Source organism: Osmerus eperlanus, chromosome 14 (genome assembly GCF_963692335.1).
Source record: "Osmerus eperlanus chromosome 14, fOsmEpe2.1, whole genome shotgun sequence".
Taxonomy (NCBI): Eukaryota; Metazoa; Chordata; class Actinopteri; order Osmeriformes; family Osmeridae; genus Osmerus; species Osmerus eperlanus.
Window position 1 is genome coordinate 10,840,586 of NC_085031.1, and position 116,706 is coordinate 10,957,291.

At 43.6% G+C, this 116,706-nt stretch overlaps 10 protein-coding genes, 1 long non-coding RNA gene and 135 other non-coding genes across 154 annotated transcripts in view; 5 read left to right on the forward strand and 141 right to left on the reverse strand.

Moving 5' to 3' along the window:
* The window catches only part of LOC134033906 (slit homolog 2 protein-like), a 24,904-nt gene extending 22,861 nt beyond the window's left edge, over positions 1–2,043 (reverse strand). Inside the window, 1 exon segment of the mRNA XM_062478190.1 lies at positions 501–2,043. Within this exon segment, the coding sequence (XP_062334174.1) occupies positions 501–703 (203 nt within the window). The 5' untranslated portion in view covers positions 704–2,043.
* Positions 2,044–38,076: 36,033 nt separating this feature from the next.
* On the reverse strand, positions 38,077–38,147 carry trnag-ccc (transfer RNA glycine (anticodon CCC)). Its single transcript has one exon. It is a non-coding gene; the product is annotated as a tRNA-Gly (tRNA).
* A 101-nt stretch (positions 38,148–38,248) lies between these two features.
* Positions 38,249–38,319, reverse strand: trnag-ccc (transfer RNA glycine (anticodon CCC)). Its single transcript has one exon. It is a non-coding gene; the product is annotated as a tRNA-Gly (tRNA).
* A 445-nt stretch (positions 38,320–38,764) lies between these two features.
* On the reverse strand, positions 38,765–38,835 carry trnag-ccc (transfer RNA glycine (anticodon CCC)). Its single transcript has one exon. It is a non-coding gene; the product is annotated as a tRNA-Gly (tRNA).
* A 432-nt stretch (positions 38,836–39,267) lies between these two features.
* trnag-ccc (transfer RNA glycine (anticodon CCC)) lies at positions 39,268–39,338 on the reverse strand. Its single transcript has one exon. It is a non-coding gene; the product is annotated as a tRNA-Gly (tRNA).
* A 101-nt stretch (positions 39,339–39,439) lies between these two features.
* trnag-ccc (transfer RNA glycine (anticodon CCC)) lies at positions 39,440–39,510 on the reverse strand. The gene has a single exon. It is a non-coding gene; the product is annotated as a tRNA-Gly (tRNA).
* Positions 39,511–39,783: 273 nt separating this feature from the next.
* trnag-ccc (transfer RNA glycine (anticodon CCC)) lies at positions 39,784–39,854 on the reverse strand. Its single transcript has one exon. It is a non-coding gene; the product is annotated as a tRNA-Gly (tRNA).
* Positions 39,855–39,955: 101 nt separating this feature from the next.
* trnag-ccc (transfer RNA glycine (anticodon CCC)) lies at positions 39,956–40,026 on the reverse strand. Its single transcript has one exon. It is a non-coding gene; the product is annotated as a tRNA-Gly (tRNA).
* A 101-nt stretch (positions 40,027–40,127) lies between these two features.
* Positions 40,128–40,198, reverse strand: trnag-ccc (transfer RNA glycine (anticodon CCC)). Its single transcript has one exon. It is a non-coding gene; the product is annotated as a tRNA-Gly (tRNA).
* A 604-nt stretch (positions 40,199–40,802) lies between these two features.
* On the reverse strand, positions 40,803–40,873 carry trnag-ccc (transfer RNA glycine (anticodon CCC)). Its single transcript has one exon. It is a non-coding gene; the product is annotated as a tRNA-Gly (tRNA).
* A 101-nt stretch (positions 40,874–40,974) lies between these two features.
* Positions 40,975–41,045, reverse strand: trnag-ccc (transfer RNA glycine (anticodon CCC)). Its single transcript has one exon. It is a non-coding gene; the product is annotated as a tRNA-Gly (tRNA).
* Positions 41,046–41,146: 101 nt separating this feature from the next.
* Positions 41,147–41,217, reverse strand: trnag-ccc (transfer RNA glycine (anticodon CCC)). Its single transcript has one exon. It is a non-coding gene; the product is annotated as a tRNA-Gly (tRNA).
* A 273-nt stretch (positions 41,218–41,490) lies between these two features.
* trnag-ccc (transfer RNA glycine (anticodon CCC)) lies at positions 41,491–41,561 on the reverse strand. The gene has a single exon. It is a non-coding gene; the product is annotated as a tRNA-Gly (tRNA).
* A 101-nt stretch (positions 41,562–41,662) lies between these two features.
* trnag-ccc (transfer RNA glycine (anticodon CCC)) lies at positions 41,663–41,733 on the reverse strand. Its single transcript has one exon. It is a non-coding gene; the product is annotated as a tRNA-Gly (tRNA).
* Positions 41,734–41,834: 101 nt separating this feature from the next.
* Positions 41,835–41,905, reverse strand: trnag-ccc (transfer RNA glycine (anticodon CCC)). Its single transcript has one exon. It is a non-coding gene; the product is annotated as a tRNA-Gly (tRNA).
* Positions 41,906–42,006: 101 nt separating this feature from the next.
* On the reverse strand, positions 42,007–42,077 carry trnag-ccc (transfer RNA glycine (anticodon CCC)). The gene has a single exon. It is a non-coding gene; the product is annotated as a tRNA-Gly (tRNA).
* Positions 42,078–42,178: 101 nt separating this feature from the next.
* Positions 42,179–42,249, reverse strand: trnag-ccc (transfer RNA glycine (anticodon CCC)). The gene has a single exon. It is a non-coding gene; the product is annotated as a tRNA-Gly (tRNA).
* Positions 42,250–42,350: 101 nt separating this feature from the next.
* Positions 42,351–42,421, reverse strand: trnag-ccc (transfer RNA glycine (anticodon CCC)). The gene has a single exon. It is a non-coding gene; the product is annotated as a tRNA-Gly (tRNA).
* Positions 42,422–42,522: 101 nt separating this feature from the next.
* trnag-ccc (transfer RNA glycine (anticodon CCC)) lies at positions 42,523–42,593 on the reverse strand. Its single transcript has one exon. It is a non-coding gene; the product is annotated as a tRNA-Gly (tRNA).
* Positions 42,594–42,694: 101 nt separating this feature from the next.
* trnag-ccc (transfer RNA glycine (anticodon CCC)) lies at positions 42,695–42,765 on the reverse strand. Its single transcript has one exon. It is a non-coding gene; the product is annotated as a tRNA-Gly (tRNA).
* A 101-nt stretch (positions 42,766–42,866) lies between these two features.
* Positions 42,867–42,937, reverse strand: trnag-ccc (transfer RNA glycine (anticodon CCC)). Its single transcript has one exon. It is a non-coding gene; the product is annotated as a tRNA-Gly (tRNA).
* A 101-nt stretch (positions 42,938–43,038) lies between these two features.
* On the reverse strand, positions 43,039–43,109 carry trnag-ccc (transfer RNA glycine (anticodon CCC)). The gene has a single exon. It is a non-coding gene; the product is annotated as a tRNA-Gly (tRNA).
* Positions 43,110–43,210: 101 nt separating this feature from the next.
* On the reverse strand, positions 43,211–43,281 carry trnag-ccc (transfer RNA glycine (anticodon CCC)). The gene has a single exon. It is a non-coding gene; the product is annotated as a tRNA-Gly (tRNA).
* A 101-nt stretch (positions 43,282–43,382) lies between these two features.
* trnag-ccc (transfer RNA glycine (anticodon CCC)) lies at positions 43,383–43,453 on the reverse strand. The gene has a single exon. It is a non-coding gene; the product is annotated as a tRNA-Gly (tRNA).
* Positions 43,454–43,554: 101 nt separating this feature from the next.
* trnag-ccc (transfer RNA glycine (anticodon CCC)) lies at positions 43,555–43,625 on the reverse strand. The gene has a single exon. It is a non-coding gene; the product is annotated as a tRNA-Gly (tRNA).
* A 101-nt stretch (positions 43,626–43,726) lies between these two features.
* Positions 43,727–43,797, reverse strand: trnag-ccc (transfer RNA glycine (anticodon CCC)). Its single transcript has one exon. It is a non-coding gene; the product is annotated as a tRNA-Gly (tRNA).
* Positions 43,798–43,898: 101 nt separating this feature from the next.
* trnag-ccc (transfer RNA glycine (anticodon CCC)) lies at positions 43,899–43,969 on the reverse strand. The gene has a single exon. It is a non-coding gene; the product is annotated as a tRNA-Gly (tRNA).
* A 101-nt stretch (positions 43,970–44,070) lies between these two features.
* trnag-ccc (transfer RNA glycine (anticodon CCC)) lies at positions 44,071–44,141 on the reverse strand. Its single transcript has one exon. It is a non-coding gene; the product is annotated as a tRNA-Gly (tRNA).
* Positions 44,142–44,242: 101 nt separating this feature from the next.
* Positions 44,243–44,313, reverse strand: trnag-ccc (transfer RNA glycine (anticodon CCC)). Its single transcript has one exon. It is a non-coding gene; the product is annotated as a tRNA-Gly (tRNA).
* A 101-nt stretch (positions 44,314–44,414) lies between these two features.
* Positions 44,415–44,485, reverse strand: trnag-ccc (transfer RNA glycine (anticodon CCC)). The gene has a single exon. It is a non-coding gene; the product is annotated as a tRNA-Gly (tRNA).
* Positions 44,486–44,586: 101 nt separating this feature from the next.
* On the reverse strand, positions 44,587–44,657 carry trnag-ccc (transfer RNA glycine (anticodon CCC)). Its single transcript has one exon. It is a non-coding gene; the product is annotated as a tRNA-Gly (tRNA).
* Positions 44,658–44,758: 101 nt separating this feature from the next.
* trnag-ccc (transfer RNA glycine (anticodon CCC)) lies at positions 44,759–44,829 on the reverse strand. Its single transcript has one exon. It is a non-coding gene; the product is annotated as a tRNA-Gly (tRNA).
* Positions 44,830–44,930: 101 nt separating this feature from the next.
* trnag-ccc (transfer RNA glycine (anticodon CCC)) lies at positions 44,931–45,001 on the reverse strand. Its single transcript has one exon. It is a non-coding gene; the product is annotated as a tRNA-Gly (tRNA).
* Positions 45,002–45,102: 101 nt separating this feature from the next.
* On the reverse strand, positions 45,103–45,173 carry trnag-ccc (transfer RNA glycine (anticodon CCC)). The gene has a single exon. It is a non-coding gene; the product is annotated as a tRNA-Gly (tRNA).
* Positions 45,174–45,274: 101 nt separating this feature from the next.
* trnag-ccc (transfer RNA glycine (anticodon CCC)) lies at positions 45,275–45,345 on the reverse strand. Its single transcript has one exon. It is a non-coding gene; the product is annotated as a tRNA-Gly (tRNA).
* Positions 45,346–45,446: 101 nt separating this feature from the next.
* Positions 45,447–45,517, reverse strand: trnag-ccc (transfer RNA glycine (anticodon CCC)). The gene has a single exon. It is a non-coding gene; the product is annotated as a tRNA-Gly (tRNA).
* A 101-nt stretch (positions 45,518–45,618) lies between these two features.
* On the reverse strand, positions 45,619–45,689 carry trnag-ccc (transfer RNA glycine (anticodon CCC)). The gene has a single exon. It is a non-coding gene; the product is annotated as a tRNA-Gly (tRNA).
* A 101-nt stretch (positions 45,690–45,790) lies between these two features.
* trnag-ccc (transfer RNA glycine (anticodon CCC)) lies at positions 45,791–45,861 on the reverse strand. The gene has a single exon. It is a non-coding gene; the product is annotated as a tRNA-Gly (tRNA).
* Positions 45,862–45,962: 101 nt separating this feature from the next.
* trnag-ccc (transfer RNA glycine (anticodon CCC)) lies at positions 45,963–46,033 on the reverse strand. The gene has a single exon. It is a non-coding gene; the product is annotated as a tRNA-Gly (tRNA).
* Positions 46,034–46,134: 101 nt separating this feature from the next.
* On the reverse strand, positions 46,135–46,205 carry trnag-ccc (transfer RNA glycine (anticodon CCC)). Its single transcript has one exon. It is a non-coding gene; the product is annotated as a tRNA-Gly (tRNA).
* Positions 46,206–46,306: 101 nt separating this feature from the next.
* Positions 46,307–46,377, reverse strand: trnag-ccc (transfer RNA glycine (anticodon CCC)). Its single transcript has one exon. It is a non-coding gene; the product is annotated as a tRNA-Gly (tRNA).
* Positions 46,378–46,465: 88 nt separating this feature from the next.
* trnag-ccc (transfer RNA glycine (anticodon CCC)) lies at positions 46,466–46,536 on the reverse strand. The gene has a single exon. It is a non-coding gene; the product is annotated as a tRNA-Gly (tRNA).
* A 101-nt stretch (positions 46,537–46,637) lies between these two features.
* trnag-ccc (transfer RNA glycine (anticodon CCC)) lies at positions 46,638–46,708 on the reverse strand. Its single transcript has one exon. It is a non-coding gene; the product is annotated as a tRNA-Gly (tRNA).
* A 101-nt stretch (positions 46,709–46,809) lies between these two features.
* Positions 46,810–46,880, reverse strand: trnag-ccc (transfer RNA glycine (anticodon CCC)). The gene has a single exon. It is a non-coding gene; the product is annotated as a tRNA-Gly (tRNA).
* A 101-nt stretch (positions 46,881–46,981) lies between these two features.
* trnag-ccc (transfer RNA glycine (anticodon CCC)) lies at positions 46,982–47,052 on the reverse strand. The gene has a single exon. It is a non-coding gene; the product is annotated as a tRNA-Gly (tRNA).
* Positions 47,053–47,153: 101 nt separating this feature from the next.
* On the reverse strand, positions 47,154–47,224 carry trnag-ccc (transfer RNA glycine (anticodon CCC)). The gene has a single exon. It is a non-coding gene; the product is annotated as a tRNA-Gly (tRNA).
* Positions 47,225–47,325: 101 nt separating this feature from the next.
* trnag-ccc (transfer RNA glycine (anticodon CCC)) lies at positions 47,326–47,396 on the reverse strand. The gene has a single exon. It is a non-coding gene; the product is annotated as a tRNA-Gly (tRNA).
* Positions 47,397–47,669: 273 nt separating this feature from the next.
* trnag-ccc (transfer RNA glycine (anticodon CCC)) lies at positions 47,670–47,740 on the reverse strand. Its single transcript has one exon. It is a non-coding gene; the product is annotated as a tRNA-Gly (tRNA).
* Positions 47,741–47,841: 101 nt separating this feature from the next.
* trnag-ccc (transfer RNA glycine (anticodon CCC)) lies at positions 47,842–47,912 on the reverse strand. Its single transcript has one exon. It is a non-coding gene; the product is annotated as a tRNA-Gly (tRNA).
* A 101-nt stretch (positions 47,913–48,013) lies between these two features.
* On the reverse strand, positions 48,014–48,084 carry trnag-ccc (transfer RNA glycine (anticodon CCC)). Its single transcript has one exon. It is a non-coding gene; the product is annotated as a tRNA-Gly (tRNA).
* A 272-nt stretch (positions 48,085–48,356) lies between these two features.
* On the reverse strand, positions 48,357–48,427 carry trnag-ccc (transfer RNA glycine (anticodon CCC)). Its single transcript has one exon. It is a non-coding gene; the product is annotated as a tRNA-Gly (tRNA).
* Positions 48,428–48,859: 432 nt separating this feature from the next.
* Positions 48,860–48,930, reverse strand: trnag-ccc (transfer RNA glycine (anticodon CCC)). Its single transcript has one exon. It is a non-coding gene; the product is annotated as a tRNA-Gly (tRNA).
* A 101-nt stretch (positions 48,931–49,031) lies between these two features.
* Positions 49,032–49,102, reverse strand: trnag-ccc (transfer RNA glycine (anticodon CCC)). The gene has a single exon. It is a non-coding gene; the product is annotated as a tRNA-Gly (tRNA).
* Positions 49,103–49,375: 273 nt separating this feature from the next.
* trnag-ccc (transfer RNA glycine (anticodon CCC)) lies at positions 49,376–49,446 on the reverse strand. Its single transcript has one exon. It is a non-coding gene; the product is annotated as a tRNA-Gly (tRNA).
* Positions 49,447–49,547: 101 nt separating this feature from the next.
* On the reverse strand, positions 49,548–49,618 carry trnag-ccc (transfer RNA glycine (anticodon CCC)). Its single transcript has one exon. It is a non-coding gene; the product is annotated as a tRNA-Gly (tRNA).
* A 101-nt stretch (positions 49,619–49,719) lies between these two features.
* Positions 49,720–49,790, reverse strand: trnag-ccc (transfer RNA glycine (anticodon CCC)). Its single transcript has one exon. It is a non-coding gene; the product is annotated as a tRNA-Gly (tRNA).
* A 101-nt stretch (positions 49,791–49,891) lies between these two features.
* trnag-ccc (transfer RNA glycine (anticodon CCC)) lies at positions 49,892–49,962 on the reverse strand. Its single transcript has one exon. It is a non-coding gene; the product is annotated as a tRNA-Gly (tRNA).
* Positions 49,963–50,738: 776 nt separating this feature from the next.
* trnag-ccc (transfer RNA glycine (anticodon CCC)) lies at positions 50,739–50,809 on the reverse strand. Its single transcript has one exon. It is a non-coding gene; the product is annotated as a tRNA-Gly (tRNA).
* A 101-nt stretch (positions 50,810–50,910) lies between these two features.
* Positions 50,911–50,981, reverse strand: trnag-ccc (transfer RNA glycine (anticodon CCC)). The gene has a single exon. It is a non-coding gene; the product is annotated as a tRNA-Gly (tRNA).
* A 101-nt stretch (positions 50,982–51,082) lies between these two features.
* On the reverse strand, positions 51,083–51,153 carry trnag-ccc (transfer RNA glycine (anticodon CCC)). Its single transcript has one exon. It is a non-coding gene; the product is annotated as a tRNA-Gly (tRNA).
* Positions 51,154–51,744: 591 nt separating this feature from the next.
* trnag-ccc (transfer RNA glycine (anticodon CCC)) lies at positions 51,745–51,815 on the reverse strand. Its single transcript has one exon. It is a non-coding gene; the product is annotated as a tRNA-Gly (tRNA).
* A 101-nt stretch (positions 51,816–51,916) lies between these two features.
* trnag-ccc (transfer RNA glycine (anticodon CCC)) lies at positions 51,917–51,987 on the reverse strand. Its single transcript has one exon. It is a non-coding gene; the product is annotated as a tRNA-Gly (tRNA).
* A 101-nt stretch (positions 51,988–52,088) lies between these two features.
* Positions 52,089–52,159, reverse strand: trnag-ccc (transfer RNA glycine (anticodon CCC)). The gene has a single exon. It is a non-coding gene; the product is annotated as a tRNA-Gly (tRNA).
* A 273-nt stretch (positions 52,160–52,432) lies between these two features.
* Positions 52,433–52,503, reverse strand: trnag-ccc (transfer RNA glycine (anticodon CCC)). Its single transcript has one exon. It is a non-coding gene; the product is annotated as a tRNA-Gly (tRNA).
* A 101-nt stretch (positions 52,504–52,604) lies between these two features.
* Positions 52,605–52,675, reverse strand: trnag-ccc (transfer RNA glycine (anticodon CCC)). The gene has a single exon. It is a non-coding gene; the product is annotated as a tRNA-Gly (tRNA).
* A 101-nt stretch (positions 52,676–52,776) lies between these two features.
* trnag-ccc (transfer RNA glycine (anticodon CCC)) lies at positions 52,777–52,847 on the reverse strand. Its single transcript has one exon. It is a non-coding gene; the product is annotated as a tRNA-Gly (tRNA).
* Positions 52,848–52,948: 101 nt separating this feature from the next.
* On the reverse strand, positions 52,949–53,019 carry trnag-ccc (transfer RNA glycine (anticodon CCC)). Its single transcript has one exon. It is a non-coding gene; the product is annotated as a tRNA-Gly (tRNA).
* Positions 53,020–53,120: 101 nt separating this feature from the next.
* On the reverse strand, positions 53,121–53,191 carry trnag-ccc (transfer RNA glycine (anticodon CCC)). The gene has a single exon. It is a non-coding gene; the product is annotated as a tRNA-Gly (tRNA).
* A 776-nt stretch (positions 53,192–53,967) lies between these two features.
* On the reverse strand, positions 53,968–54,038 carry trnag-ccc (transfer RNA glycine (anticodon CCC)). The gene has a single exon. It is a non-coding gene; the product is annotated as a tRNA-Gly (tRNA).
* Positions 54,039–54,139: 101 nt separating this feature from the next.
* On the reverse strand, positions 54,140–54,210 carry trnag-ccc (transfer RNA glycine (anticodon CCC)). Its single transcript has one exon. It is a non-coding gene; the product is annotated as a tRNA-Gly (tRNA).
* Positions 54,211–54,311: 101 nt separating this feature from the next.
* Positions 54,312–54,382, reverse strand: trnag-ccc (transfer RNA glycine (anticodon CCC)). The gene has a single exon. It is a non-coding gene; the product is annotated as a tRNA-Gly (tRNA).
* A 591-nt stretch (positions 54,383–54,973) lies between these two features.
* On the reverse strand, positions 54,974–55,044 carry trnag-ccc (transfer RNA glycine (anticodon CCC)). Its single transcript has one exon. It is a non-coding gene; the product is annotated as a tRNA-Gly (tRNA).
* A 101-nt stretch (positions 55,045–55,145) lies between these two features.
* trnag-ccc (transfer RNA glycine (anticodon CCC)) lies at positions 55,146–55,216 on the reverse strand. The gene has a single exon. It is a non-coding gene; the product is annotated as a tRNA-Gly (tRNA).
* Positions 55,217–55,317: 101 nt separating this feature from the next.
* On the reverse strand, positions 55,318–55,388 carry trnag-ccc (transfer RNA glycine (anticodon CCC)). The gene has a single exon. It is a non-coding gene; the product is annotated as a tRNA-Gly (tRNA).
* Positions 55,389–55,661: 273 nt separating this feature from the next.
* On the reverse strand, positions 55,662–55,732 carry trnag-ccc (transfer RNA glycine (anticodon CCC)). Its single transcript has one exon. It is a non-coding gene; the product is annotated as a tRNA-Gly (tRNA).
* Positions 55,733–55,833: 101 nt separating this feature from the next.
* On the reverse strand, positions 55,834–55,904 carry trnag-ccc (transfer RNA glycine (anticodon CCC)). Its single transcript has one exon. It is a non-coding gene; the product is annotated as a tRNA-Gly (tRNA).
* Positions 55,905–56,005: 101 nt separating this feature from the next.
* On the reverse strand, positions 56,006–56,076 carry trnag-ccc (transfer RNA glycine (anticodon CCC)). The gene has a single exon. It is a non-coding gene; the product is annotated as a tRNA-Gly (tRNA).
* A 101-nt stretch (positions 56,077–56,177) lies between these two features.
* Positions 56,178–56,248, reverse strand: trnag-ccc (transfer RNA glycine (anticodon CCC)). The gene has a single exon. It is a non-coding gene; the product is annotated as a tRNA-Gly (tRNA).
* Positions 56,249–56,349: 101 nt separating this feature from the next.
* Positions 56,350–56,420, reverse strand: trnag-ccc (transfer RNA glycine (anticodon CCC)). Its single transcript has one exon. It is a non-coding gene; the product is annotated as a tRNA-Gly (tRNA).
* Positions 56,421–56,521: 101 nt separating this feature from the next.
* On the reverse strand, positions 56,522–56,592 carry trnag-ccc (transfer RNA glycine (anticodon CCC)). Its single transcript has one exon. It is a non-coding gene; the product is annotated as a tRNA-Gly (tRNA).
* A 101-nt stretch (positions 56,593–56,693) lies between these two features.
* Positions 56,694–56,764, reverse strand: trnag-ccc (transfer RNA glycine (anticodon CCC)). The gene has a single exon. It is a non-coding gene; the product is annotated as a tRNA-Gly (tRNA).
* Positions 56,765–56,986: 222 nt separating this feature from the next.
* trnag-ccc (transfer RNA glycine (anticodon CCC)) lies at positions 56,987–57,057 on the forward strand. The gene has a single exon. It is a non-coding gene; the product is annotated as a tRNA-Gly (tRNA).
* Positions 57,058–57,282: 225 nt separating this feature from the next.
* Positions 57,283–57,353, reverse strand: trnag-ccc (transfer RNA glycine (anticodon CCC)). Its single transcript has one exon. It is a non-coding gene; the product is annotated as a tRNA-Gly (tRNA).
* Positions 57,354–57,626: 273 nt separating this feature from the next.
* Positions 57,627–57,697, reverse strand: trnag-ccc (transfer RNA glycine (anticodon CCC)). The gene has a single exon. It is a non-coding gene; the product is annotated as a tRNA-Gly (tRNA).
* Positions 57,698–57,798: 101 nt separating this feature from the next.
* Positions 57,799–57,869, reverse strand: trnag-ccc (transfer RNA glycine (anticodon CCC)). Its single transcript has one exon. It is a non-coding gene; the product is annotated as a tRNA-Gly (tRNA).
* Positions 57,870–58,091: 222 nt separating this feature from the next.
* On the forward strand, positions 58,092–58,162 carry trnag-ccc (transfer RNA glycine (anticodon CCC)). The gene has a single exon. It is a non-coding gene; the product is annotated as a tRNA-Gly (tRNA).
* A 225-nt stretch (positions 58,163–58,387) lies between these two features.
* On the reverse strand, positions 58,388–58,458 carry trnag-ccc (transfer RNA glycine (anticodon CCC)). Its single transcript has one exon. It is a non-coding gene; the product is annotated as a tRNA-Gly (tRNA).
* A 273-nt stretch (positions 58,459–58,731) lies between these two features.
* trnag-ccc (transfer RNA glycine (anticodon CCC)) lies at positions 58,732–58,802 on the reverse strand. The gene has a single exon. It is a non-coding gene; the product is annotated as a tRNA-Gly (tRNA).
* A 101-nt stretch (positions 58,803–58,903) lies between these two features.
* Positions 58,904–58,974, reverse strand: trnag-ccc (transfer RNA glycine (anticodon CCC)). The gene has a single exon. It is a non-coding gene; the product is annotated as a tRNA-Gly (tRNA).
* Positions 58,975–59,075: 101 nt separating this feature from the next.
* Positions 59,076–59,146, reverse strand: trnag-ccc (transfer RNA glycine (anticodon CCC)). The gene has a single exon. It is a non-coding gene; the product is annotated as a tRNA-Gly (tRNA).
* Positions 59,147–59,247: 101 nt separating this feature from the next.
* trnag-ccc (transfer RNA glycine (anticodon CCC)) lies at positions 59,248–59,318 on the reverse strand. The gene has a single exon. It is a non-coding gene; the product is annotated as a tRNA-Gly (tRNA).
* A 101-nt stretch (positions 59,319–59,419) lies between these two features.
* trnag-ccc (transfer RNA glycine (anticodon CCC)) lies at positions 59,420–59,490 on the reverse strand. Its single transcript has one exon. It is a non-coding gene; the product is annotated as a tRNA-Gly (tRNA).
* Positions 59,491–59,591: 101 nt separating this feature from the next.
* trnag-ccc (transfer RNA glycine (anticodon CCC)) lies at positions 59,592–59,662 on the reverse strand. Its single transcript has one exon. It is a non-coding gene; the product is annotated as a tRNA-Gly (tRNA).
* Positions 59,663–59,763: 101 nt separating this feature from the next.
* Positions 59,764–59,834, reverse strand: trnag-ccc (transfer RNA glycine (anticodon CCC)). Its single transcript has one exon. It is a non-coding gene; the product is annotated as a tRNA-Gly (tRNA).
* Positions 59,835–59,935: 101 nt separating this feature from the next.
* On the reverse strand, positions 59,936–60,006 carry trnag-ccc (transfer RNA glycine (anticodon CCC)). The gene has a single exon. It is a non-coding gene; the product is annotated as a tRNA-Gly (tRNA).
* A 101-nt stretch (positions 60,007–60,107) lies between these two features.
* On the reverse strand, positions 60,108–60,178 carry trnag-ccc (transfer RNA glycine (anticodon CCC)). The gene has a single exon. It is a non-coding gene; the product is annotated as a tRNA-Gly (tRNA).
* Positions 60,179–60,279: 101 nt separating this feature from the next.
* On the reverse strand, positions 60,280–60,350 carry trnag-ccc (transfer RNA glycine (anticodon CCC)). The gene has a single exon. It is a non-coding gene; the product is annotated as a tRNA-Gly (tRNA).
* A 101-nt stretch (positions 60,351–60,451) lies between these two features.
* On the reverse strand, positions 60,452–60,522 carry trnag-ccc (transfer RNA glycine (anticodon CCC)). Its single transcript has one exon. It is a non-coding gene; the product is annotated as a tRNA-Gly (tRNA).
* Positions 60,523–60,623: 101 nt separating this feature from the next.
* On the reverse strand, positions 60,624–60,694 carry trnag-ccc (transfer RNA glycine (anticodon CCC)). Its single transcript has one exon. It is a non-coding gene; the product is annotated as a tRNA-Gly (tRNA).
* A 101-nt stretch (positions 60,695–60,795) lies between these two features.
* trnag-ccc (transfer RNA glycine (anticodon CCC)) lies at positions 60,796–60,866 on the reverse strand. The gene has a single exon. It is a non-coding gene; the product is annotated as a tRNA-Gly (tRNA).
* A 101-nt stretch (positions 60,867–60,967) lies between these two features.
* Positions 60,968–61,038, reverse strand: trnag-ccc (transfer RNA glycine (anticodon CCC)). The gene has a single exon. It is a non-coding gene; the product is annotated as a tRNA-Gly (tRNA).
* A 101-nt stretch (positions 61,039–61,139) lies between these two features.
* On the reverse strand, positions 61,140–61,210 carry trnag-ccc (transfer RNA glycine (anticodon CCC)). The gene has a single exon. It is a non-coding gene; the product is annotated as a tRNA-Gly (tRNA).
* Positions 61,211–61,311: 101 nt separating this feature from the next.
* On the reverse strand, positions 61,312–61,382 carry trnag-ccc (transfer RNA glycine (anticodon CCC)). Its single transcript has one exon. It is a non-coding gene; the product is annotated as a tRNA-Gly (tRNA).
* A 101-nt stretch (positions 61,383–61,483) lies between these two features.
* Positions 61,484–61,554, reverse strand: trnag-ccc (transfer RNA glycine (anticodon CCC)). The gene has a single exon. It is a non-coding gene; the product is annotated as a tRNA-Gly (tRNA).
* Positions 61,555–61,655: 101 nt separating this feature from the next.
* Positions 61,656–61,726, reverse strand: trnag-ccc (transfer RNA glycine (anticodon CCC)). Its single transcript has one exon. It is a non-coding gene; the product is annotated as a tRNA-Gly (tRNA).
* A 101-nt stretch (positions 61,727–61,827) lies between these two features.
* trnag-ccc (transfer RNA glycine (anticodon CCC)) lies at positions 61,828–61,898 on the reverse strand. The gene has a single exon. It is a non-coding gene; the product is annotated as a tRNA-Gly (tRNA).
* A 101-nt stretch (positions 61,899–61,999) lies between these two features.
* trnag-ccc (transfer RNA glycine (anticodon CCC)) lies at positions 62,000–62,070 on the reverse strand. The gene has a single exon. It is a non-coding gene; the product is annotated as a tRNA-Gly (tRNA).
* A 101-nt stretch (positions 62,071–62,171) lies between these two features.
* trnag-ccc (transfer RNA glycine (anticodon CCC)) lies at positions 62,172–62,242 on the reverse strand. Its single transcript has one exon. It is a non-coding gene; the product is annotated as a tRNA-Gly (tRNA).
* A 101-nt stretch (positions 62,243–62,343) lies between these two features.
* Positions 62,344–62,414, reverse strand: trnag-ccc (transfer RNA glycine (anticodon CCC)). The gene has a single exon. It is a non-coding gene; the product is annotated as a tRNA-Gly (tRNA).
* A 101-nt stretch (positions 62,415–62,515) lies between these two features.
* Positions 62,516–62,586, reverse strand: trnag-ccc (transfer RNA glycine (anticodon CCC)). The gene has a single exon. It is a non-coding gene; the product is annotated as a tRNA-Gly (tRNA).
* Positions 62,587–62,687: 101 nt separating this feature from the next.
* trnag-ccc (transfer RNA glycine (anticodon CCC)) lies at positions 62,688–62,758 on the reverse strand. The gene has a single exon. It is a non-coding gene; the product is annotated as a tRNA-Gly (tRNA).
* A 101-nt stretch (positions 62,759–62,859) lies between these two features.
* Positions 62,860–62,930, reverse strand: trnag-ccc (transfer RNA glycine (anticodon CCC)). The gene has a single exon. It is a non-coding gene; the product is annotated as a tRNA-Gly (tRNA).
* Positions 62,931–63,031: 101 nt separating this feature from the next.
* Positions 63,032–63,102, reverse strand: trnag-ccc (transfer RNA glycine (anticodon CCC)). Its single transcript has one exon. It is a non-coding gene; the product is annotated as a tRNA-Gly (tRNA).
* A 101-nt stretch (positions 63,103–63,203) lies between these two features.
* Positions 63,204–63,274, reverse strand: trnag-ccc (transfer RNA glycine (anticodon CCC)). Its single transcript has one exon. It is a non-coding gene; the product is annotated as a tRNA-Gly (tRNA).
* A 101-nt stretch (positions 63,275–63,375) lies between these two features.
* trnag-ccc (transfer RNA glycine (anticodon CCC)) lies at positions 63,376–63,446 on the reverse strand. The gene has a single exon. It is a non-coding gene; the product is annotated as a tRNA-Gly (tRNA).
* Positions 63,447–63,547: 101 nt separating this feature from the next.
* On the reverse strand, positions 63,548–63,618 carry trnag-ccc (transfer RNA glycine (anticodon CCC)). The gene has a single exon. It is a non-coding gene; the product is annotated as a tRNA-Gly (tRNA).
* Positions 63,619–63,719: 101 nt separating this feature from the next.
* trnag-ccc (transfer RNA glycine (anticodon CCC)) lies at positions 63,720–63,790 on the reverse strand. The gene has a single exon. It is a non-coding gene; the product is annotated as a tRNA-Gly (tRNA).
* Positions 63,791–63,891: 101 nt separating this feature from the next.
* On the reverse strand, positions 63,892–63,962 carry trnag-ccc (transfer RNA glycine (anticodon CCC)). The gene has a single exon. It is a non-coding gene; the product is annotated as a tRNA-Gly (tRNA).
* Positions 63,963–64,063: 101 nt separating this feature from the next.
* Positions 64,064–64,134, reverse strand: trnag-ccc (transfer RNA glycine (anticodon CCC)). The gene has a single exon. It is a non-coding gene; the product is annotated as a tRNA-Gly (tRNA).
* Positions 64,135–64,235: 101 nt separating this feature from the next.
* Positions 64,236–64,306, reverse strand: trnag-ccc (transfer RNA glycine (anticodon CCC)). Its single transcript has one exon. It is a non-coding gene; the product is annotated as a tRNA-Gly (tRNA).
* Positions 64,307–64,407: 101 nt separating this feature from the next.
* trnag-ccc (transfer RNA glycine (anticodon CCC)) lies at positions 64,408–64,478 on the reverse strand. Its single transcript has one exon. It is a non-coding gene; the product is annotated as a tRNA-Gly (tRNA).
* A 101-nt stretch (positions 64,479–64,579) lies between these two features.
* Positions 64,580–64,650, reverse strand: trnag-ccc (transfer RNA glycine (anticodon CCC)). The gene has a single exon. It is a non-coding gene; the product is annotated as a tRNA-Gly (tRNA).
* Positions 64,651–64,751: 101 nt separating this feature from the next.
* Positions 64,752–64,822, reverse strand: trnag-ccc (transfer RNA glycine (anticodon CCC)). Its single transcript has one exon. It is a non-coding gene; the product is annotated as a tRNA-Gly (tRNA).
* An 88-nt stretch (positions 64,823–64,910) lies between these two features.
* Positions 64,911–64,981, reverse strand: trnag-ccc (transfer RNA glycine (anticodon CCC)). The gene has a single exon. It is a non-coding gene; the product is annotated as a tRNA-Gly (tRNA).
* Positions 64,982–65,082: 101 nt separating this feature from the next.
* On the reverse strand, positions 65,083–65,153 carry trnag-ccc (transfer RNA glycine (anticodon CCC)). Its single transcript has one exon. It is a non-coding gene; the product is annotated as a tRNA-Gly (tRNA).
* Positions 65,154–65,254: 101 nt separating this feature from the next.
* trnag-ccc (transfer RNA glycine (anticodon CCC)) lies at positions 65,255–65,325 on the reverse strand. Its single transcript has one exon. It is a non-coding gene; the product is annotated as a tRNA-Gly (tRNA).
* A 101-nt stretch (positions 65,326–65,426) lies between these two features.
* Positions 65,427–65,497, reverse strand: trnag-ccc (transfer RNA glycine (anticodon CCC)). Its single transcript has one exon. It is a non-coding gene; the product is annotated as a tRNA-Gly (tRNA).
* A 101-nt stretch (positions 65,498–65,598) lies between these two features.
* Positions 65,599–65,669, reverse strand: trnag-ccc (transfer RNA glycine (anticodon CCC)). The gene has a single exon. It is a non-coding gene; the product is annotated as a tRNA-Gly (tRNA).
* A 101-nt stretch (positions 65,670–65,770) lies between these two features.
* trnag-ccc (transfer RNA glycine (anticodon CCC)) lies at positions 65,771–65,841 on the reverse strand. Its single transcript has one exon. It is a non-coding gene; the product is annotated as a tRNA-Gly (tRNA).
* Positions 65,842–65,942: 101 nt separating this feature from the next.
* trnag-ccc (transfer RNA glycine (anticodon CCC)) lies at positions 65,943–66,013 on the reverse strand. The gene has a single exon. It is a non-coding gene; the product is annotated as a tRNA-Gly (tRNA).
* Positions 66,014–66,114: 101 nt separating this feature from the next.
* Positions 66,115–66,185, reverse strand: trnag-ccc (transfer RNA glycine (anticodon CCC)). Its single transcript has one exon. It is a non-coding gene; the product is annotated as a tRNA-Gly (tRNA).
* A 273-nt stretch (positions 66,186–66,458) lies between these two features.
* trnag-ccc (transfer RNA glycine (anticodon CCC)) lies at positions 66,459–66,529 on the reverse strand. Its single transcript has one exon. It is a non-coding gene; the product is annotated as a tRNA-Gly (tRNA).
* A 101-nt stretch (positions 66,530–66,630) lies between these two features.
* Positions 66,631–66,701, reverse strand: trnag-ccc (transfer RNA glycine (anticodon CCC)). The gene has a single exon. It is a non-coding gene; the product is annotated as a tRNA-Gly (tRNA).
* A 101-nt stretch (positions 66,702–66,802) lies between these two features.
* On the reverse strand, positions 66,803–66,873 carry trnag-ccc (transfer RNA glycine (anticodon CCC)). Its single transcript has one exon. It is a non-coding gene; the product is annotated as a tRNA-Gly (tRNA).
* A 101-nt stretch (positions 66,874–66,974) lies between these two features.
* Positions 66,975–67,045, reverse strand: trnag-ccc (transfer RNA glycine (anticodon CCC)). Its single transcript has one exon. It is a non-coding gene; the product is annotated as a tRNA-Gly (tRNA).
* Positions 67,046–67,404: 359 nt separating this feature from the next.
* On the reverse strand, positions 67,405–67,475 carry trnag-ccc (transfer RNA glycine (anticodon CCC)). Its single transcript has one exon. It is a non-coding gene; the product is annotated as a tRNA-Gly (tRNA).
* Positions 67,476–67,877: 402 nt separating this feature from the next.
* LOC134034272 (TBC1 domain family member 2A-like) lies at positions 67,878–73,740 on the reverse strand. 5 transcript variants are annotated; one of them, XM_062478690.1, is made up of 13 exons: positions 73,667–73,740; positions 73,040–73,411; positions 72,228–72,403; positions 71,864–71,985; positions 71,431–71,654; positions 70,972–71,301; positions 70,573–70,683; positions 70,237–70,406; positions 69,634–70,131; positions 69,245–69,365; positions 68,851–69,036; positions 68,521–68,642; positions 67,878–68,215 (listed from the first exon to the last, which is right to left on the reverse strand). In XM_062478690.1, the coding sequence occupies exons 2-13, from the start codon at positions 73,337–73,339 to the stop codon at positions 68,014–68,016; spliced, it is 2,562 nt and encodes an 853-aa protein (XP_062334674.1). In that variant the 5' UTR covers positions 73,340–73,411; positions 73,667–73,740; the 3' UTR covers positions 67,878–68,013. The 5 variants fall into 5 exon arrangements, with proteins under 5 accessions (XP_062334674.1, XP_062334671.1, XP_062334672.1 ...); XM_062478687.1 differs by having other exon boundaries at positions 70,972–71,322; XM_062478688.1 differs by having other exon boundaries at positions 70,972–71,322; positions 73,040–73,340; positions 73,667–73,725.
* A 269-nt stretch (positions 73,741–74,009) lies between these two features.
* LOC134033738 (uncharacterized) lies at positions 74,010–75,945 on the reverse strand. Its single transcript, XR_009932156.1, has 6 exons — positions 75,722–75,945; positions 75,294–75,517; positions 75,028–75,108; positions 74,857–74,907; positions 74,580–74,648; positions 74,010–74,457 (listed from the first exon to the last, which is right to left on the reverse strand). It is a non-coding gene; the product is annotated as an uncharacterized LOC134033738 (long non-coding RNA).
* Positions 75,946–76,845: 900 nt separating this feature from the next.
* Positions 76,846–78,581, reverse strand: LOC134033415 (actin-3-like). Its single transcript, XM_062477555.1, has one exon. The coding sequence runs from the start codon at positions 78,579–78,581 to the stop codon at positions 77,310–77,312; it is 1,272 nt and encodes a 423-aa protein (XP_062333539.1). The 3' UTR covers positions 76,846–77,309.
* Positions 78,572–81,336, reverse strand: aptx (aprataxin). 3 transcript variants are annotated; one of them, XM_062477560.1, is made up of 9 exons: positions 81,218–81,336; positions 80,832–80,968; positions 80,700–80,746; positions 80,539–80,592; positions 80,269–80,439; positions 80,001–80,060; positions 79,653–79,879; positions 79,300–79,403; positions 78,572–79,214 (listed from the first exon to the last, which is right to left on the reverse strand). In XM_062477560.1, the coding sequence occupies exons 1-9, from the start codon at positions 81,280–81,282 to the stop codon at positions 79,060–79,062; spliced, it is 1,020 nt and encodes a 339-aa protein (XP_062333544.1). In that variant the 5' UTR covers positions 81,283–81,336; the 3' UTR covers positions 78,572–79,059. The 3 variants fall into 3 exon arrangements, with proteins under 3 accessions (XP_062333544.1, XP_062333542.1, XP_062333543.1); XM_062477558.1 differs by having other exon boundaries at positions 80,269–80,592; XM_062477559.1 differs by having other exon boundaries at positions 80,269–80,592; positions 81,093–81,313.
* A 16-nt stretch (positions 81,337–81,352) lies between these two features.
* Positions 81,353–86,324, forward strand: dnaja1 (DnaJ heat shock protein family (Hsp40) member A1). Of its 2 annotated transcripts, none has more exons than XM_062477556.1 (9): positions 81,353–81,499; positions 81,851–82,000; positions 82,316–82,505; positions 82,620–82,724; positions 83,091–83,318; positions 84,065–84,179; positions 84,372–84,487; positions 84,602–84,702; positions 84,851–86,324. In XM_062477556.1, exons 2-9 carry the CDS (start codon positions 81,869–81,871, stop codon positions 85,076–85,078), a joined length of 1,215 nt encoding a protein of 404 aa, XP_062333540.1. In that variant the 5' UTR covers positions 81,353–81,499; positions 81,851–81,868; the 3' UTR covers positions 85,079–86,324. The 2 variants fall into 2 exon arrangements, with proteins under 2 accessions (XP_062333540.1, XP_062333541.1); XM_062477557.1 differs by lacking the exon at positions 81,353–81,499 and adding an exon at positions 81,632–81,757.
* Positions 85,957–93,455, reverse strand: smu1b (SMU1 DNA replication regulator and spliceosomal factor b). Of its 2 annotated transcripts, none has more exons than XM_062477554.1 (12): positions 93,261–93,455; positions 92,819–93,029; positions 92,422–92,574; positions 92,086–92,196; positions 91,329–91,457; positions 90,692–90,811; positions 89,922–90,038; positions 89,431–89,558; positions 88,362–88,488; positions 88,118–88,285; positions 87,511–87,663; positions 85,957–87,124 (listed from the first exon to the last, which is right to left on the reverse strand). In XM_062477554.1, the coding sequence occupies exons 1-12, from the start codon at positions 93,284–93,286 to the stop codon at positions 87,026–87,028; spliced, it is 1,542 nt and encodes a 513-aa protein (XP_062333538.1). In that variant the 5' UTR covers positions 93,287–93,455; the 3' UTR covers positions 85,957–87,025. The 2 variants fall into 2 exon arrangements, with proteins under 2 accessions (XP_062333538.1, XP_062333537.1); XM_062477553.1 differs by having other exon boundaries at positions 92,080–92,196; positions 93,261–93,452.
* Positions 93,456–93,901: 446 nt separating this feature from the next.
* Positions 93,902–96,170, reverse strand: LOC134034213 (stabilizer of axonemal microtubules 2-like). The gene is made up of 4 exons (XM_062478603.1): positions 96,020–96,170; positions 95,645–95,833; positions 95,113–95,318; positions 93,902–94,982 (listed from the first exon to the last, which is right to left on the reverse strand). Exons 1-4 carry the CDS (start codon positions 96,055–96,057, stop codon positions 93,943–93,945), a joined length of 1,473 nt encoding a protein of 490 aa, XP_062334587.1. The 5' UTR covers positions 96,058–96,170; the 3' UTR covers positions 93,902–93,942.
* A 654-nt stretch (positions 96,171–96,824) lies between these two features.
* LOC134033666 (perilipin-2-like) lies at positions 96,825–99,486 on the forward strand. Its single transcript, XM_062477918.1, has 7 exons — positions 96,825–97,008; positions 97,121–97,316; positions 97,517–97,599; positions 97,740–98,016; positions 98,249–98,433; positions 98,926–98,988; positions 99,066–99,486. The coding sequence occupies exons 1-7, from the start codon at positions 96,982–96,984 to the stop codon at positions 99,432–99,434; spliced, it is 1,200 nt and encodes a 399-aa protein (XP_062333902.1). The 5' UTR covers positions 96,825–96,981; the 3' UTR covers positions 99,435–99,486.
* A 1,208-nt stretch (positions 99,487–100,694) lies between these two features.
* On the reverse strand, positions 100,695–104,119 carry rps6 (ribosomal protein S6). Its single transcript, XM_062478092.1, has 6 exons — positions 103,976–104,119; positions 102,961–103,092; positions 102,290–102,500; positions 101,802–101,948; positions 100,957–101,114; positions 100,695–100,826 (listed from the first exon to the last, which is right to left on the reverse strand). Exons 1-6 carry the CDS (start codon positions 103,979–103,981, stop codon positions 100,731–100,733), a joined length of 750 nt encoding a protein of 249 aa, XP_062334076.1. The 5' UTR covers positions 103,982–104,119; the 3' UTR covers positions 100,695–100,730.
* A 290-nt stretch (positions 104,120–104,409) lies between these two features.
* acer2 (alkaline ceramidase 2) lies at positions 104,410–114,326 on the forward strand. Its single transcript, XM_062477760.1, has 6 exons — positions 104,410–104,802; positions 105,227–105,341; positions 107,341–107,482; positions 108,234–108,371; positions 111,523–111,660; positions 112,008–114,326. Exons 1-6 carry the CDS (start codon positions 104,695–104,697, stop codon positions 112,192–112,194), a joined length of 828 nt encoding a protein of 275 aa, XP_062333744.1. The 5' UTR covers positions 104,410–104,694; the 3' UTR covers positions 112,195–114,326.
* The last annotated feature ends 2,380 nt before the right edge of the window (positions 114,327–116,706 follow it).

Here is a 116,706-nt window from a genome sequence, read left to right on the forward strand (position 1 = left end):
TCACCAATTAGGTTTCTTTTAGACTGGATTTTTTATATATTTAAACAAATCCTATTGAACAAATCCGCTTTAATTTAGCTTTTTGGTCGCCATTTAAACCAATGCAGTGAATTTAAGCGTTTCGCAATGCAACAGAGCGGGACCACATCACGGTCAAGATCCACCGCACCTCACGAGCTGCTCCGCAGTATGGGGCATCGGAGAGGGGAAAGAGCGATGGAGATGTTTGTAGTTTGCCACTATTTCAGACTCTTTATTGACATATATACACGTTAATATACGTCGTGTGAAAATGCACATTTATAATATCAATAACATTACACCAAAGTAAAATGTGAACTCTTTGATCCATAGAAATCAATTTTAGTGGGTTCACTTTAGACAGCATACGTTATGGCCCGGGCACGGACAAACGGGTTTCGGATCAATAACCGTTTATGAAGGCCGTCAGCTATAAATGCAACTGGTTGTTTGAGTCGGTCCTTTTCAACGCTACTTACAGTCTCTCTGTGTTTCGGGGTATGTTCCGTGGAACGCTGCGTAGTCCTTGGCCGTGACAGTCCACGGTGGTCCCGGTGCAAGAGCACTGCGCCGGGCAGGGCTGGCAGTCCACCTCGCTGAAGAGAATCAGGAGACCCACCAGTCCCGGCCACAGAGCTAAGGCCGGGGACGAGGTTGCAACAAGCGGGTACAAGACTCTCATGACTGCGGTAAAATAGACCCAGGAGAGATTTCAATCCGAGAAAGGTGTTTTTTTTCGGGGCGTACAATTAGCCCTCAATTCCCAAGAGGTCACCAAACTATCTGTCTCTTTTTCTCTTGTTGTGGAATGTTGCCTCTTTTAGATTGTTCTCTTTTTGTCGTATTTCTCGTAGTTTTATTAATCACATTTCACAGAATGTGCAAATCTGGAGGACTGAAGAGTAGGGCACTTGTTTCGGGGTTGTAGCGAAGAGAAGTCCCCTCGGCGGGGGGGAGAGTGGGGATTGCTGCAGGATGGTAGACCGAGACTGGCGCTAGAGCGGCGCAAAGTTCCACATGTCCGCGGCATGCAATGCGGTAATCCCCCGTGTATTCGCTAAACCCGTGAAACACCTCGATCCGTGATCCGATACTCTGGATGGACACACGTACACACACTCTCACAGACACACCAGGTGAGGTGAGAGACTGTGCGAGGGTATCGAAGGTGGTTATGAATTCACAGCACGCGCTGAGAGGAGAGACCGCATTCGTTTGTCCAAAGCTCGTGCAGGTCAGTTTGGTCGAGGTATCGATTTCCGTTCAAACATTCATTACCGGTCCGTGACAGGAGAGACAGAAAAAGATCCGAGTGCGTATAATCCAACTCTCCGTTGTGCGTGAAAGCGCTGCTCCCGAGTGTGAGAGCAAGACGGGAACGGGCACGTCTGCTACTGCGTCTGTCCAGTCAACACCTCGCGCGCTGGTCTCTACTACGCACACACACAGAGAAACTCACATTCACACAATTTCTCACTCCTCTCTCTCCCGGACAGTCTACGTTTTCCCTTTTCCCCCTGAAGGTGCAACCAGGGATTCCCAACTGCACAGTTCTTCACTCCAGAACGGGACCTCTAGCTGCAGTGGTCGGCCACCTGATGCCTTGTACGGGCTATACGGAGACAAGCAGAATCGCTTGAATGAGCCCACCTGACGCGACAGCGCGGTTCATCAGCTAAACGGTACTTAAACGGTGAATGCAATCCAAATCTTCCACTTTGACCGAAATAAAGACAGTAGCCTACATACAGGTGGTTGGTATCCTTTTAAACAGTCTGTCTCATAAATGCCAAAAAGGCCAGAGTTGCTATAAGAAATGTGAATAGGATTCAGGTAGAGTAGACTGAGATTCGGGGTTATTTTTAGACAGGTGAAAACACCCCCTGCGCAATCGCTGCAGAAAAAATGCCTGCTTATTGAATCTCTGTAATTCCGAGTTTGCGTTTAGGTAATTAACTCGTTACTTTGTTTATTTACTTCTTCGCGTGTTTGCCTCTTTAGATCTGGAAGTTTGTGGGCCAGATGCACCGCGAGGACGGAGGAACTCCCTACCGTTACCAAGGCTCAGAGTTTTATAGCAGTCCGCCCGACTCCTCCCCTACCTCCGCCCCGAACTCGACTCCTACCCGCTCCCCTCTCTACCTTCTACGGTTCGTAGTCCTGCCGTCACCGGCCCTGACTGACGCAGTGAGTGTGTGGGTGTGTGAGCGGTCGGTCATGTGAAATCTTGAGACTACATATACGGGGAGCAACGACAAGATAAATGGAACTGCGGCAGTGGCTGTCCTGCTGTATACCGTCTCTTTCTCTCACTCCTCCCTCTTCATTTATCTCCCTCTTGCTCGCTAATTCCTTTCTCCCTTCATTTTTCTCTCTTTCTCTCTCCATCTCTCTCTCTCACTCTCTCCCTCCTTCTCACCCCCCTTCCTATGGTAAGCAGAATGCAAACAGTTGTGTGTGATTAAATTACTAATGCAAAGCCTGACGGGTGGTGCCTTAAAGCTGTGTGTGTGTGTGTGTGTGTGAGTGTGTTATGTTAACCCTCTATTTTCCCTTTATACTCCAATGTCAAGATAAGATGACCTTTCTAATATAACACTCCAGGACATAGACATGTCCAGACACTACACCTGAGCACATGCTTTCCATGTGTCATACTGGAAGTACCCTGATTGCTCTTCAAGGTCAACTTGAAACTGTGCTTTACTGAAAAGTTGAAAATGCATTCAATACTTCTCTGTTGTACCAACAACCATCTACCAACACACTAGTGAACACCAGTGGTTACTCTAATTAACCTGAGTGTGCATACACACATTTGTGCTAACCCCTGTAAAACAAACACACACACACACACACTCATACGACACCCACATCATTTTTGAATGCGAAGTGTCCCTCACTCCCTCCAAAAAGGAGCTGACCAATTCGAGAGATGTTTACTGCAGCGAGGTGTAGGACCTGTCAATAAGGAGGATGGTCTATGTGGTGTGTGTGCGTGTGTGTTGACTTAGGGTGATAGTGTTGGTATAAGGACTCTTTGTGTTTTCTCTGCTTTACAGCTCTGCAGTAAAACAAGAGTTGTGTGTGTGTGTGTGTGTGTGTGTGTGTGTGTGTGTGTGTGTGTGTGTGTGTGTGTGTGTGTGTGTGTGTGTGTGTGTGTGTGTGTGTGTGTGGAGGTGTAGGGGTCATCCTAGCCACCTGGTCTGTCATGGCCTAGCCTAGACAGCTGCTACTGGGACACATGCTGCTCTCAGGCCGCTTCTTCTCTGCTGGACACACACACACACACACACACATACTCACAACCAGAGTCACATGCACAGGTGAAAAGACAAAATACATGAAAGTACAGAAAGTGTTGGTCACACACACACATTTACATGCGCATACACATACATTCGTAATCCCAATCTCCAATTGTAATTAGACAATGGTTTGTATTGGTACACAGTAGTGTTTATTCACAGATAATTAGATCATTAAAACCCAATGATGTTTGTGTTTGAACAGAGACTGTCAACCGTGTTTGGTTGTACAGTTTGCACAGCTGCACACACACACACATGCTCATGGATGCACACAGACACACACAAACACACACAAACACACATACAAAACCCACTGATAACCACAGTATGAATCTTAAATCACAGCTTATAACCAGTTTCAGCATGATGCAATCCTTACATGTACATGAGTGAAACCCAACTGTAATTCCATCAGCAGTAGCATTAAGGCTCATTTTAGTCAAACAGGTAACTTACACACACACAAACACACAGGTGAACAAGAGCAGATCAGAATGGGTCTTCCTAGTCTTGGTATCTGCTGTGGGGCTGAAGGGTGTGTTGAGTTTCAGTGGAGTGGTGTGTCTGTGGTTTGTGTGTGTATCCGTAGTTTGCGTGTGTGTGTGCCTGGTGTGTCTGTGTATTTACACGTGTGTTTGTTTGGTCGAGATGGAAAACAGTATCCAACCAGCTGTTCCGGTTGCATGCAGTATCGTTCCATGGAGCAACAATGAAGGCTGATCCTCTTAATCTCCTCCCATAATTCAAGTCCCGTACTGTAGCATCTGTGAATGAAGTCTTAGCTACTGTACAAGGGTCGTATGTTTTCCACAGCATGTCAGCGACCAAAATAACCTCTCTTCTATTATCCAAAGTAGACTTTAGGGCCGTCTGTGTAAAAGTATGTGGGATTTGGTGGTTTTTTGGGCTGTTTATTTGAATTGTTGTGACAACGGTTATATAATCGCATTTATCTAATTTAACGCCATTTTGGCCTAATGTTGGACACAGAATGACTGTAACCCAACCTAATGACTCAGGAAACACAATGTGAGCACACTTTGGGAGAAAGAGAAAAGGAAGGAAGAAGATACCCTCTCATCTCTTCTTCTCTCCACATGGAGTTCCTCCATAAAACACTAAAACACAAAAATACACATACAACACTACAAGCAAAAGTGCACAGGCTGTACTGCACACACATACACATTGTAACAATGGAGACCATGCCACAGATGTGATGTCATCCACTCATCAAGGCGTGTATAATCTAGGCATTTTGTGCAAGGACAGCGCTCCTCAACCCCTGCGCTCTCTCTCTCCCTCCCCCACTTTTCTTCGCTCTCTTTCTCCTTAATTCCTCTTTTTCATTCACCACCCCCCCCCTCTCTCCCTTCCTCTCTCCATCTGTGGGGTCTATGAGGCTGAATTTCATTCATGGCTATTGGTAATATATCTGGAATATGCCTGCATGGAAAATGTTCTTCATGCGAAACACATTGGGGCACACATGTACACACTTATACACGCACACACACGCATGTCACACACATCTTGCTGAAGTATTCATTGTACTGGACAAAAGGAGAAGGTGAAAGTTGAAAAAAGCATTTGGAGGTGATGTAGAGAAAATACCACGGAGTAAAGAACTTCCTACACCAAAACAATGGGCAAGTCATAATGGAGTGATTCAAAAAGGAAAAAAAGAGAGAGGGGGAGAAGAAAGGTGAGGAGGGTAAGAGGATGAGGACCAACGGAGAAGAAAAGGTTGACAGAAAGAGGGAGGAATAAAAAAAGTAAAGGAAGAGAGAAAGGGCGAAGGAGGTGAGGCGGGAGAGAGAGGGAGGTCGAAGGAAAGAAGAGTGTGGGAAAAATCAATATGCTCTCTGGAGCAACTGGAAAAGACAATCAGTCCTGTCTGACCCACACCTCCCCTCTCTCTCTCTGCCTCTCTCTCGCTCTCTGTGTTTGTATCTGTGTGTCTGTCGCCATCAGTGTTTGGTGTCTGCTCAAAAGTGTTTCAGTGACATGACTGCGGGAGGAGAGGGACAATGCTGCCAGAGAAGTTAATGACATCAAACTTTATTCAATTCACACAAGCAGACAAACAAGGAAGAACCGATGGGACTAGGAAGACGATGAGATGGGAGGCTGTCGCACTCTCAGATGTGTCCAGGACACAGACACACACACACACACACACTCACTCACTCACTCACTCACTGCTCTAGAAGCAGAATTGGCAAATCTGCCCATCAAATCATACTCTCTATCTTTTTTCTGCCATTCATTTGAATGTTGTGTGTTTTTCTGGTTGGCCTCAGTTCCACACGGTGCTCTGTCACACACACAAACACGCATGCACGCAGGCATGCAACACACACACACACAAGCTGCTTTTTATTAGAGTGGCCTCTCCTTTGATACGCATTATTACTATCACTATAAAGAAGAAAGAGCTTTGTAGTGTGTATGTGCGTGTGTTTGGTAGTGTGAGTGTACGTGAGCATTTCTTTTGGGCCGCGTGTGTGTGTGCTGTGTGTGTGTGTGTGTGTGTGTGTGTGTGTGTGTGTGAGAACGGAGGCCTGGTATTTTAGCAAGGCCTGAGGCTAGTGGCTTTCACTGCCAGTCCACTCCACGTTCTGGGTTTGTAAAGCCGGCTCAGCCTGCCATTGTCCCTATCCTACTGTGGAATTCTATTTCTCTGCCTCCTCTGCCCCCAGGCGTCTTTCAGACTGACAGAGGAAGAAAAAGAGGTGGAGAGAGAGAGAAAGAGAGAGAAACGATGAAAGGATAGAGAATGAAGTGTTATTCCAAATATCTGAGAGATCCCCTGATCTAATCACTAATCTCCTCTATCTTTCTGTTCCTCCCACATTCTCCCGCTCTCTCCATCTCTCTCGGCCTCTTTCCCTCCCCATCCTCTCTCTCTCTCTCTCTCTCTCTCTCTCTCTCTCTCTCTCTCTCTCTCTCTCTCTCTCTCTCTCTCTCTCTCTCTCTCTCTCCTCTCTCTCTCTCTCTCTCTCTCTCTCTCTCTCTCTCTCGGGTGTATTTGCTGGGGGTTAATTGAGGTGCAATCAGCAGGAGTCTATTATAACACCTTGATGAAGAAGACACCCCACACACTACACACACAGACTGTGTCAGACACACAAACACACGTACACACTGCAAAAGTTTAAAATGTGTTTCCTACAGAACCAGAATACACTGTCACTGTGTGTGTGTGTGATCCTGCAGAGTGATGTCAGATTTAATGATGGCCTCCACCCTCTGGAAATACAGCCTCACCCTGAATGAGAATGCAGAGAGAAATCAGAGCATTAATCCAGCCAGTAACCATCTCTGATCCCGGCCCACGCAGCAACATCCGTACACTGACTGACTAGCTGTCTGGCTAGCTGTCTTAGTGACTGGCTGGCTGAGTAACTGGCTGGCTGGCTGGCTGAGTGACTGTCTGGCTGGCTGTCTGTCTTAGTGACTGGCTAACTGGGGAGCCCAGACCTGTGGAACACTAGAATTTAGGAAGGAAGTGTGTGTTTTTTCAGTCTGTGTGTGTTTCTCTAAGAGCTCCGGCCAGATGGTGGTTTAGTGGGCTACAGCCAGACACACTGTGGGAGCATGTAAGTGATCTCTCTCTCTCTCTCTCTCTCTCTCTCTCTCTCTCTCTCTCTCTCTCTCTCTCTCTCTCTCTCTCTCTCTCTCTCTCTCTCTCTCTCTCTCTCTCTCTCTCTCTCTCTCTCTCTCTCTCTCTCTCTCTCTCTCTCTGACACACACACACACCTGTAGTCTTACAAATTAGTGAAGTGGAGATTACCAGGCAGAGGCACACACCTGTAGTGTCATCTATCAACATAATCCCCCTCTCTCTCTATCTCCCTCTGCTACTGTTTCACAATAGAGGGTTGTCTGTGTGCATGTGTGTGTGTGTTCAGTGCTAAAGAAAGATATAGATTGAAGCTGAAGTTTAACAGTGGGAATATTCACTTCAAAGGCAGACGTGTACCCTTCATATCCCTCTCTCAGGGAGAATGTGTGTGGAGACACACACACACACACACACAGAAAGTTAAACCAGCACTAACTGTCTTACTCCATCAAACACATTTTCCTAACAGTGCAGCACGGAAGTCTTCTCTATCTCATACACACAAACACACACACACACACACGCACACACACACACACACAGGCAAGTAGAGCTCCAACAAGCTCTGTGCCAGCATCTCTCCTGGCACACATCAACTGACAAGGGGACACTCACTATGCCCTGGCAGTCAACACGCACACACACACACACACACACACACACACACACACACACACATGCTTGGCAGCAACACTTTATCAGGCAACAGATGCTTCTGAATGAGGCACTTTGGCGAGCATGATAGATAATGTGGCCATTCAGAATCACTCCAGAGCTCTCACACACACTCCCCTGTTTGAATAACTATCCATCATATCACATTTGCATACAAACTCATGTATTTTGAAAAGTATTTTACTCACAAACACATGCACAAACACGAACAGATGCATATACACACAACCACAAAGGGAAAAGAGCAGAAACTCTCACAAAAACACTGTCTCAAACCTGTTTCAAGGGGATATTCCACTATTTGAAATGTTAATTACTTTCAAACATTCAATATTTCTCACAATCCCTTTTTATAATGACATGATTGATTATCATCGATTTCAGATAAGGGGATTCGATAATTAAATGTCTTGCCCTTTCTCTTTCAAATTTCCTATTTTAATGGCCTTGTTTTTAGAAAGGAAATTACCTTCCAGTGTTTGAGCATGGTCAGAGAGCAGGAGCTCACCTGAAGAGCTGAACAATTCCAGAGCAAACTGGAAGAACATGGTCAAAGGAGAACCCTGCATTCATCCCCCATTCCTGCCCTTCCTCACCTCTTTCATTCACATCCAACCCTCACCCCCTCTAGCTTGTCACTTGTCGCCCAAGTGGAAAAAGGGTATACTTTAAAAATTCAAATCTATTAAGTGAGAGCTTGATACATTTTCATCACATTAAACTTCTTTTACACAGATGAAAGTGTACTTAAAATGTATGGATTTTTACGTTCACTTACTTCTAGACAATTTCTATATTACAAGTGCGTTGTATTTGTAATTACAATTTTTGTATTTTTTTCCTCAAGTCTCTTCTCCTTTCCACCCTTCCTAATCTACGTTCCCATTCTTTGAATTCACTAAAGACAAGTGAAATGTGATACATGACTGAATAGGTCATTTGGGGTCAGTACTGTACTATGGATTTTGGGGTGGGTGGGGGGGTCCTGTGTCCCCCTTCCCACAGTAGACCACCCCCGATGTCCACAGGCTTCCCCCTGCCTGTTATTTTTGGTCAGAGAAACGAGGGAGGTGAAAAGAAAGTGTGGCGGGGGGGAGGCAGCAGTTCAACTTTTTATCAGAACCAGATGAGTTGTGAGGGCGACGAAAGACCTGGGAGAAAACATCATTAACCAATTAGCTTTCCCCGACAACCATGTCTCAACCTATCAGAGGGCTCCAACTGGGAGTCCTCATTAAGTCATTGGCTGATTGGTTGATACCCAGATTGGCAGTGATTCAGCCCACTACAGGACTGAGGCTTAGGCCACGAAGAGAGTTTACTCTGAAAACACTTGTCTGGCATACACATACACACTCACACCATTTTTTGTGCTTTTCTCATTCACACAGGATCTGTCTATACAGTCTGTCTGTTTGCAGTTGGAGTGGAACATGACTTCATAGACTGTGTGTGTGTGTGTGTGTGTGTGTTGGGGTGTGTGTTGGAGGGGGGTTATACATGTGTGTACCTGTGTGTGTGTGTGTGTGTGTTTATGGAGTGCGAATAGAGAAGCTTTCCCACCTCTTTCCTTTACCCCAAACAAATTCGGAACACATGTTCTCAAACAATGAGTTAAAAATGAAGACTGGGAAAGCACCTTACAGTTCCCCACCTCTCCCTTACACAAATATCGTCTCTCTATTACTCTGTCTCTCTCCATCTCTATCATAGTCTTACTCTCTTGTTCTTTCTTTGACCATCTCGCGTTCCATCTCTTTTACTCTTCATTACTCTCATCTCTGACACACACTCTCTCTCACTCCATCTCTTTTTACTCTATCTCCATTAATCCTCTATGTCTATCTCTCTTACTCTCTTTTAATTCCCAATCCTGTTTCATATGTTTTCCTTCCCACCTTTCTCCCTTTCTTTCCCCTTCGCACTCGTTCTTCACTCTCTCCCTCTGTCCCCCTTTGCCCAGTTATCTTTCTTCCCCATTTAATCCTGTTTTCTCCATCCTTCTGCTCCCTTTCTCTCTCTGTCCTCTCCCCCTCTCCTCCTGCTGCTTTCCTCGGAGATCTCCTCCAGCATCAGGTATCCTTTGTTCCAGGACTCTCATCCCTTACCAGCATAACCGTGCTGAGAAATGTAGTTTTAGAGAGCCAAGAGGAAACAAGGGATGACTCCCTTGTTGAGGACTACATAGAATATAAAGACTGATGGTCTGAGATCTTCAGATAGGGTAGAAGAGAGAGAGAGAGAGAGAGAGAGAGAGAGAGAGAGAGAGAGAGAGAGAGAGAGGAAGCGTGAGAGAGAGACAGAGAGAGAGACAGAGAGAGACAGACAGAGAGAGAGAGAGAGAGAGAGAGAGAGAGAGAGAGAGAGAGAGAGAGAGAGAGAGAGAGAGAGAGAGAGAGAGAGAGAGAGAGAGAGAGAGAGAGAGAGAGAGAGAGAGAGAAGAGAGAGAGAGAGAGAGAGAGAGAGAGAGAGAGCAGCCAAAGTGAAAGTCTCACCTTTCTCTCCTCCAGTTACTGAGGACATCAACAGCTAAAAGCATCGCTATGACAACACAAACACAAACAGCAGTGGTTCTTTGTGTGTGTGTTTGCATATGTGTGTGTAGCAAGACCATGTCTAATTATATATGCACTGTATAAGGATTCTGAAATTTCATACACACACACCCATGTATAGTATATTGGTGGTAGTGTAATGACATCAACAAGGTTGGGCAGAGCATGCAAGCATGCGTGAGTGAGTGTATGTGTGTGTATGGAGCTCTGGCAGAGCTCCTGCTTGCGTGTGAGGCCTTCAGGACCTAACTAATTTTCAAACAAACACTCTGGAAACAATTATTGCTTTGAATGTCTTTTTTTTCTCTCACTCTATCCATCTCTCTCTCAAATTCAAACAACTGTACTGAAGAAAAAAAAAACATAACCTGCTACTAATATTATAAGTCATCAGTATTAGGACATGTAACTATCTGACTGGTCCTATTAGGATTACTACAGTGAGCCAATCAGACAGACAGCCAGTCAGACAGATAGACAGACAGAAGCAGTCAGGCAGACAGACAGAGGCAGTCAGGCAGACAGACAGAGGCAGAAGATCACAAATCCTAGAAACATGTTCCATGACTCAACCTTGTTTATTATCTCAGCCAATCAGAGACAGAGTCATTCCCAGGTGTGTGTCTATCTGATGATTCAAACACACACACATCACTACACCTGCTGCACAAGAAGCCAGTCACATAAACACAGACAAGGAATCTGTGTGTGTGCCTGTGTGTGTGTGTGCGCCTTTGTGTGTGTTCGTGCGTGTGCCTGTGTGTGTGTGCGCGCCTGCATGTGCACATTCTATCTAACCCAAGAGAACACTCCGCACCCTCATCCGTCGCAATCAGCATCTGACGAGCTCGGGGACCACCCATCCGTCTGCAGCCCCCGCTGCCCCCACCCCTCACCCCCCATCCCCCACTCCCCCCCCCACCCCCCAACCATCAGCGGTGCTCAAACACGCTCGCCGTGACTAATCTATGAACCAATCAGCCGACCCATCACTCTCCCCTAACCATAACATCCCAGGCCAGGAGAGAGACACAACTCCAAGCCTCAATCCCCAGTAGACCCTCGTCCAGCCCAAGGGAGGAGAGCAGTCAGAGACTCGTTTAAAACGACATTGCATCTGAAACAGCGAGGGGAAAGCACCATGGAGCTTCTAATTCATCTGCAGACTGTGATGTCATCATATCATGTGATACAATAGCAACATATCATTAACAGACCAAGACAGGTTAAATGAACAAAACAAGCATAGGAGAGATGTCCCGAGCAGGGCAGAGAGAACCTGGGAATGATAACCGTAGCAGCACAGAAAGGCAGAGAGTGAGGGGAGCGTTCAAACAATAGACTGTTTGTCTTTGTGTGTTAGTGTGTTTACAATCTATGTTCCCCACCTCCTACAACTCTCACGCTCTCTCTTCTCTCCGTGAGGGGAACTGCTTGCTCACAGGCCGCCAGAACTCTGTTCGGACTAATAAAGTTTTACAGGGCTGTTTCAATTCCCCCCTGCCACACACATGGGGTTAGTAACTAAACAACACTAGCTGCCTATTATCTTCATGATGCTGATGACTCAATCGCTGTAAATGAACATGCACAGCTGGTATGAGTTAAAACAGATGAATACTAATTATTGTCAAGTACTTATTGTGTCATTCATAAAAATGGCACATTCTAAAAGAAGATGTCTTGTGCTCACACAGATATGCCCTGTCTCTCTCTTTCACACACACTCAAAAATACACACAAACACCACTGACTACAGTCTCATCAGTGACCTCAAAGGCAAGTCATGAAAGAAGCTGTCCACCTTCTGTCCAATCAGCCTCCAGGGTCCCCATGGTGATGAGACAGGTGGACCAATCAAAGAAGAGGAGCTGGCTTCACACATGCATCAACACACACAGTGCCTACATGATTACAGCCATGTACTGATCTGATCCTCTCTCTCCTCTGTCTCTCCTCTGTCTCTCCTCTGTCTCTTCTCTGTCTCTCCTCTTTCTCTCCTCTGTCTCTCCTCTGTCTCTTCTCTGTCTCTCCTCTTTCTCTCCTCTGTCTCTCCTCTGTCTCTCCTCTGTCTCTCCTCTGCCTCTCCTCTGTCTCTTCTCTGTCTCTCCTCTTTCTCTCCTCTGTCTCTCCTCTGTCTCTCCTCTGTCTCTCCTCTGTCTCTCTGTTTGATTGTGTGTTCATCCTTTCTCTTGCTCTTTAACTTTCTTTATCGCTTTCCATGTCTCTTCCTTTGACTCAGACTGACTTATCTCTGCCTTGGTCTCGGTGTATAAATCACATCAGGAGCGTTATAACAGTCATGACATCTGTTGAGAGATGCTCATTAGTGTTGAGTTACTCTGCGTGGACGGAGCCAATTTATGGACCCTAGACATGCAACGCTCTCTCCAGCTGAGGGGGTGAGATAGAGGAGAAATGGAGTGAGAGACAAACAAAAGAAATTGGTTTCACTGAAAAATGCAAGTGAGAGATGAGGAATTTGGATGGAGAGAGAGAAACAGACAGAGAGAGAGATATGGTGAAAAGAGAAAGACATACATAACCAGCCAGACATAGTGAGAGAGTGAAAGAAAGTGAGAGAGAGAGAGAGAGAGAAAGAAAGTGAAACAACCAGCCAGACAGACAGACAGAAAGAGAGTGTGAAAGAAAGAGCGAGACACAGCCAGACAGCCAAAGAAAGAGAGAGAAAGAGAGATAGACAGACAAACAGTCAGTGACCGAAAGATCAAGACGTACGTTACGGGTTATTGAAACATCGAGACACAGAGAGAATCTCTGAGTGCAGCAGGCACAAACGAGGGCCGAGTGATCGGATCCAGATTGTTCTAGATCAAACAGTAGTGCTGTGCTGGGTTGGAGGGAACTCTCTGATGAACACATCAAACACTGCTAATCTAAACCACAGCGCTGTGATGTCACACACACACAGACTCATGCACACACAGACACATGCATTTGTGCACACACACACATACTAAAACACGTGTGCACATGCACACGCACTCAAACACGTACACAAGTGTATTCATGTGCCCACAAGTGACCCACACAGACGTAAGACACATGTTGCATGTACACTGGCACACACATGAAAGATTGCACACTCATACTTATGCTACAGATTTACTCCTTGTGTGCACATACACAAATTCCAGGTCAAACATACAGACAGTGTTACAAACTCCAGACTGACGAACAAAGACTGTATAATCTCTTACAGAGAGAGAGAGAGAGAGAGAGAGAGAGAGAGAGAGAGAGAGAGAGAGAGAGAGAGAGAGAGAGAGAGAGAGAGAGAGAGAGAGAGAGAGAGAGAGAGAGAGAGAGAGAGAGAGAGAGAGAGAGAGAGAGAGAGAGAGAGAGAGACTCTAAATAAAGGCATGTTCATGATAATGGCCATGGGTGTGGGAGACTGCATGGTAGTGACACTGTTCTGCGAGCCCACTGTTCATCTTTTCCTTTCCTCTGCCCTGCTCTCTCTCTCTTCTCTCCCTCTGTTCCATCTGCAGCTCTATTCATAAGCATCTGAGAGGCTATTGAACATTGGCCTAATTAATCTGCTAAATGATGAGGGGGAGTGTCTGTGTGTTTATGTGTGTGTGAGAATCAAGGTTTTTTTTTTGTACTCGATGTTTAGAAAGAGGCTGGCGTGGTCTACCACAAAGACCACAGGGATCATTTGTGTGAATGTGTACTGTATGTGTGTGTATGGGTTTAAAGTTTATGAATGAATCGTCATAATGACCTGCTTACGCATGGGTCAGTGGAACAAAGGACGAAAGAGAGGGAGGGACAGAGGGAGGATGAGAAGTGAGTGGGGACAGAGAGAGGTTAGTTAAGGTCTCGACAATGTCACTAGCACCTAACCCACTAACCCAGGGGGTTGGGATAGTTGGGTTGGGACAGGGTGGGGGGTGACGTGGTCGGGTGGGGCTGTGGGTGTGTGGTGGTGGGGGCGGGGTTGGAATAAGACTTTTTTTGTGTGGTTTGGGTACTCCCATGTTAAAGAGTGGCACTCCTCCATCTATTGTTGCCAGATAGTGCTATGTTGCAACAGGGTTTCATTCCAACACCAAAGAACTCACTCTCTTACGTATTGGTTAAAGACTACAACAAATAGTATCATTTTGCATCATTTTGCAGCAAAAAAGCTAGGCCTCACCTTGGCAGCACAGCCCAGCACAGCATGGCATTGTTCTGTCAGGCACAGGGCAGCGGGCAACTTAAGGACACCAAGTGGAAAAGGAGCTCGGAAATTACAACCAGGTTCCCAATGAGAATGAGAAATACGGTGAATAATCATCTCAAAATATAACGTTTCCTTGAAATATTCCTGATATTCCATCAGGGTCAGCATGTCCAGCCAGTTGTCCCAGTGTGAACTTTGATTGCTGAGTGGAAGCACCTTGAGTCCGGCACCATGGCCAGGAGCCTGCAGGGGGCGTCCTTTCCACCCCAGCCTTTCCCCTACAACAATGGGTTTTCGAGGGACAGTTAAAACACTCGAGCAGGAAAGGGGCTCCAACCACAGAAACATCAATTGAAATGACTTAAAAATAGACTGTTTAGATTAATGATTAGGGTGCACTGAATGTAGATGGGCGATTCAGAGCCAAGATCATATCACCGTCGACAAGAAAGGTGTGTCATTTAACTGCCCCAAACTGAACACAGATATTAGAGTGAAACAAGATGTGTGCTGTACTGTGAGCAACACCTTTAATATATTTCTATTACAAGAAAAGAATGGAGTGGGTTTCTAATGCAATATTAATGGCTGTCAGAGCTACGGTGGCCCAGATGGTTTGAATTTTATCATTCATTTAACAACATTGGTTTGTGTGCGTGTGTGTGTGTGTGTGTGTGTGTGTGTGTGTGTGTGTGTGTGTGTGTGTGTGTGTGTGTGTGTGTGTGTGTGTGGCAAGGAGAGAGATTATAACTGGTCGCTTTTCATTTGGAGACATTTAATGAGAGCAAGGGTTGGAGGTGCCACACACACATGTATATGCTGATGCACACACACACACTGTTGGGTTATTTTTTACGAGGATTAGCTGCAGATTACAGTGTAGGGTTTTCATGAGTATACACATTCTGTACGTTCTGCTCTCCTTCTCTCTCTCCTTCATTCTCTCGATCTCTTTTCACCCCTTCTCTCCCTCTCTCACCTTCCCTCTCACTCTTTCTCCATCCATCCATCTCTCCTTGTCACTCTCTGTTCTTCTCACAGACATAACCCCAGCCAACAGGACCAAACCATGACTCTCTCATATTTACATCTCAATCCCCCGCAATAAGAAAACAATTAACTCAAGTGGTCTCATGTCTTTTTCCCTTTTTCTATACACCCCCTTTCTTTCCTCTCCATCCTTCTCTTCTTATTTTCTATGCTGGAATAATGGAACAGACCATAACCTTTTGGCCAGGTTGTGTAATTGAATGCTAATCCCTGTAGAACTCAGGGTCCGTGTTGGTCGAACTGCTTTGTTCTGGTCAGCCCAGATTAACATGGGGACCTGAGTACTTCTTTGTCCCCTTAAAGACCGGGATTACCGTTGGGTCTGGAAACGGCATGTACGCTCACACAATGTATGTAAATACATTGTGTTAATGTGTGTGTGTGTGTGTGTGTGTGTGTGTGTGTGTGTGTGTGTGTGTGTGTGTGTGTAGGTTAGACAAGAACGCTGGAGTTTCCCTCCAACTCTGTCCAGTGACCACCAATCAGACACAGACTAGTCCTCCCGCCAGAGACTCACCATGCACACACACTCACTCACACTCACAAACACACACACACACACACACACCCACACACACACACAGACACACAGTTGAGCTAGTGGATATTTGGTATAATGTTTCCATTGATGGACATGTATGTGGTGATTACATGATGAAACTGATGATAAAACTCAGCTGAGAAACTTCAGAGAGGGAGAGAAAGGGAAAGGGAAGGAAAAAGACAGAGAGAGGGAGAGAGAAAGAGAAAGGAGAGAGAAAAAGAGAGAGGGAGATAGATAGACAGAGAGAGGTAGAGAGAGAGAGACAGAGAGAGAGAGAGAGAGAGAGAGAGAGAGAGAGAGAGAGAGAGAGAGAGAGAGAGAGAGAGGAGGAGGGAGGGTGAAAAAGAGAGACTGAGCCAGAGAAACAAAAGATGCCCAAAGGGAATGAAAAAAAGTTACATTTAAAAAGGGAGGAAGAGAAAGTAGTTCTAGGAAGAGGAAATCATTTACACAGTCGCCATTACCCAGAACATTAGCTTAGCAGAATCACATAAATACACACAGAGATGATAGCAGAGTATCAGTCCCAACCAAACACACACTTTCACACAGACACACACACACACACACTCTCACACACACACACACACACTCTCTCACACACACACACACACACACACACACACACACACACACAGAAGGCCCCATTCCACCCTTTGCATCAACAAACAGGCCCGATTTAGAACCACAGAAAAATGTCAGCAATGAACCAATGTTATGGGAACAACCACCACAGCCAAGATGCTCAGCAGCACCACTCAGACCATGGCTCTGCTCTCTGTGTGTGTGTCTGTGTGTGGCTCTGCTCCTCCGCTAAGCAGTATACCATAATCAAAGCACACTCACACTGTCACACTGTCACACTGTGTGTGTGCACACACACAGTTATGACAATGAACTGGCTCGACCCAAAGCTTTAACTACCGGAGAGGTCTGCTTCCTCCATATAGCTATTCATCATTTGTTCTGTTGAATGTATGAATATGGGATGAAGTGTACTCATGGTGTAAATGTGCTGGCAGTGGCACCTTCCTCCCAACACAGACACTGGAAAATAAGTGTGTGTGCGTGTATGGGCGGGGGGGGGGGGGGGGTTCACAAGGGTATCGTTTCAGGAGGATATTGTCTGACACTGTGGTTTCAACACACACATACACACATAAACACACATACACACACACATACACACACCACGCAAACACACAGCGTCCAGCTGCCGTCACCATAAAGACAGGAAACCCGTCTGAAACAGTGAGAACTCCAGACATTGGTCTGAGAAGATAGAGTACAAAACAATGATAGCAAATGGAAACTGACCTACACTCACCCTTTTGTACCCTCTAGAATCTATTTTAATAAGAACAAATAAACCCAGCTCATTTGTACAGTCTATTCCTGGTCTTGCCATGGTGAGCATTTGGACACTACAGTTGGACTGTTTCGAGAGTGAATGGTCAGAAGGGACATGGTGGTGGTTTTCTAGGCACAGGCAAAGGGAAAATGTCACTCAGGAATGCTCTGACTCTTAGTCTGACTAGCTGACACACACACACACACACACTCCCCTCCCTCCTCCAAGCAGTGAGAATAATACTCATACACCCTGTAAAACAATGAGTACGAATCCAAACATTCGGACAGGGAGCAGACTGTGAACATAGCTCTGTTCTAATAATAGTTTCATCTGGTCAAACAGAGAAGTCCTGATTCAGACGGTCAGGTATGTGTTTAGAGGAACAACAACATTAAAGCCTTCTCTGACTTTCACTACCTGCTTTGTGGTTTACTCAAAGTCTCAAAGACTCTGTTGTTACAGATGGTCGTCAGACCTGTGTGTATGTGTGTGTGTGTGTGTATAACAGACACTGAGCCATGGTCCGTCGCTTCAGCATTGTCTGAACTCAGCTTTGGGCCAGAGATGGTATCAGGTGATCCACAGAGACCCTAGTGAGGACAGCCTGGTGAGAGAGAGAAAGAAATAAAGGAAAAGAGGTGGAAAGAGGGGGGAGAGGAAGAGGAAGAGATAGAGAGGGCAAGAGGGGAGAGTGAGGGAATTAAAAGAAAAGAAGGAGAGAGGGAGAGAGAGAGAGAATGAGAGGGAAAGAGAGAGAGAGAAAGGAAGAGAGGGAAAGAGGAGAGAGAAAGAGTAACAGCCAGGTTGTTATCATATTGATATGTCACTGGAATAGAAGAGAGAATGTGATTGAGAAAACAGATCTGGAGCAAAGGAGAGGGTATCTTTACTCTTTTATATGTGTGGGGGAGTGAGAAATAAGGTCTGTGATGAAAATCACTTCCTGTCTGTTCCAGCTCCTGATCTCCTGTTTCCTGTTCCTGAGCTCCTGTATCCTAGCCACTAGCACCTAACTCCTGTATACTAGGTCTTAGTCCCTGTACCCAAGGCCGTAGCTACTGTAACATAAGCCCTAGTCCCTGTATCCTAGCCCCTAGTTCCTGTATCTTAGCCCTGCTTGTCGGCATTTCATCAGTGTCTGATGTTGTGCATTCTTGTGTGCATGTGTGACAGTGGAATTGACAGCAGTTCCACTGAGACCAAATAAAGACCAGGCCATCCATCTTAAACACATGCAGGCGTGAGCTTGCATCCCATTTACCCTGTAACCTCCATCGCCCTCCCTCCCTCCCTGTCCACCTCCCTCCCTCCCTGTCCACCTCCCTCCATCCCTCCCTCCCTGTCCACCTCCCTCCCTCCCTGTCCACCTCCCTCCCTGTCCACCTCCCTCCCTGTCCACCTCCCTCCCTCCCTGTCCACCTCCCTCCCTCCCTGTCCACCTCCGTCCCTGTCCACCTCAATCCATCCCTCTCTCTACCGTCCTTTCCACCTTCCTCCATTCCTTTTCCTCTCTACCTCCCTTCCCACCTCCTCCCATCGCTTCATTTCATCTCGCTTTAAAACTCAACAGCGACCTTCACATCACTTTCTCTCCCACTCCCAACCTCTCCCTCTCTCCCTATCTTCCTCTTTCTCTACTTTTCTCTATATACATTTCTCTCTCTCTTTCTCTTTCTTTCACACACACCCCACCACCCCCTCCAGTCTTCCCTCTCTCCGTGTGCAGGGCAGCACGCTCAGAGATGTGGAACAGATTGGTTCAGACAGTGATGTGCTGCAAAGGGCCTCAGCCCTCCATGTCTCCTGTCTCCTCATTAACCCTCACCCTTCCTTTCCTCCTTCCTTCCCTCCCTCGCCTCCCACCTCAACCCTACAAACGGGGTGGTGTGGCTAACTTCAGGGCGCCACAAGGATGTGTGTGTGCGTGTGTGTGTGTGTGTGTGTGTGCAACCTAGTCAGCTGACCTGTTCCACTCGTACAGTGTCACGCCCAGAGCAAGGAGAAAAGAGCGTGCTCCGCATTCCGCACACACGCACACACATACACACACTTACACCAGGGAGCAGCCATCAAACAGTGGTGCTAAGACCAGTAGTCTTCAGAGAGTGTCCTGAGGCAGACCAGATGGAAGTTTCAGGAATGTGTGTCCGTCAAAACATGACCACAACTCATTACATTAACCTAGTACTGCAAGTACTATTACTCATACAACTTCTCTTCACAAGTCAAAAGAACTATCTGATTGGAAGTCAGTCCTCACAGGCAGAATGGGATCATAACTTTTTCTAAATCACAGCCTAAAGTTTGTAGATTGAATCACCTTGGAGAATTGAAGTCATGGTGTGTTCTGACACTTTAGGGCAGACTTACGCAACCCTGGTCCTCATTCCCCCCTGCCCTGCAGGTTTGAGATGTTTCCCTCATCCAACAGACCTGATTCAAATCAAATGGGTCGTTATCAGGCTTCTATGATAATGACCCCTTCATTTGAATAAGATGTATGGGAGCAGGGAAACATCCAGAACATGCAGGGCAGGGGGTCCCTGAGGATCAGAGTTGAGAGAGTCTGCTTTAGGGTGATGCCAACCCCTAACCTTAACCTATTCAAGATTTCCAAAATACATGTATTGTATCATGGAGAGGGCCATGTTATCATTTGGTATAGCTTGTAGATCTGGTAATTGACCTGTTAATTAAGGGCTATGGTAGGGTTAACCTGGGGTCTAATGATTGGGTAATGATGGTAAGTTATAGCTTGGAAACCTGCATAGACCCTGAGGCGCACTTTTATGAGGTCATACACTGTGTGTCGGTATTTAGTGTTCATGGACAGATGTGCACGCACACACGTAGAAACACACTACACTACCCCTACACACACACTAACACATGCAGTAGTTCGTAGGCGGGTTTTTTCACCCGCACACATTCTTTTATCACCCCCAGGTCTAGTGGACCCGAAACATCACATTTAATATAAATCAGTAGAAGGGTGCACTGAATGGAAATGTATTTAGTTCTTGACAGGAAATGAGCCAAGAACCAGAAGTCTCAGGTTGGGGAAAAAAAATATTTTGGTAAACACTAAAAATTGGTCCCACGGACCTGAACACCACACAAGAGTTAACACCGCAGCACAACCTTTAGGACCGGACCCCAGAACGTCTGAACCACAATGAAGCTCTAAACCACTCTGGCTTCCACTTGAACTGTGCAACATGGAAAATAAATCGGAGGATTTGGGGTATTTTCAAAGGCCTGTTTGAAATAGAGAGAAAAGGAGAGAAAGAGAGAGAGAAAGTTTGAGAGTGGGTCAAATTGTCAGTGAGCTGCCAATAACCCCCATGTTCCATAACCTTGTCACATGCTGTTAGCTTAACCGCCATCCTGCTACTTTCTTGTCGCCTCCAACGACTAGCACTGGCACACACACACACACACCTACACACAAAGACACGCACATATACACACACACAGACACACACACACACACAGATCCCATTTCCTTTGACACACATCTGCACTCACACACATATTCTAACAAAAACACACTTACCCACATTGTCATTATGGCCTCTAACAAGTACCAGGCAGTCTGATACAATGCATTAGTCCTCTAGCGCCCCCTGACAATGTGTCGGTGACACACTCTCCCCACACGCTGGATGTGTGTGTCTGTTTCTGTCCCTCCTGGCATTGTACTAACCAGATTTACTCTGACAGAACCAGTCCCCCTTGACCAACACACACACACACCAGATACTCACACATGAACATATACACACACAAACACAGTCCGTGCCTTCAGGTAATGATTTTTTGTCACACTGCATTTTTACAGAGCAGTACAGAAGACAAGACTCTTGATGTGAAACTGCCTGGCGGGGTGTGTGTGTGTGCATCTGTGTGTGTGTGTGTGTGTGTGTGTGTGTGTGTGTGCATCTTTGTGTTTGTCTGTGTATCTGAAAGGTGGGTTTATTTATGTGTGTATCTATATGTGTGAGAGTGTGTGTCTTTGTATGTGGCAGTCAGCCCCTCAGCAGTGTGTTTGGGTGATAAGTGGCATTTACAGTGCGATAATTGCTGTGCAATGATAGCAGGCGCATGTGTGTGGCACCAGAAGCTGACATTAGCACTCTGGCTAAGATAGGAGTGTTTGTGACATGCAATTCAGATGCCATAATGTTTAATTAGTGTGTGGCTGTGTGTGTTTGTTTGTGTGTGTTTGTGTGTGTGTGTCCTTTTTATGTGGTTTTGAAGCAAAGTGGCAAGTGTTGTTCTGGTGTTAAAACAAGGGTGAAATATGTTGAAATAACACAACAATGATAAGTACACACACACACACACGTACTCCTTCAGTCTACACCGGCATGAATAATGAAGATCATTTTTTTAAATCATACCTGTTGCCAACCACTGTAAATCCTAAAATAATCACAAAAGTCATTGATATGGAAACACACACAGTCCAAATGGCTGCTTAGCTTTAAAAACTGTTAAATAATGTGTTAGGTTTCTGTCAGTGAGGTCTTTTCAGCCAACATTATTTTGGCCAAAGCAGGATAACGTGCAAGAGTTCTCCTGCCAAATTGACGTTGACACTTAGGGTTAATACCTCTTGTCACTGTAATTCCGACAAATGGGATTTTACCCTCAAAACGTTCCAGCATGTGTGTGTGTGTGTGTGAGAGTGTGTGTGTGTGTGCGTACTGTAACAATGTAATTACAGCTGTTTTCAGAGCTTTAAAGTCCACACCTACAGAGAGACTTCCAGAGGCCATAACCCCCCTGAACTCACACACAGTTTTACACACACACACACACACACATTCACATGCACACATACAGCTTTCCAGAACGTAGGGTGATACACACACTATGCACACGCCCAGTGTTTTCTGGACAATGTTCTGGGTGTGTGACTTTTACAGGCTAGGGTGAGTCACAGCAGATGGGGGGGGGGTTGAGGGTGGGGGTGATGTGGGGTGGGTGGTCAAAACACTGGCACACATCTTTGGAAAAGCGTACCTCACCTCGGCACCAAACACACACACACAGACCAACCGCCCAGCTGCCTACCATCTCCCTTTGCAACAAGGCACCTTGCACACATTGCCCAATCATCCTCCTTCAAGTCACTGGTCGCCGTAGCAACAGAGAGGTTAGAGGTCCTAGCTGGGCAGACGACGCCCAGAGAGAGTTTACACACCAACTGAGAGCGAGATCGAGAGAGAGGCAGACAGACAGATGAAAGAAAGAAAGAAAGAAAGAAAGAAAGAAAGAAAGAAAGAAAGAAAGAAAGAAAGAAAGAAAAGGAAAGAAAGAAAGTAATAAAGAATGGAAAAAAGTGAGAAGGTGACGGTTTCCTTTCTCTGATGGGAGCAGGAATGTGTGGGGAATAAAGATCACATGGTCTCCTTCATTCTCTGACTTGGACAGTATCACTAAACCTATCTTGATAAAGGCTGGTTGGGGGTCATAGAAACCAGTGGGACACACACACACACAAACACACAGACACACACACAAACACACACACACTTGAATGAACACATCTATAAGCATGTATTCAGACACACATACACATCTGGATGCGCATACATGCACATAAAGACTGACGCATGCATTTACATGGATCAAACAATCACATGCATACACTTTTCAAAGAAAAATGCATGTGCCTCAACACATGCACATGTACAGAGACCAGCAGACACCAACCCAAACACACACATACACGCACACATACACACACAAACACTTTAATATGTTGCTTACGTAAGTAGACTGAATACTAAGAAAACCATCTGTTAAAACACCACCAGTTAGAAGCAATGGGTTGCAGGTTGTGTTTGTTTTTACGTTTGTTTTTGTTTGAGGTCATGAAACACACTTAGAATATCTGAGAAGATACAGACAGCAAGGTACCATAAAACCCCTCGATGTTCAATATTACAACCCAGGCAAACTGCCAGGCACTGACTACCAAGAAGGAGCACACACACACACACACACACACACACTGAGAACACCCATTGCGTTCAGAGGCATCATGCTGGAATGAACTTAACAGGGTGTTAAAATATACACAAATAGTCACACACACCCACACACACATCCATGTAACATATGCTTCCTCTCCATTCAGATCTTTCATTTTAAGAATTCTTCCTTTTAAGTGTGGGTGACAGACAGAGCACCATTATGGCACCATTAAAACCTTTCAACTTCTTACACACACAAGTGTGCGCATGCACAAACACTCAGTCAACAATATTGCATGGCGATACTGAAACAATGCAGACAAGGTATTCGCTTAATGTGCTAATGTGTTAATGTTAATGCAGCAACTTTTTTTTTGCCGCCAGCATCTATGCACATGTTGTCTCTGCTATCTTGTAACTGCTGCCTTTCTCTGTGTGTGTGTGTGTGTGTGTGTGTGTGTGTACAAGCAAATCTGGTCGTTGTTTTGGTTTAACCGCTGGCTCACTATCAGTTTAGTTACATTTCATTTAGTCATTTAGCAGACAGTCTAATCCAGAGCGATTTACAGTAAGTACAGGGACATTCCCCCCGTAGTAGGGTGAAGTGCCTTGTCCAAGGACACAACTTCATATCACATAGCCAGGAATCGAACCAGCAACCTTCTGATTAATTGCCCAATACCCTAACCGCTCAGCCATTTGACCCCCTTAGTTTAGTTAAGAGCACATCAAAACCCTATCATCACTAACCACATAAGGTCATCCAAACCACCATGCAGACACCCTGTGAGTAGGCCCGACATGACACTGTGTGTGGATGTGTACATATGTATGTGTATTTTTACATCACAGCTTATATGAAGGACAGGAGCCAAGCTAGTGACAACACTGTAAGTGAGAGCTCTTTCTTAAAAGAGAACGGCTAATGCTGTTAGTTAGTTTATCAAAGTTAGCTCTTAGCATGAAGAACAGAAACAGAGAAAGTGACAGAAAATACTACTTCTAGGTTTATGTATCGTATTGACAGGATATTCTCAGTTCATCACTCCAGAAAACACAGACCAGAAATAGTCTAAACAAACCTCCACAAACACACACAAAGACACTCATGGCAAGAAAAACATGACAACTACATTCCCAGCATTGACAGAGGATATTATGAAGAGTGTGATTGTGTATGTATGTATGTGTCAGATGAGTGAATCTCAGCCGGAGGTTTTGTCACGGCGTATGTGAAGCAACACATTGCTCTGACAGCTCCCAGGGTAAACACACCACCCAGAGACCAGCTCTGACACGTCAGTGTGCTTTCAGACAGATACAAGTGTGTGTAGGGAATGTGTGTGTGTGTGTGTGAGATAGAGAGAGAGAGAGAGAGAGAGAGAGAGAGAGAGAGAGAGAGAGAGAGAGAGAGAGAGAGAGAGAGAGAGAGAGAGAGAGAGAGAGAGAGAGAGAGAGAGAGAGAGAGAGAGAGAGAGAGAGAAAGAAAGAAATGCAGGACGATGTTGATAACTAGTGACAAGGCCAAATAGGAAAAGGAGGGGCCACTTGTAGAGTGCTCTGTACGATAACCAAAGTCACATTGTTCCAAAGACTGCCTGAAAAGCAGAGTCAGGCGTGTTTGGGTCAGAATGACTAGAAGACAGCACAGCCCAATGCTCCCAGGTCTGGAAGACCCAAGTGGAAACCTGCAGCTCTGGTTTATGTGTTTGATGTAGAGGTGCTTGACCCTGAAGGAAAGCCACAGTTCCATGTAGCACTGGCTTGTGTGAATGTGTGTGAATCCTATGTGTATTTTATAATGGATCATGAATCTGTGTGTGTGTCTCCCTCCTAGTGTCGTGGGTCATTTGGGAGACAATTCGAAGTGTTTGTGTGTGTGTGTGTGTGTGTGTGTGTCCAAGATGGAATAACCAGTCCGTCTGGTGTCCCCTAGTTAAGCCTCCCATTAAACACTCTCCAATTTACTGTTCTAATAAAGAGCCCCAGGTGCTATAGCAACATCTACCATAAAGTATGCACTCACTCACACACACAACGTTGTTACAGGGTGCAGTGACTCACACACACACACACACACACACACACACACACACACACACACACACACTGTTCACCTTCCCTGTCCTATGAACGTCCAGCAGTGAGCCTGGGCAGCAATCTGCCCATCCTTCATCTTAACAGCTGTCAGTTACTGGACTGTCGACGTCAGCTACACTTCTAACAGGGAACATTGCAGTGAGTAAGGCCTATTGATTTTACTCCTCCACCTTACTTTAATGTGTGTGTGTGTCTGTCCGTCCGTGAGGTTGGAACAGAACAGTAAATTGAGCAGCTGTATTGTATCCTGCTAACAAAAGAGGCCCATTTGTATAAATTTGGCTTGTAAAGAGCTTGGCGCTTGAACGCGCCCCTGGCGTGGTGGATTTGATTACACGCGTATCTGTTACCCTGTCTCTGCTTGGACAACCGACTTTGCTCCATAGAAGTCACCGTGCCCCCTAACAAACTCTGCTAACTTCATGTGTGCATTTGTGAGCGTTCTTTAGATTGTTGCGCAGACAACTGTTCCGAGTGTTCCCCAGCAGTGACTCTCGCTTTTCCTCAACCGCTCTCTCTCTCTATCTCTCTCTCTCTCTCGTTCCTTCTCCATCTCCTCCTCTCAGTGAACTTCCCTTTGCACAGAGAGTGGAGACTCCAGTTCAATGAAATTTGCCTTGCAGTTTTTTTTCTTATCATTTTTATTTCTCCATCCTTCCATCTCTCAATCCCTCTATTCCTCTGTCCCTGGTGCAGGTTGATCTAACTCCGGTTCTCCATGTGGTTGAAATCTAATGCCGGTCAGGAAAGCGGTCTCTGGCCAAGACCAGTACCGCACAAGATACACACACTAACACACTATACACACGAACAAAAATATACACACAAACACACATTAGTTACCCCTAACCTTAACATACACACATGCAATTACACACACAGAAATACACTTTCACAAACACACATTAACCGCCCCCCCCACACACACACACACACACACACACAAACACAGCACCACCACCACCTGCAACTCCTTCAATACAAAACTCCCCTATACATCTCCCCCATCATTCCCCCAAAACACAGAGGCCCCCCGAAACTTCACATTCTTAATGCTCTCAGACCACCCTCTCCTCAACCCCTCTGTTACTTCTCCTCTTTTCCTAACTCCCTCCTTCCGCCATTCCCCAAGTCCCAGTCATCTCATTCCTTCAGCAAGCTCGCTCCTTTGCCAAAAGCACTAACTCTCCTAGCTTGAAACAATACTTCACGCATGTCTTTGATAAAGGAAGTGATTCGCAACAACGATCCAATGGGAGCAGAAAAACCTATTGATCTATTGGCTCATGTTATTGAGTAATGTGGAAGATATGCGTGCTGATTAATGCTAACATGACCTTCCCATCCGTGCTGTTGTTCTGGTGGGACCTTTGGTTTCTCCACCTGTTCATGATCCTAGCTGTTAGTTCCATCAACAACACAGTTCATTGACGATGGCCCTGATAAAGTTCAGACTTACAGACCACGTTTTATGTATCTGCCACAGCTGAGTGGGCCTTTGTGTGTGTGTGTGTGTGTGTGTGTGTGTGTGTGTGTGTGTGTGTGTGTGTGTGTGTGTGTGTGTGTGTGGAAATCAAGGCATGTTCATATTAGCTGTTGTGTTGTTCTTGGAGGGCCTCAGTATAAATGGATATCTAATTTATGGAAACCATCACTGTGTGTGTCTGGTGTGTGTGTTTGTGTGTGCTCTAAGAACATGAAAGGACTTTCCATCCATAGCCATGGATGAGATCTTCTTGATGGTCTTGTTGTGCAATGAACTTGGAGTGGGAGATGACATTTTTTAATGCTTTAAAATTCCTGGTTTAAAATGACATCTTATTTGTGGCTGCTTAAATAGACTAACATGATCGAAATGCTGCAGTATGTGTGTCTTTGTATGTATCAGGACGTATGTGTGTGTGTGTGAGTGTTTGTGCGTGGTGTGGCCTGATTGCTTTGGGAAACATTATTAACCTTGGGGGTCTGGAACAGTAAATGAAATGTCAAACTTCATATCAGTTAGCAAGAGGCTGTTTAAGCCAGGTACACACACACACACATACACACACACACAAGCTCCAGAAAAAACTCTGATTGACAGACATGTTAAAATATCCAGTGATTTCATTTCACCTCTGCATGCTTACCATATCTGGTATCTGGACATACACACACAGACCAAACATGTCTTACTCTGACAACCTGTGCATAACCACAACTGACAAGTGAGCAAGCACTGAAAATGAACATGCTGAATCCCCAGCTGAATAAATGCAGGTAAATTAATCTAATTTATGATGCCAACCTTCCCAGACCTTCCTCCTGTCACTCACTGGCTGGGGTGTTTGTGTGTACTATATGTGTGTGTGTGTGTGTGTGTATGTGGATGGATGGTTGGTTGGTTGGTTGGGGCATTGTAGCTTGTTTCGCAGGGGAAATAGAGTTGTACTCCATGCTACTTTATTCTTTGGTTTTCCAGTGTGGTCAGTGCTCTTAACTGAATACCACCAGAGTCTGGAACCAGAAGAACAACAACTTCCATTTCATCTGAATTTCAATATCAGCTGGTCATTTATGGGAGGAGGTGTTTGTGTGAGTCTGACAGAGATGCTCCACACTTTAACACACTCTCCAGGAGTGTGTTAAATGGTCCGGTGAGTTTGGGGATCTGCGTGTGTGTGTTTGCTCATGTCTTATTGAAATAAATTGAGAAAGGGTGGGTTGGAGCTGAAAGCGCCTGGATATGCTCGCTTGACTCCCAGGTATGTGTGTGTGTGTGAGTGGACCGTAAGTGTGTCATTGTGTGTGTGTGTGTGTGTATTAGGTGAGGGGGGTGGCAGTTATGCGGTGCTTGGCTCTCAGGTATTTAACCTGAAGTGTTTATGTGCGCGTGTGTGCCTTTGTGCACGCGTCCGTGCGCACATGAGAGAGAGGTCCCACCTGCTGATCACATAGATAAGACGCCCCCTGGGGTGTGTGAGGATGGTGGGGGTTGGGGGAGGGTCAACTATTGCTGTAATAATAACATTTTGACAAAAGAAATCAAAACCACACCGTGACCACAACATGACCACAAGATGCTTTGGGTTGTGTGCTAGCCTTACTAAAAAAAGGTTAGACATCACAGTGTTTGAATTCTGAAACCGTTGGAAATCAGCACCTTTCAACCCTCAGCCACACCCTGCAAAACACTTGGCCCTGTTTTTTTTTTAAGGCTGACAAATCCATCGGCAGTGTAACTAGGCTTCATGCTAATTGCGATAAGGAAATAAGGAAAGTAGTATCAATGTGTTAAACGGAAGCTGCTTCAGGTTGTAATACTATCTTTTCCAGGAACGGTATGCGAACGGAAGTCATCCCTATCCTTTTCCCTGTTTCCCCCCTCTCTGGGTGTTGGATTTGGAATATGATGATTGATGGGAAAAAAATTGTTTCCATAAAAAAAGGCTTCAGAATGGGAGCTGAGTGAGATGAGGAGTCACTGCTGCCCACCCTCAGGAAGAGAAGCAACATTCGAGCCATCTCCTCACCTCACCCTGAAAAGACAGGAGACATTTAATATCAAAGATCCGGTGTCTGGTCGGGTATCGCTTTCCCTGGCTGTCGCTGTTGTGTCTGTCTCTCTCTGCCTCGGCATCACCTCTGACCCGCAGTGTGTGTGTGCGCGTGTGTGTGTGTATCACTCCATTCCCTCAGGTGAGCCTGTGCTAACTGCTTCTTTTGTCATACGTTTAACGACAGTCATCAATCAAGACAGAGGAAATTACTGTTCCAAGAATGAATGGAATCTGTACAAGACACTCTCTCTCACACACACACACACACACACACACACACACACACTCTCCCTCTTACATGCTTTCAAATCTTACTCTCTTTCTTTTTAAAACCAAACTATTTTCCTGCATGAACTACTGCCAAATTATACGTACCATTCCCTGATTCTCTCTCTCTCTCTCTCTCTCTCTCTCTCTCTCTCTCTCTCTCTCTCTCTCTCTCTCTCTCTCTGCCTCTCTGTCTCTCTCTCTCTGCCTCTCTCTCTCTCTCTGTCTCTCTCTCTCGTCTTGACCATGTGCCTGGTAGAGCTGCAATAACAGCTCTTTCAGCTGACTTTTCAGACAGTTAATAAATGTGTCAGTAAACCTGGATTGAGAACGATAAGTCTGTGGACACACATACACACCCCCCACACACACCCACACCCACACACAGTATGTCCATGAGAGCCCTGCTCAACAGTCTCTCTTAGTCTGATGACTAAGACACTCTGGTGCAGGAAAGGTTTACAACCTTGCTCCAGCCCAGTCTCTCTACGGACCTTGTAAAGACAACTCACGACCTGTGTGTGTGTGTGTGTGTCTGCATGTGTGTGTAATGTGTGTGTTTTCCAGGGTCAGTGATTGTCCTCCCTAGGGTAGTTCTGTCCACTCAAATCAAAGTGGACTTCCAGGAGAATTCCAGACTTGGAAAATACCACTCGGAACGGAACACCGTCACCATGGGAACCATCATCTTCAGACCGCCTGCACGGAAGCCAAACAAGAAATATGTATGTGTGTGTGTTCAAATAGCATGTTAGTGGCCTATCCAGAGGCTTAGTGAGACCTTCACATTGATCAGATCAAACTAAGTCACAAGTGAGTCTAGCGTCCTTATCACACACACACACACACACGAACAGGTCCTACAGGGGACACGCCTGCTACTGCCCTGGTGACTCTAAAACTTGGCCCGAGGTCAACACTGCAAAAGGTCACACAGCATGGCTTTCTGGGTAATACTGGCACAAGTCCAGCTGAGCAGGAGCTCCAAGGAGAGAGCAAAAGAGAGACAGAGAGTGTGTGAGAGAGAAAGGGAGACGGAACAAGAGAGAGTTCTCTCACAAAATGACAATTTGCTTCAAATACTTACTTTGAAGTTGTTTACTTACTAAACGCTTCAAATTCATCTTAAAGGTTGAACAAATGAACTCACTTGGAACATGGACACAAATGAAACGCGGATGTTCACTTCTTGAGAGAGCTTGGAGGACTGGGAAAGGCATGAAGTCACTCTAAAATTTCCAAAACAGCAGACACACACACACACAACACCCACAAACACGGCTAATCCTGAGGTGAGATTTCATCATAGATTCGCTGCAAACAATAATGTTTTTTTACCATAAATCTTTGAAGAATGGATTTTTTTCTCTTTCTATCTTTCTCCTCCCTCTTCTGTCTGTTTGCTCCAAACTATGCAGACTTCCAGATGAGTCTTAGTGAAACCATGTGTCAGAAACACTCATTCTCCCTTCAGTCCTACTGTCAAAGCATGCAGACATGCAGGGAGCATGCACAGAGAGAAGAAGAGAAAGAGGTAGAGAGTGACAGAGAGAGAGGCAGAAAGAGATAGCGAGGTGGAAGAAGAGAGAGAGAGGGACAAAGAGAGGAAGGGAGAGGGAGAGAGAGAGAGAGGGACAGAGAGGAAGGAGAGAGAGAGGGACAGAGAGAGGAAAGGAGAAAGAGATAAAGAGAGGAAGAAGAGAGAGAGAGAGAGAGAGAGAGAGAGAGAGAGAGAGAGAGAGAGAGAGAGAGAGAGAGGTAGCAAGAAATATGGAGGTAGAAGGAGATAGAGAGAGTGAGAGAGGCAGAGAAAGGGAGAAAGAGAGAGAGAGAGAGAGAGAGAGAGAGAGAGAGAGAGAGAGAGAGAGAGAGAGAGAGAGTGAGAGAGAGAGAAGAGAGAGAGAGAGAGAGAGAGAGAGAGAGAGAGAGAGAGAGAGAGAGAGAGAGAGAGAGAGAGAGAGAGAGAGAGAGAGAGAGAGGAAAGGAGATAGAGAGGTCTTCTGTGGTGACTGTTCTCCCCAAGGGGACATTCAAGTGACCGATCGGAACATAGACACATTGATCACCTTTCAGAGGAGACTGACCAATCCAGCAGGCTGAATTCCTGTGACTCACAGTCTGTATCGAATAATTAGTCTGGCTGTCCACAAGAACAATCAAGAAGTCGTTCAGTTTTCACATCAGACTCACCTCCAAGTAAAACTGGACCAGTACATGATGGGACAAAAACATAAGCACAGAGGACATACAGTTGTTAAAAAATATATATCTCTCACAGTCACCCAATGTTCACAAAGTCTAATATTTAGGCCATAATCTTCAGTTTTGCACCATTTAGGAAAATACGTATTATCAAAAGATCCATCAGTTTGGCCCCTACACTGCTTAAAGTGTAAAATTGTCAGCAGCCGTATGGTCTGTGTATGTGTGTGTAGTGATTATTCACATCACGTTTCCATCATATCCAAGGAGACAGAAAAGTCACTTTTATCCCTTTAAAGCCTTGAGCCTTCTCCCTGTCTTTCACACACGCAGACGCACACACACTCAGAAGACAGTCCTTCCTATTTTTCAGGTCCTGACGTCCACTTGTCCATCAGCAAACCTTTAAGTCAATCCTCCAATATCCTTCTTTTCAAACACACCTGTGTCTCTCTCACACACACACACACACACACACGTACAAACACGCACACGCCAAACTCAACTACTTGAAAAGCAGACTGAATTTGAATTTCCATTTGAGTTCATGGGGAACATTGATGAGAGGGGAGAAAGAGAGTGAGAATGAAAGTGAATTGACCTCATTATAGATAAAGCTCGTGCCTGTACTCTCTGTGCCTCCCTGATGCCGTTTCTATCTGAGGGCCTTTTTCAGGGTCCAGCATCCAGTCCACGAGTTATGAGGTGAGGAGAGCCCAGCCCGACAGACGGTAAATCCACACACACACACATACACACAGACACTGAGAATCGCATGCATGCATCGCTAAAACAGATACGCACACACACAAACAAACACACACTCAGTATCAGCTGCTCCCCAAGACAAGCCAGGGAGGACATCTCGCCAACTGTGGAACTGTACAGACACAGACCTGCACATGCAGACGCATGCAACTGTCATGAACACACACAAACATGCACAATATTCATCACAACACAATGGAACTTTCTTCCATTTCAAAACACTTTGAACCACATGCAGAAACACACAAATGTAGTATATTGTACACGCATGAAAACACACACATCTTCCTGCAGAGTGTGGGAAGATTATCTTCAGGTAGTCCCTTATTTCCTTAGGTCAGAACTATATAATCTGAGGAAACTGCAGTTTCTGCTGCCACATACACACACCTATACCCACACATACACACACCTATACCCACACATACACACACACACACACACACACCACCCAGACTTCCCCAGCCCTTCCTGGCTCCTAATGTGAATTGTCTGGAATGTGGAATGTGTGAGATGACATGGCCAATATTAGTCACTCTTTTACACACTCTATAAATCAACACACACACACACACACACATTTGCTTTCTGTCTGTTTTGCTCCTACTGTACACACACACACACCAGCACATATATGCCCACATATGTGCCCTTCTATCCTGAACACACACAGATTCACACACACAGATTCACACACACACACACACACACACACATGTTACAGGGTACTCCATAAATCTTTTTAGAGGGGGTAGGATATTCAGCCTCTAATATCTAGTTTATTTATTTGTTATTTAACGGGGAACAGTGTAGGCTGCTCTCTGCCCCCATATGAAAAAGAAAAACTTAAATATAAGTTAGAGCACACAAGGCCACACACACAGACAATATTTGATTCAAGATTTTTAGGAGTTCTTATGTGTACACACATGTGCACACGCCCATATACACACACGCACCACAGGCCTGCTGTGTGGTCTATTAGTGTCAGCCAGAAACCAATGCACACATTAGAGCCAATTGTGAGGAATGACAAACCCAAAAAACAAACGTAGATTTATGTGCATACACACAAAATTCATTAGAACTAAGGATTCAACTCCCCTTTTCTACTCAGGTATGTTTTTCGGCAGGTTGCACTCCTTGAGACAGACGTACACACACATACAGTTTATGGTGTATTTAGTACTGGATAGATAATTGGCACAGGACTGTGGGCATGTGGATTAGATGGAGTAGGCCTCTCTAGTAAACCCTGTTATATTACTGAGTGTAAGACATAGAAAGAGAGAGAGTGTGTGTGGCTGTAAAATAGTATAAGTGAGAGAGAGACTCTGTGCAGAACACACACACACAGCTTAAGGTCAGATATTGAAGGTATTTAGTGCAGCTTGGGAGGGAAGGTTTATTTATTACTAACGGTGGGAGTGTTACCATGGTCTGATACATGAGGACAGGTGGACACTTTCATTCCCTCCCTCCCTCTATTTCTTGCCCTCCCTCTCTCTCCTCTTCTCTCTCTCTTTATTTCTCTTTCCATCTTTTTCTCTCTGCCCTCTATATGCCCCCATCCTCTCTCTCTCTCTCTCTCTCTCTCTCTCTCTCTCTCTTCTCTGTCTCCATATCTCCCTCTTTCTTTCTCTTTCTCTCTCTCTGTCTCTATTTCTCCCTCTCTTTCTCTCTCTCTCTCTTCTATCTCTGTGGACGGGTTGTATATTGTATATGATATATATATCATCTGACATTCACACGCATGTTGATTGACATTAGTTTTCAACAGGACCACTGGTGAGCTGTGGGTTTGTGTGTGTACATGCACGTGTGTGTGCGTGTGTGTACGTGTGTGTACATGCATGTGTGTGTGTGTGTGTGTGTGTGTGTGTGTGTGTGTGCATGTGTCAGAGGCACATGACGCCTGGATAGATACACCCACAAGACAGTGGTGGATTGTTGGTGGCTTACTGAAGGCATCATGTTTGCATAAGCTCAGTAGAATTTCAGATAACTTGAACCACAGCACGCTCAGAAACAAGGAATCAGATAGCCAGATGTGGAGACAGCCAGACACACAGACAAGCATTCACAAAGAACCACAAAAAAATCATTTAAATTAATAAAATGCTAGTTTGGTGCTTTGGCTCTGTTACTTTGTTATTTATTCGATACTTATTCATAAGTGAATTCCTTTTTCTGCAACATGAAATTCATAGCAACATTTCTCCTTCGCTGTTTGCCCTTTTTTTCTCCAACCACAGCCTTTATCTAAGAGACATAAAGCTCCAAGATGGTTTATTACTCAGTCAAAGAGCAGACGAACATACACACACACACACACACACACCAGGGGATTTATGGCTGCCATATAAACACAGACAGCTCCAAATATGAAACTACTATTTCATTTCACTATCATTAGATAAACATCAAACGCCATGGAAAATATTGGAATTATGTCCGAAAGTATGTGTGTGTGTATGTTTGTGTGTATGCCCGAGCGTGAAAGTTGGGCTAAAATATCAACATTCCCACAGATAAGGATGAGACACAGCCCTGACCTGTCCCTGAAATCGGCCAATCAAAGTCATCTTACAACGCAGCCAATGAGAAGTCAGATTTCTGTATATGGTCACATGGAGATGTTTTATCAGTCAGATTAAAAATGACATCATCGGCTGACACTTCCTGAAAACACATCCCCCTGGCAGAGGCCTACTGACAGCCATGCAGGCTCAGGGAGCCTGGGTGAATGTTGGTTTGGCTCTCTGGTACATCTCCTTATCTGGTGCCAGTAGAGGCTTTCTGGTTGGACGTCATGCAGGTCTGTACAGCTGAAAATGGATACAGCTCTTGCGCTGTTAACCTAGTAACCGCAATGAGGAGAACAGTGAGAGAGCAAAGGGAGAGGAGGGGGAGACTGAAGATCAGAATGAAGTAAAATAGAGACAGTGTTCGATTTTAGACTTCCTGTCTGCATGCATTCACAATTACGTAAACAAAGACACACATGCTCACACACTCATACTTTGCCTGATCTCTGTGCAGACTAGAGGTAGCATGTTTGACCTGGCGTGTGTTTTTCATTTGGGCTTCTCCTTTCTCCTCTCCACTCCACTCCAGTCCGTTCTCTCTCTCTTTCTCTCTCTCCCGCTCGCCCTCTGTCCCCCCTTACTTCCTTTAAACCCTCCTCTCCCACCTCCACGCCTCTTTCCCTTCCCAACCCCGGAGCAATGGCTGGCCTTGCGAACTCCCCATACCACCCCCTCCCACCACCACCACCCTGCACAACAGACTGCACCTTTGACCCCTCTCCCCCTTTAAACAGTAGGCACACACCTGCCCTAGGCCCCATAGATGTGTGTGTGTGTTGTCCAAAGTCAAGTGGATTTTTTCTCTGCATTTCTTCTGCATTATTATTCATATGAATCCCTTGCCAGGACAGAGGAACAAAAGATATAGAGAGGGAGAGAAAAGGAGAGAATGGAGGAAATAAAGGGAGAGCGAGAGAGAAAGAGAGAGAGGTCAGTTGAAACCAGCTGGCCAGTGCAGAAGTTATGAAAGGCTTCCTCACAAGAGAAGTGGGGCTTTGAGTATCCCCACAGAGCACATACACAATCCACACAACCATCCTCTCCAGTAGAGGCTTTACTTCCCCCTAACTGATCCCTTTGTTTTACAACTGATTAACTTCAGCCATCCACTCCTCCCTGCCCTCCCTCCCTTTCTCTCTCCTTTCCTTTCTTCCTATCAGTCTAACCTGTTATCGGTGAAGGGGATATTTGGCTTTCTGTTTCTGTGTGTATAAATGGAGACAGCAGATCTAAGGGTTTAGACAAGGCTCTACAGGGAGGCTTTAACACTCCCCATAACCATGGAGGCTGGCCATCAATAACAGGGATAAGACTGAGAGCACCCACACTCTTAAGCACGCACAGACACACACGTACCTACACACATATACATACTCACACATGCAAGTTCAGACCAACTCCACTGAAGGTAATCATTTCCATATTTATTTCCTTTGCATTTCAATTATTTTCATTTACTTTCACTAAACAGTGCCATGGCTCTTGGGCAGTTGGAACAAGTGCCTTTGGAAATGGGAGTGGAAGGGCTTCTTTCAAACTATGGACATCTGCAAAATCTCTGGGCTTATTTGAAGGGATTGTAGCCAAACACAACGAACAAGACGATTGGCTTTTCATTATGATTGTAGTTCATTCTCATAAAAGTCTAATTTTGACTCTAAACTCTAGATGATCGTGTGTGCGAGATCCAATACAATCAATGCACACCGTTCATCATCTGTTGCAAATGATCTGTAGAAAAACTGTGAAACCATAAACTTTGAGAGAGCCAATCACGCCGGTTTGGTTTCCCTCATGTGTTAGGGCACGGTAAAACAATCTCACTTGTGTGGCTCCCAGAGTGAGGACAAAAGAGAATACACAGCCATAATTATTTTTTATTAATTGTGAGACAGATTACTTTAAACTTGTTTTATCTGTCTAAATACTGTTAATATTAAACGTGCAAAGCTGAATATAATAATTTTTTAAAGTATGTTTGTGGAATCCACTTCCACACAACTAGGACTCAACCTCCATACTGCCCCCAAAAGGAAAAATTCCTGAATGGCACTGGGGTTGCGAGGACCACACATTAGGAAGGAGAGGGTTGGCGTACAGCAAAGGGAGGATAAATTACATGATTTCCCTTCTAATGTCTTCTCCTTTAATTACCATGTTCGACAGACCACTTATTTTCCAAAACCTCAGACTCTACTTGATCAGCATATATGCTTGTCTCTGATTCAATGTGGACACAAATCAATATGTCTTTTAGTATTTGTGTATTTTTGGCTCAGCTATTCTAAATTGTTTACCATATGATCTAGTTCTCTGTATCCCATCACTGTCACAGATGGATCGTTCAGAGCTCTTCCTCTGCTCTAACATTCAGTAGCAGTTTTCTGTTCTGTGAGGCTATGGCCTTCTTCCCCCTCCTGTGTGTTTGGACTCAGGCAGAGAACTGGGGGGAAATTAAAGAGAGTGGCTACCATGTTTCTCCCCTTCCTGGGGTACCTAACCAGATCCAGATGCACACTTTTCCTCCGCACACACACACACTCAAACCCTTCTCGTCCCCTCTCACTGTGTTGTAGGTATGAGCTGCAGAAGGGCCAATGGGGGTATCAACACCACAATGCTAAGCCACACTTAATTTTCTGATGCCATAACACAAAGGTCTGTAATAGATGTAAGCACACACACACATTCACACACACACACACATCGTGTTCTGACCTTGCACATAAACACCTCTGTCCCGAGGGTGGATCTGGTTGTATGCTGTTGGTCACGCACAGGCCCATATAATGGCGGCTGTCTTTCATCACCATCTCCACGACAACTAAGCTACAAGTGACCGTGACAACATCATCCAGCTGTACCCATTACGTTTGTCTCCTTCAGACTTCGCTTTCTCTGTCTATCCTCTCTTTATTGTATTCTCCAAAATATCTTCTTCCTCTAAACTATCCTTCTAACCCTCAATATTTCCCCTTGTCTGACTCTGTCTCCCTGTCGGTCTGCTGCAGTGCAACTAGTGCCTCCAGCAAAAACAGTACTCTACTGTCACCATGTGGAAAATTGAAAACAGTGCAAAAGGCAAAGTAGGTAAATTTGTGACAAATTCAGAATCCAAATATATAAAAACGTACCAGCCAGGAATCGAACCGAGATAACACAAATGAGAATCTTGGATGATACCACTACACTACTGGTGCTCTGTATGTGGATATCATTCAGCAGCTGAGGACTCTTCATTGGAGAGAAACTTCACACAACAAGAAATTTGTGACAAATTCGGGATCCAAATATATAAAGATGCACCAGCCGGGAATCGAACCCAGATCACAAGAATGGGAATCTTGTATGACACCACTACACTACTGGTGCTCTGTATGTGGAAATCATTCAGCAGCTCAGGACTTGTCATTGGAGAGAAACTTCACACAACGTCAAACTTGTGACAAATTCAGGAACGAAATATATAAATATGCACCAGCCGGGAATCGAACCCAGATCACAAGAATGGGAATCTTGTATGATACCACTACACTACTGGTGCTCTGTATGTAGATATCATTCAGCAGCTGAGGACTCTTCATTGGAGAGAAACTTCACACAACGAGAAATTCATGACAAATTCGGGATCCAAATATATAAAGATGCACCAGCCTGGAATCGAACCCAGATCACAAGAATGGGATTCTTGTATGACACCACTACACTACTGGTGCTCTGTATGTGAGAATTACTAAGCAGCTCAGGACTCTTCATTGGAGAGAAACTTCACACAACGTGAAATTTGTGACAAATTCAGGATCCAAATATATAAAGATGCACCAGCCTGGAATCGAACCCAGATCACAAGAATGGGAATCTTGTATGACACCACTACACTACTGGTGCTCTGTATGTGAGAATTACTAAGCAGCTCAGGACTCTTCATTGGAGAGAAACTTCACACAACGAGAAATTTGTGACAAGTTCAGGATCCAAATATATACAGATGCACCAGCCGGGAATCGAACCCAGATCACAAGAATGGGAATCTTGTATGATACCCCTACACTACTGGTGCTCTGTACGTGAGAATTACTAAGCAGCTCAGGACTCTTCATTGGAGAGAAACTTCACACAACGTGAAATTTGTGACAAATTCAGGATCCAAATATATAAAGATGCACCAGTCGGGAATCGACCCCAGATCAAAAGAATGGGAATCTTGTATGATACCACTACACTACTTATGCTCTGTATGTGGAAATCATTCAGCAGCTCAGGACTTTTCATTGGAGAGACACTTCACACAAGGTGAAATTCGGGGCAAATATATAAAGATGAACCAGTCGGGAATCGACCCCAGATAACAAGAATGGGAATCTTGTATGATACCACTACACTACTTCTGCTCTGTATGTGGAAATCATTCAGCAGCTCAGGACTTTTCATTGGAGAGAAACTTCACACAAGGTGAAAATCGGGGCAAATTCAGGATCCAAATATATAAAGATGCACCAGCCGGGAATCGAACCCTGATCACAAGAATGGGAATCTTGTATGATACCACTACACTACTGGTGCTCTGTATGTGAGAATTACTAAGCAGCTCAGGACTCTTCATTGGAGAGAAACTTCACACAACGTGAAATTTGTGACAAATTCAGGATCCAAATATATAAAGATGCACCAGCCGGGAATAAAACCCGGATCACAAGAATGGGAATCTTGTATGATACCACTACACTACTGGTGCTCTGTATGTGAGAGTTAATAAGCAACTCAGGACTCTTCATTGGAGAGAAACTTCACACAAGGTGAAATTCGTGACAAATTCAGGATCCAAATATATAAAGATGCACCAGTCGGGAATCGACCCCAGATAACAAGAATGGGAATCTTGTATGATACCACTACACTACTTCTGCCCTGTATGTGGAAATCATTCAGCAGCTCATGACTTTTCATTGGAGAGAAACTTCACACAAGGTGAAATTCGGGGCAAATTCAGGATCCAAATATATAAAGATGCACCAGCCGGGAATCGAACCCGGATCACAAGAATGGGAATCTTGTATGATACCACTACACTACTGGTGCTCTGTATGTGGATATCATTCAGCAGCTGAGGACTCTTCATTGGAGAGAAACTTCAGACAACGAGGAATTTGTGACAAATTCGGGATCCCAATATATAAAGATGCACCAGCCTGGAATCAAACCCAGACCACAAGAATGGGAATCTTGTATGATACCACTACACTACTGGTGCTCTGTATGTGGATATCATTCAGCAGCTGAGGACTCTTCATTGGAGAGAAACTTCACACAACGTGAAATTTGTGACAAATTCAAGATCCAAATATATACAGATGCACCAGCCGGGAATCGAACCCGTATCACAAGAATGGGAATCTTGTATGATACCACTACACTACTGGTGCTCTGTAAGTTGATATCATTCAGCAGCTGAGGACTCTTCATTGGAGAGAAACTTCACACAACGAGAAATTTGTGACAAATTCGGGATCCAAATATATAAAGATGCACCAGCCGGGAATCGAACCCAGATCACAAGAATGGGAATCTTGTATGATACCACTACACTACTTCTGCTCTGTATGTGAGAATTACTAAGCAGCTCAGGACTCTTCATTGGAGAGAAACTTCACACAACGTGAAATATGTGACAAATTCAGGATCCAAATATATAAAGATGCACCAGTCGGGAATCGACCCCAGATCAAAAGAATGGGAATCTTGTATGATACCACTACACTACTTTTGCTCTGTATGTGGAAATCATTCAGCAGCTCATGACTTTTCATTGGAGAGAAATTTCACACAAGGTGAAATTCGGGGCAAATATATAAAGATGCACCAGCCGGGAATCGACCCCAGATCACAAGAATGGGAATCTTGTATGATACCACTACACTACTTCTGCCCTGTATGTGGAAATCATTCAGCAGCTCATGACTTTTCATTGGAGAGAAACTTCACACAAGGTGAAATTCGGGGCAAATTCAGGATCCAAATATATAAAGATGCACCAGCCGGGAATCGAACCCTGATCACAAGAATGGGAATCTTGTATGATACCACTACACTACTGGTGCTCTGTATATGGATATCATTCAGCAGCTGAGGAGTCTTTATGGGAGAGAAATTTCACACAACGAGAAATTTGTGACAAATTCGGGATCCAAATATATACAGATGCACCAGCCGGGAATCGAACCCGGATCACAAGAATGGGAATCTTGTATGATACCACTACACTACTGGTGCTCTGTGTGTGAGAGTTAATAAGCAACTCAGGACTCTTCTTTAGAGAGAAACTTCACACAAGGTGAAATTCGTGACAAATTCGGGATCCAAATATATAAAGATGCACCAGCCGGGAATCGAACCCGGATCACAAGAATGGGAATCTTGTATGATACCACTACACTACTGGTGCTCTGTAAGTGGATATCATTCAGCAGCTGAGGAGTCTTCATTGGAGAGAAATTTCACACAACGAGAAATTTGTGACAAATTCGGGATCCAAATATATAAAGATGCACCAGTCGGGAATCGAACCCAGATAACAAGAATGGGAATCTTGTATGATACCACTACACTACTTCTGCTCTGTATGTGGAAATCATTCAGCAGCTCAGGACTTTTCATTGGAGAGAAACTTCACACAAGGTGAAAATCGGGGCAAATTCAGGATCCAAATATATAAAGATGCACCAGCCGGGAATCGAACCCGGATCACAAGAATGGGAATCTTGTATGATACCACTACACTACTGGTGCTCTGTATGTGGATATCATTCAGCAGCTGAGGACTCTTCATTGGAGAGAAACTTCACACAACGAGAAATTTGTGACAAATTCGGGATCCAAATATATAAAGATGCACCAGCCGGGAATCGAACCCAGATCACAAGAATGGGAATCTTGTATGATACCACTACACTACTGGTGCTTTGTATGTGGAAATCATTCAGCAGCTCAGGACTTTTCATTGGAGAGAAACTTCACACAACGTCAAACTTGTGACAAATTCAGGATCGAAATATATAAATATGCACCAGCCGGGAATCGAACCCAGATCACAAGAATGGGAATCTTGGATGATACCACTACACTACTGGTGCTCTGTGTGTGAAAGTTAATAAGCAACTCAGGACTCTTCTTTGGAGAGAAACTTCACAAAAGGTGAAATTCGTGACAAATTCAGGATCCAAATATATAAAGATGCACCAGCCGGGAATCGAACCCGGATCACAAGAATGGGAATCTTGTATGATACCACTACACTACTGGTGCTCTGTATATGGATATCATTCAGCAGCTGAGGAGTCTTTATGGGAGAGAAATTTCACACAACGAGAAATTTGTGACAAATTCGGGATCCAAATATATAAAGATGCACCAGCCGGGAATCAAACCCAGATCACAAGAATGGGAATCTTGTATGATACCACTACACTACTGGTGCTCTGTATGTGAGAGTTAATAAGCAACTCAGGACTCTTCATTGGAGAGAAACTTCACACAAGGTGAAATTCGTGACAAATTCAGGATCCAAATATATAAAGATGCACCAGCCGGGAATCGAACCCGGATAACAAGAATGGGAATCTTGTATGATACCACTACACTACTGGTGCTCTGTATGTGAATATCATTCAGCAGCTGAGGACTCTTCATTGGAGAGAAACTTCACACAACGAGAAATTTGTGACAAATTCGGGATCCAAATATATAAAGATGCACCAGCCGGGAATCGAACCCAGATCACAAGAATGGGAATCGTGTATGATACCACTACACTACTGGTGCTTTGTATGTGGAAATCAATCAGCAGCTCAGGACTTTTCATTGGAGAGAAACTCCACACAACTTCAAACTTGTGACAAATTCAGGATCGAAATATATAAAGATGCACCAGCCGGGAATCGAACCCGGATCACAAGAATGGGAATCTTGTATGATACCACTACACTACTGGTGCTCTGTATGTGGATATCATTCAGCAGCTGAGGACTCTTCATTGGAGAGAAACTTCACACAACGAGAAATTTGTGACAAATTCGGGATCCAAATATATAAAGATGCACCAGCCGGGGATCGAACCCAGATCACAAGAATGGGAATCTTGTATGATACCACTACACTACTGGTGCTTTGTATGTGGAAATCATTCAGCAGCTCAGGACTTTTCATTGGAGAGAAACTTCACACAACGTCAAACTTGTGACAAATTCAGGATCGAAATATATAAATATGCACCAGCCGGGAATCGAACCCAGATCACAAGAATGGGAATCTTGGATGATACCACTACACTACTGGTGCTCTGTGTGTGAAAGTTAATAAGCAACTCAGGACTCTTCTTTGGAGAGAAACTTCACAAAAGGTGAAATTCGTGACAAATTCAGGATCCAAATATATAAAGATGCACCAGCCGGGAATCGAACCCGGATCACAAGAATGGGAATCTTGTATGATACCACTACACTACTGGTGCTCTGTATATGGATATCATTCAGCAGCTGAGGAGTCTTTATGGGAGAGAAATTTCACACAACGAGAAATTTGTGACAAATTCGGGATCCAAATATATAAAGATGCACCAGCCGGGAATCAAACCCGGATCACAAGAATGGGAATCTTGTATGATACCACTACACTACTGGTGCTCTCTATGTGAGAGTTAATAAGCAACTCAGGACTCTTCATTGGAGAGAAACTTCACACAAGGTGAAATTCGTGACAAATTCAGGATCCAAATATATAAAGATGCACCAGCCGGGAATCGAACCCGGATAACAAGAATGGGAATCTTGTATGATACCACTACACTACTGGTGCTCTGTATGTGAATATCATTCAGCAGCTGAGGACTCTTCATTGGAGAGAAACTTCACACAACGAGAAATTTGTGACAAATTCGGGATCCAAATATATGAAGATGCACCAGCCGGGAATCGAACCCAGATCACAAGAATGGGAATCTTGTATGATACCACTACACTACTGGTGCTTTGTATGTGGAAATCAATCAGCAGCTCAGGACTTTTCATTGGAGAGAAACTCCACACAACGTCAAACTTGTGACAAATTCAGAATCGAAATATATAAATATGCACCAGCCGGGAATCGAACCCAGATCACAAGAATGGGAATCTTGTATGATACCACTACACTACTGGTGCTCTGTATGTGGATATCATTCAGCAGCTGAGGACTCTTCATTGGAGAGAAACTTCACACAACGAGAAATTTGTGACAAATTCGGGATCCAAATATATAAAGATGCACCAGCCGGGAATCGAACCCAGATCACAAGAATGGGAATCTTGTATGATACCACTACACTACTGGTGCATTGTATGTGGAAATCATTCAGCAGCTCAGGACTTTTCATTGGAGAGAAACTTCACACAACGTCAAACTTGTGACAAATTCAGGATCGAAATATATAAATATGCACCAGCCGGGAATCGAACCCAGATCACAAGAATGGGAATCTTGGATGATACCACTACACTACTGGTGCTCTGTGTGTGAAAGTTAATAAGCAACTCAGGACTCTTCTTTGGAGAGAAACTTCACAAAAGGTGAAATTCGTGACAAATTCAGGATCCAAATATATAAAGATGCACCAGCCGGGAATCGAACCCGGATCACAAGAATGGGAATCTTGTATGATACCACTACACTACTGGTGCTCTGTATATGGATATCATTCAGCAGCTGAGGAGTCTTTATGGGAGAGAAATTTCACACAACGAGAAATTTGTGACAAATTCGGGATCCAAATATATAAAGATGCACCAGCCGGGAATCAAACCCGGATCACAAGAATGGGAATCTTGTATGATACCACTACACTACTGGTGCTCTGTATGTGAGAGTTAATAAGCAACTCAGGACTCTTCATTGGAGAGAAACTTCACACAAGGTGAAATTCGTGACAAATTCAGGATCCAAATATATAAAGATGCACCAGCCGGGAATCGAACCCGGATAACAAGAATGGGAATCTTGTATGATACCACTACACTACTGGTGCTCTGTATGTGAATATCATTCAGCAGCTGAGGACTCTTCATTGGAGAGAAACTTCACACAACGAGAAATTTGTGACAAATTCGGGATCCAAATATATGAAGATGCACCAGCCGGGAATCGAACCCAGATCACAAGAATGGGAATCTTGTATGATACCACTACACTACTGGTGCTTTGTATGTGGAAATCAATCAGCAGCTCAGGACTTTTCATTGGAGAGAAACTCCACACAACGTCAAACTTGTGACAAATTCAGGATCGAAATATATAAATATGCACCAGCCGGGAATCGAACCCAGATCACAAGAATGGGAATCTTGTATGATACCACTACACTACTGGTGCTCTGTATGTGGATATCATTCAGCAGCTGAGGACTCTTCATTGGAGAGAAACTTCACACAACGAGAAATTTGTGACAAATTCGGGATCCAAATATATAAAGATGCACCAGCCGGGAATCGAACCCAGATCACAAGAATGGGAATCTTGTATGATACCACTACACTACTGGTGCATTGTATGTGGAAATCATTCAGCAGCTCAGGACTTTTCATTGGAGAGAAACTTCACACAACGTCAAACTTGTGACAAATTCAGGATCGAAATATATAAATATGCACCAGCCGGGAATCGAACCCAGATCACAAGAATGGGAATCTTGGATGATACCACTACACTACTGGTGCTCTGTGTGTGAAAGTTAATAAGCAACTCAGGACTCTTCTTTGGAGAGAAACTTCACAAAAGGTGAAATTCGTGACAAATTCAGGATCCAAATATATAAAGATGCACCAGCCGGGAATCGAACCCGGATCACAAGAATGGGAATCTTGTATGATACCACTACACTACTGGTGCTCTGTATATGGATATCATTCAGCAGCTGAGGAGTCTTTATGGGAGAGAAATTTCACACAACGAGAAATTTGTGACAAATTCGGGATCCAAATATATAAAGATGCACCAGCCGGGAATCAAACCCGGATCACAAGAATGGGAATCTTGTATGATACCACTACACTACTGGTGCTCTGTATGTGAGAGTTAATAAGCAACTCAGGACTCTTCATTGGAGAGAAACTTCACACAAGGTGAAATTCGTGACAAATTCAGGATCCAAATATATAAAGATGCACCAGCCGGGAATCGAACCCGGATAACAAGAATGGGAATCTTGTATGATACCACTACACTACTGGTGCTCTGTATGTGAATATCATTCAGCAGCTGAGGACTCTTCATTGGAGAGAAACTTCACACAACGAGAAATTTGTGACAAATTCGGGATCCAAATATATGAAGATGCACCAGCCGGGAATCGAACCCAGATCACAAGAATGGGAATCTTGTATGATACCACTACACTACTGGTGCTTTGTATGTGGAAATCAATCAGCAGCTCAGGACTTTTCATTGGAGAGAAACTCCACACAACGTCAAACTTGTGACAAATTCAGGATCGAAATATATAAATATGCACCAGCCCGGAATCGAACCCAGATCACAAGAATGGGAATCTTGTATGATACCACTACACTACTGGTGCTCTGTATGTGAGAGTTAATAAGCAAATCAGGACTCTTCATTGGAGAGAAACTTCACACAAGGTGAAATTCGTGACAAATATATAAAGATGCACCAGCCGGGAATCGAACCCGGATCACAAGAATGGGAATCTTGTATGATACCACTACACTACTGGTGCTCTGTATGTGGATATCATTCAGCAGCTGAGGAGTCTTCATTGGAGAGAAATTTCACACAACAAGAAATTTGTGACAAATTCGGGATCCAAATATATAAAGATGCACCAGCCGGGAATCAAACCCAGATCACAAGAATGGGAATCTTGTATGATACCACTACACTACTGGTGCTCTGTATGTGGATATCATTCAGCAGCTGAGGACTCTTCATTGGAGAGAAACTTCACACAACGAGAAATTTGTGACAAATTCGGGATCCAAATATATAAAGATGCACCAGCCGGGAATCGAACCCAGATCACAAGAATGGGAATCTTGTATGATACCACTACACTACTGGTGCTTTGTATGTTGAAATCATTCAGCAGCTCAGGACTTTTCATTGGAGAGAAACTTCACACAACGTCAAACTTGTGACAAATTCAGGATCGAAATATATAAATATGCACCAGCCGGGAATCGAACCCAGATCACAAGAATGGGAATCTTGTATGATACCACTACACTACTGGTGCTCTGTATGTGAGAGTTAATAAGCAACTCAGGACTCTTCATTGGAGAGAAACTTCACACAACGAGAAATTTGTGACAAATTCGGGATCCAAATATATAAAGATGCACCAGCCGGGAATCGAACCCAGATCACAAGAATGGGAATCTTGTATGATACCACTACACTACTGGTGCTTTGTATGTGGAAATCAATCAGCAGCTCAGGACTTTTCATTGGAGAGAAACTTCACACAACGTCAAACTTGTGACAAATTCAGGATCGAAATATATAAATATGCACCAGCCGGGAATCGAACCCAGATCACAAGAATGGGAATCTTGTATGATACCACTACACTACTGGTGCTCTGTATGTGAGAGTTAATAAGCAAATCAGGACTCTTCATTGGAGAGAAACTTCACACAAGGTGAAATTCGTGACAAATTCAGGATCCAAATATATAAAGATGCACCAGTCGGGAATCGACCCCAGATAACAAGAATGGGAATCTTGTATGATACCACTACACTACTTCTGCCCTGTATGTGGAAATCATTCAGCAGCTCATGACTTTTCATTGGAGAGAAACTTCACACAAGGTGAAATTCGGGGCAAATTCAGGATCCAAATATATAAAGATGCACCAGCCGGGAATCGAACCCGGATCACAAGAATGGGAATCTTGTATGATACCACTACACTACTGGTGCTCTGTATGTGGATATCATTCAGCAGCTGAGGACTCTTCATTGGAGAGAAACTTCAGACAACGAGGAATTTGTGACAAATTCGGGATCCCAATATATAAAGATGCACCAGCCTGGAATCAAACCCAGACCACAAGAATGGGAATCTTGTATGATACCACTACACTACTGGTGCTCTGTATGTGGATATCATTCAGCAGCTGAGGACTCTTCATTGGAGAGAAACTTCACACAACGTGAAATTTGTGACAAATTCAAGATCCAAATATATACAGATGCACCAGCCGGGAATCGAACCCGTATCACAAGAATGGGAATCTTGTATGATACCACTACACTACTGGTGCTCTGTAAGTTGATATCATTCAGCAGCTGAGGACTCTTCATTGGAGAGAAACTTCACACAACGAGAAATTTGTGACAAATTCGGGATCCAAATATATAAAGATGCACCAGCCGGGAATCGAACCCAGATCACAAGAATGGGAATCTTGTATGATACCACTACACTACTTCTGCTCTGTATGTGGAAATCATAAAGCAGCTCAGGACTCTTCATTGGAGAGAAACTCACACAACGTGAAATTTGTGACAAATTCAGGATCCAAATATATACAGATGCACCAGCCGGGAATCGAACCCGGATCACAAGAATGGGAATCTTGTATGATACCCCTACACTACTGGTGCTCTGTATGTGAGAATTACTAAGCAGCTCAGGACTCTTCATTGGAGAGAAACTTCACACAACGTGAAATTTGTGACAAATTCAGGATCCAAATATATAAAGATGCACCAGTCGGGAATCGACCCCAGATCAAAAGAATGGGAATCTTGTATGATACCACTACACTACTTATGCTCTGTATGTGGAAATCATTCAGCAGCTCAGGACTTTTCATTGGAGAGACACTTCACACAAGGTGAAATTCGGGGCAAATATATAAAGATGAACCAGTCGGGAATCGACCCCAGATAACAAGAATGGGAATCTTGTATGGTACCACTACACTACTTCTGCTCTGTATGTGGAAATCATTCAGCAGCTCAGGACTTTTCATTGGAGAGAAACTTCACACAAGGTGAAAATCGGGGCAAATTCAGGATCCAAATATATAAAGATGCACGAGCAGGGAATCGAACCCTGATCACAAGAATGGGAATCTTGTATGATACCACTACACTACTGGTGCTCTGTATGTGAGAATTACTAAGCAGCTCAGGACTCTTCATTGGAGAGAAACTTCACACAACGTGAAATTTGTGACAAATTCAGGATCCAAATATATAAAGATGCACCAGCCGGGAATAAAACCCGGATCACAAGAATGGGAATCTTGTATGATACCACTACACTACTGGTGCTCTGTATGTGAGAGTTAATAAGCAACTCAGGACTCTTCATTGGAGAGAAACTTCACACAAGGTGAAATTCGTGACAAATTCAGGATCCAAATATATAAAGATGCACCAGTCGGGAATCGACCCCAGATAACAAGAATGGGAATCTTGTATGATACCACTACACTACTTCTGCCCTGTATGTGGAAATCATTCAGCAGCTCATGACTTTTCATTGGAGAGAAACTTCACACAAGGTGAAATTCGGGGCAAATTCAGGATCCAAATATATAAAGATGCACCAGCCGGGAATCGAACCCGGATCACAAGAATGGGAATCTTGTATGATACCACTACACTACTGGTGCTCTGTATGTGGATATCATTCAGCAGCTGAGGACTCTTCATTGGAGAGAAACTTCACACAACGAGGAATTTGTGACAAATTCGGGATCCCAATATATAAAGATGCACCAGCCTGGAATCAAACCCAGACCACAAGAATGGGAATCTTGTATGATACCACTACACTACTGGTGCTCTGTATGTGGATATCATTCAGCAGCTGAGGACTCTTCATTGGAGAGAAACTTCACACAACGTGAAATTTGTGACAAATTCAGGATCCAAATATATACAGATGCACCAGCCAGGAATCGAACCCGGATCACAAGAATGGGAATCTTGTATGATACCACTACACTACTGGTGCTCTGTAAGTTGATATCATTCAGAAGCTGAGGAGTCTTCATTGGAGAGAAATTTCACACAACGAGAAATTTGTGACAAATTCAGGATCCAAATATATAAAGATGCACCAGCCGGGAATAAAACCCGGATCACAAGAATGGGAATCTTGTATGATACCACTACACTACTGGTGCTCTGGATGTGGATATCATTCAGCAGCTGAGGACTCTTCATTGGAGAGAAACTTCACACAACGAGAAATTTGTGACAAATTCGGGATCCAAATATATAAAGATGCACCAGCCGGGAATCGAACCCAGATCACAAGAATGGGAATCTTGTATGATACCACTACACTACTTCTGCTCTGTATGTGAGAATTACTAAGCAGCTCAGGACTCTTCATTGGAGAGAAACTTCACACAACGTGAAATATGTGACAAATTCAGGATCCAAATATATAAAGATGCACCAGTCGGGAATCGACCCCAGATCAAAAGAATGGGAATCTTGTATGATACCACTACACTACTTCTGCTCTGTATGTGGAAATCATTCAGCAGCTCAGGACTTTTCATTGGAGAGACACTTCACACAAGGTGAAATTCGGGGCAAATATATAAAGATGAACCAGTCGGGAATCGACCCCAGATAACAAGAATGGGAATCTTGTATGATACCCCTACACTACTGGTGCTCTGTATGTGAGAGTTAATAAGCAACTCAGGACTCTTCATTGGAGAGAAACTTCACACAAGGTGAAATTCGTGACAAATTCAGGATCCAAATATATAAAGATGCACCAGTCGGGAATCGACCCCAGATAACAAGAATGGGAATCTTGTATGATACCACTACACTACTTCTGCCCTGTATGTGGAAATCATTCAGCAGCTCATGACTTTTCATTGGAGAGAAACTTCACACAAGGTGAAATTCGGGGCAAATTCAGGATCCAAATATATAAAGATGCACCAGCCGGGAATCGAACCCGGATCACAAGAATGGGAATCTTGTATGATACCACTACACTACTGGTGCTCTGTATGTGGATATCATTCAGCAGCTGAGGACTCTTCATTGGAGAGAAACTTCACACAACGAGGAATTTGTGACAAATTCGGGATCCCAATATATAAAGATGCACCAGCCTGGAATCAAACCCAGACCACAAGAATGGGAATCTTGTATGATACCACTACACTACTGGTGCTCTGTATGTGGATATCATTCAGCAGCTGAGGACTCTTCATTGGAGAGAAACTTCACACAACGTGAAATTTGTGACAAATTCAGGATCCAAATATATAAAGATGCACCAGCCGGGAATAAAACCCGGATCACAAGAATGGGAATCTTGTATGATACCACTACACTACTGGTGCTCTGGATGTGGATATCATTCAGCAGCTGAGGACTCTTCATTGGAGAGAAACTTCACACAACGAGAAATTTGTGACAAATTCGGGATCCAAATATATAAAGATGCACCAGCCGGGAATCGAACCCAGATCACAAGAATGGGAATCTTGTATGATACCACTACACTACTTCTGCTCTGTATGTGAGAATTACTAAGCAGCTCAGGACTCTTCATTGGAGAGAAACTTCACACAACGTGAAATATGTGACAAATTCAGGATCCAAATATATAAAGATGCACCAGTCGGGAATCGACCCCAGATCAAAAGAATGGGAATCTTGTATGATACCACTACACTACTTCTGCTCTGTATGTGGAAATCATTCAGCAGCTCATGACTTTTCATTGGAGAGAAATTTCACACAAGGTGAAATTCGGGGCAAATATATAAAGATGCACCAGCCGGGAATCGACCCCAGATCACAAGAATGGGAATCTTGTATGATACCACTACACTACTTCTGCCCTGTATGTGGAAATCATTCAGCAGCTCATGACTTTTCATTGGAGAGAAACTTCACACAAGGTGAAATTCGGGGCAAATATATAAAGATGCACCAGCCGGGAATCGAACCCTGATCACAAGAATGGGAATCTTGTATGATACCACTACACTACTGGTGCTCTGTATATGGATATCATTCAGCAGCTGAGGAGTCTTTATGGGAGAGAAATTTCACACAACGAGAAATTTGTGACAAATTCGGGATCCAAATATATACAGATGCACCAGCCGGGAATCGAACCCGGATCACAAGAATGGGAATCTTGTATGATACCACTACACTACTGGTACTCTGTGTGTGAGAGTTAATAAGCAACTCAGGACTCTTCTTTAGAGAGAAACTTCACACAAGGTGAAATTCGTGACAAATTCGGGATCCAAATATATAAAGATGCACCAGCCGGGAATCGAACCCGGATCACAAGAATGGGAATCTTGTATGATACCACTACACTACTGGTGCTCTGTAAGTGGATATCATTCAGCAGCTGAGGAGTCTTCATTGGAGAGAAATTTCACACAACGAGAAATTTGTGACAAATTCGGGATCCAAATATATAAAGATGCACCAGTCGGGAATCGACCCCAGATAACAAGAATGGGAATCTTGTATGATACCACTACACTACTTCTGCTCTGTATGTGGAAATCATTCAGCAGCTCAGGACTTTTCATTGGAGAGAAACTTCACACAAGGTGAAAATCGGGGCAAATTCAGGATCCAAATATATAAAGATGCACCAGCCGGGAATCGAACCCGGATCACAAGAATGGGAATCTTGTATGATACCACTACACTACTGGTGCTCTGTATGTGGATATCATTCAGCAGCTGAGGACTCTTCATTGGAGAGAAACTTCACACAACGAGAAATTTGTGACAAATTCGGGATCCAAATATATAAAGATGCACCAGCCGGGAATCGAACCCAGATCACAAGAATGGGAATCTTGTATGATACCACTACACTACTGGTGCTTTGTATGTGGAAATCATTCAGCAGCTCAGGACTTTTCATTGGAGAGAAACTTCACACAACGTCAAACTTGTGACAAATTCAGGATCGAAATATATAAATATGCACCAGCCGGGAATCGAACCCAGATCACAAGAATGGGAATCTTGGATGATACCACTACACTACTGGTGCTCTGTATGTGGATATCATTCAGCAGCTGAGGACTCTTCATTGGAGAGAAACTTCACACAACGTGAAATTTGTGACAAATTCAGGATCCAAATATATACAGATGCACCAGCCAGGAATCGAACCCGGATCACAAGAATGGGAATCTTGTATGATACCACTACACTACTGGTGCTCTGTAAGTTGATATCATTCAGAAGCTGAGGAGTCTTCATTGGAGAGAAATTTCACACAACGAGAAATTTGTGACAAATTCAGGATCCAAATATATAAAGATGCACCAGCCGGGAATAAAACCCGGATCACAAGAATGGGAATCTTGTATGATACCACTACACTACTGGTGCTCTGGATGTGGATATCATTCAGCAGCTGAGGACTCTTCATTGGAGAGAAACTTCACACAACGAGAAATTTGTGACAAATTCGGGATCCAAATATATAAAGATGCACCAGCCGGGAATCGAACCCAGATCACAAGAATGGGAATCTTGTATGATACCACTACACTACTTCTGCTCTGTATGTGAGAATTACTAAGCAGCTCAGGACTCTTCATTGGAGAGAAACTTCACACAACGTGAAATATGTGACAAATTCAGGATCCAAATATATAAAGATGCACCAGTCGGGAATCGACCCCAGATCAAAAGAATGGGAATCTTGTATGATACCACTACACTACTTCTGCTCTGTATGTGGAAATCATTCAGCAGCTCAGGACTTTTCATTGGAGAGACACTTCACACAAGGTGAAATTCGGGGCAAATATATAAAGATGAACCAGTCGGGAATCGACCCCAGATAACAAGAATGGGAATCTTGTATGATACCCCTACACTACTGGTGCTCTGTATGTGAGAGTTAATAAGCAACTCAGGACTCTTCATTGGAGAGAAACTTCACACAAGGTGAAATTCGTGACAAATTCAGGATCCAAATATATAAAGATGCACCAGTCGGGAATCGACCCCAGATAACAAGAATGGGAATCTTGTATGATACCACTACACTACTTCTGCCCTGTATGTGGAAATCATTCAGCAGCTCATGACTTTTCATTGGAGAGAAACTTCACACAAGGTGAAATTCGGGGCAAATTCAGGATCCAAATATATAAAGATGCACCAGCCGGGAATCAAACCCGGATCACAAGAATGGGAATCTTGTATGATACCACTACACTACTGGTGCTCTGTATGTGGATATCATTCAGCAGCTGAGGACTCTTCATTGGAGAGAAACTTCACACAACGAGGAATTTGTGACAAATTCGGGATCCCAATATATAAAGATGCACCAGCCTGGAATCAAACCCAGACCACAAGAATGGGAATCTTGTATGATACCACTACACTACTGGTGCTCTGTATGTGGATATCATTCAGCAGCTGAGGACTCTTCATTGGAGAGAAACTTCACACAACGTGAAATTTGTGACAAATTCAGGATCCAAATATATAAAGATGCACCAGCCGGGAATAAAACCCGGATCACAAGAATGGGAATCTTGTATGATACCACTACACTACTGGTGCTCTGGATGTGGATATCATTCAGCAGCTGAGGACTCTTCATTGGAGAGAAACTTCACACAACGAGAAATTTGTGACAAATTCGGGATCCAAATATATAAAGATGCACCAGCCGGGAATCGAACCCAGATCACAAGAATGGGAATCTTGTATGATACCACTACACTACTTCTGCTCTGTATGTGAGAATTACTAAGCAGCTCAGGACTCTTCATTGGAGAGAAACTTCACACAACGTGAAATATGTGACAAATTCAGGATCCAAATATATAAAGATGCACCAGTCGGGAATCGACCCCAGATCAAAAGAATGGGAATCTTGTATGATACCACTACACTACTTCTGCTCTGTATGTGGAAATCATTCAGCAGCTCATGACTTTTCATTGGAGAGAAATTTCACACAAGGTGAAATTCGGGGCAAATATATAAAGATGCACCAGCCGGGAATCGACCCCAGATCACAAGAATGGGAATCTTGTATGATACCACTACACTACTTCTGCCCTGTATGTGGAAATCATTCAGCAGCTCATGACTTTTCATTGGAGAGAAACTTCACACAAGGTGAAATTCGGGGCAAATATATAAAGATGCACCAGCCGGGAATCGAACCCTGATCACAAGAATGGGAATCTTGTATGATACCACTACACTACTGGTGCTCTGTATATGGATATCATTCAGCAGCTGAGGAGTCTTTATGGGAGAGAAATTTCACACAACGAGAAATTTGTGACAAATTCGGGATCCAAATATATACAGATGCACCAGCCGGGAATCGAACCCGGATCACAAGAATGGGAATCTTGTATGATACCACTACACTACTGGTACTCTGTGTGTGAGAGTTAATAAGCAACTCAGGACTCTTCTTTAGAGAGAAACTTCACACAAGGTGAAATTCGTGACAAATTCGGGATCCAAATATATAAAGATGCACCAGCCGGGAATCGAACCCGGATCACAAGAATGGGAATCTTGTATGATACCACTACACTACTGGTGCTCTGTAAGTGGATATCATTCAGCAGCTGAGGAGTCTTCATTGGAGAGAAATTTCACACAACGAGAAATTTGTGACAAATTCGGGATCCAAATATATAAAGATGCACCAGTCGGGAATCGAACCCAGATAACAAGAATGGGAATCTTGTATGATACCACTACACTACTTCTGCTCTGTATGTGGAAATCATTCAGCAGCTCAGGACTTTTCATTGGAGAGAAACTTCACACAAGGTGAAAATCGGGGCAAATTCAGGATCCAAATATATAAAGATGCACCAGCCGGGAATCGAACCCGGATCACAAGAATGGGAATCTTGTATGATACCACTACACTACTGGTGCTCTGCATGTGGATATCATTCAGCAGCTGAGGACTCTTCATTGGAGAGAAACTTCACACAACGAGAAATTTGTGACAAATTCGGGATCCAAATATATAAAGATGCACCAGCCGGGAATCGAACCCAGATCACAAGAATGGGAATCTTGTATGATACCACTACACTACTGGTGCTTTGTATGTGGAAATCATTCAGCAGCTCAGGACTTTTCATTGGAGAGAAACTTCACACAACGTCAAACTTGTGACAAATTCAGGATCGAAATATATAAATATGCACCAGCCGGGAATCGAACCCAGATCACAAGAATGGGAATCTTGGATGATACCACTACACTACTGGTGCTCTGTGTGTGAAAGTTAATAAGCAACTCAGGACTCTTCTTTGGAGAGAAACTTCACAAAAGGTGAAATTCGTGACAAATTCAGGATCCAAATATATAAAGACGCACCAGCCGGGAATCGAACCCGGATCACAAGAATGGGAATCTTGTATGATACCACTACACTACTGGTGCTCTGTATATGGATATCATTCAGCAGCTGAGGAGTCTTTATGGGAGAGAAATTTCACACAACGAGAAATTTGTGACAAATTCGGGATCCAAATATATAAAGATGCACCAGCCGGGAATCAAACACGGATCACAAGAATGGGAATCTTGTATGATACCACTACACTACTGGTGCTCTGTATGTGAGAGTTAATAAGCAACTCAGGACTCTTCATTGGAGAGAAACTTCACACAAGGTGAAATTCGTGACAAATTCAGGATCCAAATATATAAAGATGCACCAGCCGGGAATCGAACCCGGATAACAAGAATGGGAATCTTGTATGATACCACTACACTACTGGTGCTCTGTATGTGAATATCATTCAGCAGCTGAGGACTCTTCATTGGAGAGAAACTTCACACAACGAGAAATTTGTGACAAATTCGGGATCCAAATATATAAAGATGCATCAGCCGGGAATCGAACCCGGATCACAAGAATGGGAATCTTGTATGATACCACTACACTACTGGTACTCTGTGTGTGAGAGTTAATAAGCAACTCAGGACTCTTCTTTAGAGAGAAACTTCACACAAGGTGAAATTCGTGACAAATTCGGGATCCAAATATATCCGGGTTCGATTCCCGGCTGGTGCATCTTTATATATTTGGATCCTGAATTTGTCACGAATTTCACCTTGTGTGAAGTTTCTCTCCAATGAAGAGTCCTGGTTTTCTTATTAACTCTCACATACAGAGCACCAGTAGTGTAGTGGTATCTTACAAGATTCCCATTCTTGTGATCTGGGTTCGATTCCCGGCTGGTGCATATTTATATATTTCGATCCTGAATTTGTCACAAGTTTGACGTTGTGTGGAGTTTCTCTCCAATGAAAAGTCCTGAGGGCTCACAAGAATGGGAATCTTGTATGATACCACTACACTACTGGTACTCTGTGTGTGAGAGTCAATAAGCAACTCAGGACTCTTCTTTAGAGAGAAACTTCACACAAGGTGAAATTCGTGACAAATTCGGGATCCAAATATATAAAGATGCACCAGCCGGGAATCGAACCCGGATCACAAGAATGGGAATCTTGTATGATACCACTACACTACTGGTGCTCTGTAAGTGGATATCATTCAGCAGCTGAGGAGTCTTCATTGGAGAGAAATTTCACACGACGAGAAATTTGTGACAAATTCGGGATCCAAATATATAAAGATGCACCAGCCGGGAATCAAACACGGATCACAAGGATGGGAATCTTGTATGATACCACTACACTACTGGTGCTCTGTATGTGAGAGTTAATAAGCAACTCAGGACTCTTCATTGGAGAGAAACTTCACACAAGGTGAAATTCGTGACAAATTCAGGATCCAAATATATAAAGATGCACCAGCCGGGAATCGAACCCGGATAACAAGAATGGGAATCTTGTATGATACCACTACACTACTGGTGCTCTGTATGTGAATATCATTCAGCAGCTGAGGACTCTTCATTGGAGAGAAACTTCACACAACGAGAAATTTGTGACAAATTCGGGATCCAAATATATAAAGATGCATCAGCCGGGAATCGAACCCGGATCACAAGAATGGGAATCTTGTATGATACCACTACACTACTGGTACTCTGTGTGTGAGAGTTAATAAGCAACTCAGGACTCTTCTTTAGAGAGAAACTTCACACAAGGTGAAATTCGTGACAAATTCGGGATCCAAATATATCCGGGTTCGATTCCCGGCTGGTGCATCTTTATATATTTGGATCCTGAATTTGTCACGAATTTCACCTTGTGTGAAGTTTCTCTCCAATGAAGAGTCCTGGTTTTCTTATTAACTCTCACATACAGAGCACCAGTAGTGTAGTGGTATCATACAAGATTCCCATTCTTGTGATCTGGGTTCGATTCCCGGCTGGTGCATATTTATATATTTCGATCCTGAATTTGTCACAAGTTTGACGTTGTGTGGAGTTTCTCTCCAATGAAAAGTCCTGAGGGCTCACAAGAATGGGAATCTTGTATGATACCACTACACTACTGGTACTCTGTGTGTGAGAGTTAATAAGCAACTCAGGACTCTTCTTTAGAGAGAAACTTCACACAAGGTGAAATTCGTGACAAATTCGGGATCCAAATATATAAAGATGCACCAGCCGGGAATCGAACCCGGATCACAAGAATGGGAATCTTGTATGATACCACTACACTACTGGTGCTCTGTAAGTGGATATCATTCAGCAGCTGAGGAGTCTTCATTGGAGAGAAATTTCACACAACGAGAAATTTGTGACAAATTCGGGATCCAAATATATAAAGATGCACCAGTCGGGAATCAAACCCAGATAACAAGAATGGGAATCTTGTATGATACCACTACACTACTTCTGCTCTGTATGTGGAAATCATTCAGCAGCTCAGGACTTTTCATTGGAGAGAAACTTCACACAAGGTGAAAATCGGGGCAAATTCAGGATCCAAATATATAAAGATGCACCAGCCGGGAATCGAACCCGGATCACAAGAATGGGAATCTTGTATGATACCACTACACTACTGGTGCTCTGTATGTGGATATCATTCAGCAGCTGAGGACTCTTCATTGGAGAGAAACTTCACACAACGAGAAATTTGTGACAAATTCGGGATCCAAATATATAAAGATGCACCAGCCGGGAATCGAACCCAGATCACAAGAATGGGAATCTTGTATGATACCACTACACTACTGGTGCTTTGTATGTGGAAATCATTCAGCAGCTCAGGACTTTTCATTGGAGAGAAACTTCACACAACGTCAAACTTGTGACAAATTCAGGATCGAAATATATAAATATGCACCAGCCGGGAATCGAACCCAGATCACAAGAATGGGAATCTTGGATGATACCACTACACTACTGGTGCTCTGTGTGTGAAAGTTAATAAGCAACTCAGGACTCTTCTTTGGAGAGAAACTTCACAAAAGGTGAAATTCGTGACAAATTCAGGATCCAAATATATAAAGATGCACCAGCCGGGAATCGAACCCGGATCACAAGAATGGGAATCTTGTATGATACCACTACACTACTGGTGCTCTGTAAATGGATATCATTCAGCAGCTGAGGAGTCTTTATGGGAGAGAAATTTCACACAACGAGAAATTTGTGACAAATTCGGGATCCAAATATATAAAGATGCACCAGCCGGGAATCAAACCCAGATCACAAGAATGGGAATCTTGTATGATACCACTACACTACTGGTGCTCTGTATGTGAGAGTTAATAAGCAACTCAGGACTCTTCATTGGAGAGAAACTTCACACAAGGTGAAATTCGTGACAAATTCAGGATCCAAATATATAAAGATGCACCAGCCGGGAATCGAACCCGGATAACAAGAATGGGAATCTTGTATGATACCACTACACTACTGGTGCTCTGTATGTGAATATCATTCAGCAGCTGAGGACTCTTCATTGGAGAGAAACTTCACACAACGAGAAATTTGTGACAAATTCGGGATCCAAATATATAAAGATGCACCAGCCGGGAATCGAACCCAGATCACAAGAATGGGAATCTTGTATGATACCACTACACTACTGGTGCTTTGTATGTGGAAATCAATCAGCAGCTCAGGACTTTTCATTGGAGAGAAACTCCACACAACGTCAAACTTGTGACAAATTCAGGATCGAAATATATAAAGATGCACCAGCCGGGAATCGAACCCGGATCACAAGAATGGGAATCTTGTATGATACCACTACACTACTGGTGCTCTGTATGTGGATATCATTCAGCAGCTGAGGACTCTTCATTGGAGAGAAACTTCACACAACGAGAAATTTGTGACAAATTCGGGATCCAAATATATAAAGATGCACCAGCCGGGGATCGAACCCAGATCACAAGAATGGGAATCTTGTACGATACCACTACACTACTGGTGCTTTGTATGTGGAAATCATTCAGCAGCTCAGGACTTTTCATTGGAGAGAAACTTCACACAACGTCAAACTTGTGACAAATTCAGGATCGAAATATATAAATATGCACCAGCCGGGAATCGAACCCAGATCACAAGAATGGGAATCTTGGATGATACCACTACACTACTGGTGCTCTGTGTGTGAAAGTTAATAAGCAACTCAGGACTCTTCTTTGGAGAGAAACTTCACAAAAGGTGAAATTCGTGACAAATTCAGGATCCAAATATATAAAGATGCACCAGCCGGGAATCGAACCCGGATCACAAGAATGGGAATCTTGTATGATACCACTACACTACTGGTGCTCTGTATATGGATATCATTCAGCAGCTGAGGAGTCTTTATGGGAGAGAAATTTCACACAACGAGAAATTTGTGACAAATTCGGGATCCAAATATATAAAGATGCACCAGCCGGGAATCAAACCCGGATCACAAGAATGGGAATCTTGTATGATACCACTACACTACTGGTGCTCTGTATGTGAGAGTTAATAAGCAACTCAGGACTCTTCATTGGAGAGAAACTTCACACAAGGTGAAATTCGTGACAAATTCAGGATCCAAATATATAAAGATGCACCAGCCGGGAATCGAACCCGGATAACAAGAATGGGAATCTTGTATGATACCACTACACTACTGGTGCTCTGTATGTGAATATCATTCAGCAGCTGAGGACTCTTCATTGGAGAGAAACTTCACACAACGAGAAATTTGTGACAAATTCGGGATCCAAATATATGAAGATGCACCAGCCGGGAATCGAACCCAGATCACAAGAATGGGAATCTTGTATGATACCACTACACTACTGGTGCTTTGTATGTGGAAATCAATCAGCAGCTCAGGACTTTTCATTGGAGAGAAACTCCACACAACGTCAAACTTGTGACAAATTCAGGATCGAAATATATAAATATGCACCAGCCGGGAATCGAACCCAGATCACAAGAATGGGAATCTTGTATGATACCACTACACTACTGGTGCTCTGTATGTGGATATCATTCAGCAGCTGAGGACTCTTCATTGGAGAGAAACTTCACACAACGAGAAATTTGTGACAAATTCGGGATCCAAATATATAAAGATGCACCAGCCGGGAATCGAACCCAGATCACAAGAATGGGAATCTTGTATGATACCACTACACTACTGGTGCTTTGTATGTGGAAATCATTCAGCAGCTCAGGACTTTTCATTGGAGAGAAACTTCACACAACGTCAAACTTGTGACAAATTCAGGATCGAAATATATAAATATGCACCAGCCGGGAATCGAACCCAGATCACAAGAATGGGAATCTTGGATGATACCACTACACTACTGGTGCTCTGTGTGTGAAAGTTAATAAGCAACTCAGGACTCTTCTTTGGAGAGAAACTTCACAAAAGGTGAAATTCGTGACAAATTCAGGATCCAAATATATAAAGATGCACCAGCCGGGAATCGAACCCGGATCACAAGAATGGGAATCTTGTATGATACCACTACACTACTGGTGCTCTGTATATGGATATCATTCAGCAGCTGAGGAGTCTTTATGGGAGAGAAATTTCACACAACGAGAAATTTGTGACAAATTCGGGATCCAAATATATAAAGATGCACCAGCCGGGAATCAAACCCAGATCACAAGAATGGGAATCTTGTATGATACCACTACACTACTGGTGCTCTGTATGTGAGAGTTAATAAGCAACTCAGGACTCTTCATTGGAGAGAAACTTCACACAAGGTGAAATTCGTGACAAATTCAGGATCCAAATATATAAAGATGCACCAGCCGGGAATCGAACCCGGATAACAAGAATGGGAATCTTGTATGATACCACTACACTACTGGTGCTCTGTATGTGAATATCATTCAGCAGCTGAGGACTCTTCATTGGAGAGAAACTTCACACAACGAGAAATTTGTGACAAATTCGGGATCCAAATATATAAAGATGCACCAGCCGGGAATCGAACCCAGATCACAAGAATGGGAATCTTGTATGATACCACTACACTACTGGTGCTTTGTATGTGGAAATCAATCAGCAGCTCAGGACTTTTCATTGGAGAGAAACTCCACACAACGTCAAACTTGTGACAAATTCAGGATCGAAATATATAAAGATGCACCAGCCGGGAATCGAACCCGGATCACAAGAATGGGAATCTTGTATGATACCACTACACTACTGGTGCTCTGTATGTGGATATCATTCAGCAGCTGAGGACTCTTCATTGGAGAGAAACTTCACACAACGAGAAATTTGTGACAAATTCGGGATCCAAATATATAAAGATGCACCAGCCGGGAATCGAACCCAGATCACAAGAATGGGAATCTTGTATGATACCACTACACTACTGGTGCATTGTATGTGGAAATCATTCAGCAGCTCAGGACTTTTCATTGGAGAGAAACTTCACACAACGTCAAACTTGTGACAAATTCAGGATCGAAATATATAAATATGCACCAGCCGGGAATCGAACCCAGATCACAAGAATGGGAATCTTGGATGATACCACTACACTACTGGTGCTCTGTGTGTGAAAGTTAATAAGCAACTCAGGACTCTTCTTTGGAGAGAAACTTCACAAAAGGTGAAATTCGTGACAAATTCAGGATCCAAATATATAAAGATGCACCAGCCGGGAATCGAACCCGGATCACAAGAATGGGAATCTTGTATGATACCACTACACTACTGGTGCTCTGTATATGGATATCATTCAGCAGCTGAGGAGTCTTTATGGGAGAGAAATTTCACACAACGAGAAATTTGTGACAAATTCGGGATCCAAATATATAAAGATGCACCAGCCGGGAATCAAACCCGGATCACAAGAATGGGAATCTTGTATGATACCACTACACTACTGGTGCTCTGTATGTGAGAGTTAATAAGCAACTCAGGACTCTTCATTGGAGAGAAACTTCACACAAGGTGAAATTCGTGACAAATTCAGGATCCAAATATATAAAGATGCACCAGCCGGGAATCGAACCCGGATAACAAGAATGGGAATCTTGTATGATACCACTACACTACTGGTGCTCTGTATGTGAATATCATTCAGCAGCTGAGGACTCTTCATTGGAGAGAAACTTCACACAACGAGAAATTTGTGACAAATTCGGGATCCAAATATATGAAGATGCACCAGCCGGGAATCGAACCCAGATCACAAGAATGGGAATCTTGTATGATACCACTACACTACTGGTGCTTTGTATGTGGAAATCAATCAGCAGCTCAGGACTTTTCATTGGAGAGAAACTCCACACAACGTCAAACTTGTGACAAATTCAGGATCGAAATATATAAATATGCACCAGCCGGGAATCGAACCCAGATCACAAGAATGGGAATCTTGTATGATACCACTACACTACTGGTGCTCTGTATGTGGATATCATTCAGCAGCTGAGGACTCTTCATTGGAGAGAAACTTCACACAACGAGAAATTTGTGACAAATTCGGGATCCAAATATATAAAGATGCACCAGCCGGGAATCGAACCCAGATCACAAGAATGGGAATCTTGTATGATACCACTACACTACTGGTGCATTGTATGTGGAAATCATTCAGCAGCTCAGGACTTTTCATTGGAGAGAAACTTCACACAACGTCAAACTTGTGACAAATTCAGGATCGAAATATATAAATATGCACCAGCCGGGAATCGAACCCAGATCACAAGAATGGGAATCTTGGATGATACCACTACACTACTGGTGCTCTGTGTGTGAAAGTTAATAAGCAACTCAGGACTCTTCTTTGGAGAGAAACTTCACAAAAGGTGAAATTCGTGACAAATTCAGGATCCAAATATATAAAGATGCACCAGCCGGGAATCGAACCCGGATCACAAGAATGGGAATCTTGTATGATACCACTACACTACTGGTGCTCTGTATATGGATATCATTCAGCAGCTGAGGAGTCTTTATGGGAGAGAAATTTCACACAACGAGAAATTTGTGACAAATTCGGGATCCAAATATATAAAGATGCACCAGCCGGGAATCAAACCCAGATCACAAGAATGGGAATCTTGTATGATACCACTACACTACTGGTGCTCTGTATGTGAGAGTTAATAAGCAACTCAGGACTCTTCATTGGAGAGAAACTTCACACAAGGTGAAATTCGTGACAAATTCAGGATCCAAATATATAAAGATGCACCAGCCGGGAATCGAACCCGGATAACAAGAATGGGAATCTTGTATGATACCACTACACTACTGGTGCTCTGTATGTGAATATCATTCAGCAGCTGAGGACTCTTCATTGGAGAGAAACTTCACACAACGAGAAATTTGTGACAAATTCGGGATCCAAATATATGAAGATGCACCAGCCGGGAATCGAACCCAGATCACAAGAATGGGAATCTTGTATGATACCACTACACTACTGGTGCTTTGTATGTGGAAATCAATCAGCAGCTCAGGACTTTTCATTGGAGAGAAACTCCACACAACGTCAAACTTGTGACAAATTCAGGATCGAAATATATAAATATGCACCAGCCGGGAATCGAACCCAGATCACAAGAATGGGAATCTTGTATGATACCACTACACTACTGGTGCTCTGTATGTGAGAGTTAATAAGCAAATCAGGACTCTTCATTGGAGAGAAACTTCACACAAGGTGAAATTCGTGACAAATATATAAAGATGCACCAGCCGGGAATCGAACCCGGATCACAAGAATGGGAATCTTGTATGATACCACTACACTACTGGTGCTCTGTATGTGGATATCATTCAGCAGCTGAGGAGTCTTCATTGGAGAGAAATTTCACACAACAAGAAATTTGTGACAAATTCGGGATCCAAATATATAAAGATGCACCAGCCGAGAATCAAACCCAGATCACAAGAATGGGAATCTTGTATGATACCACTACACTACTGGTGCTCTGTATGTGGATATCATTCAGCAGCTGAGGACTCTTTATTGGAGAGAAACTTCACACAACGAGAAATTTGTGACAAATTCGGGATCCAAATATATAAAGATGCACCAGCCGGGAATCGAACCCAGATCACAAGAATGGGAATCTTGTATGATACCACTACACTACTGGTGCTTTGTATGTTGAAATCATTCAGCAGCTCAGGACTTTTCATTGGAGAGAAACTTCACACAACGTCAAACTTGTGACAAATTCAGGATCGAAATATATAAATATGCACCAGCCGGGAATCGAACCCAGATCACAAGAATGGGAATCTTGTATGATACCACTACACTACTGGTGCTCTGTATGTGAGAGTTAATAAGCAACTCAGGACTCTTCATTGGAGAGAAACTTCACACAACGAGAAATTTGTGACAAATTCGGGATCCAAATATATAAAGATGCACCAGCCGGGAATCGAACCCAGATCACAAGAATGGGAATCTTGTATGATACCACTACACTACTGGTGCTTTGTATGTGGAAATCAATCAGCAGCTCAGGACTTTTCATTGGAGAGAAACTTCACACAACGTCAAACTTGTGACAAATTCAGGATCGAAATATATAAATATGCACCAGCCGGGAATCGAACCCAGATCACAAGAATGGGAATCTTGTATGATACCACTACACTACTGGTGCTCTGTATGTGAGAGTTAATAAGCAAATCAGGACTCTTCATTGGAGAGAAACTTCACACAAGGTGAAATTCGTGACAAATTCAGGATCCAAATATATAAAGATGCACCAGCCAGGAATCGAACCCGGATCACAAGAATGGGAATCTTGTATGATACCACTACACTACTGGTGCTCTGTATGTGGATATCATTCAGCATCTGAGGAGTCTTCATTGGAGAGAAATTTCACACAACAAGAAATTTGTGACAAATTCGGGATCCAAATATATAAAGATGCACCAGCCGGGAATCGAACCCAGATCACAAGAATGGGAATCTTGTATGATACCACTACACTACTGGTGCTCTGTATGTGGATATCATTCAGCAGCTGAGGACTCTTCATTGGAGAGAAACTTCACACAACGAGAAATTTGTGACAAATTCGGGATCCAAATATATAAAGATGCACCAGTCGGGAATCGAACCCAGATAACAAGAATGGGAATCTTGTATGATACCTCTACACTACTTCTGCTCTGTATGTGGAAATCATTCAGCAGCTCAGGACTTTTCATTGGAGAGAAACTTCACACAAGGTGAAAATCGGGGCAAATTCAGGATCCAAATATATAAAGATGCACCAGCCGGGAATCGAACCCGGATCACAAGAATGGGAATCTTGTATGATACCACTACACTACTGGTGCTCTGTATGTGGATATCATTCAGCAGCTGAGGACTCTTCATTGGAGAGAAACTTCACACAACGAGAAATTTGTGACAAATTCGGGATCCAAATATATAAAGATGCACCAGCCGGGAATCGAACCCAGATCACAAGAATGGGAATCTTGTATGATACCACTACACTACTGGTGCTTTGTATGTGGAAATCATTCAGCAGCTCAGGACTTTTCATTGGAGAGAAACTTCACACAACGTCAAACTTGTGACAAATTCAGGATCGAAATATATAAATATGCACCAGCCGGGAATCGAACCCAGATCACAAGAATGGGAATCTTGGATGATACCACTACACTACTGGTGCTCTGTGTGTGAAAGTTAATAAGCAACTCAGGACTCTTCTTTGGAGAGAAACTTCACACAAGGTGAAATTTGTGACAAATTCAGGATCCAAATATATAAAGATGCACCAGCCGGGAATCGAACCCAGATCACAAGAATGGGAATCTTGTATGATACCACTACACTACTGGTGCTCTGTATGTGGATATCATTCAGCAGCTGAGGAGTCTTCATTGGAGAGAAATTTCACACAACGAGAAATTTGTGACAAATTCGGGATCCAAATATATAAAGATGCACCAGCCGGGAATCGACCCCAGATCACAAGAATGGGAATCTTGTATGATACCACTACACTACTGCTGCACTGTATGGGGAAATCATTAAGCAGCTCAGGACTCTTCATTGGAGAGAAACTTCACACAAGGTGAAATTCCTCACAAATTCAGGATCCAAATATATAAAGATGCAACAGCTGGGAATCAAACCCAGATCACAGAAACTTCACACAACGTGAACCTTGTGACAAATTCAGGATCCAAATATATAAAGATGCACCAGCCAGGAATTGAACCCAGATCACAAGAATGGGAATCTTGTATGATACCACTACACTACTGGTGCTCTGTATGTGAGAGTTATTAAGCAACTCTTTTACATTTAGTCAAAAAAATGACTAAATGTAAACGTAAACTCAGGACTCTTCATTGGAGAGAAACTTCACACAAGGTGAAATTCGTGACAAATTCAGGATCCAAATCTATAAAAATGCACCCTGATACCACTACACAACTGGAGCTCTTTTTTACTAAATATAATCGATGTTTCATTGAATTTATTGCTGTAACCATTGTTATTCAAGTTTAAAGTAATTCACATGCAGATGTAAAAAAATAAATACGGTAAATTTTTTCACACACCAATTGATTATATTACGTTTCTACTAATTGATGGTTATCATTAGCTCACCTCAACAACATATTTTTGCACAGCATTTCCAACATTACTCTTTTACGATTCCTAATTACTTTTCAATCAATTTATTCAAACAAAAAAATGTCATCAAATGTACATGGGATGTAGCATTTCTTATCTAATATATTATCCTCATAACATATTTTAATTAAGATTCTTTGGATGTTACGTCTCCATTCACTTTTTTTTAAGCATCCCCCTCATCCTCGCTGACCACCAGGCCCAGTTCCTTGTCTTTGTACTGCACTCGCTCAGTCTGCAGCTCCTTCTGGCTCCGGTCTTGCTCACTCAGCTCAGTCTGCACCCGCTGGAGATGTTGAGCCCGGCGCTGACGCAGAACTTTTATGGGGAATGGGTTCATATCGCTGAACGCAATCATCATCAACTTCCTGTTTAATTGGAATTAAGGGAGAATTCAGAATTCCACAAATTCTGAATGTTTTGCTAATTTAAAAAATCATTCATTTTTTTAAATTAGTATTCAAATTAAAAACTATATTCAGATTGACAATGACAGCAACAACAATTAATTTTTGTTGTTGTTGCAAGCATCAAAATCTAGAGGGCCTGGACATATAAATGAGGGGGGCTCAGCCCCCCCCAGGCCCCTCGTGGCTATGCTATGGGGTGAAACAAAATGGCTGTTTACAGATAACTAATACTGATGTTTATAATGAACTTCAGGATACCTGACCTGCCATCTATGATGGTCTTGGGGAAGAAGCGAAGGTACTGGTAAATGTCATCACAGTCACAAATTTTCAGAATATCATCCTCTTTGTACTTGAAAAGAGCCAGTGCATAGCGAAATATTACCTGCACAGAAGAGAAAAATATACTGTTGGGAATGTTAATTTATTAATGCAGGCAGTCAACTACTGCTTTCAATTAAATACCCAATCATGTGCTGGTTTTTAATTCAATTTCTTATCCAGAAACAAGTTTGACACCTCTGTCATATTTTATATTTTAACCTTCATTAATAATGCTGTAATATTTTTTATCTCCAACACCCCATTCGGACCTTGGTGCCTTCATACAGGAAGGAGTCCCACACTCTGAGCAGGACGTCCCCAGCTAGCCTTTCCACAAATGCAGCAAGGAACCAGTCTGAGGTGACCAAGGAGATGTCCACTCCATGACCCTGGAAATGGGCCATCAGTTTTGGCATCTTCTCTGCTAAGAAATCCTTCAGAACATGCAGATCCACCTGGCAGGAGACACATGAAGCATTTGTTGTCACTAAGGACAGGTTTCTGAGGAATTCACACATGGCTGAGTGTGCCTTTAAGGTTGATTGGAATGTGACAACAAGCATATATAGGCTCGACTACATCTTTGAGAAGATGGGTATAAATGAGGTGTGATCTTGCCATGTCAATAAAACCGTCCCATCAAAGAGGAGATATTTGACACACCTGGCATGCCGTTTGGGTCTTGCTGTAGAAGTCCTGAGGCATGATGGTCTCGACCACGGCCACCAGACACCAAAAAGCATCCTCCTCATTTTGCAGGACTAGAAGGGCTACTGCCGCCAGTCTGGCAAAGGGGGCACAGGGGCCATTTGACATTACCACAAAATGCACAGTCTCTCTTATCTCATCATAAATGCCAATCCAAGAAAATGTATACAAATGTGTTTAGCATACTTTCCTCTTCAACTAATGTGTTTCTGAGATTGGTATTTGCACAATGAATAATCATCTCATCCCACAAACACTTTACATTTAAAAATACACTTTGCTCCTTCAATCATTGGAACTAATAATGGTTGGTAAAACCTATGATGAGGAAATAGAAAAGTGACCTGTTGAGGCCTTGGCAGTAGCCAACTGTGGGGTTGTGCCAGGAAAATGCCATCAGGATCCTGTGGAGCTGCTGGAGGGCAGGCTTGGCAGGGGACGAGAAGTGGCGGTTCCCCCTCAGAGTGACCTCAAGGTCCAGTCGGATCTGACGTGATGCTGGGTGCATGGCAGCCCGGCTCCTCAGACACAGCTGGTGATAGCGTTGTGGGTGGCGTTCCCTCAGGGACCGTGTACGAGTCCAAACCACCCACCGCCAAACCCGGCGCCGGTATCCGCGAGGGACGCCCTTCCGAAGCAAACCCTTCAATTTAGGAGAGGCAACCAGGCCTCCGGAACGACGCCCGTCAAAGTGCTGAGCCCAGCGCCCCATAAGAGGCTCTTCACACCCCTCCTCTTCCTCTGCTTGCTGGGGTTGTGACGGGGAGTTGTGGGTGCGGACACCCAGGGCCTGCAGCTTGGCCAGCAGCTTTAGATCTTCCACCTGGATTTCAGGGGTGATTCTGAAACCATACTCATCATACTCTCTTCACACAAACACACATATCAGCTTAATATAAACAAAGCATGAAATATGGGGAATTGGCACAACAGTCCAGCACACACACCTGGACGGGCTTAGTTCCAGAACGTCCCGTCCGTTTTCCCGTAGTGCATCAGTGACCAGGGTAGTGATAGCCTCGCGATGTCTCTCCAGACTTCGGCCCTCCTGCAGCTTGAGGAGCACCACCAGGAACCTGCTCTCCATTCTGAACACCTTGGTCTCTAGATGAGCACACTGCCACACAAACAGGACAACATTTGAGTTTTCCGGGTACACAAACATTTAGATTCACCTTTATATGTGCTGAGGAATTTAATCAAACTGATACAAGAGAATAGTAAGGAATATAACAAAATATAGCCTACATTATAATATTAATAGTTCCCAATGAGTCCCCCACCTTTATCGTCAGGCTTTTCTCCTGTTCTGCACTCTGCCTCCATACTTTGGTAAGCTGGTAGACTTCTGAGTTCAGATAAGTGTTCTGTATCTTGTAGGCCTCTATGTCATCCTGGAGGGAAAACAAGCCATGATGCAGTGTCCACATTCACAGAACATTGTTTCATATCTAAAGTACCGGTACAACCTAATTGTATTATGATGGTAAAAAATATATATAAATCAAAACTCCCTTCCGGTTATTAGTTTGGAAGACTATACTTCCACTCATTTAATTATTACTGGGGAATGTTTGGCCACACGTGTGTTAGGTGGTTCAAACTAAAACTCCTTTCTGACTGATGGTTTTGAACACTGCGCTTCCCTAGTTTTAACTCTTGCTGAGGCACATCCATCATACCTTCAGTTTCCTATTCTCCTGTCTCAGTTGCTCGTTGGTCTCAGTGACAGACCAGCCGTGGAGAGGGCCTCTTCCGTTGGGGTCAGCCAGACAGGCCGCCACCTCTTGGGACAAACGAACAACCGTCTCTCTCTCAGCCCAGTTCCTCTCCACCAGCAAGCGCAGGTGCTCCTGAGTCTCTGCGCTGTAGTGAGGCATTGGCACACCCTGTCGGTCGTAGGGATGAACAGCGTGATACTCGTCTGGAGCCCATTGCTGTGTTGTCTCTGCATCACCTGCTGCCTCCGTGGTGTCAAGCTGTTTCTCATGTTTGGCCACCTTTAAAGCCTTCTGTAAAAGGGTGACTAGTTCCTAAGTAAAGGACATTAGGATTGAGTTTAGGTGGTGGACGTGTTCTTTATATTGCCAACGTCCAATCGAATTGAAGGAACATCTCAGTTTTATTATTCCAGTCCTTACCTTCTGGGCTTTGACCTCGCCTGCCAGACTAAGCACTTCCTGCTGGAGGCGTGAAGTATCTGCAGCAACTTCTTGTTGGGGTATTGTAGTCTTTTCAAAAGCTGACTGAGTGGCGCCTTTGTTGATTGGAGAACTTGACTGTGTTGTTGGTACCTCCACTCCCTGCACAGCGTGGACTGCTTGGATAGGCAGTGGTTCAGAAGGGCTGCCATACATTTTTGGTACTGTATGACAAATATGACCAGTAAACATTGGACAAGCACTGGTAAATGTTCTAGAATATTGTTTTTTGACACCGCAATGTTAAACGTTCTAGAATAATGGTCACTAAAACCACAATGGTGAATGTTCTAGAAATGTGGTATGATACAAGAAGTAGTTAGGGGTATGCCATTTGTTTAAGGTTAACCAACCAGACAGATAGTATACCTACAGGATTTGTGAAGTGGAGAAGCTTGGAGGTCTTTGAGTGATAGAACAGGGTCACAAAGTTCTTCCCAGTTGAGGACCTGGCTGAGCTCCTGGGAGGATCTGCTTCGACGGAAGTTCCCTTGACTGAAAATAGACAGAGTGTACAGCGAAATCAGCAACGCAAAGAAGGAGGACACTATAACTGGCCATATTATTCTTTAGCTTTAAGCAAAAGGTCTTACTCTGACTGTGTGTACTTGTGCCAGCATGTGTGTGTGTGTGTGTGTGTGTGTGTGTGTGTGTGTGTGTGTGTGTGTGTGTGTGTGTGTGTGTGTGTGTGTGTGTGTGTGGCACGTGTGTGTGCATGAGTGTGTGTGTGTACTGACTGACTCCCTATGGGAGGATGTCTGAGAGGGACGTCACTCAGAGTGGCGTAGCGTCGCAAGGCATGGTGACCGCTAGTCTTTCCTGTCCCCTGCTTGACAGACCCAGTATTCCCAAAGTGCCACCTCTTCAGCTGAAGCTGCTTCAGCCAGTATATCATAGCTTCACTATTCACTGCCTGAAACACACAACACCAGCATTTAGCTTTTACTGAGCATTTGTTTTCTGACAACAATCAAAAGTTGAATGTGAGGAGCTGTAAAATCCTGTTCCAATTCCTGTAACACTCAGGGGCAGCTGCAAGCCAATTTGTTTTAACCTCATAGCATTCCAGGGCCTGCCGGCAGGCCGTAGGATTGTTAAACTTGGGTCAGTTAATTATGGATTTCTGGTCAGGTCAGTTGGAGTGTGTGAGTTCACCCCTCCTTTCCATGTCTCTACAAGCTTTGACAGCTGTGACCTACTGACACCCTAGACGACTTCAGAGGCAATTCCCCTCACCGCCTGAGCTCTACCAGCCTAGAACTTCACTCTCTGCTTCCCAAAACTGTGTATTACATGGCTTGACCAACATAGCCTACAGTAACAGCACAGAATATCCCATCTAGGAAATTGGCAGAGTATGAGGTTTGGTCACTGTTTGAACAGATTGAATACAAAGTGGCAGTGGTGTCACAAATTTAGACTCAAAAAGTGACCTCTGTAAACAACTGCCGTTCCACGTAAAGCCAAAACACTTGAGATTTCCCTCTGCAATAAACGGTCCATTTCCATTTTTCAGCCAGAACACTGAGATGAACCGTCCTCACAGTACCTTGAGTGTGAAGGTACGCTCAGGAGTCTGGATGAAGAAGGTCCCATCTTCAGCGTGTGGCAGGTCGCCCAGGATGGCGTTGGAGAGGTCGATGCAGCCCAAAGGGTTGGCATCCTGGGCAGTCCTGTAGTAGACCAGAATGCATTGCTCCTCCTCGTACGTGAACCACAGAGATCGCCACACCTTGAGGGGGCCGCTTAGTTTGTGCAGGTAGCCGCATAGAGTGGCAGTGGGTGGCTCTGAGCTCTGCTTGCTGGGGTCCATTTGCGAGGTGTCCCCGTCTTTCTTGGGTAAGGCCATCCTGTTCAATTATCCCAGGATGGTGGTTTTGCCCAGTGAGGACTCAGTAGTTTGTTATGTAAACCTGGGTAGCTGACATAACTCAATGTTTTAAACGTTTTTCAGCTGACTGATATGAGACAGTTATCATGTATTTCAAACAAATAAAAACTCAACACACGCTCTGTATTTAATGACAGTCTGGCTTCTCAACACTATATATAATATGGCTTCTCAACACTGTAGAGTGGAGCACAAAGTGTAGGTTACAATAGTGAACCTCAAACATTAACATAACAGGTTTTGACACAACATTAATGTTAATTTCTATTATCAAATAAGACTTACTTGATAGTTTGTTTTGCTTCATTCAGGCTTCTCAAAGGTCTTAGTTGTCTCCATGTCTTAAAAACTCTTCCCTATGTGAGCTCTGAAGCTACAGGATATGTGAGGTTATTTTTAAATAGTTGAGCCCAGAGTTTTGGATTACCAAACTGCCAGTACACATGTATAAACCTAATTTACTTTACACACAAACACTATATGAACCCATGTGCAAGGGTAATGTACAGTACATAGGACAATGTTATTTCTTCAGGTGTTTATTTAATTTTCAGATAACAACACCTAAAAAACAGTTAATGGTAAATGGCTAATTGTTAAGGGGGAAATAAGCAAAAGTGTTCATAAGTCGTTGTAAATTGTATTTATTAGCATATTAATTATGTGTTTATTTTGATTATTCCGTTTATCAATCCAGAGGACACCCACACATGTTGTCACTTTACAAAACCCACATACATACTACAGCCACTATGAGGCTGTGTTAGCTAGTTTTCTAATTTCTTCTTATACATAAAACATTTCCACTTGGGGTAAGTGCATGAGCACCTTCAGAGCCTTCTGAAAGACATTCCTCATAATTAGCTTTAATTTGTGATGTTTTACTGGCATGTTAGAACACACATTACTGCAATAAAAAGAAAAATATGTAAGCAAGTTTTATTGGGCTGTAATTAAGATTTTAGGTCAAGCGTCTGTGAAGCATTAAATAAAAAGGACTATACAGATCAACTTTGATTTGATTAAATCTTCCTTCTTCCTCATCCATGCTTAGTGGTGGTGATCCATTACAGTTTCTATCATTACATGAACAATAAGAAAGACATTATTTGTTGGTGATGTTTTCATTTTATATGTAGTGTATATATCCTTAAAAATTCACACAAGCAACCATCTCAAACCACAAATCCAACTGTACCTGCTTAATGGATTCATAGTCCTGTGGAGGTTCTCCAACATTCTGTGGAGGTGGGGATACAAGAGGGATCTATGGAGATACAAACAGATGCATATTGAGCCAATGCAATTTAGTGTGTGATTCATACATGTATGTATACGTATGGTGATTGCAAGGGTTGATATACTAGTTCCAGCTTTGCTTTCATTGCATTAGAAGTCATTGGTATCAAATTTGACCACAAGGTGTCGCAATAATACAAATATTGTGCACATATTGAACCCTCTTGTTCTCTCACCCTGTCCTCAGTACATCCTTCAGAGTTGTCCTTGATTGGTGATGGGTGCTGCTTTTCACAACAGAACGATGTCAGGTTAATTGACGTCCATAGATTTACATCAAATTTGTAGATCTGTATTAATATTAGCTTTGTCATAACTGAATGTAAAAACCACACGATTATACATACTGTCTGGTGAGAAGGAAAACCCTCCTTATGATCTTCAGGTGTTGATCCTTGAAGTTTTGCAGAACTTGAATTGGTCAAATTCTAACAAATTCTTGGACAAAACACCCAGAGGCAATCACAATCATTTTCTGGCTCTTCAAACTAAAAATGCAGGTTATTTACTATAACAATATATAAATATTTCCATTATTGTTGAATTATTATTCAGTTCAATATCGACATTTGTTGGTTTGATCTCTTTTGAATAATTACATGATAACAATGACCTTCGACTTGAATTCAATCAGATCAAGAGAAAAGTCAATGCAATTGTGTTTTGTTTTATCATGACATTGGTCTGAATTCATTGCTTGCTTGACTTTGGTTTCAAATGAAGCAGGGAGGGGATCTTCTTTCTGCAAAAGCCTGTATGGTTTTCCTTGTGTAAACCCATTAATATTTTGCCTACAAACATTTCCAGGTTTTGATTTCATCACACCTCCACTGCTATCTGAAAATGAGAGTAAAGATGTGATGTTTTCTACAACCATCAGACTGTAAAATTACAGAAACATATATTAGCGTAAAGATATTTGGAAACCTTTTTATTTAGCAATACATTATTTGTAAAGTAGACACATTTTCATTGAGCTCTATTAACTGCAAATGACAGTAAACATATTAATTGCCATGATAAAATATGATTGTGGGTTACCTGACAAGTGTATGACCTCTCCATCAGCACAACAAACTCCAGCATGATAGGTAGGCGCCCTTAGTATTCTGTCATTACGTAAAATGATTACATCTCCAGGCTCTGCGTCCTTGGACGGTTCAGAAAAGTCTTTTTAAATTCTGAACCCTTTAATTTGATCATTGACAAACATCAATATGTCCATCCTTCCTGGTTTGCTGCCGATGTTTTTGACGTGACGTAGCCCTATAATTGCTGTAAACATTAATGGTTATGAATATGATTATACAGTAGATTTTAGTGCTTGCACAGGGCCCCAATCCTTTTTATAGTTGGGCATTGAATTCAAGGGATCTTATCAATAGTCTAACAGAGTTGATATTATAATTTACATTTAAAGGTAGGATAGGCAAGTTATGTGAACCTAGCAATTTTAGCTTGATATTCATAACCTTATTTTTCTCTCTGACAGACACAACAAGCTCATTTGGATCGATGGCATGCTCTGGTACTGGAATGTACTGCAAAACAAGTGTGAAATCCTTTAGCATCCTATAGCAAAATCATTTAGTAATGATAAATTCATGATCTTGAAAAAGAATGCCTCACTCCCTTCTGATTTTGACGCAAGGGTTAGAAGAGCGATGAATTCAGGAAAACCGTACAACATTTTGACTTATAATTGTATCCATTTTGCACTGGAACTCATTAGTTAAACAGTATTTTGGCAAACTCTCATTAACACATATCTTCCACGTTTGAAACCATTTTTAGTAAATGATGATGCCAGGTGATTGTTTTTTGTAAGTTTTTGTCTAGAGTTGTTCACATAAGATAATCAAAAAGGGATTCCAACTTTAAAATAAGGATTTAATGTATCTATAATGTACAATGTTAGTGTGATCAACATGATCCACCACCACATTCCAGAAATGATTTTGATAAGAATTTCTTCTAAAACACATGAATTATTATCTGTATAAAATTGGCTTTCTATGGGTCTTATTATTAAAAAGGGCATTGTATTATATTTTAAAAGACAGTTATATATCTGTATGTTCTACGATACCCTGACATTGGCATCACACTTAGTGTTTCTTTTGTTCAGTTACAACAAAACTCTTTCACTTCATGCTAGCTATAGCCAGGTAAATGTACCATACAGTAAGATGTGTAGTGTAGCCTACGTTATTGGTTAACAGATACAAAATATATACTGTATACATTCATAGGCATTAAGGCGTGATTGCAAGATAAATAATTATTTTATTTTAAACCAGTAATTGTATGCCTTGAATTACTTTATGCAACTAAACTCTATGAATAAATGTAGTGGTCTGCTTTATTACCTTCCAACTCCATCCGTCTGAAATTCACTCTTTGCACCCCACTGTGGCCACCCTAAGTATTACCCCTGTTTCAGAAAAGGTTAGAGTATTTTGAGTGTTTTGTTTTGTAGGTGTAACAGTTTCACAAGTCCTGAAGTCATTAGGTTCCTGCTAGACAAATAGAAATAATGCATTTCAGTTGCAAATTCAAATAGAATGCATCACTACACAAAATGACTACATTTGTAAAAATATATGTTGTAAGTGTATTTTAATGCAATTTAGAAACACTTCTGGTAGATGACAAAAGCACCCCTCTCTTCGTAGTCTTGCCTCTGCACCCAAAGAGACTGAAATGAGTCAAGTGAAGCCAGGATGGAGCCTCCAAGCCACACTGCATTCTGTCTCTCTGGAACAGCCACCACGGTGGCAGAGCTCATAGGCACCAAGTGATCCATTTCCCACTGCAGTCTTTCAGGAAACCCTCTGAACATTGTAGACCCTCCACACACCAGAATGTTCTGGAGTATGTCACTCTTTAACTGGATGTCACACCTGTTGACACTGTTCATGATCAATGTTGGTAAGCCTGGCTCTACTGACCCCAGTAGGCTGGGCTGGAACAAGGCCTCGGGGCACAGGTACTTCTCCTCATCCAGAGTGAGGGTGGTCCCGTCAGGTAGGCTGTACTCAACTTGACCTGGGCTCCTGTCTGTGTTGGTGTCCACGGGAACGTAGCAGGACTTCCTCTTGATGTCATCCAAGAGCTTGTCATTAAACCCACAGCTGCCCGATACGGTTTGTCTTGTGTTCTGGAACAGGCTGGTCAGATACGTGTTCAGGCTCTGCCCGCCGTAATCCACTCGGCCGGTCTCACCGGGAAGCTGGTAACCGTTATAAACCGGGACGACGTGTGAGGAACCGTGGCCACAGTCCACTACCAAACCAGTGGTCTTTCCATACGAGTACACAGAAAGCACCGACTGCTGAGCAATGTGCATCGCAGGAGTGCTTAATGTCTCAAACATGAATTCGGCAAATCTTTCCCGGTTGCTGGTTGGACTCAGTGGCGGGTCAGACAGTAAGATAGCATGTTCTTCAATGGGAACATGGAGTTCAGTGTCAAATATATGTCTGAGAAGCTTCTCCAGTGCATCCCAGTCTGTCACGACACCCTTATGGAGTGGGTTAACCTTTGGTTCTTCCGCAGTTCCTTTGCCAACAAATCCCATTTTATAGACACGGCGTCTGGGTTCCCTTTCAAACAAGCTCGGCACTTCACAACAGGGTCTGGGATCGCCTGCAAATCCAGCTTTGAGTGACCAGGTTCCCAAATCCAAAATGACTGATTTGGTGCACTTCACTGGCAGGTTTTGAAAAGCATCGGTGTTTTTCTTTGATGCTGACGGTTCAACAGATGAGAGTTGGGTAGTTGATTTTTCCAAGGTTTTTTTTATTTTACCCCTCAACTTCACTAATTTAGCAAACTTTGCAGGGCCTGCAGTAGGGGTAACAGGGTCTAGGAAAATATCTTCTACATCACTGTCAGTCATTGTCTTTTTATTTCTGCATTTCACACAGAAGAACTCGCCTGAACTGTAGAGATTTATTTCCAATAAATTGTTTTTCAACTGAAAAACAAAAAAGATTGGTTGTCATAACTGAATCTATTATGACTGCATATATCTCAACATTCCACAACTATATCATGTCCAGTACTCAGACCCCTGTCCGTTTCACATGGTTTGGTCATGGTTTGTTGCTTTGAGGAAATAAGACTTAAGGTAGCTTACTCAGTCTTGTGCTGATCCTTAGCTAAATTGCACCTTTTTTTTTTATGTGACAAAAAAATTATAGAAAATGACAGACCAGAATTCAAAAACATGTAAATCTTAATTGTCAACATAGTTTGCAGAAACTTTTTACATAATGTAGGTTATATATTACCAATACTGATATTGAAATTATGTTATGGCTCATTTCTGACATGAGTGACTCATAATATTGAATGGCCTATAAAAGGTAATCTCTTTATTTGGGTAGATGAGATTTGAGGTGCTCCTTCAGCTGTGGTATAGTGGAGAGCTCCTTCTGACAGACGTGACATCGGATAGGTAGTTTCAGTAAATCATTAATTCCTTCTTTGATTGTCACCTTCCCAGCCTTTTCTAGCATCACAATAACCTCTGTGAATAAAGCAAACACAGTTTTCAATGCAACAATTAGTAGTAAGAGTAGGAATGTTAAATTCATGTTTTTTTGCATTCTCACCTTGAGACTCAATAAAATAGTCAGTTGTGAAAGAATTCCAGTGTTTCTTGTTTTTTAAAGAAGGGGAGTCAAAATCCTGGCTGATCACATGGAGGTGGACATGGCTGTAAAATAATAGAAGTGTTTTACTAACCATACAATTCACCAAACACTAATTCTCTACTAATTCTAGACTCAAGCATAAATCCTAATAATGACTTCAACTTGAAATAAGGTCTGTGAACTCCAAAAGGTTATTAAACAAAACATTATGCAGTAATGATGGTGACTATTTGTAAGTAGAGAAAAAGATGTGGCATTAAAGATTTTTTTTGCAATTCACTCATTCAATTTAGTTTGAAAGTTTCTCTTACCTCATACTGGGAATGGCATGGTAGCCCAAACGGAAGCGTAGCAGACTGGCATCCGGACACTGACCCACAATCCCGTCAGCAACCTTTTGCATGTGCTTTAGTAGATCACAGTGGTCCCTGTTCAAGGCCTTGAGGTTGGGGATGGACTCCCAGGGAAGCACCAGCCAGTGGTAGCGAGCTTTAGGGTACTTGTCCTTTATGACAACTATTCTTTCATCTTTGTAAACCTGCCATTAGAAAATGTCATTTAGAGATGTCCAAATCCCTCTGAAGTGTCAGTATGTGTTTCGTTGTAGCTTATGCTTATTTCTCTGGCTAATTGTGAAACTCCTTAGCTACATTACACACCTGCATTGTAGGATCTTGCATTGAGGCTTTTAGTCCTTGGCTCCAATGGCCTGAAGACTCCTGCAATTATTATTAGAAGACCTTCATCACTGACCTTAGGGATTTACCTACTAAAATATGAGTATGTGGCTTAACATACAGTATTCTAAACATGTTTGAAAATGTAACTGTTCAGAGTAGACTATTTATCTATCTAGGTCTAAAGAATAAGCAGCTTAGAAAAGTATGAAAACTTTTAAACACACACACAACGAACAAAAACAATTACCACTTTTTCAGTAGCGTGGGGTGCATTCTTGGTGGGAGGCATCTTGACTGGGTCGTCGTTCGGACAGGGCTTCTTCTCTGATTCTCTTGATACTTTACACTTTGGGGCGTCCCTGTGCAGTTCACCCTTCTCTGAGCTAGGCTCTTGGGGCCTCTTGGTTCCACCGCTATCCTTGGATGCGAGCACAGTTCTAGGATCCTCTTTAAACTGGACAACGTAAGCGTATGTCTGATTGACCATGTGGAGCTGTTGTCCTGGCTTTAGTTTCACCTGGTTGCCTCGACCGATCACCACCGAGTCCACACTGCTGGGATTTACCCCCAACTATCAGTATGAAAAGACAGACAGGTTAGGGATGTTTATGATTCAGTTTTGAGGAAACTAGGCTACTGATAACTGTATTTTGGCTACACTGTCTCAAGGATTCTGACCTGTTTTACACTGACGTATCCTTTGTTGCAATCTGCTTTTAGTTCAACTGAAAGAAAGAGTGTGAGAACGTGAATATGAACATCTGACTCCATTTCAGAGTACCTGAACTGAAATGTAGTGGGGTGGCATACCTTGCTCTCTCGAACACTTTTTGTCCTTTATTGTAGTCTCTGGACCCCGACCCAAGACCACGGTCTGAAGGTGAGGTAGTTCAAGGGGTTTGTGAACTCCTTCTTTGCTTATGAGCCAACTAGTAGGCATTTTCCCACTGCAACAAATACAGATCCCATAGCAACATATAACATAATAATTATTAAATAATGACTTCAAATTGAGCACTTATAGTAAACAACTTGGAATACTACATATAGCTATTTAGCAAACTAGCTAACCTGAAAACGTACAAGATGCCTGCTATGTAGCCAATGCTGTGAGCCAAGCGGTTTATGTCTGCCACTTCAACTTGGACTTATAATATCAATTTCTTTCAATGTTGTTTGATATCAGCCAAGCATACCTAAAACGTACGAAGAGAAACCCCACTCTGGATTTCACAAAAATGTCCACTACTCTTTGATACATTTACTAGTACGGCAACTGGATAGGGCCATACATAGCGAGCAAACACACTATTATGAAGCAGAGGCTGCGGCTACGTCATCATTAGGGGGCAGGAGCCTTCCTTCAAGCGAATCAGGTTAGACGTTGGGGCGATCGTGGAAGATTCTCGAAGTTCATCATTGTGGAGTTTACAGCTATAGCTACATTTGTTTCTATCGACATTTAGTTACTGGCCAAGGTAAGACTATGAACTTTCCTTTAGTTAAGTCGTGTTGTTGATTCGTCATATATACTCAGTAACAAGTAGACTAGCTAAAAGCGAGACACAGGCTGTGATAGCCTGTCTGGTTACAGTACAGTAGCTAACCAAAAGCAGAGTACGTTAGTCAGTACTAGGTAGCACTAGTAGCTAGCTAGAGCTAACTGCTAGCTAGCTTGTTGTAGCAGTACGTCGCCGGAGCTGACCAGTTAGCAGTAGCGAAACGTTTCTACATAAGTATGGACAAGGGCGAACGTACTCTTTTCGCTTGCTAAATGATGGGCTAATATCAAACGTGTTTATATAATCATTATTTCTTCTAACCGTTAGGTCTTCTTATTGGCAACCATGGTAAAGGAAACAGGCTTTTACGACATGTTGGGCGTAAAACCCAACGCCACGCCAGACGAGCTGAAAAAGGCTTATCGTAAACTGGCCTTGAAGTACCATCCAGACAAGAACCCCACAGAGGGAGAGAAGGTAAATTTCATCACAACCAGTCCTTGCTAAACCGATCATGTGGTATGACGTAATGCAACTCCTTGGACAGCTAGCTTGTATGTTAACGACCCTTGGTTTACTTTATAGCCGGTAATGTCCAGGACGGATGTAGTGTGGAACAGTATGTATTGTACATGACGTTGTGTGCTATCCGGTAATAGACGCCTAACAGCATTGAGATAGCTTCCATGTTGGTTTGCAAGACTGTTATGGTTCTAGAGCCTGACTATTTACACCACGCAATCCCAGTTTCACCCGAGTTTAAACAGATCTCCCATTCCCGTTTCACCCCAGTTTAAACAGATCTCCCAGGCGTACGAGGTGCTGTCGGACTCCCAGAAGAGAGAGGTTTACGACCGTGGTGGAGAGAAGGCTATAAAGGAAGGAGGGAGTGGAGGAGGTGGAGGAGGAGGCTTCGGGTCTCCCATGGACATCTTTGACATGTTCTTTGGTGGTGGGGGGCGTATGCACAGAGAGAGGAGAGGTACACACAAGTCGAAGCATCAGACTTCAGAAACAGCAGTTGACATATTACAACAGTTGTGCTGATGGAGGAATTGTCTCTAAAGCTCATGCCACTTTGCTTTCCCAATCCCAGGGAAGAATGTAGTTCATCAGCTTACAGTCTCTTTGGAAGATCTCTACAATGGAGCCACAAGGAAGCTTGCCGTCCAGAAGAACACTATTTGCGAGCGATGCGAAGGTGCCGTACCCCTCAAGTTGTAGTCATTTGCATTACATTTTATTCATTTAGAAGATGCTTTTATCCAAAGCGACATACAGTAGTAGTAGTCATAGTTGGAGAAAGTACAGCAGAAGATCAAGGGTCAGAAGTTTATAGTTAAAACAGTATTTCAATGGTGGAGTCTGTATTTATTAGCCCTACATGACTACGTCTCAGCTATCAGGCATGGCGAATAAAATAAAATTACTATGGTATGCATAAACCATCAGCATTCTACGTAGCCTGCAGTGCCACTCTCTGGTGTAGTTATGGAGGGGTTTAGAGAGTGATGGTGGAGAGCGGGACCACGTGATGGCGAGCACCGATGTTGATGTCTCTCCGCAGGACGCGGCGGTAGGAAGGGCGCCATGGAGATCTGCATGTCCTGCCGCGGGTCCGGCGTGCAGGTGAGCCTCCACAAGCTGGGGCCGGGCATGGTGCAGCAGGTGAGGACCGTGTGCCAGGGCTGCCAGGGCCAGGGCCAGCGCATCAGCCACAAGGACCGCTGCAAAGCCTGCAGCGGGCGCAAGATCCTGAGACAGAAGAAGATCCTGGAAGTCCACATCGACAAAGGTAAAGAGGGAGGGAAGGGAAAACATCCACTGTATGTTAACATCATGTCAATAATTGAAGGCTCAGAGGAGCTATTGCAATATTATAGAAAGTCAATCTAGTATAGATATTGAACACACAATCCTGTTCTATCAGGTTTGATCAGTGTCAAGGGAAGGAAGGGAGCAGGGCATAGAAAAGTCTGTAGTAGACTTGCGTTACTGGTTTGGCAGAGTTTCATGTCCAACATCGGTACATTGCTGGTCCTGATGTGGAGTCACTAAAAATGATAGAGGAGCCTGGACTTCTGTGCTAAAGCTCTTCACTGTATATGCTTGTGTAGCAGCACAGCGGGTCATACGTGTAAACTGGTTGATGTAGATTGGTTAAAAGCATGATCCATGGCCGTGTGTGTGTCACGGTTAGCTGAAAGACCAAGCAGCCTATGGACGGGGATGGCTTGCTGAGTGGATAACCCAGGTAAAAGCTGAATTGTGCTGTTTCACCTTCCAGCCCCACAGGGTGGAAATACATGGTAGACACTTAAGCATCTTTTTAGCAAAGGGTCAAGAGTATCCCGACTTGCTAGGTGTCTCTCAGCAGTGGTGTGGTGATGTTAACAATGCCCCTCTAACCTCAGTCGAAAACCAGCTTGTCTTCTGTGGGTTTAGTAGGAGGTGTGGTTCTCAGTGATGGTGTTTCTGTTCTGTCAGTGTTGAGTAAGCTGGATCTGTTTAACTGAGCGGTTCCTGACTGTTTTGGTGTAGGGATGAAGGATGGCCAGAAGGTAGTGTTTCACGGGGAGGGGGACCAGGAGCCGGGACTAGAGCCTGGTGACATCATCATTGTCTTGGACCAGAGGGTGCATCCAGTCTTCACTAGGTAAGAAGAGCTTTAATGTTACTGTCATCGAGCAGTGTGCGAAAAGTAACTTTTTCCTAGTTTTACTTCGGTTGGTTTTAATTTGAGGATGGATCGTAAACGTGATATCCGTCAGGCGAGCCGATAGAGGAGAATCTCGTCGAAACAGTTTTATGGATCGCGCGGTTTATGTTGGGCTTATTTCTCCCTCAGACAAGGTGAGGATCTGACCATGACTATGGACCTACAGCTGGTGGAGGCCCTGTGTGGCTTCCAGAAGCCTGTCCAGACCATGGACAACAGAACCCTGCTCATCACCTCCCACCCAGGTACACCACCACACAGTCCTACAACATCATGGAAGATTTCACCTGGCTTAAAATGGCACCGTCATGTCTGGTTGCTAGTTGTACATAACAGCTTTTGTTCTTGCGCCTTCATAGGGGAACTGATCAAGCCCAGCCAAAAGAAGAGTGTCCTTAGCGAGGGGATGCCCATGCATCGTCGGCCTTATGAAAAGGGCCGCCTCATCATTCAGTTCACGGTAAGAGTACTGTGTTTCACACACACTACAAGTGATTGACAGATGTTGAGCAGCGCACAGAAAACGAAAGGGGCTCTCTACTTTTTGTCCGACCGCGGCCTAACACGGCCGGTCGTTCCCCCCCCCCCCGTCTCGTCCGCTTGTTCAGGTCGTGTTCCCGGAGGCCAACTTCCTCCCCCAGCAGAAGCTGAAGGAGCTGGAGCGTTACCTGCCGGCCACGCGGGAGGCCGAGCAGCCGGAGAGCATGGACGACGACCTCTACATCTACGCCGACCTGGAGGACTGCGACCCCGCCAGCGAGAGGCAGAGCTACTACCAGTCCATGGAGGAAGATGACTACCCCTCAGCCGGGGGGGTCCAGTGCCAGACCTCGTAAACCCCCGCCCCCCCCCTTCCACACCCACGCACAGAGCCCCCTCCCCCTTTCCGCCTGTCACCTTTGCTAACTCCTTCCCTGAACCCGGATCCCTCGAGGGGTTAGTCCATTCCTGTGGAATCGCGCACACGAGTGCATCTTTTTCTTTTCTTTTTATTACTCGCTTTTTTTAATTAACTTCAAATGCTAACCGTCGCCGATGTGTCAAAGACGCCGGACCAAGATATGTCAGAGGTGTTTGTTGAGGACTCGTGCCCCTTCATGGACAAAATTGATCCTTATAATGATTCCTCAATGTGGGATTCGCTGTGATTGCTCGGCACTGTGACCTTATTTAATTCCTTTTTTGGATTATATTATTTCTAATTGTCAACCTTGTTGGTTTGGACCAACCTTTCAATGGGTTGGTGCAGAGGCAAGGGCTTTAGTTTGTCGTGGTTACCACAGGTGTACCGAGACCTCATTTACTTTGCCTAATCAGACTCTGCTGTAGCTAACTTCAGGTTTTCTGATGCAGATTAAAAAAGGACGACATTGAGTTTTTGACGATGTGATGATTCAGGTTGTCAACCACCATGCTATTGACAGGAACCATAGAACTGGCAGAAGTTCATTTCAAGGATCTCCATGCTGCTTCTGAACATAATGATGTTCAGAGAGAAAATGTGAGGAAGAGGTTGTAGAAATATTCTGATAAGAACACTGAATAGTGCAATAGTTTGAGTACAGACCGGCATTTAGTTTATTTGTGAAATTTTAATTATAATTCAAATATGGTATTTGTTGTAAGAACAAAATACTAACCCATAGATCTCATGCACTTTTTTGACCATTTAGTCCCATTACAATATTTTTACTGTTGAACTTTTAAATGGATAGAAGATCTGAAGATGTTAAAATGTCACTTTTTACCTCATTGGCTCGTCTGCAAGTTGTGAAGCCTTAAAATCTAAACTACGACTGACGAGCAATAATTTCATGTAGGATAGTTGTATCGGTTGTCTTTTGCACGTCTGAAATCAAGCCCCTGAAAAAGCCTAACATTACCCTGGGACTGTTGTTGTAATCAGAAGTGCTAGTATTGATGTTTTTTTAGGCCTTTCAAGACTGGAATAAGTCATCCTCAACAAAAAGAATACCCATGCTAATGATGTTAAGTCTTAACTAATCTATATCTATTGTATTAGGACCAATCCTTTCCCATGTTTCTATATGGTCGTATTTATAATAAACTACAAGAACGTTACTTTTGCAAGTTTTTTTTGTTGCTGATCATGTTCTCATACATACCGTGGGGGTAATTGGATGTGGGTAACTTAGTTTAGAGGCTGAAAGAGAGAACTTCACTGTAGAACAGAGTTTCAATCTTAATGTCTTACAAGCAACCATTTAAAATGCTTTACTACATAGTACAGGCAATGTAATGTCTGATACAACATCTCAATGCAACAAAATGGAATGGGCATTATTCGCACAAGACACTGCCTCAATCTACAATTTGAAGAAAAGAACAGACACAACCATAGCTTGATATTCAGGTGTACTGAGACTTTTTTCATGCAGAACACAAAAAAAAAAACAGGACAATATTCTTGAATAAATATACAGTAGTAATAGCAAAAATATCCAACCAATATCTACCATAGTACAATGAGTGACATTAGTTTTATAAATTAACATGTCCACCATAGAGGACAGTGAGAGAGGACCGTCTACATGTTACGTTGTAGGTAACTAGCATGCTGGCAAAGCCCTTCAATACATGTATATAACAAGCATGCATGTCTAACCAAAGACATCCGACATGAACCAATCAGAGATTATTTGAAAGCTACATTCAGACAACCAGAATGGAACACGAGACACGTCGACCAGCTTTCCCATGGGGCTGGGAGTGTCTGTGTAGTAGACCAGACATGAAAAGAGTTGGCTCTCTTGGTATAACATTCAGGGCCTCCAAAACTTGAGAAGGCCATCCTCGCTGTAAGTAGAAAGAAGGTTCTGGTGCGGGTGGTGGGCGATGCCAATCACAGCTTTCTCGTGGACCTGTGGTGGCAAACAAACCTCAGATTGCGTTGAATATTGACAGCGTGACAGTTTCTTGTTAATTTATTGAAAGCTGAACAGGAAGGCCATTCACTTGCCAGTTACCAATACAATTTGAGTCACTGACTGGTGACAGTGGAAACAATATATATCCACTAGTACCTTGCCTAGCTCTGTCAAAGCCTCTGGGACACACTGGAAACCATGGCTCTTTCTACACAATCTAACACTTACAGCTTTCCCCTCTAGAGACAGGGTAGACAGGAACAGTACTTGGCTTCAGCTAACATGCTACAAAGCTGTGTCGTGCTACATACTGTCAGCTACTGTTAGCTACGGCTAAAACTTGGCTGAAGACTGGTTTGTGTTTAACAGTGGGTCCTTACAGTCAGAGTCCTCTCCAGCTTCCCAGTCACTGTGCTGAAGCAGTAGAGGACAGAATCCTCCCCAACACAGTAGATCCACTCCCCTCGGGGTGACAGAGCACAGCACACAAAGTCTCCCCCTTCCCTCCTCCCCGAGCTGAAGCTTCGCACAATCTGGAGAGAGAGAGAGAGCGAGAACACCTCATGACACCAAACTCGTTTGTTTGTTTGTATTCATTTGATTCCAGTTTACACCAATCTTCTAGGAGTTCACAATAAGTCAATTCATAAAAAATTGCGTCTAGGTAAAAATCCATGCAAATTCATGCAAATGTGGTTACGAAACTGAAGAGTGTTAAATATTTGAACAGCACTGAAATGCCTAACAATGAGAATTCAATATGATAGACTGCATGTCTGTGTGAAAGACCTTCGTCTTATCGCCGTCCCCTACTCTCAGTCAGGCACTGAAAGAGTTAAGTCAAAGCTCACCAGTACTTTAGTTAGTGTGGTCTTGTGAAATCAATGGCTAATCCCGGCCACACTAATTACCATGGATTATGAACTATTGACGAAATACAGTCACTGCAGGATTGATTGAGTGAGCGTGACTGTGGTTGTGTCTTACCTGACCCTGCATGTTCATGATGACCACCGTGTTGGAGCGTCTACACACCACAAAGTGCTCAGGGTTGTTGGGCATGAGGATCACGCTGGTGACAGCGATTTTGGAGCTCGACGACGTGCCCAGCGATTTGAACGTGTGAGCGCATTCCGTGGTCTTCACATTCCACATCTGAAACCATGAGAGGGGGCCGTTGTTAGGATGTACTCTACTCCTAGCAGCACCCTCCCCCGCCCAGGTGCGCTACCTTCACCGTGCCGTCCGACGAGGCGCTCATGATGAAATGGTCGTCCTGGGTGAACCGCGCCTCGTTCACAAAAGAGGTGTGGCCTCTGAACTCCTTCAGGGTCTTGCCGGACTTCAGCCCGTGGATCCTGCAAACAAAATGGTTGGGAGGTGAAGGGAATCATTCAATACTACTGCCATGGCTTTTCACTTTCAATATTATTACTATGTTTTGAACTTTACGAAGGTCAAAAATGTCATTCAAGGTTCTTAACTTGGTATAAAATAGTACATTACTGTAATCAATTTCACACTCAAGACATAAGCAATCTTGGGAAATGTCATGATAAGGTCTTCTCTAATTTTAGACACGAGTTGCCATGGGCTTTGATATGCCAAGCTAGTACCAGATCTCTCTGAGTGTCTGAATGAAGATTTGCAACAGTGCGCACTGTGACAAGACAGCTGCTAAACTCCACTAATGTGCCTCTCTTCCCTCTCTTTTTCCATCTACCCCTCTTTTTCTCCTTCCTTCCTTCTCCCTCCCTGGCATAAAAGAGAGAGTTTGCTTCCCAAATAAGATCCCAGACTGGCAGCTCGTGGCATGCAGTGTGGAGGCACGCATCTCAGCTTTGTCCCTGGGCACATGGCATCTCGGGGATACGCCCACACCCATGTGCTGCTCATACACCGGAAGAGCACAGGCCCACGTACTGTGTGGGGGGGAGGGACATCTCAGCAGAGAGGGAGATGAGAGGTAATTTTTTCTCCTCTTCGCATCTGGTAATAGAACTGTCAAGACAAGTGGGGGTTCTTGATACGCTGTGCCATGTTGTGAATGTGTGTGTGTGTGGGCGAGTGTGTGTGCGCGAGTGTGTGTGCGCGAGTGAGTGTGCGCGAGCGTGTGTGAGAGAAGAGACAGTGCACGAGAGGGTGGGGATGAGAGTGCCCTGATGGGTGCATGTGTGGGCGGACAGTCAGGATGCAACCAGCCGTGCACGTTTTCCATGTTAGAGAGTTTTCGACAACGTGAGGCCGAGCGAACAGGGCCGCAAGGCTGCGTCATCCGACGCCAGGTGACAGCGTCTTACCGGACGGTCTGGTCAAAGGATGCGCTGAGCAGCTGGCTGCTCTCCCTGCAGAAGCTCACGCAGGTCACTCCTTTGCTGTGTGCACGCTCGAACCTCCGCAGACACTGACCGCTCTGGATCCTCCACACCTGTGTGTCCACACAAACACACAAGCCGTAAAACATACTATTTTAGATGTGTCAAACTATATCTAGGAAAGCTTCTGTTGAATCAAAATTTGCATTTAATTACATCTTGGTGCACAGTAACAAAGCTGCTTTTGCTCTAATGGCTCCAGAATGTTATTTTGTTGTAATTGTAGCATCTTTTGAATAGCGTACCAGAAGGGGCTATTAAAGTTGGTGTGCTCCGTTTTTTCCCCAAGAAACAATCCCTGAGCCAAGATCTACCTCATCAAGTTAACAACATTTGTGGCATAAATAACTCTATAAATGTCACAGTGGGGGAAGTGACATTTCAACAGATGCTTGTTCTAACAAACGGTGGTGCACCATGATCTTGCCGCCTTGTGCTCCGGTGGCCAGCATCTCTGTGTCCCTGCTGAAGCCCAGACACAGCACAGGCTCGTCCATCATCATGAAGTTATCCTGGGCCTGGTACTTCAGATCCTGTTCCACACACACACACACACACACAGTTGCACATTTATAAAATACCAGTGCTTTGCTCTTACCTACTATAAGTTGCTACTTGCAAGGACTGTAACAGACAGATGAACAGAACACAGCGTCACTTAAATTGGGAAATAAGTAGGACCAAATTAAGAAAACACCTTTCCAGCACCTTGTACCGTGGTGTGTATGTTTGTTGTTCAAAAGGGAAGTCTCCTAGAAAACTCATTGTACAACTGTGGCCAATGAAAATTAAGCTGATGCTTATTTTTTACCTAAAAAAGTGGTGGCATATGACTGTGACAACATCATCAGGGGTGAGGCGACCTACATTCACCACCCCGAGAGACACCAAGAGTGAGTGAAGTCTGACCAGAAATTAAGAATGCACACTTGTATTCCTCTTCAATCTAAACTGAGATCTCCTTATTCCAAAGGTGTGTGGCAGAGAAAACAAATTATTTCCCTGTGTTTTCTGTGGTACTCCAAAGATATTTGAAACACTGTACAGTCAATGTACAGTCTTAGTAAAGGCAACACAGTTTGGCTGCCATCTTGAAATAACTAGATAACTAGTACAGAATGATTTTCCTGAATGTCCATGCAGTTAAAGAAAACAAATCATAATACTAACAAACAAAAGTCCTTACCTTTCGGATTTTGCCCGTGGTGAAGTTCCAGACCTCTATAAATCCGTCCACTGACCCGGTAACAAGGTACTGTCCGTCTGGCGAGAAGCGAGCACACTCCACGTGGGACTTGTGTCCAAACTGAACAGTGGACGACAGTGCTGTACCTTTTAACACTGAGTGTTTACACAGTACATGCAATAGTTTCACTATCGCACCCACAGAAAGGGGTAATCAACCTCCAGTCTAAGGGAAAAGCTAAGTTGGACTTGTACTATGTTCCAGTGCCAGACGGCAAACTTCCTAACGAGCAGAACCCTGCATTACAGATGATTTCTGGATGTACATTGAATTAAGTGATGCAAGTGCATGCAGTGACCCTGGCCGAGCCCTGCAGGCCAGCAAAGCAATTATCTATGTGTGTGTGTGTGTGTCTCTCTGTGTGTGTGTGTGTGTGTGTGTCTGAGGATCTAAGTATAAAAAGAGGCTTAACATCGCCACCAGTGGTGACAAACTTTGAACTTTGTAAAAAAGAATTAAAAAAAAACAACTATATATATATATTAATCTAACAGGATTGGCTGGCCATGTGGGGGTCTTCCAGATGATTGGCTGTCCAGCGGGTAGGTGTGAGCGTGAAGGCCGCAGTGCAGCCTACCTTGATATGCCTGCATAGCTGGCTGGGGAAGCGCTCCTCCTCCACGTCTCTCACTGCTTCCTTTCCCCTGAACAGGTCGATGGTCATCACTGCAGGAAGATGGCCCTGGTGCTGCTGCCACTTCAGAGACTGGGGTGTGTGTGTGTGTGGGGGGGGGGGGGTTGTGTGTGTGTTAGTCAGTAAATGAGAAGTGGTGCGAGAGAGCAAGAGATTGAGTCCGTGGGAGGGAAAAACGTAGAGAAAGAAGAGAGTGATATTCGTTAAAATACGTTTCAGATATCCAAGGCCACAGGCATAGCGCAGGCGGAGGAGGGGAAAGCACAGGATGTGACACAGTAGGATAGAGAGGAAGGCAGAGGAGGAAGACAATAACAAGGAGTCAGTGAGGTCAAACCACATACCAGTTGGAATGGCACACAGCTCCTGCAATGCTTAGACCATGCAAATAAGCTAACAGCTCTTTCCTGAAATAATTATTAGGATTTGTGGAAGATAATAGGGATTGGCAACATTTGAAAAACACAATCTCTGAAAAGGGCCACTTCAAATGTTTATCAAGGCTGGATTTGAGATCAAACATAGAAATTACTTCAGCAACCGTCACCAAGAGCAAGACAGATAACAGTCAGCAAAAAAAAGACAAAACTGGCATTCTGGAATGTTTCAGATGCTGAGTCAAATCTTCAATGGGTTGTTGTAGTCGAGTGAAGTGCAGAATAGAGTAGTTATGTAAAGTTATGGATACACTTACACTCACCTGCCCCAGCAGGGCTATGAGACGAGAGGGTGGCACCACGCTGACTTCCCCTGCAAGGTCCTGGGAAATTATCGCCCGCCTTTTCTCCTTGCTGCTGCCCTCAGGATATGCCTATACACATAACGGGTAAAACAGATGGACAGGAAAAAAATGGTCTCAGCTGCCAGATGAGCAATGGACATTGTTAAATTGTGTAACTATAGGAGATCTGTTGAGAGAGCAATGTCAATTACAAGATACCATATTTTTCTGATGTAATAGAATACAAGAAAAAAACATGTGAAATGTATGTTTTGGGGTCCTTGGAGTGTGAATGGGGGGGGGGGGGGGTCTTACCTCATGGGGGTCAAAGTAGGAGCGAGCAAGCAGGTTCTCCAGGTGGGTGTACCTCTCAGGCTGGGTTTGTTTCAGCATGATCATGGGGTCTGTCTGTCGGAGGAGAGAACGGGCTGCCCCCAGCTCTCTCAGCTCTATGAGCTCCAGGACCACCTAGCAGGAGGAAAACCACCTAGTCAAGTCTAGTTTTCCCCTAAGCCTTGTAAAGAAAAATATGTTTCATACAGCAGTGAAAGCTTTTCTTGTGGTTGGTTATAAAACAGAATGTGTTCAAGGTAGAACATCTTTTATTTAGAAATCAAAATTAGGTGGCTCTACCTAAAACACGAGTAGGCTGTATGAGAAATATATTGGAGTAATGCTGTGTCAGAATGTCTTTTTTATTTCGCAATCTCACCTGCTCATAGAGGTCAATAAGGGTTTTGTCGGGGAGCTTGAGTGACTGGATAGCTAATAGAACCGTATCCCAATGGCCATTGTTGATGTCCGCCACGAAGCTGTCAATGCTCTCCACGGTGTTGAGCGAAACGGTGGTTTCCTCTTGCAGGGTGGTCAGCGTCCGATAAAGATTGTTCTCTTTCAAATATTGCATTATCAGACGAATCACGCTGGAGGAGAAACAGTTACGGAGGACATTGAAAATGTACATATAGTTTGAAGAACGAATGCCATGAAGATTATTTTTAAGTATTTGTTTGCTACCATGTTCTTTATAATCACTTGTTGACAAATAACATAGGACATGACAAATAACACGAGTCCATTCGGAAAGTTTATGGGATAAAAAAAAATGTAATAATTTAGTTATTAATAATGAATACAAATATGAATACACTTACTCGGCAGATTCCACCTCTAAAGCCATGATGTCAGACCAGATGCAGCACTCCAAATGACGATACTCTGACTCCGCTGTTCTCTGGTTAAAGAAGGCCACGTGAAAGATGTTTGTTGGAGACCGCCCAGTCCACGTGCGTTTGTATCTCGCATGTTGCAGTCACTCCGCAAACCTCCACCCCCGCGGTACCCCCAACAAACTGCGGCATGACACCCGCCCCCCAGAGGAGACGTTTTTGCAAATCCAATTGTGCACACTGCTGTCAATCCACCCAGAAAGAGCTGCCTGTCTGCGACATCGCACAGAACAGAATAACATGTGGGACACATTTAAATCACCTGGCAATGTCTGCGTGGAGAGGCGTGGGGGCCACAATAAGCTTGCACCCCCTTGTGTGTCCCCTAAATGTACAGTCTGAATAATTGTAAGCATGGTCTTTTACCTGTTATTGACTAACAACAGTAATGTTTAATGTAACTGGCCCCTTTAACAGTTAAACTGGCCCTAGCTTGGCCCCCCACACAGCCAGAGAAAGACAATTATATAATATCTAGTAATACCTGACCCAGACATTAATTTCTCATTCAAATAAACTTTATAACTTGAATTAAAACTTTATTTCTGATGCAAACACAGTCCTGAGATTACATATAATATATGAAAGGGGGCTAACCAACCCAGCATCAACCAACCCATTTGCGAACAGACGATTTGACCGGCCTGGATTTAGCAATGTGACTGGGCTGGGCACTCGCGATGGAAGCAGTGGCGGAAGCTGGACAGATTGGCCCCATCTCCTCTGCTGGAGCGGCTTGGTAGAGCAGGTGTCCTCCGCTCCCCTTCGACTTGTAATGGAAGCCAGGTGGGTCGCTGAAGCTGGCAGGGCAGGGCCGGAACTCCCGGGTCACGTACGAGGTGTTGTAGACAGTGTTGTCATCCAGCTTCATCTGGCTCATTGCCTTCGGTATTGGCTTGAAGCTGACGGCCTGGGGGACACTCTTCTGGGTGTACTCAGACCGGTTAGTGGTGGTGGTCTCGAAAGCCCCTGAGGGAGGGCTGATCTGCTCCCTACGGACCACCTGACTGCGCTTCTTAGCCTCCCAGGCACGGTAGTCCTCCTTCATGGTGGAGCGAGCCTTGAAGGGCTTCCCTTGGCACCAGGCCTTGATGGGTGGACGAGCCAACACTGCCGGCTGGCCCATCTGGCCTCCAAAATCCTTGTGGGCAGTGGAGATTGACTCAATGTCACCCTCCGGAAGGCAGTGTGTGTCGGTTTTCCGCTGGAAAGACTGCTGCACAGGCCATGCCTTGTACTTGTCCTTAGTCTCCGAGCAACCTTTGAAGGGTACAGTGCTGGCCTCATAAGTGGATATGGTTTTAAAGGACTTGGCCACCTCCCCTCTTAACCCCTTGAAGTCTTGTCTGTGTATGCTAACCCCACAGAAGGGCACACTGTTGGGCTTGTAAGGAACTTTCGTTTTGGGCAGTCTCTGGTGGGTCTGGTGTGGCACATACATCAGTTTGTAGTTGGAAATGCCCTCGAACGGTTGGGACTCCTGGATATCAGGGGTCGACTTGAAACTCTCTCGAACCTCAGCTGTAGGTTTGGGGCAGTAATGGTCCTGGAATGTTGTTGTCCCGCTGAACTTATCCTCGCTCACCTTCAGGTTGTCACTGGTTCGGATGGCGTCTGGTCGAACTGCATCCCAACACTGGTAATCCTCTGTGGATTGAGAACAGAGCATTAGCATCTCTTGGAGCAACTGTACATATACTGTTAATCTGAATGTATCTTTTTTTTTTCTTTTTATACTGGTATTCAATCTACGCTGCAGTCGCTTGTGTGCCCATACCTTTATACAGCGACTGGGTGTCCATTTTAACCGTTGGGACTTCATATTTTGCAGTTCTATTGCCAACAATGTTCTTGTTGACAGAGAATGGCTTGAAGTCCCTCATGTATGTGGTGGTCAGTAGCATGGTCTCTGTTGGTGTGATGTACGTACTGGAGGCCTTGGGCTTGGGTCTCTGTATCACTGTGTGTGGAACGTAGTCAGACCTGCAATAACAAATATCTCTATTAGTAGAGCGCCTCGAAAACAGCACGATAAAGTGCTTAAACAAACACATCACAATGCAGTTTGATTACCAGTGTGTCAAAATGACTTGTATTACAGAGCTTTGCAAAGACCTTAGCTGTCCCAAATGACTAGTCTGAGTTTGACTCAGTTCAGGGGTTAAGTGAAGGGGTTCAGGGGTATAAAAACTCAAACATGGATGCAGTATCTGCAAACCAAGCAAGGTAAGTCTACCACTACATGGCCTAAACAGTGCAACCCTAAGCATGCCATGGCCTTCACAGTCTTTCAGTGTAAAACAGCTAACCTGAAGGTTGTGGAGGTATCCATCTCAGCTTCCGATGGCCTGTATTCCTGTACTACTTTTTTGGACTTCCTGGGTACCACGCCTTCATGAAAATTGAATTTATCTTGGTACTCGGTCAGTACACAAGCTGAATCAAGGAGGGAAGTCGGGATAACCAGGGGCTGAGGTGTATGTGGACACTGATGTCGACTGAAAGATAAGAACGATCTTTAAAAACCTCATTAGGCCTTCAGCCATGTGAAAGGATTGAGACAATCTTGAACTCCAACAGCAACTCAAGGACTTGGGACACTGTCACCAATGGGTACCTTCGCCGCAGCTCATGCAGTGCAGGCAGACACATGACATCACAAATTGTCTCAACTGTAAACTCACCCACAAGTGCAGATCTGACATTTGCACTTGGTCGTCATATTTACTCCAAGTCAATTAATTTCTTGTCTTCAATAATTGTGGAACTATTTCACTTTTCTTCAGAAAGTAAAAACAACATTTTGGAAAAATGTCCCTATCTTAATTTCCGTAAAATATAGCCCATAAGCCCATAACTTTGGGATTTGTGGTAGGTTCTAAGATGACTGATGTCATAATCAAACAAACGTATCGATGTTTATGACGTATGCAATTGCGTTTACATGTCTAAAATCATCATGACTCCCTTATTTCTCCACGGAGTCGGATTATCATCGCTCATATTTTACCTGTGTAATCTTACAAGCCACATAGTAACCGCCGCTCTCCATATCTTTGATCATCATGTTCAGCACCATGGAGAGCTCTATTACGTACCTTGACCAATGTACTATGGGCGTTTCGACCCTACGGAAAAGTGAACAATGGACCATGGAAATGTGGACTATTGGCAGTCTTTCGTGGATACTTTTAAATGTATTTTGCTAATGCCACATTTACATAATTGAGCCAAGATATTCTAGAAGCGGAAAGAAATAAACTTTCATGCGTTTGCTCCATCTTGCTCTATTTCTTTGTGCGCAATCATCTAATTTTGTCAAATGAATAATTATAAACACTAATTAACAATTAAAATGTATCTCCTTGAATGCACGATTAATCCATGTCACGTGCGAATTCGTCATTACGCTTTCAAGGCCATGTACGTAGACTACCTCACGAAACGCGAGAGAGAAGTGTGTGTTTGCATCGACAAAGAGCTCACAGGTAGGTCTAACAAAAAAGTTTGCAAGGTTATTGCGCTGCTATAATAAAACACATTTTAGATACTAATATAACAGAAATTACGCAATTTAATGTAAATTATTATAACAACCAATCCACAACCAGACGTTGAAAAATTTAAATCTCAAGCACTGCCAAACATGACGCCTGGAACAAACAAAAGTCAGGTTGGTGCAAATAAAGTTTGAAGGCCTATATCTGCTGAGATCATGTTTTTCCGTTGACAATCTTTTGTACATATTTCATTATGATATATTTAGCAAAACAATTTTCTTTCAGAGTGCAATTTATCGCATGGCCACCCTCCCCGTGGTAAACTCGGCGTATGTGCTTGTATCCGTGCTTTACTGTGACACAAAGCGCACACACCCCTACATCAAGTCCATGTGCGAGGTGGTGGAGACCGGCGTGAAGAGCATAAGTTCAGTGGCTTATGAAGGCGCCGCTCCCATCTTTTTCAAACTGGAGCCGCAAAGTATGTAAAAAGAAAAGTTAGCGTTGTGTTGCCGTGGTACGAATAACAATCTGAAGAGTTTCTTCCTTGTTTATGGTTGGATAACGATGTTGTGGAACAAGTTTGTTTTCATTTTGCATCTTAAGTGCATAGATTTACATGGATTTTCTAGTGGCTTTAGCCCAAGTCAATCACTGCTGATTGACTAATTTCTGTTTTAGTTTTGGTTGTGAATGAGCTTGCATGCAAAGGTTTGGATAAGCTTGAAAGCGCTTTCCCAGTCCTTCACAAGCCTTCCGAGCAGGTCAGTCTCATGTTTCTGCCCTATTATAGATCCAGGCTACTACACTGTCATAATTCACACTTGCAGATCACTTTGACAAACTATCAGTGTAGGAACTCCTGTGGCTTTGATGTTTAATAATAATTCTGTACACCACCAAGATTGCCTCCAGTGCCAAGAGTATGATGTTGGAAGCGAGAGCAGCAATGTCCATCGCGATCCACGGAGCCAAGGACTGTGTGTTATACTCCATCGTTGGTCTGGCTGGGAGAACGAAAGAAGTGTTGACAGAGACCTTTGTGCTGATAGAAGCTCGTGGGCTCAATGTCGTGCCCATCAGGAAAGCCGCCCGCCTGGCTAGCGACGGACTGGACTCTGCATTGAGCATGTCTGAAATCCTGGTGGACCAAGCCCTTCCACCAACCGATGAAGAGATGGGTGAGTCACAACTGGCTTAACATCATGGTTCAGTTCACATGGTCAGCTTCTCCACTGAGAACTTAGTTTGGAACTCTGTCACATTTCATTAATTAAACATCCAGCTGGTGGTTGAAAATGTCCCATTCAACATATTCCTTACAAAGTCCTGGTATGTTATCTTCTCATGGGAGCCTGAGCAGAAACACTGAGATTCAGGGTTCTTTCCTCACGGTTCACATGTTGCCCCCAGAGGAACAGGTGAAGACGGTGAAAGGCTTTGAACTGGTTCCAGCCAGACCCGGCAACTCCGCCCGTCTGGTGTCCCTTACAACCAAACTGTGCAGGAGAGCCTACCGCCAGACAGCGGCCAATGTGCACTCCGTCAGAGTCCACAGTCAGGAGTCAGTCTCCCTGCTCCGACACAGCATGGACCTGGTGAGTCTGGACAGGGCCGCTAGAACTGGGGGTTGAGTCAGAAGACTTGCGTAGTATTCAACACGATTTGAGTGTACAGATACAGACACGTTGGCGGTATGGTTCTCCTTCGTGACAGCTGTGCCTGAGAATACCAGCTGAGATTGTCTCTTCCTCAGTGGACGACAGCTTAGATCCTCATTCCCTTGACATATTTGCAGACAGAAAAAAAGGCTGAAAGCTAGGATGGTAGAGATAAAACGGAAATTGTGCTTTTGTAACGCACTTAGTCAGCAAGAGAGAACTCCTGGTCTTAACTAGGCCACCCCATTTTAACGTTGTTGGTGAAAATAATTGGATTGTGCGTATTATCTATGACATGAATGACGCAGCAGTCTTGAGTCCCGCTCCGCTTGTTTCTTCCCACAGTTGATTGATCAAATATTAACATTCTAATTTCTTCAACAATAGTTTATAAAAACTGTACTAACGGTTCTGTCATGGTGTGTGCAGGACAAGCTGGGCGGATTGTTAAGATGGACCAACCTAGGGAAGCAGGAAGTCAAGGAGACGGAGGTAGTTGGATTGGCAGTTTTCAGTTGGTTTCAAGATATATCAAGTTTTATATTCAAATCCTTACCTCATGTCATCAGAAAGACGTGTTCCATGGTCTGGTAGCAGCCGCAGGCCACGACAGCCAGCTGCAGACCAGCAACTTCTCCCTGAGTTGGAACCTCAACAACCTCCCCAGCCACCTCCAACAGCAGGTGCTGTGCATGCTGCTATGTGCCTCCCAGATCTACAACAACTTCAGTGGGACCGCTGCCCAGGACCACACACTCACTCTGGCTTCCCTGGATGGAATCCTGGACTACCTGGTCCACAACACACCCCTCAACTGGCTGGTGGGGCCCTCCTTCCTCAGGAAGGGCCCTGTTTCTCCCAGCTCTCCCGAGAAGGCTTCTAGCAAAGCGTCCACATTCCAGAAGAGGCGTAGTGCTCCATTTCTCCAGCATTACTGATGCAATTCATATTCTGGAAGTCAGGTGTTTAATAAATATACAATGCATGTTCTTTGACCTTGTCATTGTTCTACACACCGTTAGATATGGACTGTATCTAATAGCATCTACATGCAAGCAGTGGGTTTCAAATCACCAGGAAGCCATACTGAACCATTCCCATTTATGGTATAAGGTGAATCATTTGCTGTACCACAACCATTGTCAGTCCCCCTCACATGCAACAGTGGTCCAAAAAGGCCATCATCAAAACTGGGGCTGTGTACACAAAACATCCTATGGCTAAAAGTAGTTTGTAATTTGCCAATGTAGGAGAAACTGAAGATGGGTGTCAGTCTTAATTCTTTGCTCTAAAACTATTTATCAAAGCATTTTTGCACTAAAATTAGTCATTAATTTTAAAAGTTAGTGGTAGTCTAGAGCAGTGGTTCTCCAACTTTTTACACCCCGTACCACCATTATGACTGAAGTTAAAATACAGAAGCGTAAGCCTACCCTATTGAGCTACACAGTTCATGCAGTAACTATTGTGGATGTTTTCAAATCACAATCCTAAAATGTCTATTGCTGGCAATCCATCTTGGATTATATACATTTTGTGATAAACTATTAAGTGTCACCTTAATCACAAGGGTATTATGATAGGTGATCAGGGATGCAGTCACTTATAGAAACCCAGTCACACAGGAGATCAAGGTTGACAACCCTATGCCACTTGGCCACAAGGAAAATGCAGCTAGGGCAGACAAACCCTCAGCAGCTTTGCGAATAGGTTTGAGGAGGAAACACTACACTAAGAACTTACTGCTTTTTAGGAGAACTTTTAGTGGCTAGATAAAAACACCCCTGGTGAACAGCCTCCAGGTGAACAGCCTCCAGGGGGGAGCACCAACCAATGGAAGCCAGCAGAGGTCAGTGACGAAGAAACATTTCCATTTAAGAATCTTCAATGTTTCTTCACATTTATCCATGCTTAGTTTGCCAACCTATTTAGGTACATCGACCTTGTACCACTAATTCTCCAACAATCCCCTTGGGTACATTCCTCACCTAGTTCCATCTGTCTAGACAAGACATGTTCTTTAACCCTGAATTCCTGTGTTTAGAAACATTCTAACAGGACAATTATTTGAGCATACCCCCCCCCCCAAATTCAACCATTTTACATTCTTGACATTGTTTTTTTAGGGGTAGAAAAAAGTTTAATATTTCAACCATAAAGACCATAGTGATAACAATAATAAAGAAACACCAGCAGTATTTGAGCAAAACCTTTGTTTAATTCAGAGTTACATTTCACTTCTGGCTGGACTCGGACTTGGACGTGGATGCCCTCAGGGAAGACAGACGGCGTCTCTTGGCGATCTGTTCCTGACGCTTCTCTTTGGCCTCCTGCAAACACACACACACAAAAAAGATGTCTGTCAGTGCATACTACCTTTAAAAGGCTTTCCACAAATAACCCCAGCCAGTGAGGGGCTTTTCTGTTGTGTCGGGAGGTGGATTTGAGGCGGGTGCATACCTTCATCCTCTTGGCGAGCAGCTTGGCATACTCTGAGGCCTCCTCCTTGTTCTTCTGGGTGCGCTGCCTCTTCAGGGCGATGCGGTGACGCTTGTGCTGCAGCACACGGGGGGTCACCAGTCTCTGGATCCTGGGAGCCTTGGTTCTGGGCTTCTTACCTGGAGAGAGACGGGTGGAAGGGGGGTGAGTCATTGGCCACAGTCTCTGCATATGTCAACCTTTTTTTGTTATTTTGCAGAGCAACAGTATATTGCAAAACATAGTTAGGATCGTTGCTGAATAACAAGCCAAATATACATTTAAATACAAAACTCAAACCAGAATATTGGTCAAGATCAGTATAATCAAATATTTTGAGAGAGCAATGCAGTTCAACCAGCCATGGTCAGAGGGTCAGGTTGCACCTGGTAAAGCAGCTTCACAGTTACTATGGCAACACACTGTCCCCCCTTCAAGGCTACAGGCCAGCCAGGAACGGTCTACTGGTGTGCCAGACTGGTAACACTTGTTTCTGATTATAACCCATGTAACAACTGTCAGACTGGCAAATTATTTACCCAGCCAGCTCAATTAAACGAAAGTTATGCAATTGACAGACACCAACTCGAGCTTCATATATCTGTATCCATCCATGTTCACTTTTACTGTGCACTTTTAACATGCATTCTGCCAAAATTTACAGCAGTGAAAAACTCCCCAAATGATCAAAGCGATTGTTATTTGTTAGCTTTATGCATGAAAAATCACAAAGAAATCACAAGGTATCTCACATGCACCTTTGTCCTAAACCACGTCTGAACGACAGAAGCGTTTCCCCTTCAAGCGAGCAGCAGTGTCGGGCTTACCTTCTTTAGTCACGGGTCTCCTCACCACGTACTGCCTGACGTCGTCCTCCTTGGCCAGGTTGAAGAGCTTGCGGATCTTGCTGGCCCTCTTGGGTCCCAGGCGGCGAGGGACGGTGCTGTCGGTCAGCCCAGGGATTTCCTTCTCACCTGGGGAAAAGACGCGATGCAACGGGTCAGAGGAAACCGCATTCTTGATGTGACCTCCGCACCCTGAACCACACTCAAAAGAACAAGCCAGCAGAACAAGTCCAGAGGCATTTAATTGAGAGAGCAATGCAGTTCAACCAGCCATGGTCAGAGGGTCAGGTTGCATCTGGTAAAGCAGCTTCACAGTTACTATGGCAACACACTGTCCCCCCTTCAAGGCTACAGGCCAGCCAGGAACGGTCTACTGGTGTGCCAGGAGAACGCTAAGCCATGCCCCAAACGGGGCCCGCCATAACAGTTCTACAAGGAAGAAAATCTGAGACCGGTGTTCAGCTCCTTACCTTTCCTGATGATGACCAGGTTGAGCACGCTGAGGTTGGCATCCACGATGCAGCCGCGCACCGACTTGCGCTTGCGCTCTCCGGTCCTGCGGGGACGGTAGCAGGAGTGGCCCTTGCTGAGGAGCAGGCGCACACGGCCGTGGGTCAGCACGCCCTGCTTCATGGGGAAGCCCTGCTTGTCATTGCCTCCGCTGATGCGCACAACGTAGCCCTGGGAAGGAGGTACAAAAGCCGGTCAGCGCAGGAAAACTGAGCGTTTGGCTTTCCTCAGTACAGAACAGCCTTCTGTTACACTTACAATAATTGGGGGGGGGGGGGGGGGGTATTCCTGAGAAATTACTATATTGAGAAATGGGATTAGACAGGTAATTGTTGCAAGTGTAAACTTAGCAATGGGTATGTACAGGACTCCCAATCTAACTAATAACTAGTCAGCTGTGGTAAATATTGAGAGAGCAATGCAGTTCAACCAGCCATGGTCAGAGGGTCAGGTTGCACCTGGTAAAGCAGCTCCGCAGTTACTATAGCAACACGCTGTCCCCCCTTCGAGGCTACAGGCCAGCCAGGAACGGTCTACTGGTGTGCCAGGTCTTAGCTGATTTCATTGCCCCTGGAAGTTTTTTCCTCCCCAAAGAGAACCTGAGGCGGGAAGTGAAACGTGTGGCACTCACCTTCCACTCATCTCCCAGGGGGTCAGCTGCCACTTCTGTGGCCATGCGCTTCTCATAGAAGGTACGTAGCTTTCGCTCATCGTCAACTTCGATCAGCTTCTGACAGCCAGTGGCGGGGAATGAGATATTCAGCTGAAATAAAGACATTGGGATTTATTAGCATGAATTGCGAGCCTTTTCAAAAACGTTGATGGACATGGGAAAGTAATGTTGCAACCCATTTTCACATCAATTTAAATACCACCATAATTAGCTACATGTATGACTTTGCTACCAACTACATCAAAAGTTGAATCAGAAACGTCTTAATTTTTGGTGGCATTAACTCACGACGGATGTGGATAGCGGGTTTATCAGAATCGGAATCAACTTTATTCGCCAAGGAAGTTTGCACAAACAAGTAATTTACTAACAGACTATCGGTACTAACTCGACAATCGGATCACTTAATCGGACGCCTTGATTTGTGCATGTTAACATCAAACTGCTTGTCAAGCAAAGTTCGCAATAATCAGATTAACTAACATTACTACAATGAAGAGTATGATGTCTCCGGATATTAGTGAAGGTATCCGAGCTAGCTCGCTAGCTAGCAACCTGATGGTGGGCCAGCAGCACCCTGCGAAGTTATCATTAACTCTTGTTACAGCACCCAGTCATACAAAACGATTGACCAAACCTGCCTGACAGCATATCCTGGTGAGTGTTTAATACCTCTACACCATTGCGGACAACAATGGCTTATACATTCACATTTAGATTTAGGGTTACGTGGCTATCAATGACCGGTTGTCATGCACATTTCTTTCCTAGGAGGCGGCCATGTTTACGGTTTAACAAACGTTGTCAGCCTTCGCTACTCCCCACATTATCTATACGCATCCCAAAATCCTGAAGAACATATAACTATATCGGTGACAGGTTTGCAGCCTTGAAAGAGTGGGCTTCCAGAATGCCACAAAATTAACACGAATAAACAAGTGATAAAGCTATAAAATCGTTTGTTTTCTCATACCTTCATTTTGGAAAACTGACTCGACAACGGTCCGCCACCGAAAAGAGAACGGATATCCGCCTCGCTGGCTCACATAGGGATTGACTGTCATCGCGAGAACACACTGCGTCATTTCACCGAAACAAAGATGACCGAAATGTTACAGAGAAACATGAAAACAAACAAAAATATGTTTATAAAAATAATACATAAATATTTTAACCTACTACTCCTAATTTTCCCTTTGTTTTAAAATCTAAATGTAAATACATCTTATAAGGCAGAGTTTTTCTTTTTCGCTGTGTTTCTAAAACAAATATTTACATTTTAAATTAATAAGCGACTGATTATTTCCTAACGAGTGGTTATGCAGTTGTCTCTCTTGAGTAGCCTACATTCCTGGTGTAGACCTATAGCACTGCGCATGCGTTGACCACATGGTACCAAAGATTACAGCACACGGCTGTCACTCTTGTGCTCAGCCGTAGGCTTGAACGTCACGCTAAGGTTGCTTGTAGAAAAACGGTGTCGTACAATGCGACTTAAAGTAGATGAGTTTAGTATAGCACCTCGTCGTAGTTATTCTATACGTCGGCTCTCGAAACATACATCCAGTAATTGATCTGTTAGTGACCTACAGTTGACGGTTTCTCGTCCATCGACTGCAACTGCACTGTACAGTGACGGCTGCTGCTGTCCGCACTGTCCATCGCAAGAAATAACTGTAGACTAGTCGAGACATGACCGATCTTATTTTTTGGGACCAGTTGCAGGCTGGCAGCTCCGATGTGGACTGGTGTGAAGGGAACTACATGATTTACCCAAGTATTGCAGAGTTTTATAACACGGTCGGTGACAGTTCTCAGCTTATGTTTCCGAATTTGACACGTTTTTCTCGCTAGCTAATGTTTTCATATGTTTTGTTGATAGATCACTATTGCTATCAATCTTTGAGACAACGGTTCAGATGCTAGCCTTGCTCTTGCATCGCACCGCTTTGTTATTAATTAATATGCAACATGCGAACGTAATGGATGTTCTATCTCACAGTTCACACTCACAAAATTAGACAGTAGGTCAACAACAAGGACAGGCTTACGAGCACTGGTCTAGTGTCAGGTCATAGTTCTTATTTACATTGCTACAAAAACATTTGATGTTGGGTGTGGGCTGCATTTGCATTTCGGACAAACGGTCCTTTTGCCTGAAAACGGCTAACTTTTAATTTTCCTTTATATATATATATATATATTTTTTTTTTTATCATTTCAGATCAGCAACATCTTATTTTTTGTTTTACCGCCTATATTAATGTGCTTGTTCCGTCAATATGCAACACATTTCAACAGTGGAATATATCTCATTTGGATTCTGCTGGTTGTTGTTGGTAAGTTTCTTGCTGCGCATGGACTCTTATGCACCTCAGCCATGCTTTGTTGTGTGGCAACTGCAGAGCAGACCTCTCTCTACTCATCATTGTGTACTGTTGTCTTTTAAACGTACTCACCCTACAATTAAGACATGTGACTGTCAAGACAAGTTTTTCTCGACAGCCCAGAAAGCACTATTTGGCAGTTACTTGCCTAAATTAGTCAAAAAGGGCAAGTGGAAAAAAACACACTGAGCCCATGTAACAGTTTGAATGTATGCTCAATCATTGCAGCTACTTAGTGTGGCCTTTGTTCCTGGTTTTCAGCTATTATAAAAAGTATTTTTTGATGAAAATAAGCCTCCAGGCCTCTCGCAGAATCAGCAGTGATAAGGAAACTCCAAGGAGACAACTCCCAGAACTTTTGGTCCCCAGGGCAACCTCAGATGAGGGTCATAGAGACAAGTAATGTACAGAGGTGGCTCCTGCTATTAACTGCCAGTAGCTACATCCTCTCTGTTGAACATCAGGACCTAGGCACTCTTAGTTATGATTTTAATTTCCACCAGTTTATCGGCGGATGTTATCTTTGAGTTACCAAATGTATTTTTAGGTATTCACCTTATAGAACATGTAGAGATGAACATAGGCCCTATTGGTCTCTGTTGCTTACATCATAGTTTGGGCTTTCACTGCTAAGGGTGAGTCCTGCTAAGTCCTGCTAAGGACTCAGCTGGCATAGGTGCCAGCTGAGTCCTGTGGTGGCCTATCCCCTGTGTGACTGCTGTCTGATAAGGGGTGTCATAAAGACATTAGACCAGAGGTCGCCGAGCTGGAGGACTCAAGGCCCTGGTGGTGAGACAGTGAGAAGCTCTGCAAAGTCACTTCCCCCACTCCTTATACAGTCTAGCTAGAGCACAGATGACCTCTGTCCTGGGTGGGGGAAAAAACGACGCTGTATCTAATATAACCCCAGGCCTTCTCACTACCACAAAAACAACCTTTAGCCAGCCCCTAGCTCCTTCCCCTTCCTCTGTGTGTAGAGATAGGACAGAGTGATATGGTGTTAGCTGAAACCTAATTTGTTCAAGAGGCGTTCTAGAACACAACTCCGTTCCAGAGTGCAAATGGGCAGGGTTTAGTTTGACTGTGTCCAAAGTTGATTGCACCCTTTCACTGCTAAGGAATGCTAGCAAAGCAACATTCCATTAAAAGGTCAGTATGTTATGATACTGTGGAGTTGCAGAAGTGCATCTTGGCCAAATTATAATACATTTAATAAAATTTGATCATTGACAACAGCCCACTGGATGTTGATACTCACCCGGAAAGTCAAAAATACTCTTATGAAAGGGGTGTTATTAGCAGATAATTTGACCAACTGTTTGTAACAGAGTACAGAACTGGAAAAAAGACTCCTTTTACACAGTGTGTTCCTTTGTTTGACAAGCACCCTTAGCTGTGTTATTAAGAGTCAGCAGATTTCCTATTGTGGTTGTTTTTGATGAATGTGTGCATAGTTTCCCTCCCCTTGAGGAACTTTTTGAACTTTTCCTCTCTTTCATATTGACCTCAATAGAAAAACATCCTGCCTCTAATCAGATTAAATTAGATTTTGCAAGACGGAGATGTTTACATGTTTTGCCAGAGCAACAATGAGAACGTATATTTGTCTTTATGGTTAGTGGTCATGACGTTTCATTTCTTCAACAAGCATAGATTCGACTTTGTTTTCCTGCACTCAGTAACAAATGTGTGTGTCAGCTATAGCATTGAACCTAACAAAACATGGTCTCTCTTATCAACAAAGGCCACTCCACCTGTCGTCCAATAGTGGTTGCCACAGGTGCACAGCAAAGATTATGGCTACTTCTGTCAGTCTGAAGCTGGTCAGTTTATGTCTTCTGGTCACATATTCAATTATGCATTTGAATTGCTGACTTATCGTCTCTCTGTCTTTCTTTCTCTCCCCCCCTCCCACACACACACTCGCCCCCCGTCTCTCTGACTCACTCAGGTATTGGCTCCACATACTTCCATGCCACCCTGAGCTTCCTGGGTCAGATGCTGGATGAGCTGGCTATCCTGTGGGTGCTGATGTGTGCCATCGCCATGTGGTTTCCTAAGAGATACCTCCCTAGAATGTTCCGGAAGGACAGGTGAGTTGGCCAAAGAGGACAACTAGTTTAGGTGTTTATACTTTGGAGGCCATCCATGGTGGGTCTTTCAGAATATGCTTCTCTGTTCAGGCCAACTATCAGTGGACACAACCCCATGCCCCAACCCCCATTTGTGTTTTGTTCGTTTTTTAGAATGACCTTTTGTTCCTTCCCTGTTGTGTTGACCATTTACAATTACATGAACATGAGTCACGTGGCATCATGTGAACATGCTTCAGTTAGGGTTAGTTTTCTACAAGATAGTCATTATTCTATATGTATATATATATAGTATTCAGAATAAAATGGTAGCAACCTAGCAATTAACTGAAAGCAAATTCCTGGTTAAAAGACTGCTTTAGCCTGTGTTAAAATAAAAGAGTTTAAGTGAATATGTGCTTCCTGCTACTCGGACACATTTCCCACTTTTGACCATTTGTTGAAGTCTCCGAGGGCCACAGCGCCGGGTCATGTGCCTAATGGCATGCAGGTGTTTATTAATAGCTTCATCAGAAGACAGCTGACACCAGTAGTAGCTGTCCCTATGCCTGTGCACTAGTTTCCATTGTCACCAAGTTATCCTGTCTGTCACCCCGCTGTCATCTGGCCCTGTGAAGGAACTGAAGCCAGTTTCATGCAGCATGTCAGAGTCTTCATGATTTGCCACAGCGTGCTTGTGTTGGACGGAACAAAAACATCCCTGATTGGTCTCTGTTGTGTAAGATGTTTTTGATTCATTTTTCCCTTCCAGGACAAGGTTCAAAGTGGTGATAGGAATCTTGTCTGGGATCACCACTGGTCTGGCCTTCGTTAAGCCTATTGTCAACTCGGTGTCACTTATGACTCTCGGCATCCCCTGTACTGTTCTGCTAATCACTGAGCTTAGAAGGTGAGTTCATACACACGCACACACACACCTTTAAACTAATGTAGCTTTGCATTAATTTCCTCCCTCCCACTGTGAGACAAGGTCATTGACATTCATGCTTTCCATGACGATGAGGTGAGGCCGAGAACTCCTGATGATAGGATCCGAATCACACATCGTAAATAGGGAAAGAGGCTCCGAATAGCATGTGTGTGTATTTGTGTGATAATAAGCTATCTAGGCAACTCCCTTTCTTGCCAGCTATCAGATGGGACCAGGAGCGTCATTAGACCCTTTTTACTGGGGCAAGTGCCCCATCATAAATATGCTGTGCCCCAGTGAAATCTTAAGTTTGAGTTTTAACAATTTACTTAATGAGTCAGTGCATTAATTTAGATTGACAATCCCTGAAAAAATAAACGCAGTATCCCAATCAACTCTTGAAAAATCAAAGCAGTTTACCCAAAAACACTGCAGCACGCACACAGAAGTCCAGATGTCGGACTCGGCACACAAGTCAGAATTGAGATAGGCTAAGAAAACATTACAAAAGTAAAGAATGTTTCTCAATGATAGGCCTACCGATCATCATATTTTGACTAAAAAACAATATTACAGGAAGCTCAAAAAAACAGTATTTGCACTCAAATCAATGCAAAAAAAGTGCGCGCTCGCATTAACTATTGATGTCCCTGCCAAAGCTGATATCAAACTTGCGTCCCTGAGCTGTTGTGTAGGGGGTTAAGCAAGGGGAGTTTCTATAGCCTAGTAGTGCATTGTGCGCAGCAGGCTTGAAAGAAAAACAAGGGATATGAATATGGGCCTTTGCCCCAGTAGAGTTTGATGTCTAACAACACCACTGGATGAGACACTGATGGGGTGGAGGGGTGGTGTGTGCAAGAGTGACTGGAGCAAACAGTAATGGTAAAACTTCAACAATTTCTCCTGAAAATAGAGCAATCTCTTGAAAAATATAGTTTAGCCTCCCCATTGAAGAGATTTTTGGATAAGACATCACCATAAAACTCTTTATTTTGTCCTGGAAGGGCTAACAGAAGCTGACGTTTGGTAAATACAATTTTGATGGGAAAAGTGGTCTACCATTATGTGTGGCCTTTAGGGGGATGAAAGCTCGAGACTTGTGACAAATGAACGTTGCAGGCCTGTACTCTGTTACCACATTATATACTGATGTCACAGCTCTTGGTATTCTCTATTTCCTTCCTGTGGACCATGTGACCTGCCCTCCATATTTCTATTTCTGCACTTCCTCTCACTTGTGTGTGTGCTTATCATTTGGTTGCCAACTTCTTCGTCCTTGATGGGAGGCCCAATGTAGGGATGGCTTCTCATGGTAGATTACCCCCTCACTTCACTGCGCACATCCATTAAAGATATATGAACGTAAACACACTCACACGCTAACATTTACAATACATGCAAACACACTTTATACAAAGAGGCCTGGTTAGATAACTAGCACGCACAGGTGACTGTATGTCTGTACATACAGTTAGGTCCATAAATATTTGGACATTGACACAATTTTCATCATTTTGGCTCTGTATACCACCACAATGGATTTAAAATGAAACAATCAACATGTGCTTTAAGTGCAGACTTTCAGCTTTAATTTCAGGGTATTTACATCCAAATCAGGTGAACGGTGTAGGAATTACAATACATTTGATATGTGGCCCCCCCCCTTTTTAAGGGACCAAAAGTAATTGGACAATTGGCTGCTCAGCTGTTCCATGGCCAGGTGTATGTTATTCCCTCATGGGAGTTCGTTATTTCATTGACAAGGAGCAGATAAAAGGTCTAGAGTTCATTTCAAGTATGATATTTGTGTTTGGAATCTGTTGCTGTCAACTCTCAATATGAAGTCCAAAGAGCTGTCACCATCAGTGAAGCAAGCCATCGTTAGGCTGAAAAATCAAAACAAACCTATCAGAGAGATAGAAAAAACATTAGGTGTGGCCAAATCAACTGTTTGGTACATTCTTAAAAAGAAAGAACGCACTGGTGAGCTCAGCAACACCAAAAGACCCGGAAGACCACGGAAAACAACTGTGGTGGATGACAGAAGAATTATTTCCCTGATGAAGAAAAACCCCTTCACAACAGTTGGCCAGATCAAGAACACTCTCCAGGAGGTAGGCGTATCTGTGTCAAAGTCAACAATTAAGAGAAGACTTCACCAGAGTAAATACAGAGGGTTCACCACAAGATGTAAACCATTGGTGAGTCTCAAAAACAGGAAGACCAGATTAGAGTTTGCCAAAAAACATCTAAAAGAGCCTGTACAGTTCTGGAACAACATCCTATGGACAGATGAGACCAAGATCAACTTGTACCAGAATGATGGGAAGAGAAGAGTATGGAGAAGGGAAGGAACTGCTCATGATCCAAAGCATACCACCTCATCAGTGAAGCATGGTGGAGGTAGTGTTATGGCGTGGGCATGTATGGCTGCCAATGGAACTGGTTCCCTTGTATTTATCGATGATGTGACTGCTGACAAAAGCAGTAGGATGAATTCTGAAGTGTTTCTGGCAATATTATCTGCTCAGATTCAGCCAAATGCTTCAGAACTCATAGGACGGCGCTTCACAGTGCAGATGGACAATGACCCGAAGCATACTGCGAAAGCAGCCAAAGAGTTTTTTAAGGCAAAGAAGTGGAATGTTCTGCAATGGCCAAGTCAATCACCTGACCTAAATCCAATTGAGCATGCATTTCACTTGCTAAAGACAAAACTGAAGGGAAAATGCCCCAAGAACAAGCAGGAACTGAAGACAGTTGCAGTGGAGGCCTGGCAGAGCATCACCAGGGACGAAACCCAGCGTCTGGTGATGTCTATGGGTTCCAGACTTCAGGCTGTCATTGACTGCAAAGGATTGGTCCCTTAAAAAGGGGGGGTCCACATATAAAATGTGTTGTAATTCCTACACCGTTCACCTGATTTGGATGTAAATGCCCTGAAATTAAAGCTGAAAGTCTGCACTTAAAGCACATCTTGATTGTTTCATTTCAAATCCATTGTGGTGGTATACAGAGACAAAATGATGAAAATTGTGTCAATGTCCAAATATTTATGGACCTAACTGTATGTGTGTAGGTGTGTTTGTGTGCGTGCGTTTCCGTGACTGGTGCGTCTGGGTCCATGTAGGTGTGAGAACCCGCGTGTCTTCAAGCTGGGTCTGATCTCAGGCATCTGGTGGGCGCTGGCTCTGCTCTGCTGGATTAGCGACAGGATCTTCTGTGAGATGTGGTCCTACGTCAACTTCCCCTACCTGCACTGCGCTTGGTACGTTTGCGAAACCCCTCGTGCTGAGGGTTATACCCTGTGGGTTCGGAGAGATTTGATGATGGCCTCCTTGTGGTAGACTTGTTCAGAGAAGGTCAAAACCTTTATGTTGACCGCCTTAAAAGGCTGCAAAGCAGCTCAACTGGGCCACAAGAAAATGCAGTTTGGGTATTTTCACACAGGGTTTGGGTTAGCTAATCGCTAACTGTGTCCTTACAGGTGGCTGTCTTGCCTCTTGATGATTACTATTGTTAGTGGCATTTCACAAAGATCTGTGTAGACGGTGTCTACTGGGTATCTACTGGGTATCTACTGGGTGCTTCATGGTGTCCCTGCTGTCTCCTCAGGCACATCCTCATCTGCCTGGCGTCCTACCTGGGCTGTGTGTGTTTTGCCTACTTCGACGTGGCGACCGAGGCACCAGAGCGGGGTCCCGTCATCATGTTCTGGCCCAACGAAAGATGGGCCTTTATCGGGGTGCCCTACATCACCCTGCTGTGTGTCAACACAAAGTCTTCAGTCAAGGTCACATAGGTCTTGTTCCTGCTGTCTGTGCTTTCCACATCCAATCTCCCTCAGGTGCAGGTGTCTGCTTGGAATGTGCCCAAAGCATGGCCGGGTGGGGTTTTTACGTTGGTGGAGTTGGTTGTTTAGGGTTTCTCTAAATGAAGTATGAATCAAAAGTGTGGGCGGGCGAGTCTCCAGACGACATTCCCTTTTCTTCTCTCTTCCATCCATCACATGAGACAGATTCAGGGTTAAGGTTTACACATCTAGACCTCTTTACAATATGCGTCTGCCCAGGGGACTCAGATGCGACACACACAGGGCCTTAAGGCCCCAAGACCCTGCCAGAATGGGTTTGAATCAGCATCATGCATGTGAAATGCCAGGCAGTTTCAAGGGGCGATTAACACTTCTATTTCAAAAACATTTACACATCACTCGTATCAGTGTTTGGCTAAATTGGGGCTTTTGCAATTACTGATAATGGGTCTTTCAATAAAGAACCTCCTCAGATGGCTTCGCATGTCCTTATAAACATATTTGAAACGTCCAGTGTGGGGAAGTGTAGGTATGCAGCCAGGCCATTGTGAAATTATGTCAAACAAAGCAATGGGGCACTGAGATATACAAATGAGATTATGAAAACTAATCTCTTAACCTCATGCCTACTTTCACAATGCCTTAAACAAATTATGGACAAGCTATTTTGAATATGTTTATAAGGAAACTACTAAACACTAATGAAAAAGGTCATTTCTGACTGCCTGTATAGGCCTCACCGTTCCAAATGACCAGAATTTGCAAAACAGAGTTCTTGGTAATGGCTTTTGTGCTCTATTTCGTTTACAGCACACCTAAATAATTTAAGGACAGTGTTATAAAAGCACTTTGAGAGAATTTCTGCAAAGTATTACTTCAGTTATCTTCTCATATTTGTATTGAGTTTAGAGTCTTTGTGTATGTCCTCCAAATGTAAAGGGAAAAATGTGTACAAACATATCATTAGGGACATCAAGATGTAGATTCTCAAGGGCACAGGTACCGGGTTGAGCTGGAGAACAGTTGTGTTGACATGAAAAGGTTTTTTTTTTCTTTTTTGAAGAGTGGTTTGATTCTAGCTAATCATGACAGTAAATTATAACCAATGACATATATATTTTATGTGAAAGGCATGATAAGTATATAGGTGAAATATATGTTTCTTCTGTTGGTGTCATCTTCTATGCTATTTGATGACAGTGCAATTGCCATGCGTTGTTGAGTCATCCCCATGTTGGGAGACTGGAATGTTCTGTGGTTGTCACTCTCTGTGGCCTGGTTCATAAAGTTGCACATAAACACAGTTTTAATAGGAGAACAAACAAAAAACAAAGTATTTCAACATGATACAATACTCGTCATTCTACGTCTAATATCAGACATCCTCTGGAGACTGATGTTTAATATCTGACATTTATCTAGTATCAGACATCCTCTGGTGACTGATGTTTAATATCTGACATGTATCTAGTATCAGACATCCTCTGGTGAATGATGTTTAATATCTGACATGTATCTAGTATCAGACATCCTCTGGTGACTGATGTTTAATATCTGACATGTATCGGGTTTTGAGCCAGACGTCAGACGTCACTATTCCCAGTTAAGTCATGGTTACTTGTGCCAAAATGTTTGCAGATTTTTTTTCTTTTTTTATGTTTTGCATGGCATGGTTTCTAAGTACAGGTGTGAGTGCAGAGTTTGGTTGGTTAAGACTGTAGAAATGACCATATTTTTGTGAACCTGACAGTCTTTTTCCAAACACCAGGAACCTCATTCAGTGAGATGATCTGTTGTCAAAGCATGGACGGATTGTTAATGTTGTACAGCTTTACTGTTAGAAAGGAAAGGATTGTCATTGGATGCATTATCAACACACTATAATGTAATAACAAATTGCCATTTCATCTTTGATTAATACTGTTCATGTAGAAAATTGTTGAACTAGGGTGAGTCTTTTAGGAGTGAGATCGTGGGTAAAAGAAGAGGGCTTCACTTGGGGAAACTAATTTGCTTGCAAGAAGTTGAGTTGCACGGTATAAACATTTAAAGGCAGCACCAAAAAAACCTAAGAAACACCTGTTTCAAAACTGTCTCCAATGATGTGATATGTTTTGTAATCTAAGGTATTTTATATAGCCAAAAAAGTATATTTTTTTTAAAGAAAGAGTAATGCACAACCAAAATGTATTGTTTTGCAGAACGCATATTTAACAAAGCGCCTGAGGTATTATTACATTTGTACTGTCAACCATTGTAGAATGGGTTTCTCAAATACGTTTCAGGTATTTGTATTAGATTTGAGGAAGATGGAAAAGCATCCAGGGCCTGTGTTTGACAAGCAGGGTGAGCAGCAGCCCAACATGATCATCACACAGATGCTTACCTGTTGACTCACATCAGTGTGTCATGCCCTCACAGCTTTGTAGCTTTGCCAAAGTGCAGCCTGCTACTCAGCACTGCTCTCGTGCACAGTCCTGAAGGCTGAGAGTCTTTAGGTGCCAGGATGGTTTAGGAAGACATCTCCCGAGGCACTGACTCGGTTCAAATGCACACATCTTTGGGGAAATCACTGATGTGCAAACTAATTGGAATGGTGAAATCGTTAGACAAACTGACTGATTCATCCAATTATATATAGATCAGTGAAAACTTTGAAAGGAGACAGGGATGATTCATTGCTATATGCTATATTAAACATAAGTGTGTGTGTGTGTGTGATGATGATAGCATTTTATCTGCAAGTTGAAAGTGAAGTCTATTCTGTGAAGAGGTTATTCTCGGTCTGCCTCTGCCTGCAATGACAATACAAACACGTTTCACAAGAATATTTATTTTCATAATTTATCCTGTTTTCTAGACAAATATTTGTAATGTGAAACATTTAATAATTTTAGTATTTTTCTTATATGCAATAAAACTGCCAAAATTCAAAATTATTTACTGTCTTGGTGTTTATTTACTTCCAATTGTATATTAATCAGAGTTTTCCCTACCTGTTATGTTACAACAACAATATCTTATGCATACAGCTTTAGATGTAAAGAGAGTGAAGTATGAATTTGAAGAGAGGGTACAGTCCTGTACATGCTGTGAATACAACCTTTGGCACTAGAGGGCGCCATTGTAGTGCATGACAAGGGGAACCATTTTATTTCATTGCTGCAACTATACGGACAGCCATTGGATGGCGCTATTTCAACACAAATTTGAAACCGTGGAATCGAGGCTTTTTAATCTCAATAAAAAAAATGTGTGGACCATGTACTGAATTAAACCTACTGATTACCACTGACAGAAACTCAAAAGAAAGCAAATTATAGATTGTTTCCACGAAAGGGAAGCACATATCACTTAAGGGATCTATAACACCCTATATTTTCCACCTCGAAGCGTGACTAGTTTCCCATAGGATCAAACAGGGAATGAGCGTCCTGCGAATACTTTTCATTCTTCAGCGCGCAATGACAGTCCTCTACCACCTTCACAACCGTAAATATGTGCGTGTTATCTTTACATTTCAGCTGCACAGACTTGCGTGTGAATGTGACAGGTGAGCATTGCGCGCAAGACGCACTGCCTAAATCGGGGATTGACGCATTGCATTTTCCAAAGCAAACGTTGTTTTCAAGCACCAGAGTTTCGCAGTCTTCATGACGAACCCTCTGTAAATCAGATAACTTGATTACATTACTTAAATTGCTTTTCATCGCCCAATATAGGCTACATTGTCGGTATTTGAAAAAGATCTTACCTGTGAGAAGGGTACCGCGCGACACATCCCGTGTTCCTCGTTCGGTTTTATTTGAAAGATGGACATGATTTCCGACTGTCTTCGTTGTAAGAAATTGTTCCATGACGATTTAGCTTGATTCTGTCTTACATTATTAATGGTGGCGGCTTTTGCGAGGTGTGTGTTGCTTGTCTGTACTTGTCCGTGACGCGCGGCAACATTACGCGATTTATTTCTCATCTCTTCCATTGGCCCTTTCAGGTTCCCAGGCTCAAAACCTGCGCCTTCCTCGTGACGTGCAGTCCTTGCCCTAAGCCCACCACTTAAGCCTTGCAAGTCCTCAAACTTCTTTCCAGAACTTGACTGAAATATGTATCCGCATATTTCAGTTTGCAGAAGGCAAAATATCAGAGTTGCAAAAAGGATCATATGCATAGCTCGTGCAACTTGTAACAGCTCGATACCACAGAAACCGCCTCACTTATGAAGCTGGAGCGTGAGACATATGGCTCTTGTGGGCTTTGGTGATTGGCCAAGTGGTCCAAATTGGTAGCTAGGGTGCTGCTTCAGCCAGCTGTTTGAGGCAGTATTTCTCCTGATGTGTCCTGTTTTCAAAGGAGATAGGCCTACCATTTGAGTTTCCGACCAGTTATATTAGGCCCAAACCTTTTGTTTGCTTGGATGGGGGTTCAACTAATCAACCACTGAAGTAGGCTAGGGCTAGGCTAGTTTATGTAACCTGATAGGCTACTCAACTTGGAACTAAG

Excerpts from the sequence above, each read along its gene's own strand:
- LOC134034272 (XM_062478692.1), bottom strand. The coding sequence starts at position 73,339 with ATGGCCTTACCCAAGAAAGACGGGGACACCTCGCAAATGGACCCCAGC. Across the intron at positions 71,655-71,863 it reads TTCTCCACTTCACAAATCCT|TACCAAAAATGTATGGCAGC; the intron begins GTAGGTATACTA and ends TTTGTCATACAG. Across the intron at positions 68,216-68,520 it reads AAGACCATCATAGATGGCAG|GAAGTTGATGATGATTGCGT; the intron begins GTCAGGTATCCT and ends CCAATTAAACAG.
- LOC134033415 (XM_062477555.1), bottom strand. The coding sequence starts at position 78,581 with ATGACTGACAGTGATGTAGAAGATATTTTCCTAGACCCTGTTACCCCT.
- aptx (XM_062477558.1), bottom strand. The coding sequence starts at position 81,282 with ATGTATCAAAGAGTAGTGGACATTTTTGTGAAATCCAGAGTGGGGTTT. Across the intron at positions 80,969-81,217 it reads TTTCTCTTCGTACGTTTTAG|TGGGAAAATGCCTACTAGTT; the intron begins GTATGCTTGGCT and ends TATTTGTTGCAG. Across the intron at positions 80,061-80,268 it reads CCCACGCTACTGAAAAAGTG|GAGTCTTCAGGCCATTGGAG; the intron begins GTAATTGTTTTT and ends TAATAATTGCAG.
- dnaja1 (XM_062477556.1), top strand. The coding sequence starts at position 81,869 with ATGGTAAAGGAAACAGGCTTTTACGACATGTTGGGCGTAAAACCCAAC. Across the intron at positions 82,506-82,619 it reads TATGCACAGAGAGAGGAGAG|GGAAGAATGTAGTTCATCAG; the intron begins GTACACACAAGT and ends TCCCAATCCCAG. Across the intron at positions 82,725-83,090 it reads TATTTGCGAGCGATGCGAAG|GACGCGGCGGTAGGAAGGGC; the intron begins GTGCCGTACCCC and ends GTCTCTCCGCAG.
- smu1b (XM_062477553.1), bottom strand. The coding sequence starts at position 93,286 with ATGGCTTTAGAGGTGGAATCTGCCGA. Across the intron at positions 93,030-93,260 it reads TTAGAGGTGGAATCTGCCGA|CGTGATTCGTCTGATAATGC; the intron begins GTAAGTGTATTC and ends TTTCTCCTCCAG. Across the intron at positions 87,664-88,117 it reads TCATGAACATGCAGGGTCAG|ATTGTGCGAAGCTTCAGCTC; the intron begins GTAAGACACAAC and ends CTCTCTCTCCAG.
- LOC134034213 (XM_062478603.1), bottom strand. The coding sequence starts at position 96,057 with ATGACGACCAAGTGCAAATGTCAGATCTGCACTTGTGG. Across the intron at positions 95,834-96,019 it reads TGTCAGATCTGCACTTGTGG|TCGACATCAGTGTCCACATA; the intron begins GTGAGTTTACAG and ends CTTATCTTTCAG. Across the intron at positions 94,983-95,112 it reads CACCCAGTCGCTGTATAAAG|AGGATTACCAGTGTTGGGAT; the intron begins GTATGGGCACAC and ends CTCAATCCACAG.
- LOC134033666 (XM_062477918.1), top strand. The coding sequence starts at position 96,982 with ATGACGCCTGGAACAAACAAAAGTCAG. Across the intron at positions 98,017-98,248 it reads ACCAACCGATGAAGAGATGG|AGGAACAGGTGAAGACGGTG; the intron begins GTGAGTCACAAC and ends TGTTGCCCCCAG. Across the intron at positions 98,989-99,065 it reads AGGAAGTCAAGGAGACGGAG|AAAGACGTGTTCCATGGTCT; the intron begins GTAGTTGGATTG and ends TCATGTCATCAG.
- rps6 (XM_062478092.1), bottom strand. Across the intron at positions 102,501-102,960 it reads CCCTGGGAGATGAGTGGAAG|GGCTACGTTGTGCGCATCAG; the intron begins GTGAGTGCCACA and ends CCTCCTTCCCAG. Across the intron at positions 101,949-102,289 it reads CCTGGTCATCATCAGGAAAG|GTGAGAAGGAAATCCCTGGG; the intron begins GTAAGGAGCTGA and ends TCTTTTCCCCAG.
- acer2 (XM_062477760.1), top strand. The coding sequence starts at position 104,695 with ATGACCGATCTTATTTTTTGGGACCAGTTGCAGGCTGGCAGCTCCGAT. Across the intron at positions 104,803-105,226 it reads TTGCAGAGTTTTATAACACG|ATCAGCAACATCTTATTTTT; the intron begins GTCGGTGACAGT and ends TTATCATTTCAG. Across the intron at positions 107,483-108,233 it reads AGAATGTTCCGGAAGGACAG|GACAAGGTTCAAAGTGGTGA; the intron begins GTGAGTTGGCCA and ends TTTCCCTTCCAG.